At 46.0% G+C, this 144,179-nt stretch overlaps 2 protein-coding genes across 2 annotated transcripts in view; one reads left to right on the forward strand and one right to left on the reverse strand.

The window, feature by feature from the left end:
* The window catches only part of PRMT8 (protein arginine methyltransferase 8), a 120,118-nt gene extending 115,865 nt beyond the window's left edge, over positions 1-4,253 (forward strand). The window contains exon 9 of the mRNA XM_080660339.1: positions 4,161-4,253. Coding sequence (XP_080516465.1) covers positions 4,161-4,198 — 38 coding nt within the window. The 3' untranslated portion in view covers positions 4,199-4,253. The remainder of the gene's footprint in view (positions 1-4,160) is intronic.
* Positions 4,254-9,928: 5,675 nt separating this feature from the next.
* On the reverse strand, positions 9,929-87,505 carry CRACR2A (calcium release activated channel regulator 2A; the record flags this gene model as incomplete). The annotated part of the gene is made up of 17 exons (XM_080660335.1): positions 9,929-10,013; positions 11,837-11,913; positions 14,342-14,443; positions 25,165-25,279; positions 25,392-25,473; positions 30,977-31,109; positions 34,558-34,897; positions 36,663-36,769; positions 38,691-38,736; positions 42,319-42,390; positions 48,071-48,258; positions 50,149-50,244; positions 53,620-53,710; positions 73,193-73,339; positions 77,162-77,342; positions 78,468-78,579; positions 87,290-87,505. The coding sequence occupies 17 exons, from the start codon at positions 87,503-87,505 to the stop codon at positions 9,929-9,931; spliced, it is 2,190 nt and encodes a 729-aa protein (XP_080516461.1).
* Positions 87,506-144,179: the final 56,674 nt, after the last annotated feature.

Below are 144,179 nucleotides of genomic sequence, written 5' to 3' on the forward strand. Positions count from 1 at the left end.
AGAGGGAACATGACTTGAATCACAGCAGGAGAAAATTGGGTTAGATCAACCAAAGTGGGCCAAGGCCCCAGAACCAGTTCCCAGTACATATCTGGGGACAGACTGGGAACCCTGCTGTGACGGGAGCCTGTGAAACCCTAACAGGTGAATTATTGAGAGTCAGAGGAACTGGGGGTAGCAAATGACCTTCCCAAAAAGCAGAACATGTAGAATTGGAAAGGCAACTGTGATGTCCAAGACAGCCAGGAGCCAGCATGGCTGCTCACTGACCTGAGACCCTGGCAAGTCCCTCCTCCTACCTGAGCCACAGTTTCCTCATCTGTGACAGGAGGGAGCTTGGTGAGCCTTCTCTGAAATCAGTCTGGCTCTGCATTTACACCAATAGTCAATGCAGAAGACCAATGGTTAGGCAGGCAGTGAGCTAGGAGTAAGGGTGCCCAATACTCAAGAGGGTGGTCATACTTGTCTCCCACCAAGTTGAGGAGGGAACCTGGATAGATCCCAGGGCCTCCCAACCATTGCTCAGGCTGCAAACTTCATGCCATGCCACTGAGAGAAGAGAAGGGGTGAGGAGAGGAAGGAGATGACCCTCATGAGTAAAAACTACTCTGGGAGGGGGCAGGTAAGGGGGGGGAGGAAGAGAAAGAGAGAGGGATGAACACAGAGGAAGGAAAATGCAGCCTCATCTGCTTATTTGTGTTTCTTGTATTTAAGATGCTGATTTCTAGCATATTTTTAAATCCATCAGACATGAGAGGCTGATTTAAATAGACCCACAGTGGGAAGCTGGTAATTTCACTTGCCACAGTAGAGAGCTGGCGGGACACTGGTGAGGCCTCAGCACCCCTCCCCATGCCAGAGGAGCTGTGAAGGCCAAACCTCTTTGGTTGACTTTTAGGCCAGGTGCTTTCCAATCCCTGATATGAGAGCACAGGCTGGGGGTTAGGAGGTGGAGATGATGATAGAGAGTTAGAAAGATAAAGAAAAGGAAGAACGGGAGGGAAAGTAGGGGGAGAGCAGGAGAGAAAGTGGAGGTGGGTTCCTTGTAATTCACTGTATCTAGTTTCTCATTGGCATTCCCAAAAGAAGAGTTCATCTGCTTGAACACTTCCAGTGTCAGAGAGCTCACTATCGAGTGAGGCAGCCCATTCCATTGCTGGACCATGCTCACTGGGATAAGCTTCCTTGCGATAAATCAAGTCCCCATTGTCTGCATTCCCAGCCCTCTTGAGTCACTCAGAACAAGTATAACACAAAAGTCAGCCCTCCCTGAATGCAATATGCCGGTCCCTCTTCCACACTCATCCTTGTATGCTGGTTCCCAGTCTCCTTACTATACATTATTACAACAAAAATCTTGCAAAACCAAAATATTTCTGGGTGCTAATGAATGTATTTCCAGCTGTAGTCAATGCAACAAAATTCCAGGAACAACAAAAGACATTTGTCATTCATTTTTTGTTATCATTCAACACACTCTCATTAAACCCCTATTCTGGGTCCGACTAGGTGCTCTTGTTGGCATGTAGAATATGAAGGTTCCATCCAGGACCTTATATACAGAGGGGAGCCAAGCTCCTAAAGAGAAGTGTGTGCTGGGCAGGGGCAGAGATGCCAGGAGCACTGAGAGTCCCTCCCCTGTTGAGTGGGTGTGTGGTGAGGTTGGCTTGAGGGCCTTCAGGGGAGGGAGCCATGGCATTGTTGTGTCATGTTAATGTACACTGTAGGTTTCTAGGTGTTTCCTCAAGTACTCAGAGGATACTTTCCTGCTCCCTCACCTCTGGATATAACCTGAGACAAACATTGAGCACCTTAGAGACCAGTTTTTGGGCATTGAAGAGAATCCATCCTTCATTCATTCAAGGAATATAAATGTTTATGAAGGTTGTTTTTTAAAAAAATGTATTGAGGTAAAATATACATAACAAAATTTATAATTTTAACCATTTTTAAATGTACAACTCAGTTGCATTAGTACATTCACAATATTGTGTGCAACCATCAGTACTCTCCAACTCCAGAACTTTTTCATCATCCCAAAGTGAGTGTTTTATAAATCTAATATAAAGGTGGTTTAATTAGGAATGTGCTATATAAAGTATTGATGGGCAGCAAATCCACCCATCCACTGCCTCATGTCTATTATGTACCAGGCCCCAGTAAGTACAATACAAATGAGACCAGAGCCCTGCCAGTGAGAACCTTACCATCTGCGATGCTGGCCCTGTCCAATGTCAAAGCAGCGTGAGAGGGTACAAAGCTTTCTTAGATAAAAGTCTCTAGCTTGAAGGGATGCAAGTTCTCCTTGTCCTTATTGGCTCAGGGAAATGGGAGCTGCTCTTACCTGAGGCCTCAGCTTCTCCCATTTACCAAGTGTGGGCTTTTCTTTCTTTTTCCTATTTTGTTTTGTTTGGTCTCTTGCACAAATTAAATAACTAACATTTGTCTACAGACTTTCAGTTGACTAAGCCCTTTCCTCAGAGTTCTCATTTGACCTTCACACTACCCTGTGAGGGCAGTTGGGCAGAGAGCACTATTGTACAGACTTGGAAGCTGGGGCTCACAGTATCATGCAGTTCCAGGTTTTGCTCAAGGTCATATAATTTGTGTGGAGCACAGCCTGGGTAAAGATGGCTGGTTCCACACAAGGAAGAAGGAGAACTGGGCAGGCAAGTGTCTTTTTATACACAGAAGCATGGAGCTCAAGTCAAATTAAGTTGTTGAGCTGCCTGTGGGTAATGGATTGCTGCTGCTCGTGGCAGCTGGGGAGGCTGCAGGGTGATGAGCTGGAATGCTCTGATGGGCATCACACTGTCTAAAAGGCAATTACATTGCAGCAGCTAGAGTGCTCCTCAACACTTTGTTTTAAAAGCCAGAAGCATTCTAAAACATTGACTCATTTGAACCAGTGAAGCAAACCCCATAGGTCTACCAGGTCACAGGCCCAGAGGTCCAGCCTTTGGGACTTGGGACTCCAGGGGAGTGAATTCACCAAGTGGTGAGCCTTGTTCTTGAGAAATGAAGCTCTGCTCTGAGTGCTCCTTTAGGCAAGCATTGTTTGCCAGTCACTGTGCTAAACATGAGGTGACAGAGGTGAATGCTGCTGCCTCAGGAGCTCAATCCAGTACATTTTGCTCATTAGAGCCCTTGGGGCAGTGTGTATAAATAATCACTGCATACTATCATTACAGAATGGCCTGGGGAGCTCATGGGCCAGATATTGGGTTGCCCCTGACACTCTGCCCTTGACATAGTGCTACACATGCTTGATGAATTCTAGTTCCAGAGTCCCATTACTCAAACATTCTAAGGCCCCTTGAAGTCCACATGTTTCAATTTCTGTTTCAAAGTTAAAAAAAAAAAGTTCATTCTTTCCGTCCATGTTCTTTGGGCATTTTTGCTTAGTACTGTGGTGTTTTTGTGTGTAGCATTTATTTTTATAGGTCAGATGGATCAAGCAATAACTCATTATGATAGCACAGGCCTCACTGGTTCTGTGAGTCCTAATTTGTTGAAAGATGAATCTCCTGGTGTTATGACAAGAGCCTGTAAGTCCTACTTCTGAATCAGAGCCAAAGCCCTGATCAAGTCCCAGCCCTGAGATAGGGTCAGTTCTTGGACCTGACTCAGTCCTGCCCCAGGGTGACGAATGACACACCTCGCCAATGTTCCTCAGTTTCCACATTGATTCCAGGTCCTCTGCCAAGTGCTATATGGTTTCCCAACTCCATCATTTCCAGCAAGTTCTTTTTCCTAAGTAGGACACTTCAATTAACTTGGCTTCAATGACCTGTGTTCAAGGTTAGAGTTATAATGTTCTTTGTTATTTCTACTGCTAATAATTAACATGTTTATTAATGGACACATTAATAGATTTAGGAAGTGGGGGAGGTTTAGAAAGCTCCTATATCCTGTCAACCATTATCAATACCACCACCACAACATACACACCCCAGGATAAGAATGTAAAATCTTATGAATTTTGACTGAACCTGATTAGAATTTGCATAAACCAATTTCTATTCCTCAGATGACAAGAAGAGAGATGGCAGTACTCTCAGGGCTAATCAGCAACAGAGCATTTAAGTCTTAGGCTTTGTATGTTTGTGTACTGTGATTTCATTATTTTGAAGTCATTAATCTGCTTTTTTTTTTAAAAGCTTCTGATTTGCAGTCTTCCTTCATTTATACCTTTTGACCAAAGCTTTGTGGAATGTCTGGATTCTTGGCAAAAGGAGAAACTGCCTGAGGATGTCTGGCCTTCTTCACTTCCAAGGAACTGGATACCTCCCTGGGCTGCTCATCTCTATCACAGAACCCAGAAGCTCAAAATGGAGAGGAGGGTTCTCAGATCTGAAGGACTTCTGAGTTTCATGTTCTTCCTCCATTTAAGAAGAAATAAAATATGCTGGGGAGGAGCTTAGAGGTAGGGCTAAGGAATGAACTCAGAGTCCTGGCTATGTGGTGTAGAATATAAGGAAGAAAGCAGGGATGGAAAGCAGAGCTTGATTTGTACATCAGGTCTTTAAAACTTTAAATCAGCTTTTAAAAAATATTTTCAAAGACCTAAAGGAAACAAGGCCTAAAGAACTACAGAAAAGTATGAGAACAATGTCTCTCCAAATACAGAATATCAACAAAGAAGTAGAAATTATAAAAAGGAATCAAAGAGACATTCTGAAGTTGAAAAGTACAATAATGAAAATGAAAAATTCACTAGAGGATCCCAATAGCATATTTGAGCAGACAGAAGAAAGGCTCAGTGAACTTGAAGATAGGGCAATTGAGATAATCTGGTATGAAAAACACAAAGAAAAAAGAATGAAGAAAATTGGACAGAGCCTCAAAACCTGTGAGACATCATAGAGCATGCCAACATGGGCATAATATGAGTCCTAGAAGGAAAAGAGAGGGAGAAAGGTGCAGAAAAAAATATTTAACAAAGTAATGACCAAACACTCCCCAAATTTGATGAAACACATTAATATACACATCCAAGAAGCTTAACCAACTCCAAGTAAGATAAACTTAAAGAGTTCCATAACTAGGCACATCAAAGCAGCAAGAAGCAATTCACCATATACAAAAGAACCTCAATTAGATTAACAGCTGATTTCTCATAAGAAACCATGGAGGCCAAAAACAATGGAATGGTATATCAAAGTACTGATGTACTGAATGAGAGGAGGAGGGAGTGCGGGGGTGGGGGAGAGAGGAGGGAAGGATGGCGAGTGGTAGGGGGAGTTATAAACCAAAAGTTCTATATGTTACAGTTATCATTCAGTCATTTCTAGATAAACAAAACTGAGAAAGTTTGTCTCTAGCAGACCTGCTCTATAATAAATATGATTGAAATAAAAGAATACTAGATAGTAACTTGAATCAATATGAAGAAATAAGGGGCACTGGTAAAAAGCAATTACATAATTAAATATAGAAAATGGTATAAATGTATTTTTTGCTTTAATTCCTTTTTTCCTGTTTGATTTAGAAGACAACTCCATAAAATAACTGTAAATCTATGTTGATAAAAACAAAATGTGTAAATATGCAATTTGTGACAATAACAACATAAGGAAGGGGAATAAAGCTATACAAAAGCAGCTTTGTGTTCCATTGAAATTAAGTAGGTATTAATCTAAACTACTTTGTTATAAATGAGGTATTAATAGCAACCCTGGGTAACCACCAAGAAAATAAGTTTAAAAAATATAGTAAATGAAAAAAGGAGAATTAAAACAGCACACAAGAAAATAACTATTAAGACATAAGAAGGCAGTAATGGAGGAATAGAGTAACAAAAGACATTGAAATATAAACAAGAAATAGCAAAATGGGAGGCATAAATCTTAATTTACTAATTACATTCAATGTAAACAGATTAAACTTGCCAATTAAAAGGCAGAGATGGGAGGAATAGATTTAAAACATGATCCAACTATATGCTGTCTATAAGAGGATCATTTTAGACTCAAAAGCACAAATAGGTTGAAAGTTAAAAGATGGAAAAATATACCATGCAAACAGCAACTGACAGAGAACTGTTGTGACTATACTAATATCAGAAATAATAGATTTTAGATACAAATTGCTATAAAGACAAAGAAGGATACTTTATTATGATAAAGGGCTATTTAATAAAGAAGAAATAAACAACTACAAACATATATGAACTTAGAAATAGAACCCCAAAATACATGGAGAAAACTGAGGTCTTTAAGAGCCGTCTAGGAGAAGGCAGCTCTGTCTTAAATATTTGACGCCCATGACCCATTATGGTGCTTAATAGTCTACCACTAAGAATTCATTCCTTGGGTTAAAGTTTTAGTCTCCCTCAGAGTTCTTTGTTAAAAGGTAAATATAACCCGGAAGCCACCATTTGTATTAACACCTTAGTAGAAAATTGTTTAATACCTTTTGGAGCAGTGACCTCTTGTGACAGAAACAAAGGGCTGAGACATTTTTGATAGAGCATACAGGTGTGGCCTGGAGTAGGCCAGGGGGAGAGTAGGAAGGAGGAGAGTCCAAGACTGGGGGGAGGTATTAAGAATAGAGAAAGAGCCCAGAGTGGCTCAGTGTTTGAGCATCGACATATGAACCAGGGGGTTGTGATTTGATTCCGTCAGGGCACATGCCCGGGTTGCAGGCTCGCCCCCAGTAGGGGGTATGCAGGAAGCAGCCGATCAGTGACTCTCATAATTGATGTTTCTATCTCTCCTTCCCTCTCCCTTTCTCTCTGAAATTAATAAAAATTTATTTTTTTTAAAAAGAGTAGAGAAAGAGTACAGGATGGGAAGACATGGAAGAAAGCTAGGGTATCACAGAGAAACAGAAAAGACCTCAAAGAGTCCATGGAAGGAAAGTGAATGGGGCATTGGTTTGGTGCCAGAGCTCATGGTTTGGCAACTCAAAGCTGAGGGCAGCAGCAGACCCCAGAAGAAGCACAAGGAAGCAGAATACAGCAACAAGTGAGGAGCCAGGAATGGCAATGAGCACAGGTCATTCCCAGGTAAACACCCAGGAGTTGGCACCAGGTCTGAGCCGCTGTCTGAGTCCTGGAGAACCACAGACAGGGAGCGAGAGTGGGCTATGGGGCTGGAATCAGACCACAGACACTGGTAGACTACCGACACTGACTGGAGAGCCAAAGGCAGAGCAAGGCCATGAGGCAAAGCCAGATACAAGCTTATCAGCCAGGTAAATGGACTGGGGAATGGGGATTTATCCAGTTTGGGGGTAAACACTTGGTGTTAGTTGGTTCTTATCTGAAACTGAAGCAAGGAAAAGGGTCTGGGCAGCAGCCCAACAGTAATAGCCCCTATCTGTTAGCACCTCCTGTGCTGGGCATTGTGCTAAGTGCTTCACATACATTGCTTTATTGTATATCCCTGTGAGGTTGATGTTGAAACCTCTAATCTACAGATTAATACGAAGCCTGGAGAAGTGACTTGCTCAAGATCCTAACAGCAATGTAAGTGGGATGGAGACAGAGGTTTTTCTAACAGCACTGTTGCTCAGGGCTAGGCTGCCAGTCCCTGGGTGACTTTGATCACTGTGGCGGCTTAAAAGGAATGGGAGAGAAGGGGAGGCTGAGACGTGGGGACACAGAACTTCTCAGAGTCTCTCTGAAGTCCTCATGCTCCACACTTTTTCAAGTGAGGTTGGAAGAGGGAGCAGCAGAGGCCTCAAGACACTTTCTGCCCTTCTGTCTCTTGGGACCTTTGAGGGTTCGTGGGGATTTACCCTACAGGCTACAAGTCCTGAATCCACTTCTCCTAAATGGAAAAAATGCAGCCCGAGCCAAGGATCAGGTGTTTAGGGACAAATGCATCTGTGGCTGAGCGAACCCCCATGGAGAGCCTGCTTGCCCCATAAGTCCCAATTGCCATCCTGTTTCCATCAGAAACAGGACAGCTGCTTCCCTTTCTCCCTGGCGATCCCTACCTTCTACCAGCACTGCATACACATAAAACATACATTCATACAGCAACACATCAGATAAGAGGGCCACCGCTGGGTGACTGTCCCCCTTGAGACCACCACCAGTGTCCTCTCCTAGGAAATGGAGTCTCCTGTGAGTTCCCCTCAAACTCTGAGTGGGGGCAGAGCAGCCTAAGTGGAAAAATGATCAGGTCATCAAAAGCATTCTGAGGGGAAAGAGCCCAGAGCATCAAATAACCCACTTCTCACTTTACTGATGAGATGGGGCCCAGGGAGGGAGCTGGCTTGCCCAAGATCATGGGGCACCTTCCAGTGCTCATTGCTGGTTTTTGTTCCACACCCTTCACAGGCTCCCTGGTGCCTACAAAGGCTGGATGACAGAGAAGAGAGGAGTCTGCAAAAAGAAGTGGGCATTTACCTGGAGACCCCTGGGGCTCTGACCCCTTTGGGAGTCTGTGGAGAGGATGTAGGGAGGGGCTTTAGGAACTCTGGCCTCTCCCCAGCCTGGCTGACTCTATGCATTTGTCTTAAGTTATCTTCTCAGAGGCATGTGGACACTTTCTGCCTCTCTCCCTTCACCACCCCCTCTCCTGTGGGCCTGGGTCCACAGCCCGAGAATGGTCATCTGAAGCAATCTTGATGGTAATTTCATCCAACTTCCCTCCCAGGGCAAGAGTGCCCTCTCCAGCCCCACTGCCAGCCAGCCAGTGATGCTGGAGCTGCCAGGGCTGGGCACTCATCAGCACCTAGGTGAGGGACCACCACAGGCCCAGACTTTCCCTTCATCCCAGTGCCCTGAGCTGTTGCAGTCACGGTGCCCAGGCCGGCAGCTACACACTCTTGACAAACACCAGCAAAATGTCACCATCACAGCCACATTTAAAACACACACACACACACACACACACACACACACACACGCACACACACACACTCACACACACACACACACCACAGTCTTCTGGAAAAACTCAAATCAAATAAAATGAAGTCAGTAACGAAGGACCTGGTGTTGGGCCTCACTGCCTGCATGTCAAGCTACCCTGTCAATCATCACGTAGGATTTCTCAGAGAGCTATTTTGAGAAACATTTAGAAAATGGCTTTACATAGCTGTCGTTTATTTATACCCTCCAGAAATGGTTGCTCTGTTTAGCAGCAGATGGGTTTTCCCCCCCTGGTTTTCTTTTTATCTCTGAAAGTGAAGCAGGAAGTAAGCCCACTCCCTAACCCCAAGTACACATTTATCACCCCCAGTCCACCTGGGAGTCCTGGCTGTGGGTGGGTGGTGAGGAGAAAAGGCTGGGGGTTCTTTGTAAGGCACTGTTCTTGAGAACCCATGGGGCAAATACCATGGGCCAGTGGCTGCTCAGAGAGGCTGGGCCCTGAAGCCTGGGAAGGAGCAGGACTCCTGGGGGTGGAGGATGTGGGGTGGGGAATAGGTTTGCTCCCCTCAACACCACACAGGCACCTTGAGGTCCATGAAGCATATGCCAAGAGTGTCCCATTGGCATCCAGAGAACAGGAGCCAAAGCCAGACCAGCCACCCTGGCATTCATTGCCCAAGTGCTGTATCTGTGGCCTGCAGGAAGCAGCAAGTCGGCCCTGCACAGTTACCATGGCAATGTAACATTCTAAGGCTCTTAAAGGCAAGGGGTGGGGGGAAGAAGGGAGGTGGAGAAGGCACGTGGTGGCTTCTCTGGGAAAGCCCATCTGTTTCTTTCCCCAGGAAGCCAAGCTGGAGGTGGGGGGAGGGCGGGAAAGGAATGGGCATCTGGGATCTAGAGAAAGACGCAAGAGGAAAGACTAAGGTGCTCCAAGAGCAGCTCTCCTGAGTGGAGGAGCTCCCCTTTCTTTGGGGAAGGCAAGTCCCTGTCAAGGACAAAGGTCTGGGCTGGCCATGGTGGGAGCACCTGTGCAGGAGCCACGTGTAGGATTCAGGTGGGCCCTGTGAGCCAGGCCTGGGGGGAGAGGCCGGGGAGTGCCTTTCAGCCACAGCAGGGTTTTTTCTTGGCAGGGCGGGCAACCTGAATGGTGTCCTCCCTCACTGTGTCTTCTTGCTCCTTGAGGATCCTGGGAGGAGGGAAGGGATAGCATCACTAATGGGTAGCTGCTAGGCCCTTGGGTTACAGACCCTCTGGGAAACACTGAGGGACCGCAACCTCACCAGAGCATCAGAGAGAGTATTCCAAGTCTCCCCCTGTGGAGTACTGGTACATGAGTATAATTTATAAAGCCAGATTTCTGTCACTAGTGAGCCTTCCCACCTCCTCCAGGAAGCCTCCCCTGACCCTCCAGGTGGTGTAGTGCAATGACAGCACTCTGACCCTTCTGTTCAAACCCCATCGCTCCCTCAGCACTGAAGGAGCTGCTGAGAGCAGAGACTATCTTTTGTCTCTGCATTTCTGCAGCCCATCACAGTACCTGGAACACATAGAGGCTCGGAAAATATATTTCTTAGTTATTAACTCTATGGAAGGGCTGTCCCATGTGACCACAACTCCAGATTAAATGTGGGAAATGAAGGATTAAAAACAGTGTTAAGTATCTTATCCCTCTTTATACTGTCAAAGTGCTTTCACGTTCAGCACCTGTTTTCATTCTCACAACAACCTGGGAGTGGGCAGGGAAGATATGACTGATGTTCCTACCTTAGGGGCAAAGCGCAGAGGCAGAGTGACTTGCTCTGAGAATCAGTGCAGAGAAAAGCCTAAAACTTTCCCCAGGTCTTCCATCACTCTACAGCCTTGCCAAGGCATAGACATTGTTCTGGGCTCTTAATTACTCACATAAAAATGTGTTTAGATGCCCCAGAATGAATGCTGAGCAGAGATGAGTACTATTAGGTATTTGTTAGCTGGTGCTTGGATGGAATGAAATAAATGCCTGGATAGATAAAGGAGTGAATGTTCAAGTATGGAAAATAGGGCCCTGTGTGTTGTGGCATTTTCTTAATATTGATGTAGGCAGAGGTTTATGGAAGCGTCTTCCCATGGGACCAGCCCTTGGAATGCCATCACCTTGGGTGCCTCTGGTCTCCCATCATGGCCCTTCTCTCCTGGGCTCCCCCTCCCCCTCCCTAAGAGCCCTAACCCCTCCTTGCTCCCAGCTGGCTGGCAAGGAATCCCTGCTAAGACTTGAGCCAGCTTAGTGGGGCCTAAAATAAGACCTTTCCCATGATCATTTGCATTTAAAAAGAGGACACAGACAACAGTGTGGTGATGGGTTGGGGGGAAAGTAGGGGGATGGCTAAAGGGAACATGCAAAATGGGGGACATCTATAATAGTGTTAGCAATAAAAATAAACATAAAGAATGCCTGGGGAAAAGGCAGCCTTTAAGAGAGAAGATTGCAGACCCAGTGGCAGGCAGGGAGGCTTCCTTCTTGGCTTTTTTGGTTTCAGAGGCTGTCCCTGAGCCTAGAACCCCACCCCCCCCACCCCCCTCCGCCACAAAGGCCCAGGCCACCAGCCCATTTGCCCAGAGGCTCAGGCAAACAGAAAACAGACCAGAGAGAGGTCTGTGGGAGGTGGGGGATGATGGTGAGTGCAATGAAGTTGGGGGTGGGAGGTGGGGAGTGGTGGTGAATGCAGTGAGCTTAGGGTGGAAGGTGGGGGGGGGGGCGGGCGGTGAGTGCAGTGAGGGTGCAGGTGGGGGTGTGGGGGTGGTGAGTGCAGTGAGGTCTCAGGTGGGGAGTGGGAGGGTGGTGAGTGCAGTGAGGGTGCAGGTGGGGAGTGGGGGGGTGAGTGCAGTGAGAGCGCAGGTGGGGGCTTGCGGGGGGCGGTGAGTGCAGTGAGGGCGCAGGTAGGGGCATGGGGGGGTGGTGAGTGCAGTGGTCCCTGTCAGACCCGCAAAGCGGTCACATCATCCCATCCCATCCGCGGAGCTGTACTCTACCTGGCCAAATGGAGCAGGGACTCTTTGGTGTTGTGACCAGAATAGGCACTGCATTCATAGAAGATCAGATTGTTCTCCTAGAATCATGAAACAGAGGGAATAAAAGGAGGGGAGCTGGGGAGAACTGTGGGGTAGGGGAGAGCACCCTGTCTGCATCTACTCACACCCATGCTTCCTCTCCAAGTCCCCTCTAATTCCTCCACCCCTCGCCATTCTCTAAGACCATGGTCTGCAAACTGTGGCTCGAGAGCCACATGCGTCTCTTTGGCCCCTTGAGTGTGGCTCTTCCACAAAATACCATGGCCTGGGTGAGTCTATTTTGAAGAAGTAGCGTTAGAAGAAGTTTAAGTTTAAAAAATTTGGCTCTCAAAAGAAATTTCAATTGTTGTACTGTTGATATTTGGCTCTGTTGACTAATGAGTTTGCCGACCACTGCTCTAAGAGGCTGATTTCTGTCTTCTCAGGCGAGTTCTGTAACCATTTCCCAGGTGAGCTGTAACAACTATAAAGCAACAAAACCATAAGCTGCCTTAGTGCTTCACACTCCCTCTAATTAGGCTCTGGTAGGGCGTTTGCTCATTTCCTTTTCACACCAGTCTATGATGCAGGCCAAGACTCAGAGGCCAGGATGGGCGACATTCTTCCCACTTCATGGGCAGGAAGACTGAGGCTAGAGACGATATAAGTGGTCTGCCTGCTCCAGCCCTGTCTTTAGTTAATGGCAGGGCTCCCAGCAGCATACTTTTCCCAAGACACAGGCATGCCATGGCCTAGGGGCAGATGTCACTGAGGGCTCCCATAGGAATGCTCCTTCACACAGTTAATTAGCACTCCAGCGGTGGCTGTCAGCACTGGTGCATGGACAGCTGTCCATCCCTTCACCAGGCAGAGGCTGGGCTGCACGCACAGCGGGCCCTTGGCCAAGGCTCATCATTTTCCATTTATCACTCCCATTTATAGCTGTCCTGCTTCCTTATGACAGTGCTAATGGCACTGAGCCCTGGAGGCTGATGTCCTGTGGGATGCAGGCAGTTGAGTGAGGACACTTCTTTTGTGGCTGCAGATCAAAAGGCTGTGCAAATGCTTGTTTCCAATTCAGCTTTCCTGCTGCACACCCCACAGACCCAGCTCTGTCCTCCACCCTCTTTACCCCTGCCCCTCCCACCTCAGTCAGACCCTGACTCCTGGTCAGTCTGTGAAGAATGAAGGTTTCATTGTGAGGGGGCGGGGGTGGTGGGTGCATAGGACCTGAAATTGGAAGATACAGTTTGTCTTCCACCTTCAAGTGCAGACTCCAGCACTGAGGACCTGTGTGATACTTTGATTAAATCACTTAATTTCTCTGAGCCTCAGTTCTTGTTTCACTGACAAAAAAAGAAAGAAGAAAATGGGATGATAAAAATATAGGTCTGCAGTTCCTTAATCAAAATCCTTGGATCCAGATGTATTTTGGAATCCAGAAACTTTGAGTTTCAGAAAGATAATGCATGTGTACACGATATTACATAATACGCTCAGTGGGTCTGGGGCAGCATCCTGTAACCAAGCATATCAATATGTCTTCAGTGAAACATTTGAGTATTCGTTCAGAGTGTGGCACACAGAGACCATAAATAGCTGCATGTCAGTTCTGGTCAGATGCTCTGCCAGATGAAATCAAAACTGCTTTTTGTTTTCAGAGCTTTTTGGGTTGTGGAATTGAGGGTGAGGGACTGTGGATGTAGCTGTTTGGTGGCCCTCCACAGGAACACCTGCCAGGCCCGTTTTCCTTCTTTTTTCTTTAGATCTTACTATCAGTGCTCATTCTCCCAGCCTCTGAGCCACGAGCCTCTGTTTAGATCCAGCACACTAAGATGATGAATCCTTGGCCGGACAGCACCCCCATCTTTCCGGCACATGGTGCCCTGACAACCACGCTGAGGGCTGGAGCAGCCCAGGGAGAGCGCTGCGTGTTTTGCTGCCTGATTTCCGTCAAGCCTTGTCGGTTCTGAGCCTGGGCACGCGGGCCGCTGCTTGTTTTAGGGCAGGCCATCCAGTGCATGCCCTGCGTTTGTCTCGAGTCCACAGCTTTGAGGCTCAATCTGACAGACAGGATGCACTCTCTACCGAGCTGTCCAAAGAAGGACCAGCCTTGCTGTGAGTGTTTCATCCCAGGAGGTGGTCAAGTGGAAACACAGATGATGGGATTTGAGCATCAGATAGGGACTAAAATAGCCAACTTCTCACTATCTAAGAATTTCTAATTCTGAGTTCTGAGGGGAAGAATTTGGGAAAATTCCCCATACCTTAGTCATCCCTGGCCAACTCCCACTTACAGTCTGAGGCTCCCATGGAAAGTTCCACACGCATAGGAGCTGGCTGCTCCCACGATGCCAGGATGCCTATCTTGCCTACTCGCTTCCTTCCCAGGGGGCTTCCAGGGAAGGCTCCCCCCAAGGCTCTGGGGCACATGCCTAACTGCTTGAGTGCCACCCTGTCCATAGAGATGGGAAGGCCTGCTCTTACCTTGGCGAGCTGTTCTCCAAGGCCCCGGGGAACTTCCCGCTCTTTCTCGTTGTCAATTTTATTGCCCAGCAGAAGTACAGGAATACAGTCCCCCACAGCTTCCTGCGGAACAGACATCCCCCACTCAGAGAAGCACCCACAAGGAGAACCAGAGGGCAGGCTTGAAATGCTGGATGGAGAGGCACATCCGGCTGCGAACGCCCTCCTGCTGCAATAGGCCAGGTGACAACAGAGTCATCCTGACAGCTGAGACCCACCTTCTGTGACAGCCTCAGTTTACAAGGCTTCTGCCAGGTGCCCGATGCCCGCCTTTGGGTGACTCTGGGTATCTCCAGTCCCTGTCAGTGCAATGACCTCCCCCTCGCCACTCTCCTTGGATGCTGGACAGAACACAGACCCCCTGGATGTGCTGGGAATGAGTATCAGGATGAGGGTACATTTGAACGATGTGTCCTTCTCCAGGGCACACAACACCCTGAGGACATTCCTACATGACCAGACTTAGTCTTAACAAGAATGAACCAAAGGAATTAATGTAATGTGGTTTGGGGCTGTTGTAGGGGTTGCTGGGTTAGAAGTGGCATCTCCAGGCATCTCATATCAGGCACATAAGCTCCCTGAGGGTTGGGTCCAAATCTGATTCATGCTATTGGGTCCACAGTGCTGGGAAAATGACTGTTGTGTGCCTCGTGGAGGTCACCACGTGGGACTGCAGAGCCTTGTCATTGGGTACTCTTGTTCTGAATGAAGCCCTGCGTGGGAAGAACTGTGTGGCCATAGCAACTGCACCTCTTGGGCCAGAAGTGACAGGTTTGTTCAAGGGGTCAACCCTGTTTACGCCTCCTGCAGTTGCGTCAGGCCAGCAGGGGCCTGTGCACCCAGAGTCCCTGTGCCATGGCATCCTCCCTGTGAAATGGGTGCACTGTCCGTCCCTCTCCTAAGGGCAAAGGGTGCCCGATGCCAGGCACAGCTATTTAGAAAGAACATAGGGTAATGTTCACATTTAAGCAGGTTGTTATTTTTACTTGTGAGATACTTAATTAGGGGCTTTTGATCATAATTTGGTAGAGAATAGTTATTCATTGTAGCTAAATGTCTTACTAAAGAGAGAGGGCTGTGGGATAAGAAGCTAACAGTTATAGTTTTGCCAATAATTCAGCTATTTTATGTTGCCATTTCAAATAAATGTCCAAAGCCCATCCAATAGATACACCTATTTTAAGTTTAAATGCAATTACATTTGAAATTAAGCCTCAATGATTCCTTAAACTATACATTCAATTTTATTGCAGATCAGTCAGGAAAAAATTTATTAAATGAGAATTTTGAGGCTCAGAGAGTCCAAGAGAACATTTGACATCAAAGTCACTGAGTTATGAGGACCCTTTAGTATATGGGCCCACAATTCTCTAATATTTTACTCTAAATTCTGATTTCCAACAAACTCTCTGCTATTTAGTGTCTTATTAACTAGAACTCTCTAAAAGCAGTATTCCACATATCCATGGTAAGATGGTAAATAATGTTGGTAATGGTGACTCAAAGGCACAAGATCTTACATTATCTTCTGACCCATCAACATAGATTCAATTATGTGCACTGTAGTTGATGTGTTAAGTGGATTGCATTTAATAATTTGCAAGTGAAAACCCCACTTTTGGCATATAAAGAATGTTGTGTCAATTAATGGGAATGCCCCCATTCTCTGACTGTGCTGTGCCACCGAAACTTGGGCAAAGAGTTTTATACAGAAAAGGAAGAAAGAGGAGGAAGGCAGGAAATGGGCCAAAAGGCTTGCTGCTTGGAGCACAGGAGAGATATTTGTAGATTTATGTGTGAGGAATGACTAAGGCTTGTGGGATTTCTTGACATGGAAACTCTGAAAATATGAGCATCAGACTTGAAATCCCAGGGCAGGAGTCTAACCCAATCTGGTATGAATGGTGGCCTCAGTTTCCTCCCTTTTAAAGGGGATGCTGGGTACTGAAGGAGGGGATCGGATGAGGTAGGAAATAGTCCTAAGCCTGACATCTGAGCCCTGTGCGCCACACACAGCAGTGTGCCCCTTGGGAAAAGAAGGGGCAGTCTTCTTTTTAAAAGAAATTCCTGGATATAAACATAGAAGAGCTTAGAAGGAGCAGAAAGTCCCCATCTGGAGCTGTGGCTTCTGCTCTTTGCATTGTCCCTCTTACACAGACACTCTGGACAACTCACTTCCCCTCCAGGGGCCCTGGCCTGCCACTGATAAAGGAGAATTCAGTTTCTTTCCAAAGATGTGGCAAAAATAAGTGAGACCACACATAACACTGGAGAGTGTGCTACCGTGGGCAGCCAGTGGACGTCACTCCAGCCCCAAGTCAGTCTCTGACACAGGGCCACCCACGAGGAGGGGTTGGGGCTGGGGTGGGTGTTTCATGGTCCTCTCTCACTTTAACCTCTGCCTAAACTCCACCTTTTTTGTACACATAACTAGGTTTTCAGCCTATATATCGCTTGCCACAAAGATGCTCATAATTATCCACCTGATGAAGCAACACTTCCTTTTAAAAGTCCAAAGCTCACCTCTTCTGGAGAACAAGTCTACTTCCCCCAACCTCTGCTGACGTTTCTACAGATGTTGATAAAAGTCCCATAGGCCTGCCAGGTCAGACAGAAGGAACTGAAGCCCCTTAGCCGCACACACAATCTCTGTAGGAGACCTGGCTCTGCTGTCTTGTGGGGCCCGCCCCAATCGCTCCTCCCTGCTCCTCTCTTCTCCTCTCTTCTCTGAGCTGTGAAATAGGCCTCGAGAGCTGGTTTCCCTCCTCTGACTTAGATACAGAAGCCTCTCTACATCTCCAATCACGTTAGTTGCCTTTCTGTGAACTTGAGCTTGTTAGAAGACAGACTAGTTGGAATTCAAAAAATTATGCATCTCTGATTTTAAATAACAAGGGCTGTCAATTTGGAGCAGAGGACTGACATTCAGCTCCGAATGTGCAGCTGTTGGGTTTGGTTGGTTGTAGTGTGTGTGTGTGTGTGTGTGTGTGTGTGTGTGTGTGTGTACATCTATTTGCTGAGAGGCAAGAAAAGCACTTAACTGGGAGGGTGCTGTTATCTCTCTGGAGCCAGAACAAAAATTTCTCAGCACATTAAAGCCTTCAGTTATGCTAAGAAAAAAATGACTGTAAAATTATATCTTGGGGGTTTCCATATTTATCCACCCCTGGACTATGAGTCAAAACAAGATTTATTTGTGTAGTTCGTTTAAACTGCCAGCACTTCAAGCTCAGCTTGAAATGTGGGGAACAAATCTGCTATTTTTTGCTCTGTGTTGCACATTGTCACCAATGACAAAGATCACAGAATGAGAATTAGCCAATAGTCCACAATAGGAGAGGAAAGTGGGCCTGATCCCTTTCTGCCGAAGAACTAATGGTTCTGCTTTGAGACCAGAGCTGGCAGGATTGAAAAAGAAATGAACACCTCTTTCTCAGAAGCAGATTTCAACCATGGGCCATGTGATGAGAGAGAAGCATAACGCAGTGGCAAAGCCCTAGATTTTAGTTCTGGCTGTGCTGTCCCATAGGCCGGGGGTGCCTTTGGACAAGTCACTTCCTCTCTGGATGTCAGGACTTCTTATCTCTAAAACAAGAGGCTGCATTGAATTATTTTCCCCTTTTTTTCCAGCTCAAAGACACTGGTCTTGAAGGCTTGACTTCCATTTCCTTGACTTATAGATCTAACAATATCATGCTCTAGAATGACAAAAGGATCCAAAGTAGAAGTTCAACATGCAGACACTAGGACCAAAAATCTGGGTTTGGGGAAATACCAGCCCCCTCCCAGGCTCATTCTAAATCCTATTTTCTCTGTCTAACGATACGGGCCCCAAAGCCTTCAGATGTCTGGTGTGTCCCATGGTCTAAATGTGGGGCCCTTACAGATCAACCAGTTTCTTGTTCAGATAGGACTGGTTAAGCCAGTCCCAGCAGCAGAGATGAGAAGGAGGTAGGGAGGGTTGGGAATGCTGAGTTGGCAGGAATGACTAACGGCTTTGATTTCCTGTAAGGTATGTAGGAAATGCAAAAGGGCAGGAGTATCAGCACAGAACAGAGTGTGTCTGGGCCTGGCTTGGGCCTCTTCTGCAGAAGGCCTGCGGGCAGGGTTAAGCTTTCCAGGTGGGGAGGATGAGGGAGGGTGGGGAAGAAGAACAGTCACAGAGGCAGGATGCTCCCACCTCACAAAGCAAGGTGCTTCTCTGAGCCAAAGGATTTTGGTTCCCTCTGGGCTGGAAGGATCCTCTAGGGTCCCTCTGATGCACACACACTTCTGGCCCATCCTGTGGCTCCCAGAGAGTCAAATGTCATACTTTGTAGAACATAGGGGCCAGGAGGGACCTTTCAGAGACTCTGATTCCTTCCTTCATTGTGTGACTGGCCACAGTTTCATGGACAGAAATGGCTGAGCTGGGATGGTAAGACCTTCCTTTTCAGGGAACTCCATACCTCCCCTGAGAGTCTGTTCCAACCACAGAACCTCTTCCAAGAGTAAGTCTTTGCTATGTATAATCTGGGGTAATTTTAGCCCTTTATTCTTGTTCTGCTTTTCAGGTTGTGGGAGGAAGGGACTGGCCAGCATTCACTTAATAATATGGCTTTAGAACCTGCAACCTATTCTTAAAGCTCCCCTCCACCCTCCCTTCCCCAGGTTAGGGAGTAGGCAGCATGCTTGGAGCTCCATGGAAAAATAAGGTGCTACACAAATATAAAGTACTTGTTATCTTCAGTTCCCCTCCAATCAAATTAGGTGTCAAGTTTTAATCTATCACCGACACCTCTGATTGCTGGTTGCCATGGCAGAATGAGTTAGCTTTTCAAGAATCTTGAGAATTATCACATTTATGATGCCACTGCACCACACCTTCACCATGCCGTCTGCCATCTGATACTGCCTTCTGCCCTTGCTCTCAAAACCCTGGGCCACCCAGCTGGGTGCCTCATACTGAGTCCTCAGGAGTGCCTTGTGGGTGCTGGACATGTGGGAGAAGCTCAGAAAATTCTTGTTGAAGGGCATGGACATCTTTGAATAAGATTTAGAGGCTTGCTTCTCAAAGTGTGGTCCCTAGACCAGCAGCATCAACCTCCTCTGAGCACTTGTTAGAAATGCAGCATCTCAGGCCCCGCCCAGACCTGCTGGGTCAGATTCCACATCTTAACAAGATGTCCAGGACTCTCCTAGGCCTATTAGAGTTTGAGAAGCACTTGTCAGGGTGGGAACCATGGTGGCTGAGAATCACTTGGGAAGGTGTTATCTATTTATTTTCACATTTCCAGGCCCTGAGTCATTCTATCTGGGAGAGAAGGCCCTGACATCTGTTTTGTTTGATAGCTCCACAGGTGATCCTGATGTTCATCTAGGTTTTGGGATAGTCATTGAGAGCTTAACTGTATCTTTTGCTAATTTTAAAAAAGGAGAACTCAAACTACAAATTATACAAAAAGGCCCATCCACACACAGATAATTCTGAATTAACTATATACAGAACTGCCATCTTAGCTTGGCTTCCTGAGCCCATAGAGGCACCAGGGTTCCACGGGGGACTCCTGCTGGGCCCATGCTGACAATGCTTTCAGCCCCACCCCATAAGGAACATTGCATGGCATAGTTTTTCTGAAGAATGACTGAACTCATGCTTCAAGCTGTGATGATGCCCTCTGATATTTCTTCACCTCTACCAACAGCACCAAATTCAACCTGATCTTCTACCTCTCCTGCTAAGTCACAGGCTCTCTGTGCAAAACAGGAGACTTAGTAACTATACCTTCCTAACGGATGGCAGAGAGGGAAGTTCCATAAATTTGACTCCATTTATCCCTATTAATTCCAGACTACTGGTATTTAAAATTCCTCTACCCAGCTTTAGTATAAAAAGATAGATATTTAGGGACAATTAAATGTTTGTGGCTGGGATATATATGACAAACTCATAGCTAACATCATACTCAAAGATGAAAAGCCAAAACCTTTCTCTTTAAGATCAGTAACAAGACAAAAATGTCTATTTTAACCATTTTTGTGCAACATAGTATTAGAAGTCCTCGTCACAGCAATCAGACAAGAAAAAGAAATAAAAGGCATACAAATCGTAAAGGAAGAAGTAAAGCTGTCATTATTTAAAGATGATATGATACTATACCTAGAGAACTCTAAAGATTATACAAAAAAACCATTAAAACTAATAAATAAATCCAGTAAAATAGCAGGATACAAGATTAATATTCAAAAACTGATTCATTTTTATACACCAATCATGAATGATCAGAAGTAGAAATTAAGAAAATCCCATTTATGGTATAATTGCATCAAATAGAATAAAATACCTAGGAATAAATTTAACCATGAAGGTAAAAGACCTATACTCAGAAAATTATGAGATAATGAAGAAATAAATAAAAGAAGATACAAATAAATGGAAGCATATACCATGCTTATGAACAGAAAAAACTAACATTGTTAAAATGTTCATACTACCCAAAGCAAGCTACTGATTTAACGTAATCACTAACAAAATACCAATGGCATATTTCACTGAACTAGAACAAATAATCCTAAAATTTATATAGAACCACAAAAGATCCTGAATAGCCAAAGCAATCTTGGGAAAGGAGAACATAGATGAAAGTATCATGCTATCTGATTTCAAATTATACTACAAGTAATCAAAACAGCATGGTACGGGCACAAAAACAGACACAGAGCAATGGAACAAAATAGAAAGCCCAGAAATAAATCCACAGCTATATGGTCACTTAATCTATGACAAAGGAGGCAAGAATATACAATGGGGTAAAGGCAGTCTCTTCAATAAATGCTGTTGAGAAAACTGGATAGAGATACATGCAAAAGAATGAAAATCATTTTCTTACAAGAATAAACTCAAAATGGATTGAAGACTTAAATATAAGACTGAAACCATAAAAATCCCAGAAGAAAACATAGAAAATAAACTCTTTGACATTAATCTTAGCAATATTTTTTTGGATATGTCTCCTTGGGCAAGGGAAACAAAAGAAAAAATAAACAAATGGGACTGCATAAAAATAAAAAGTTTGTATACAGTAAAGGAAACGATCAACAAAACAAAAAGACAAACTACTGGATGGGAGAAGATATTAGCCAATGATACATCTGATAAGGGGTTAATATCCAAAATTTATAAGGAACTTATACAACTTCACACCAAAACAACAACACCAGCACAAACAATCCAGTTTAAAAATGGGCAGAGGACCTGAATAGACATTTCTGCCAAGAGGACACACAGATGGCCAATACACAAAAGAAAAGATCCTCAATGTCACTAATTATCAAGGAAATGCAAATTAAAACCACAATGAACTATCACCTCACACCTGTCAGAATGGCAATCATCAATAAATCAATAAACAACAAGCATTGGTGAGGATGTGAAGAAAATGAAACCCCTGTGCACTGTTGGTGGGAATGCAGATGGGTGCAGCCACTGTGGAAAACAGTATGGAGGGTCCATAAAAAATTAAAAATGGAACTTCCTTATGACCCCAATGTTTCAACTTCAGGTATATATCCAAAGAAACCCAAAACACTAATTCAAAAGAATATATGCATCCCAATGTTCATTGCAGCATTATTTATAACTATAGGTCTGGTGCACAACAATTGTGCACGGGAGGCGGGACGTCCCTCAGCCAGGCCTTCGCCCTTTCGCAGACTGGGAGTCCTCGGGAAATGTCCAACTGACAGAGTGGGCCTAAGCCGGCAGTCAGATATCCTTAGGCAATCAGATATCCTTAGTGCTGCTGTGGAGGCGGGAGAGGCTCCTGCCACCGCTGCTATATTAACCTGTAGTATAATTTGAAATCAGATAGCATGATACTTCTAATACTATGTGCTCTCCAGCCTTGAGCCTGGCTTCTGGCTGAGCGGTGCTCCCCCTGTGGAGTTCACTGACCACTAGGGGGCAGCTCCTGTATTGAGCGTCTGCCCCCTGGTGGTCAGTGCGCATCATAGCAACCAGTCGTTCCACCGTTTTGCATATTACCCTTTTATTATATAGGATAGCCAAGATATGAAAGCAACCTAAGTGTCCATCAAGAGATAAATGAATAAAGAAGATGTGGTACATATATACATGGAATATTACTCAGACATAAAAAGAAATGAAATCCTGCCATTTGAGACAACATGAATGGGCCTAAAGGGTATTATGATAAGTGAAATAAGTCAGACAGCAAAAGACAAATACCATATGATTTCACTTATATGTGGAATCTAAAGAACAACATAAACAAACAATACAGAAACAGAAACAGACTAATAGATACAGAGAACAGACTATGTGTGGTGGTAGGTGGGTACTAGACTTAGCGGGATGATCACTTTTTAAGGTATATAAATGTCTAATCACTATGTTGTACACCTGAAACTAATACAATATTGTATGTAAACTGTACTTGGAAAACTAAAATATCAAAAAAAGGATAGAAAAGGAATGGCTGACCTCCCCCCACCCCCCCCCCCCCCCCAAAAAAAAAGTTATGGCCTCAATTTCTTTCTTTCTTTTTTTTTTTCAATTCTCACCTGAGGATATGTTTCTTATTGATTTTTAGAGAGAGTAAGGGAGAGAGAGAAACATCTATGTGAGAGATAATAGTGATCAGTTGTCTCCTATACTCGCACCAACTTGGGATTGAACCCAAAACCTGGGTATATGCCCTGACCAGGAACCGAACCCACAACCTTTGGTGTATGAGACAATGATCCAACCAACTGAGCCACCTGACCAAGGCATATCCTCAACCTCTTAGTTTGAGAATGAGATGGCTGTCTTAGACTAGTGATTTTCAAAGGGAAACCCTCTTACTTAGAAAAATTGTACCTGCACCTCCAATATACCAAACTGCACCTCCAATATACCAAACTGAAAGAACTAGAGTGGCTCTGACTGAGAGAGGGGTCGAGGGGCCCAGAACTGTGATGTTATACCTTTCCATGCTCTGCCTCTGTCCCTGGGAGTGTCACTCTGATTCTAGGGTTCCACCAGAGAAAGTTTGAAAACCACTGTATCAAGTAAGCACTGACGTCTCTGGTGCTTAACTTCAATGAGGAAGATAAATCACTGGTGCTGTCAAAGAAAAATCAGGTCTGAAATCCCAAAGTTCAAACAGGATCCACTTCCAGATGACCCATACCATTTGCTTCCATTAATAGCTTGGTGTAGAGCCATTCACTACATTCCAAAATGTACATTTTCTCATTTATAACTGTTTTTAGGCTCAATAATTTTGAGAAATAATTTGTATTAAGCAAATTTCTGAGGAACCCAAGAATCTGACTTCCATTCTTATTCTTTATTTTGGGGGAAATGAGAAGAATGGGGATTAAGAGTAGAGAAAGGAGACCTGCCCAGTGGGGCTCAGTTGGTTGGGCATTATCCCATGCACCAAAAGGTTTCTGGTTCAATTCCTGGTCAAGGTACAATACCCAGGTTGCAGAATCGAGCCCCAGTAGGGAATAAATAAATAAATAAATAAAAGAGTAGAGAAAGAAGCAGCACAGCCAGTCCAAACTATAAGAGCAACAGATTTTGGTGGGAGGAATCATAAATATTAGGGCCAAAGGATGAAGAAATGAACAACTCCAGGATTCTGATTGCACAACGATATAGCATCCATTTAGGCATCCAATGTGGGTTGAGCAGTAGTTCTGTGGGGCCCCCAGCAAGCTCTTTGTTACTATGACAAAGAGGCAGTTTCAGTTCCCAGGAGGCACAGAGTGCATGCAGCACAGACCTGAGCTGGGAACTATGTCCTTTACAGCAGTGGGTCAGTGTGGGAAGTAGGTAAGGGGTCCATGGAAGGTCTAATGGGCTTGAATACAGGTTGAACGTAAGCTCCATGAGGACAGGGATATTGCTTCATCTACCTGCTGCTTTAATTCCCAGATCCTAAAAGAGTGGCTGGCAGTGTTTTGAACAAATAAATGAACAATGCATGAATTCTGCTGGTGGAAGGAAATGGGATACCCTACCTGATTGCTTTGTAAATGAATCAGCAAGGCCCTATTAAAAGAAGTAAGTGGCTTGCCCACTCTGCCATTGGCCTTGAAAAGTTTGCATTTAAGTGGTAAAGGAAGAGCATGCAGGTGGTCAGGAAGTTAAAAGGGACATATTGCAAGTATAAATCAAGAGGTAGTGTCTCAGAGGTAATCTAGAATTCAAATAAGAGTGCTGTTGCTTGTGGGCCCCACCTAGGGTGACTTTGGGTGAGCCTGGGGCCCTCACATTGTGGGTCAACCTCCCCTCATGTGAAGGGTTGTGACAGAGGCCCCAAAACACTGTGTGGTGTCACTTTTGGCGGGGCACAGCTGGGCCCATTGGAGCTAGAAAATGCAGGGGGTTGGGGAGGCAATGGTGAGAATGGGGGAACAGCACAGTTGTAACTCAGTTTAAACACCCATTTCTCAGGGACACCTTCCTTGCTATTGTACTCTGTGCTCCTCCTCTAATCCTGTCCTACTCACTTATAGCTCTTATTGAAATCATAATGATACAATTATTGGTGTAATCTCTATTTTTTATGTCCCATGGGAGCAGGGACTGTATCTGTCTTGGTCACTTTAGAGTCCCCAGTAGCTAGCTTGGTACTGGCCACTTGGGTAAACAAATGCATGAATCAGTCTGTTCCTGGAGAAGGTGGGTTCTGATCAGGTTTTGAAAGAGCAGAGGAACAGGCAGGAGAAGGGCAGAGAAGAGAGAAAAGCAGGAGGCCCGCATAGTGCTCCTAGGATGGTCACCAGCTCACCTCCACGCTGCTCAGCCACTGCCGGACCGACAGGAAGGACTGTTTGGCTGTGAGGTCATACATGACGATGACACCATCGGCCTTTCTGAAGAACTGTTGGGTGATACAACGATACCTGCCATCCAAGGGCCACAGGTCAGGGGAGCACAGCCTTCCCTTGCAGCCCAGACCTTCAGCCCCACTGGGGGAATGGAGGAGGCAGTGTTACATCAGGGACGGCTCCTCACCTCTCCTGCCCGGCCGTGTCCCACAGCTGCAGGGCCACCTGAGAGTCACCCACACGTACCATCTTCACACGGTAATCGATGCCTGCAAGGTGGACCAGGCCTGTTATTTCCAAATAAGAACATGATGCCCCAATATGTCTGGAATCATGTCAGGTCAAGGGTGACAGCTCCTGTGTAGCTCCTGGGAGGCGATGTGGGGAAATGGACAGAGCACTGGACAGGGAGGTGTGGGGCCTGATTCTATCTCTGCTACTTATTATCAAATCATTTAACCACTCTGAACTGCAGGCTCCTCCCTGTAATGTAATCCATACCCTCCTTAGGGATACTACAGGTTCAAATGAGATCACATATGTAAAAGCAATATGCCAATGCAAAGACATTGTTATATTCATGAATTTACTCTCTCACCGCAAAGATAGAGGAGGAGGAAAGACTGTCTTTAAATTTCTTCCTCCCTTTCCCCTTCCTTCCTTCCCTCCTTTCTTCCTTCCTTCCTTCCTTCCTTCCTTCCTTCCTTCCTTCCTTCCTTCCTTCCTTCCTTTTTCCTTCCCTCCCTCCCTTCCCTTCTCCCTAAAATCATTTTCAAAGTTCCCCTAATAAAGTTCAAATATCCCTGGGTATGGATCATACTTTCAGACTTCCATCAGCCACTGCAAATGTATGTGACAGAGTCAGAGGAGGAACAGGGGGAGCAGGAGGACAGGAAGGGGTGGCAGGTGGAGGGAGGGCTACAAGAGAAGAGGATGGGGGAGGGAATCAAAGGCAGCATTCACCCTTGAGATGGCATCAGAGCTCCTAATCCCAGCCACTGGGCCACTCGCAATGGTCTCTCTGACGCTGCAATCCCACTTGAAGTCATGGACCACAGAGAGAGGGAGCAAGCTCAGGTACATGCATTCTGAGCCCACAGCAGCCCTCAGAAGTTCCTTGATAACAGACATTCCTCTCTCTCTACATCGTTTAAGAATGTTCACAAATGCTTAATCAGGTTCAAAAATTCTTTCCCTCTTAAGGTATCAAGTCTTGGAAACAGAGGGCATCCCCTACCACCTCTAAAAGGGCCCAGCTTCTGAGGTCCTCACCCTGGAGGGCTAAGGAAGGGACAGCAATAGCAGCTTGCAATGGAAAAGACAGAAGTGACAAAACAGACAACGAAAAGGCAGTCAGTGGAAAAGGTCATCCCAGCCACTGTCCCCAGGCAAAGGCCAGTGCATTACGGGGCCATGAGTGGAGGAGAGGCGGGAGAGTCATCACCTCTAGAATGACTCCAGAGGCCCTGTGCTTCGCAGATGAGGGCAGAGGGAGCAATACATTTTCTAGGTAGAGAAAAGAGTGATTTGACTCATTGGTAGAATGCTTGATATTTCTAACTTTCATATGCTGTCTCTCCATCATCACAGTGCTCCCCCTGTGACATCATCTGAGTTATCTGCACACATACTCATGCACGTACATATACATGCACACAGATATGTATATGCATACCACCCTCACCCACCATACCAATGAGAGATAAAGAAACAAGAATCCAGAGATGGCATGCCTCGCCCAAGCTCATCAGTTGCCATGTGTTACAAACCCAGCTCTGAGGTTCATTCTTCTTTTTACACCAGTATCCTGGGCACAGAGACACCTGGCAGCTTCATTTCACCTGGAAAGTCCAGGGCTAAGTGCTTCCATCCAAATGGATTACAACTGGCTGGGAGCTGAATCCAGGGTGAGCTTTCTTCTTAGCTAAAAGTGGAAGTGTTTCCCCAGTGTATACTCTAGGACCGTGGTCGGCAAACTGCAGCTCGCGAGCCACATGTGGCTCTTTGGCCCCTTGAGTGTGGCTATTCCACAAAATACCACGGCCTGGGCGAGTCTATTTTGAAGAAGTGGCATTAGAAGAAGTTTAAGTTTAAAAAATTTGGCTCTCAAAAGAAATTTCAATCGTTGTACTGTTGATATTTGGCTCTGTTGACTAATGAGTTTGCCAACCACTGCTCTAGGAGACTGAAGGGGCTGCCTACTTTCTGGCAACAACTCAGGAGAATGCCAGCACTGTCAACACACTTTCAGGGCCTGATCTGAAACCAGCCAGCCCAAGGCGGGAAGCCTGAGGACAGAGCTGCCTTCTTGGTGGAAAAAAAGGCTTGAAGGCAGGGGGGCAGCCAGGTCTCAGCTCTTTATGACTGTACTCTACCTCACTGGCTGGTTGCTTTGCTGGAGGACAGGATCTTATCTTGCAGAAAGCGAGGGGGACCAAGGAATGCTGGAAAGAAAACAGGTTCTGTTCTGTGATGAGCGTGGTGAGAGTCCCTGCCGGGTACTGGCGCTTCTCTCTGCAGCCTCAGACAGGCAGGCCCAGGAAGCAGATAAGTCCATGGGAGGGAGAGGCGAGGGAAGGTAGAGACACAAGGAGTCAAGTCCAATAGAAGAGGCAAAACAATAATATGGGACCAGAGGGCCTGAACTACACTGACTTCTAAGACCATCACCAGTTCTAACACCCCAGGAGCCAGGCGACCATGTTGTGTTCTTGTCTCAGTCCTGCCTTTGACCAGCTATGTGATCGTGATGACATTACTTCATCTCATTTTGGGGGAGTTTCACTGTCCTCATCTGTAAATTGAAGTGTGATGGAGGGTGTGGAGGGGTAAGTTGGTGCTCAGGATCTGTTCAGCTGTAGCATTCAGTGAACACATGGAGGTGACCTCCAACTTGCAACCTAACTGTTTCCTGAATGACAGCTGGAAATCAGGTGCCTCTGTGACCATGAAGTATGTTGTGTTGTGTTGTGGGATGGTAATGGGTTAGAGCTGGTTGATGGACTCCAGAAAGGGTGACAAGACAGGACCAAGCTGTCATTTAGAGCAAGACAGATGTGGGAATGGGAGTGTCTGCAAGTTGTCATGGAGACAACTAGGAATTTCTTTGTAGAGATGGGGAGTGGGATAGAAACCCAACTGGTGGCCAAGAAAGAGCAGAGTGCATTCTGTTGGGAAAAGCAGGGGCGGTGACTCAATGTGGGGCAGTAAAAAAAAACACTGGACTTAGGGTCCTGGGTTCTAGGGAGCTTTAGCCTCTACTAATCAGTCTTCTCATTTACAAAATGAACTCTGATGTTCTAAAAGACCATCCTTTGACACCCACAGGACCCAAACACCTGTTTGTGAAGGAATCATGTGGTGCTAAAGTGGTACAGGCAGGTGCTCAAGTCATACTGTTGTACTGTAGAACTTACATTATGCACAAGCCAGGAGTCGAGTACCAGTCATGTTCCCTTGAGGCAGTGGGAAGCTAGGAAGTCCCCTTTGATGATGGAGGTGAGCTTTAAGGGGCCACTGAGTCCCTGTTTGTACTGTGTTCTTGGTTCAGGGGCTGCTGCCCTGGACAGGTGGTTGGCTAGAGCTCCAATCTAGGCTTGGACCGCTTTGGCCCTCCAGGGCCAGGACTCTGTGGCTCTTCTATCCTTTTATAGGAGCAATTGTCAGGTGGCTTCCATGACTGTACTGTGCCTACTGACAGGTGCACCAGAGCAAGGCCTGCTGTGTAGCTGCGACACTAATCTGAGCCGCAGTTCCTGCACCTAACTTGTAGGTGTTTCCATAATTGGCCCCCTGGGAAATGCAAATTAGTCTGGTTTTCTCTTTTTAGAGACTTCCATCTTAGGGACACCAGTTGGAAATGTAAACGGACCCTTATTCCCTGATTTCAAGAGGAGAGGCACCTAAATCCTTGAAATCTGTCCTCCTGCCTCTCATGGTCTGTGCTTGAGCCATGGCTTGTGGGGGCCCACCTCACTGATGATCTCCTAGGAATTCAAGTCCACCTCCTCAGCCATTGCTCCCTGTGTCACCATACTCGGTGCACCTGGCTCACTCCCAGCCACTTTTCTCCAGGGCAGACAAGGCCAGTCTCTTCTGGGATGGGTTCACAGCTCTGCTCTTCTCCCCTTCAGGGTCCCAATTCTTCATCTTGAGGTGCTCTCAGTTTTTGGGTGAAATGGAGCAGAAGGGAGGGACAGGAGGATATTCCAGATGTGAAAACACCACAGGAACAGGCCCAGCAGTATGAATGGCACCCTGAAGCATGTGGGAGGAAACCCATCTGTAGAGGAAAGTTGGAAGAAGGGCCAGTTCAGGATGAGAGGAAGAACATGGAGTCTCCCGAGTCAGGACTCTGGGGCAGAAAAGTTTGTCTTGTGGGGCCAGCTGTCAGACACCCAAAGGTAAAAGATGGCCTGGAAGCAGTGTTGTGTGACCCAGTTCATTTCCCTCATTTTTCAGATGAGAAAAACTGAAGCCCAAAGAGGGAACATGTCCCCCTAGAGTCAGATAACTGGTTAGTGGCAGAGCAGAGACGAAGAGCCAGGACTTCTAATGCCCCACTGAACCTCAGCAGCCTCCCCTGCTTGCACCAACCTGTGCACTTCCCGTGGCAGGGAAGTGTCTTCGAAACCCATGGGGTGCTAAGCACACACAACTCAAGGTTACTAGGGACACTGTGGAATGGAACAGAAGGGGTGTTGGGGTAGAGGGGAGGCCGGTATCTGCACCAACCAGCTGATGGGAATGTGGACAAGCCGCCCTCTCTGGGCCTCAGTTTCCTGATCTGTCCATTGGACTGATAACAACACTTGCCTCCCAGGGTTGTACGAAGGTAGAGTGAAATGATGAATATGAAAGCCCATGGTAAATATTCAGATATATCCATATATTTTCAAATATAGTTGACTTATCAGTGTGGTTCAATGGTATACAGTAGGCACTCAGTGGACTTATTTTTTGTTTGGGTGATTCAACTTGGTAAAAGCTAAAAAGGTCAAGATGCCTATGGTCTCACCACATATTCCAATGCAATGGGCAACTTTGGGAAAGGGAGAACGTCCTCCATCTAAATAAAATATTACACAGGAGCGGGAGCACATTAAGCCATGATCATCCACTAATAGCTGCACCTAACGGGCTTCTCCAGTGTGAACTCCAGCTGCCACCCAGCAGGCCCAGGAGGCAGGATGGGTAACATCTCATCTTCTGGGTAAAGGAGCCATCTAGAGCTCTGCCCTCCATCCCTCCTATTCTCTCTCTCTCTCTCTCTCTCTCTCACACACACACACACACACACACACACACACACACACACACACACACTGAGAGGGGCAGGGCACGGAAACAGCTGGCTCATGGCGGGGGGAGGGGTTGTGGTGGCAGGGGCGGGGGAGGGGGAACAAGGTAAGCCCCAGCAGGAACATGAAGATTCAGGGCCCTGCTGAAAGTAGGAAGAAACAATAAGAGAGAGACAGGCTCAGAGGGGGTAAAAGGGCCAAAGTCCATCTTTGCCAACTTCAGTTCTAATCAGGCTGGACATGGGAAGCTTTTGGTGGTCTTGTCCCACTGGAAGTGAGCTTAGCAGCTAGCCCTCTGCAGGAACGGACTGCACCTGTCCCTCAGCCTCACTGTGGAGCAGGCAGACCTGGCCTCCCCTCCCTGAGGGCCCACAGCCACTCCCACTGAGCTCCAAGTCCCTCCCTCGGGCCCCCTTCTCACAACCTCCCCTTCCCAGAGGTGGCAGGACCCAGTTTAGGGGCGAGAACTTACCCACAGTGGCTGTCATGCCCGGGGAGAACCGGTCATCACAGAATCTCCTCAGGAAGGATGTCTTCCCTACGGCGGAGTTGCCCACAAACACAATCTTGAAGAGCCGGTCTGGGGTGGAGAGGGAGCCTTCCTCCTGTGGACGGCGGACAGTCTGGGTGCTAGCCCTGCTCCTGCCACCACCTGCCCTTCTCCCATCCCTATGGTGTGCAGGGGACAGTGGGGACCTGGCCTCCACATTGGCACCAGGAGACCGCCCAGCCACAGATGCAGGTAGCTTTGGGCTCAGGGCATCAGCAAGGAGAAGAGGGACATTCATTCAACCAGCACCTGTTGTCTGCCTACTATGATGCAGGGATGAGGAGGAGGCCTGGCTTGTGGTGGAAAGAAGGGGACAGACGTGTAAACAGACAATCTCAGCACCATGTTCCAAGTGCTCGGGGAGCAGGGAGGAGAGCCAGGATCCACCCAGCAGATGCCTTGAGCTGGGCTTAAAGCAGAGGCAGGGGTGGTGAAAGGGGGGATAAGGAGATAGAAAGGGAGGAGGGGAGATAGAAAAAAGACATCTTTGTTACAGGGCCAGAGACAGCCCAGGCTGGGGTAGGGCTCTTGCTTCTGCCCTTTCATTGAAAGCCTGGACTGACGGGGATACTCTTGCCTCCCTGCCCTTTGCTCTTCTGTCCCATCTCATCAGTTTCCATCCAGGATCTCCATTTGCCCTGGGAACAAAGGCAATACAGTCTCCCCCTCATAGACTGGGAAATCCTAACACCAGGCCACTGACAGAGTGTTCAAATCCCCCAGCACTGCTGCTCCTCCTGCCCTGCCCAGCAGCAGGAGGGCTAGGGCTGAGCCCGCTGCCCATTCGTCTGGGATGCTGAAGCCCAGTGGGGAATGGACTTGCTTAGACACTGAGGGAATGAGAAGCAGAGTAAGGACCTGCTGCCCGCACAGGGTCATTGCTCTCCACTGAGCCCTCATTCCTTTGGGAGAGCTGTTTGCTCATTCCCCCCAATCCTGTCTTCAAACCTAGCCCAGCACTGCTGGCCTAGGTGAGGAAACTCTTTGGAATCAATTTAGAAGTGGATTTGGGGGAATTAACTCCTCTCATGGAGCAAATACTATAATGGAGTGGCAACAGATCTTAGCAGTACTTGAGTATCAGAGAAAAGCCACTAACAGCTTTTTGGGGAGAAATCAATTCCATGCAGCACTTAAGTGGGAATTCAAGGTCAATTTCAGGAATTTAAACTTAAAGAAAAAATGTTCCACACTAAAAAACTCTGCCCCGTGCCCCATTTTCTTTACTGTTGCAATGCCAAGGGTATGGGCTCTCTGCCAGTCTCTGTTCAGCCTCTGTCTCCCTGTAATTTGTTTGAGACGGAAGCTCAGAGTAGCATCTGTGTCCTCAGGCCCAGGTGTGAGGGAGGAATGAGAAGCCCAGGGCGGGGGGAGCAGGTCCCGGCTGCAGTGGCTGTGCCTGACATTAGCCCTGTGCCCACCCCCACCACGGGACAGAACACTATTGTTTTTCAGGCCAAAGAAGATAAACACATTTACTGATAGTTCAGCAGCAGCAGGACACACCTCCCAGGTGCAGCAAACTCCTACTCTGTGTTCACGCACTTAACCGTGTCCCTTCTGAGGCTAATCCACAGTGAGCCAACCGGATTGGGGCAAGAGAACTGGAGGAAGGTCTGCTCATCTCCTTCCCACCACTTTAAAAATAAAACTAATATGTGCATTTTTTTTTTTTTTTTTTTTTTTTTTTTTTTTTAGAATTAGGAAAAACAGAAAAGTAGGGAGGAAAATAATAATTATAATCTACCCTACTGCCCTGCAGTGGTCACTACTCATGTTCAAATGCATTTCTTCCAGGCTTTTTTTCTATATAGATGAATGAACGTATGTTTTATAGAGTGACTTGAGATATTATAATTTTATTATTTTCTTATATTACTAACTTATAAATATTTCTCTGGTTCACTATTTTTTAAATGTTGTTTTTAAATATATTTTATTGATTTGTTTACAGAGAGGAAGGGAGAGGGAGAGAGAGTTAAAAACATTGATGAGAGAGAAACATTGATCAGCTGCCTCCTGCACACTCCCTACTGGGTATGTGCCCGCAACAAAGGTACATGCCCTTGATGGGAATCAAACCTGGGACCCTTGAGTCTGCAGGCCGACGCTCTATCCACTGAGCCAAAATGGTTAGGGCTACATGTTATTTTTAACAGCAGTGTAATATTCTACTGAATTAATATGCTATAGTTTATGTCCTATTAGATTTTCAATTGTTTGCTATTATACACCTATATTCTTGCATTAAATCTTTGTCTGACTTTGGTTATTTCCTGAGAAAAGATTGCTAGGAGAAGTGCTGGTTCAAAGGACGTGGTATTTGTAAGTTCATGATTCCTTCTATCAATCTACTGTCCCGAAAGGTTGCACATTTCTGGCTCAGCAGCCTGGCTCAAAGGGCCTGCCTCATGCCACCTTCCGAGGAGCAGAGCCTCTGCTGAAGCTGCTGTGGCTGCTGGTGGATCGTATTTCCTTGTTGCCGCAGCTTCTGTCCCCAGCTGGAAGGCAGCCCAACCTGGTGGAGCCTCAATGTGTGAGAGCAGAGGGAGAAGGCTGGGCCCCTCTGAACTTTACTTCCCAGTCTGCCAGAAGGAAGAATACATCTCCGAAGCCTCATCAGATGACTGCCAGGATCAAATGCCCTAGCAGACACAATGCTTAGCCTTTTCCCTCTACTGCTGGCCTCTTGACATTTCTTTCACATTTGTGGGGAAAGCATGGGGTACTGAAAACCCCATCTGTGCCCAATGCCTACATGAATAGCGCTGACAGGATTGTGGAAGGACAGGTACGTGGAGGGGCCCCACCCACCAGTGGGTGCCACCAGTTCTCCACCCTCCCTGGGGCCTGGGCCTCCACTACTCCACCCTTCAGAGGAGTGACACATAGGCATGATTCTTAATCCAGACCCAAGGGTGATAACTTATACCACATGTCCCGGCACAGTGGCCAGAGAAGTCTTCCTGTCACACATGCTAATACAGCCATGGAAATGCTCAAGGGGGCAAGGGCTCAATTCTAAAGGGCTGGCCTGGTGTGCAGGGAGGAGCATCTTTCACACTGCCGGGGACAGTTCTAAAGCTGCTTTGGAGGGTCAAGTGGAGGGGTCAGGGCTCAAGGAGCCTATTCTTAGGCTTAGGTCACAAACAAGGTGTGAAACATCATCACTATGAGCCAGAGGAGGATGGTTCATATGGCCTCTTTCTCCCCACAGTTTAGAGGAAGACCTGGTGGGGAGTTCAGGTGGGACATGGGATTGGAGCCTTTCGCTGAATCTGAAAAGAGCATAGGATAGGGAGTAGGGCAAACATCAGAGTTTATAAGGAGAATTTACCAGGACCCCTGAGTCTCCCCCAAGACACTCAGCTAAGCAGGGAAAGGTAGTATTTGAAGGACACAAATATATTGAATCGTGAGACCAGTCACATCTGATTTCCTAAGCTGCCTTCGGGGCATGGCATAGGAGTGACCTCTAAAACCAAATTGCGATGTGCCCTTACCTTAGACAGAGCTTCTTTCCCAACAGGCTGCCCTCGGGGAGATGTGGGCATGAGTTCCAGCTGAGAAGGCTGGGCCTGCTGGCTTTGTCCTTCCACCCCCTGGTCGGAGACCTCCTCCTCTTCTGGGCATTTGCTCAGTGGCTGCTCAAAGCTGCCATCCAGGAGATGGGGCAGGGGGTCTTCTTCAATGGAGATGATTCTGCGGAGTGCCCGGGGTAGTGGACCCTCAGCCCCTGGCTCCCTGGCTCCTGGCTCCTCTTCTGTAAGGGGATACCCACTCAGGCCCAGGGAGCTTCTCCTCCTCAGCATGCCAAACACATCTTCCTCTTCCTCTGACTGGCTGTTTTGGGATGGAGAAGAAAGAAGAGGGGGAAGTAAATGGTAAAATGTATCAATATGGGAGCCATATAGCTTTTCTGACAGATGACAAAAGAGCACCACACCTTGGGGGCACAGAGTTCCAGGTAAGGGAAAACCAGATCCAGCATTGTTTAGTTCATTCACTCAAGACACGTATGCAAGTGCCCGATGCTGATGAAGGTGATGATGAAGGTGATGATGGTGATGACAGAGAAGGTAATAATGATGATCTACCAGGTATTAAGCTAATGTCACAGTCATGAACAAATGGACACATCCCCTGTCCTTGAGGAATTCTCAGCTTAGTGGAGGGGCTAAAGCAATAATGACACAACTAAACACATTTTTACAAGTTGTGAGAAATGCTGATAGAGAAGAAAATGGTGTGAAGAAAGGAGCATAAATAAAGCATCCTGGGTTAACAATCAGATAGCCTCCACTCTGGTCCCAAGGCCAGCTCTAACTAACTGTATGTCCCCACTAGTCAGATGTCTCCTGGCTCAGAGGCAGCTGCCCACTAGAGCACAGGCTTTGGGTCGAAGGAAGCCAGGGTATCTCGACCTGCCTCTCCTTCCTTTCCCTTTCTCTTTCAGTGACCCTGCAAGTCAGTCCGGGGGAAGTGGCCTCGGAGCCTGTTTGCTCACCACTATATTTATACCCAGCACACAGCACAGTATTTTGCACATAGCAGGCACTCAATAATAGACATTAATGGCAGGACTCATGTCTAATTTATCTTTGGAATCTTCACAGAACTCAAAAGACTGTCTACTACTGAGGAGGGAATTGGTAAATGCTTATTGACTGAATCAATCAATGAATAGATTCGGTTCTGAGGAACCAACAGGCCAACTATTATTGCACAAACTTAGCTCCAAAATTGTATCTCACTGTTCAGATACTTAGAAATTCACAATGATCAGGTCCAGAGACTTGACTCATCAGATGACTGACAGCCCAGAGCCACCTCCCTTTGCCCACCTGGTATTGCATGCTTGCTGTCCTCAGTGTCTCCTAGATGAGCAAGTTCGCACACTTTCTCCCCAGATCTAATACTAAGGGATCCAGCTGCCTCTACCTCTCTCTGGCCATCAATGTGGATGGAGCACATGCCAACAACAACAGGAAGAAGGGGATTGTCTGGTCTCTGAATAAACAACAAACCCCTCATTTGGGGATGCAATGATGTGTTCTCCAACAGGAACAAAATATGTCATCTTTGAGTTAATTAAATATGAGTCATTGAAAGGAATCAGTCAAGTACAGGACCTATTCTTGTCTTTGAAGGAGTTCAACTATTAGAGATTCCATAGGGCACTTTAATTGCCCTTCAGAGCCCAAACAGTCATGTGCCTGAAAAACCAAGTGTATCCATTCTGCTCAACTGACAACTGGGCATCGTCAGGCCACACCCTCCATCTCTGTCCCTGACCTCTCTTGTTTTCTCTCCACTACTCATCCAGTCCCTCTCTGTAGGCACACACTGGACAGGACGGGAGGGACAGAAAAGACAATGGCCTGTCCTAGGGGCTTGCTCTGCACCGGCTCCTCCTTGGATGTCAGAACAGGAAGGGATATGTCATCTAAGATTCAAGGGGAGTGAGCACAGCTGACCCCAGGCTTCTCCACCAGTGCCACTTCTGGAGGGTTAGTCTGCACTCAGCATAGCACAGGCTCGGGGCCTGCTCCCAAGGAGTACAAGACCAAAGAAAAGATAACGAGTGAACAAATAGAGGACAACTTACCTTCTAAGGATCCCTCTGCCGTCCATATATTTGCCTATCACAGAGCCAGATCTCTGTTTCCAGCTTGCCTTGGCAGCAGCTGTGTTTGCTTTGGCTGCCTTATCTTTCTGCAGAAACACAAAAGGCCCTCAGATCCATGCCTGCCAGTTTGTCCCAATGTTTGAGCAGAAAGGGCTCAACTTTCCCACCTCATAGGTCAGGCTTTAGACAAAACTCTGAATAAGCAAGTGATGTTCTGGTCTCCCTGCTGGCATTTTCACCAGAATCCCTCCACTTCCTGTTTAATAACCTAATCAAATGAGCCAACACACAGTTTAGAGCCTGGGATCCACGATATTGCCCTTCACAGGACTATTGATCATTTGCAAGAGCACAAGTAAGAGGAGCTAAATGTGGAAAGAATAGGAAGACTGTTTATGGATAGAAAAGCCTCTGCCTCTTTAAATCACACTCTCCGTGTGGCTCCAGATCCAGGTATTCCCAAAGTCTCGGACATAAGAAAGAGAACAGCCCAGAGGATCAGTTCACCCAGCCTCTGTGCACAGCTACTAAGCTAGCATAGGGTATTTCAAACCTTTTGTGGGAGGGGGCTGGGTGTGGATAAATGGCTCACACATCTGTAACAAAGAGCCTGGGTGGGCTGGGGGCTTGCACCCTCTTTGCCAATGCTCTCTAACAGTCCCTAAAGGAATCTCTCATTAACCAGCCATCCCCATGATTCCTGATGATCCTTAAGCGGGGGGGAAGAGGGAGTGGCAGGACTCCCAGGTCCTCTGCAAGTATGACTATAATGATTCCAAATTAATCTTTAATTATTACCCAGAATTAACATAATTTTATCCATCTTTCTTAAGCCCATTCCCTTTTCAAAGCAAAATGAGTTTGGCAGGTGAGGGAAAGCAAGAGCAAGGGATTAGGATGACATTTGGTTGGAAGTTTTAAAATAAATGCAGAGTTACTTCTAAAATAATAACCATTATCATCATCAAACACACGTGTAGGCTGAAGCCTTGCTCTGGTAGTACTCAGGTGGCGCAGAGGTGTTGGCTGCCAGTCAGTGATAGAAAAGAAACGGTGGAACAAGGTCCCTCCAGGATTCACAGTTATAAACCGGGCGCACTTCATTCAGCGCAAACTAGCTGCCCCTTGCCACCTGCATTTAGGCCACTGTTCAGCCAAGGGTCCAGTGCAAGACCTCCTCTTTCCAAAAGTTTTTCTCAAAAATCCCTACAATTTGGGGGAAAAATAAAGAATAGGGATTCCCTTTCCTGGTGAGGTAGGCAGGGCCATGGTCCAAGGAGGTGAATGACTTGCCCAAGGAAGGACACACATGAACTTCATGGTGTGATCATTCTAATAATTAAAAACCCACATCAATCAGTCCTGCCACCATTTTTCTTCCCTTGAGAGCATCCAACAGCTGCTGTCTAAGAGGGAAGAAAGTAGGGGAACATGGGATCCTAGATTTTGTTTAATGCAGCCCAAAGGGAAGATTTTAAATAAATATAGAATTTCATGTTATTTGGGAAAATATGTAAGCATTGTGCTCAGGTCTGGAGAAGCAAGAGTCCCCACAGGATAAAAACATTGCTCATAAAATCTACTATGTGAATTGTAAAGTATACATTTTGAATTAAAATGCAAATTTTTCATCAAGAGATAAAAATCTTAATGAAGAAAAACGCTGCGAGCATTGTGGTGTAAAGTGATCATGACATTTCAACTGCATCATCTCAGGGACAGAACTACCATTTCTGCATCCAAGAAATGCGTGACCTTCCCCATTATTTGCCTAGTTATGCCAAGAGGGAAGTATGTGACTTCATGGGAAATTAACACACTGTTACCCAGGAGGTCCCCTGCATTTTTATTGTTTTCTAAAAAGCATATGCCATGGTCCTGCCACACAGAAAGGAGCAAGCAGACCCCAAACCTCAGGATATTGCCGGCCAGTCCCGGCTCAGGCGCTGGCTGCCACTGGACCACAGTCCTTGTCTTTCCCCAGAGGAGGGTGCACCAGGCACTTACCTGAAAACATATGTCCCTTTCATCCCGGAGGTGCTTGTTCCTTTCCCTGCGATAGAAAAGGGGAATCTATTCAAACATGGAGTTTGTGGTCCACTGAGCCAATAGCAGCATTGCCAGCGGGTGGTACAGAGGAAGGCGTGGTATGGAAGGCCCGTTCCTTAGGGGTTGTGGTTAATGGCAGAGGGAAGTCTGTGTAAATCAGCTCAGAGGAAGGGGATAGACAGAATGGCTTAGTGGCACCCATGCCCTTCAGATCACGCACTGGTCTATGCCATCACCAGAGAGCCTTCCCCACAGGGTGCCCAGGAGTTCCAGCTGGGCCTGTGAGTCGCTCTGGGGCCTGTGTGCCCTCATTCATTCGTGCCTACATTCTCTCAGCAAGAGTCTCCTGGACACCCACTGTGTGCCAGGCACTGTTCTACCCATGAAGGTTACACCAATGAACAAAACAAGAAGTTCCTGCCCTCAGAGAATTTGTATTTTAGTGCTGGCATAATTGCTGCTGAGAAAAAGCAGGAAAGTGGAATAAAGTGTGGCAGGGGGTAGAGAGGTGTTTCAATAGGGTGGTGACAGGGGGCCTTTCTGAGAAGGCAGCACCTGAGCGGAGATTTGGAGAAGGGGAGAGGAGCACGGTGGGTATGTGAGGCAAGAGCATGGCACGCAGAGGGGGCTGCCGGGGCACAGCCTGGGCTGGGGGAGGCCTGCTGTGCATGAGGAACAGAACGAAGGGCAGCAGCGTGCTCAGAGGAAGAGCAGTAGGAGACAAGGTCAGAGAAAAGATAGAGGAGGCGGGCGACCTGCCATTCATGGCCTGTGGGCCATTGTAAGAACTTTGATTTTTCCTCCAATTGAGAGATGGAGCCATGGGGGTGGGTTGGGGAGGCAGAGGAGTGTCCAGATCTGACCCAGGTTTTCAAAGGAGCCCTATAGGCGCTGTGCCAAGAACAGACTGCTGGGATCGAGGGTGGGGCCCTGAGAATTGGTCAATATTTTAATTAACATGTTGGTCATTGGTTCCACTTTCAGTGGAATAGTGGTAGAAAAAGCCTGACTAGAGGGTGAGAATATGAGGAAAAGAAATGGAGACAGTGAATATAAAGGCAAACAATTCTTTTGACAGTTTTGTTGAAAGTGATTAAAGAAATGGAAAGTAGCTAGATGTGGAGGGGAGGATGAGTTACTATATAAGAAATATTATAATACATTTAGATCTCTCCAAAGGGAGGGCACAGCTGTGGTCTGACTGTCATCATTGTAACATGGCCATTTACCGGGCAGGGACCGTGGGCAGGCACTCCGCTAAGTGAGCTGCATGCGGCAGGCGCAGGTCTGAGACAGGCCGGAGGACAGACCTCAGTTCTCGGGTTGTTCTGCACCAGCTGTACATCTGGTGAGCAGGCAGGCACACAGCCAGGTGCTGCAGAATGAGTCGGAGGGACGAGGAAGGTTCTTGTAAACCCTGAGGATGGCAAAGGGAGCTTCTCATGCCAGAATGGCCCTCCCTCTGTGCAGGAGTGATGTTAGCAGCCCTGTGTCTGGGTGAGGACTTGGGAGCCCCGGGAGCCACATCTTTCTCAGGGCTTTGCTGTTGTTTCATGCTTTGTGCAGCCACCACCATGCAGAAGCTTCAGTACTTAAAGAAATGCTAGACTCTTTACATGTGTCCACTTTCATTCGCATCTCTCCCTGTTGGGATTGCTACCCACATCTATCAGCTGAGTCTCAAAAGAAGCCTGAGAGGTGGGCAGGAGACTAAGACGCCCACTGGTTAAGTCAATTGTCCAAGGGCACACACAGTAATGAGGGGCAGTGCTGGGACAGGAACCAGATGCAGCTGCAAAGAGTGTGTTCCTGAAATTGCTTCTATTTGCTCCATTTCCCTTAGGAGGGCAGTCCTCTCCTCATCCGGTCACATCCCGGCCATTGTCCTGTTTTCAACACCAGCACCCCTCCACATTCCCACCATTCTCCCACCCTAACCCTCTCCCAACTTTCTCTCCTCAACGTCCATTTCCCCATTGATCTGGATCACTAGCTGGTGACTTCAGTGTGGAAGAGAAACCTGCTGGGGGCTTCCCCTCCACATCTGGGCTCTTACCAGCTGGCAGAGGCTGAGCTTGGTAACCATGCAGTAATTCTGCACAAATGCTGCTCTCCTTTAAAAAGATCCATAAGCATTTGCAGAGTGCTGCCTTGTCACTCCCCTCTGCTCATTCATGTTGAATCTGCCCTTTTCTTTTTTTCAAGTATAATAGAAAGAAGGGGGAAAAACACAAAAACTTGGCCTTGAACATCTTGTTCTCTTCCTTTCACTAACGCCTTCCTAAGAATCAACATCTTCTCTTAAATGGATGAGAACTTGGCCTTTGGGGCCTGCTGGAACTAGGCATTGAGCACAGTAAATTTGAAGGGCATTCAATTTGAAGCACTTTTCAATTTGGTAGCAGCATGGATGTCAGACACAGTGACCTCACCTTGCTTTCAAACAAAAAAAAAACACTAAACAAAAGCTTCATCATTTACCTGATTTAAACGCATTTGCCCTTTACAAACCAGAACCGAGAGTCCTTCTGCTTGGTCACCATTCCCCAGGAGGTGTTTGGTAGGCAGCAGGCACTTAGAAACCTCAGAGGCAGAACTCACAATGCCACCTTTCCCACACAGGTTTGGTGGGGTTTTGTTTGGTTTGGGTTTTTGGCACATTCCATACCAATGAGCTTTGAAGTTACAGTGAATTTTAGCAGGCTAAGGAAACTCCATTCCTGGTGCTGTTTTGACTCATTTTCAGGCAGACCCTGCAGATTGCTGACCATGGCAATAAAGTGAATATTGTCATAGAGCAAGTCATGAATTTTTCGGTTTCCTAGTACATATAAATCTAATTTTATTCTATATTGTAGTCTATTAAGTGTGCAATAGCATGATGTCTAAAAAAATGTATAAACCTTAATTAAAAAATACTTTATTGCTAAAAAATGCGACACATCATTTGAGCCTTGTGGAAATATGGCACCAATAGTCTTGCCTGATGCACCATGGCCCCAAACATGCACTTTGTAAAAAACCACAATATCTGCAAAGCACAACAAAGTAAAGGACAATAAAATGAGGTGTGCCTGAACTCATTCAACAAACATGAATGGAATACGGCAGGATAAAGAGAATCGACCCGATGTGGATCTCAATTCTGGCTCCACCGGTGAGTAGCTGTGTCACTTTTGGTAAACTATCTCATTTCTCTAATATCAACTTCCTCATCAGTTAACTCCTGTATTAACAACTGCCCTACTTACTTTTCTAAGTTTTGTTGAAGATGAAAGGGGTAGTATGGCTGGCACACTGTAGATGCTCAATAAATTCAGGTCCCCTCCTACTAGACAAGGGCCGTGCAGGGTGCTGTGAGAGACACTGAGAAGGGGTATAAACTGGAGAGGGAAGTGTGCGTGTGTAGATGGACCAAACATAATGGAGAGGGTGCTACTTGGTGTCTGAACAATATGTCAAGGACAGGGAAATGAGGGCGCTCTCTCAGTGGCTGTTTTCCAGCATGTAGCCAGGGAGGATTCAGCCCGGCCCCCACCTGAGGTGTCTGGGGTGCACTCTCAGAACACACACAGCGCTGACCCACCTCAGGAAATCCAGCTGCTTCAGGAGCCCCGACTTCTCCCGCTGCAGACTCTCTGTCACGCGGTACACTTCCCTGAGGAGGAGGAGGCAAACAGCAGTGATGAATGATTGTTCGGCTGGGGTCAGGGGAGAGCTACAGGGTATGAGGTACCCGGGAGCCCACACACTGGAACCAGCAGGCAGTGCCCGCGCTGGGGACTGAGGGGTTTCAAGGAACATGACCGTCCTTGGAGAGCACCTGCCACGTGCAAGTGCTCACAGCCATGACCTCAGTTAGTCATCACAGACACCCATTTCACAGACACAGGCAGAGCTTTGATAACCCTCCCAGCTCACACAAACAATCCAGGGTCCTCATCAAGGCCTCCTGGCCCCAGACATGCTCATTCCACAGCCTCTCGCACGCCACCTCTGAGCGTGACTCTATGATAGAGAACCACTGTTTTCCCAGGCTCCAAATGGTCCTGCCCCCCAGGTTCAGGGTATTAGAATCAATATTCTTCTCCAGCCCAGTCTTGGAGGTTGAGAGCAGAACTGCTATTCTTTTTCCCTTGGGTGCTGGTTAGGTTTGTTTCCAGGAGCTCTCAAAGAATCATTTTCCTGCTTCACCTTTTCCCAAAGTCTCCAATCTGTTTTCAGATATCTGGGATTTCCACCATTGATCACTCACTTCTTTGACTTAGGATTTCTTATTTCTAGCTATAAAGCAGAGACTTAATGCATCAGTTATAATCAGCTGTTTATATAACAGTGTGAACATGGTGGCCATATCGGGAGTTGTGAGGAAGGGAGAGAGAAGCTGAAAGTTGATGGGTGGCTGGAGGAAAACGTAGTGAGGCAGGGTCCGGTCAAGTTTGCTTACATCTGAATGCCTGCAGGGCCCTGCACGCAGGCAGAGTCAACAAGAAGCAGCAGGAAGGAAGAAAGGAGAGAGGGAAGGAAAGAGTGGGGTGGGAAAAAGGAAGACAGGGCTAGAGGGAGGGAGGGAGGGAGGAAGGAAGGAAGGAAGGAAGGAAGGAAGGAAGGAAGGAAGGAAGGAAGAAAGGAAGGAAGGAAGGAAGGAAGGAAGGAAGGAAAGGTAGGGGTGAGCTGGGGAGGTACGCAACAACACTCTGGGAAGAAAGGAAAAAAGGCAGAACTGGCGACACTGGGAAATAAACCATGGTTGACTTCATAACTTCGCCTCCATCCTTTCCTCTGTGCTCTGCACCATGGTTTATGCAAAGGACCCAAAGTTCCACCTCTCCAAACCACAGCATTGCATTTAGTGAAGGGAGCATCTTACAGCCTAATAACGTTGTCAACTTGCATAGGCTGTCAGGGCATCTGGATTGTGCACACCCTGGGCTGGGCAAGGCCAGTCACCCTCGGCCACCCATCCATGTCATTGAGCTGGAGAAAACAGAACCAGTTTGCTGGGTCCATAAGACTCGGCCAAGCTCACAATGACCTGGTTCCTGAAGAGGTATCTGTGATGGCTTTCCCCCCTTTATAGAATAATTATAAAGTCAATTTACAATAATAACAGACTGAATTAAATTCTAAGTTCACCTGAGATAATCCTAATTAAGCAACAAAACTCTGGCTCCTGCAAAGCTGCAAATTCCTAACATTTTATTACCAATTATATTTAATTTCAACTTGGGGGAAAAACAACATATTTGCCATTACCCAAACCAGGTTCCCAAACCCCTGTCTAGGATTCTGCTCTGATTAGCAGTTAGAGCTGCCTCCTGGCTGCCTCTGTGCCCCAGGAGCCAAGCTTGCCTGGGCGCTTCATGCGACCCCAGCTGGTCCTGCTTATCTCTGGGGGCAGAGGGAGCAGACAGCTTACCCCTGCTATGGAAAACCACTCATTGCAGATCTCAGGTCTGGGTTCTCCCAGAGGGGTTGACTGAGGAGCCAATTCCTAAATAAGAAGGTGTTGCAGGTCTTCTCTGGCCTTGTTATCACAGAACCAGCTGACCATTGGAGCTATACCAACACACATATATACACACATCCCTATATAATAATAGAGGAATATGCAAATTGTCCAAGACACCATATGTCATGACCGCTCAGCAGGCGGCATGCACAGCAGGCGCGGGTGGACGGGGCCTTGCAGCATTGGGGGTGGGGGTGGGGCCGTGGTGGGGGTTAGGTAGGCACGTGCAGAAGGAGGCCTCCACCGCTGGCCCGGTCCAGGGGTGGGGTGGCAGCGGAGGCCTCTGTCTCCATGTGCCTGCACTGGGGCTTAGGCAGAGGGAGGCCTCCACTGTGGGCCTGCCCCCAGGGGTCCGCAGGCTTCTGTCACGGCCTGGCCCAGGGCCCGCAGGTCTCCCCTGGCTCCAGCCTACTTCTTTGGGGCAATCCATCGAGGAGCCCTGGATGGGTGGGTGGGGCCTACCTCTTTGGGGCAATGAGTTGTGGGGCTCCCACACTGTGACAGGGCACAGGCCAGGCTGGGGGATCCCTCCTGGCCCCAAGTGCATGAATTTGGTGCACTGGGCCACTAGTATATTATATTACATATCCATGCAAACACATCTGTCCATTTGTCTAGTAAACATACATCCAGTTGGATATCTATATATATAAAAGCCTAATATGCAAATTGGCCCTTGGGAGTTCGACCAGAAGACCAGGAGTTTGATCACTCGCTATGATGTGCACTGACCACCAGGGGGTGGTGTGGAAGGAAGGAAGGCCCTGGCCAGCAGCCAGAAGACCCCGATCAGCCTTGATGCCTGGTGAGGCTGAGGGACCCTACCTGTGCATGAATTCCATGCACCAGGTCTCTAGTATATAGATAAATAGACATCAGACTCTTGAACAATGTGGGGGTTGGAAGTACCAATCCTCTGAGCAGTTGGAAATCCATATAAGTTAAGTTGACCCTTCACTTACACAGATCCCAAAAACCAGGGATAGGAAATACAGCTGACTCTTGAACAACATGGGTTTGAACTGCTCAGACCCATTTATACACATAGAAACATATTCAGATTGTTTCGTGTTAACAAAAAGAAAAGCATTTCTGGGTGAAAAAAGGCACTTGGATGTTTGACTAAATGACCTTGAAAGTCCTTCTAACCCAGAAATTCTAAATGTTTACATTGGTAATATGTGAACTGAAAGGGGAAGAACTTGCCTTTTTCACAGGAGTAGTTGGTGAGAGATGTATGGTTGCCGTTAGGGAACTGCTATTGGGTTTGTTTTTAGGAGACAGATGAGATATGGAGTATACTCCAAAATACACTGTCGAGTGAAAAATGCAGGCAAATGCAGAATAATGTGCTACCATTTTGTAAGTGAAAATTGTGTGTATGCATGCGCACTTGCATATGCATAGAACTCTCTGGAAGGACCCACAAGAAACCATGACAGGTGGCCTCTGTGTGGATGGAGGCCAGAAGTGATGAGGCAGGGGATAGAGGCAAAGCTCTTTTTAGTGCATATCCTTTTGTGCCCTTTGAATTTTGTGCCTTATCAAAAACTACCCTAAATAAAAGTTAATTAACAAAATAAATGGAGAGGTGCTTTCAGCTGACCTTCATCTTTATATTATCTTTCCTGCTTGATTGTTCTTTCTTTATCATATTTTAAAATCTAGTTCTCCTACCTTGAGCATCTTCAGAGGACAGGAAAATCAATTTGCCCATTCAGAATTCTAGCTGATAAATGACTCAGTCTGTTTATCTCTGAATCTTCCCTTTTCCCCTCCTGGCTGTGAAGCAGTGTCAGGCAGCAAGGCATCAGAACCAGGCTCTGTCCCATTTTCTGGAACTAACTAGCTGCGTGACTTTGGGTTGGTCACTATACCTCTCTGAGCCTCAGTTTCTTCATTTATAAAATGAGAGATGGATTAGAGCATTTAGGTCCTATCGGTCCTGGCGGTCTGGGACTCTTTTCTATAGAGGACAAGCGAGGCTGTCTCTGCCTTCTCTCCTGACCTCCCTGGAAGGCCAGGACATGCTCTCCTGGGCTCCAGCACTCTTTCGGACTGTACAGGACACTTCTCCAAAACAAGTTGTGCAGGGGGGAATCATTTATCTCTTCCTCCTATCCCTCCTCCCCTCTTTTTTAATTCCCAACTTCCAGAGACTGTATCCCTGGCTTGGTTAATTAAGATGAGGCTTTGGGAAGATTTGAATCCTCCTGTTGTGATCTGGTACTCCATGCTGTGTGCTCATTTCCATCTGCTATTCTAATGCCTGCGCCTTCAGATGTTTGTTGCTTTTAGAACTTGATTGAATTTTAAAAGCCTGAATCCTTCATTGTTTGCAAAGTTAAATGCCTGTGCCTTGTTGACCTGCTTTCAATGAGGAGGAACTGATTTTGCTCCTTTACAATGAAATACATTGTCTTTCCACTGGTCACCCAAAAATCGGTGTGTGTGTGTGTGTGTGTGTGTGTGTGTTTAACTGCAGATATCCAGGCTAAAACTTTAAATCCAAACACCTCCCTCTCACCCTAGGCAATCAATCCCACATGGTACAAGACACCACATGTGAGCCAGACAGCAGGACAATTTGATTTAGGTCGGTGGACCAACATTTTGCCAACAGCCAACAGAGTGAGGGCTTTCACTTTTGAGTAAGGAAAGTGAATATATGTATAACATCGAGCATTGGTAAGTAATACTGCCTTTCCTCTAAAATCAGACTTTTCGTCCTACCCAGCACAGGACCAGGCACACAAAAACATTTCGCAGAATGAATGGATGAAGACATGAACGAGTGTATGAACAAATGAGTGAGTGAATGTTGGCCAGTCCAATGCCCGTGTAAATATTTTCTAGCTGGCTCATTATTCCTTGGGAGAGTAACCAAGAGTGTCTGGCATTAAGCTTCTTGGACAGATGCTGAAAACCTCTGAACCTCAGTTTCCTCATCTATAAATCAAAGTTGATCATAAGCGTCCCTGCCACATCAGGATGCTATAAAGGTCACAGGAGATAATGTTAAACTATCGACGTGAGATATGTTGAATGCTCAACACAGTACCTGGCACAGAGTAGTTTTCAATAAATATTTGCTACATAAGTACATAAATATATGGAGAAATGAATGAATAAATAAACAAGTGAGATTCTTCTCCCTGGGCCTCAGAGTGCATTTGGTCTCAAAACCTAACACTCCTAAAACAAGATAAATGCTGATATTCCTCAGCAACTTCTCCAGCTTAACACACAGACCACACCTGGAATCTTCTCAGGCATGCCTCTGCCTCACAAGCTGAGCCCTGTCCTGACACCACAAGCTGTTCACTAGCAAACCAGGCCCCGAGGGGTGTGGGGCCCCCGACCAGCCCATGCAGAAGAATACTTGTGGGGAAAAGGGGCAGAGCTGGAGTGAAGATTCCAGGGCACCGTCACATGCCCCATCCAATTACATATCCATCTCGGAAGTGTTCGGGCTTCACTTTTGTCCGCTTTGGTCTCCCAGGTTCCTAAACTACTACAGTCATGTTTTGTCTCTCCGCTCACTCAGCATTTTCTCACAGACTGAAATATATTTGTTGGTTGGATAACATATCTTCCTGATCACATAATAAATTTTCTAAGAACAGAGCTGTATATCCTAGATAATGCTCAGCACAGCATTGGTCTGCTAATAGTTTCAGAAAACTTAGACGAGATCTTAGGGAGCAAGGGGTCCAATCCCCATTTTACAGGCAAAGGGACAGGGTCTCCAAGAGGGGAGATGGCGTGCTCACCGCAGGGAGGGAGCTGCAGAGCAGTGATAGGGGTGCCTAAAGGCCACACTCACATCTCCTTCTCCTGGTGGAGTTTGCAGGCCTCTTGCTGGAGGCTTTCCAGCTGCTGCTGGGCGTCCTGCAGCTCCCGGGAGGTGCGCTCCAGCTCGCGGGCCAGCTCCTGGTTGGTGAGTTTCAGCTTGGTATTCTCCGCTTTGGTTTCATGCTTGTCGTTATGCAGAGCTGTGCACTGGCCCTCCAACTGGAAAGGAATGGGGGACAGAGAAGAATGTACCATCGTCAGGCTGGCCTGCTCCGGCCTCATCTAGCTTTTTCCACTTGGTGGGCAGGGACCATCGCTATACCCCTCACTGCCCTCAAGCTTTGTCCTGTTCCTTCATTCACACATATACACTGCAGGAAGCAGGAGGAGCTTCCAGAAAAATCTCAGCTCTCCCTAGTCTCCATGGGGCTACGAGAAAAGGAAATTCCACATCCACCTTCGACTCTTATCTCAATGATAATTATCATCATCTCATCAATGGACTTAAGATCTAAAGTAAATCCTTCCTATTGTTCTTTAAGCCAGTTTCTTCTCCTTGGCCATCAATGGAATGAAGAACACTAAGTAAGAGACAGCCTCATAAAACATCCCTCTTAATTTTGAATACTGAGCTAAATCTATCTGTTACCTTTCCTTCTCTCAGCTGTGTAAGTCCACTTCCTTTAATCTACAGAAGCTTTGATGGTAGCCAGAAAATTCATAAGAAATAGCTAAAACAGGTCAAACCAAACATATTCCTAAAGCAACTAAAAGCCTGCATTTGAATAACTTCAGCTTTTCTTGGCTAGTGATCATGCCTTACAGAGCTTCCAACCCTCTCGCTAGAGCAGTGGTTGACAAACTGTGGCTCACGAGCCGCAGTTTGCCGACCACTGCACTAGAGGAAGCATCAAACCAAGGCAAACTGATTATAAAAAATTTAGTTTAATGAATGTAGCCAGTAAAGGGAGGAGGAAGAAACGATGAGGAAGAAACGATGAGGAATTTTGTGTGATTCTCAGAAGGCTCCTGTGTAATCAGGTAAGCATAAAGTAAGTAAATCAAGTGGCAATCATTCATGTGAGGGATAACTCTAATTGGTAAGGACTTAGTGCATAATAGTGAGGAGGAGAAAGAGTAGGAGAAGCAAGTCAAGGTAAGGCTGTGGAAGGGGATGGAAAGGCAGCTGCCAGTTCCTGGAGATGAAACCATCTTGCTGCAGAGGAAAGAAACCCAAATCCATAGACTGAGTAGCAGCAGGAGTGGAGCAGTCTGCAGCCTTAGCATGGCGTGTCTTCAAACACATTTTCATGTGTTGCTAAAAATAGCACTCTCTATTTAAACTGCAGCAATGTGTCTGGGTCTGTCCAGGGCTGGATTCCTTCCAACACAAGACAAAACAGGAGGATAAGTGGCGCTCTGGCCTCTCCCCTCCACAAGCCCTGGCTTTGGAGAGGAGGCAGTGAGCCTAAGGTTTGCAGAGGTAATCAATCTTTCTGGGGTTATTAGCCAGGGGTTCCCAGCCATAGTGGATGGACACAGTGCACCACCCAGCCTGCCTGCTGAGAGCTCAGGTGCATCAGAGGAGCATCTGTGTCTGCATCCATCTTCAGGATGATAGAACAGTCATAAAGGAGGTGATGAACCACATCCAGGGGGAGATGGGGATGGAAAATCTGACCTTTGAAGAGCCTCTTCCTGCTGGAGGCTCCATGGCCATCCTGGCGGGCAGACAGTACTGTCTGCAGCCTCCCCCAAAGTACCAGGGACTGTGTCCCTTGTACCTCAGCACTCCACTCCTCTCTTATGCAGCATGCAGGGAACAAATTAACATTTTGGCTTTCGGGTGGCTCCTGGGCACAATTATACGGCAATGTCTGCAGATACCTCAAGGGAGAATTCTTAGCAACTTCTCAAGTTAAACACCTGGCATTGAAGAAGCAAAGGCTTTATCTTGGGATCATCTCTGATTTCAAATGCTCTCTTGTACAACTAAATGGTTCTTTCAGATTGAAAAAGAGGAAAGTCCTTAAGTGAATGGCAGGGAAAGTGGGCCAGAGCCAGAGAAGAGGATGCAGTGAGAGCCAGGCATCTGAGGACACAGCATACCCGCTTCTGCTTCTGGGCAAGCTGCTCCAGCTCCTGCTCCTTAGACAGCAGCTTCTGCTCCAGCTCCTGACTGCGGGCCTGAAAGCGCTCTGTGTCCTGCCAGAGAGAGGGATATGTGAGGCCTAAATGCACCTGGGATGGAGACTTTTTCCCACCTCGAACCTGCTCATCAGCAGGGCCTGCCTATCCTGGTGGACTTTGGGGCCTCCCCATAGCATTCCAGGGCCTTAGTGATCTGCCAGCTGGTTGGTGTGGCCCAGTGAGATACAGAGTGCAAGTGCTAGGTGTGGCTTGACTGGCGACAATGTACCCTCCTCCCCCTGTAAAGGCAGTGTCAGTAAGTGGGGGAGGACTGAGCAGAGAGAAGAGAACAGGGCCTGACCTCAAAGCTCAGGCCGTCTCCTCATCTGTAAATTGGGGGGTGGATTATCCTTCCATGTGGATATTCTGTTCCACGTTGGGCCTGTCATTTCATCCCTTAAATGACCCTCACTCTGGAAACACAGGGCATCATTTCTTTTTGGTCTAGGTCCTCACTGCTTTCTGACCATGACTGAGATTTTCTCTTCCTCCTGATGTACCTTCCCTCCCATCCTAGAACTAAGCTTCCCCACTCAGGGATGCAGAGGCCCTGATGATGCAGGAGCAAAAGAAACCTGATTGCGGGATAAAGAGGAAAGTGTGTAGGTTGTCAGGATGCCTGACACTCTCAACAGAGCCTGGAATGGTGCAAAGGCCCTGAGCTGGACGTCCGGAGACTTGGGTTCCAGGCCTGGCCTTGCCCAGCTAACTTGCTCATTCTTCTAGATCATGGAGTCTTTGTTCATAGAATAGAAACAAAAATACCCATGCCACTTGTAGCTTTCCACTTGCCTGAAGGCAGAACAGAGGTACAAACCATGCAGGAAGAGAAGAAAACACCATAACCTCCAATAACTCACTGTAGGAGCCCTGGTTGCCCGTCCCATGGAACAATGCCTTCCCGAGGAGGACAGCTGTGGAGGCTGCACTGGAGGGGCGGCCTGTCCTGCTGGCAGGTTGCACGTGATGGTGCAACAATCGACAACAGCTCTTGGGGCAGAGGCCTTTGGACACCTCTGTTGAAAGGCTCAGAGTATTTCCTGGGCTCATTGTTTGTAAATGCTCCTCTGCCCATTTTCAGGCAGGTGACTGCAGCTCAGGGGCAGCCTGACTGTCCTCATCTCAACCACACGTAATGGCAGAAGCAGATTTAATGAGGCAGTTCCTGCTCCTAACTTCTGTTACAGGAAACCTGCTTCATTTGGCTTGTCTGCTGCTCATGGGGCAGGTACCCGGTGGGCAGTGCTGGGAGGGGAGCTGCTACTGATCCTCATGGTGATGCTGCCATCTCCACCATGGGCCTGCAAGTGTCTTATTGCCCTGCCAGCACAGAGCTTTGAGAGTCTAGTACCTGGAGCTGGGTGTGCAAGTGACTAATATTTCCCTCATGGTCAAACAAGCTGCTAAATGTAGAGCCAGAATCCAAACCCCAGAAGGTCCTGCTTTTCCATGCTGTCATCAACTGTAACACCACTGCGCTCACACTGTGGCCCAGCAAAAGCCTGCGTATCCAAGGCTTAGTAGCATGCCATAGCACTTTCTAATAATAGTTTCCATGCTTATGCAGAAAACATAAATCTAAGCACTGAGTCTGAAAGGTGTTTGCTATTGAGAAGGGAGAAGCAGGGGACAGAAGGGGGCAGGTGGGTGAAGCAGCAGCATGGTCAGGTCACCTTTGTGATACTAATTTGTCCTTGAATTTTTTCCTCTGACCTCTTCCCACTCCCAAGCCCCATGCGTTGGCCCACTTTTGCTTCTGGAAGCATCCCTTTTTTTTAGCCAGGACTTTGACCTGTTGTCATGGCCCAGGCAGAGGGGCAAATGCCCCAGAGCTCAGCCCCTCTGTGAAGTGGGCCATTTTAGGTAAAGGAAGTGGCTCTCCTACTGCAGGGTGGGGGAAGGCTGCTGTTCTGAGAGGACTGTTTCAAGGTCTGCTAGGTGAGGAGTGTGTGATTCTGTCTGCCATATACTTACTCCCTATGCTGAAGGTTGGGGGGCAGCCAGAATGTTTTAAAGCTCTAAAAAGGAACAGGGAGGAGGTCTGGAGATACTGACAAGTCTCTAGTTAAAGAACATGACTGGCTTTTTCTGGAAGGCATCCAGACTCCTTCTCCATTTCAATGACATCTGTGATAATAAATGAAGATGTGGTATGGATGATCAAAGCTGCATACAACTAAAAAATGGTTCAAACCAGCCACATTAGCAGGAAAAAAAGACATTGTGACAACAGCCTCAGTGCTGAGTGGCCAGAGATGATGTGGTCTCTGTATTGTGTCCCCAAAAATTTATATGCTGTCACCTAACCCCCAAGGTGATGGTATTAAAAGGTGGGGCCTTTGGGAGGTGATTAGTGTCCTTATAAAAGAGACCGCAGAGAGCTTGCTTGTCCTTCTGCCATGTGAGGAGACAAAGAATAGTTGTCAGTTTACGACCCAGAATAGGGCTCTCACCAGAACCTGACTACCCTGATCTCGGACTTCTAGCCTCCAGAATGGTGAGAGGTAAATGTTTGTTGTTTGTAAGCCAATCATTTTTATGGTATTTTTGTAATAGCAGCCCAAACTGACTAAGACAGGAGGTCACTGTTCAAGATCAAAACTTTTCTGCTGAGAACCCACCAAGTAGTTAATCCAAAAATGGAAAATAGAGTTTCCTATAGCTTTGTTTTATGAATATGCATATGCTTAGCTTAGCCTGGAAAAGGTGATGATTTTACCAGTTCTGACCTCCCAAGTCAAATAGCAGGGGTAGGTAGGAGGCTAAGTGTCAGACTAGGAATAGGAAATGTGAGTTTTAAATTTTCTCCCAGGGTATCTGAGAAAGGTGGGATTTTGTTTGTCTTGGCTATTAAATTTTCTAGGTGTCTAAGGGGAAAGGGTTGGATTTACAAGTGCCAAGGATGGTCCCCTTAGGGAGTGGAGTGAGCTGGTGCATTTGGGTGGGCCTACCATATGGGTCTAGAGCAAGTGTCAGACCCCGTCTTCAGGCTGCTTAAACTGATAAAACATGCACCTTCATCCGTTCATTCATTTATTCATTCACTTGTTCATTTACTCATTGATCCAAGAAACAATTTTTGAGTACCTACTACGTTCCAGGCATGGTCAAGGTGCTAAGGATATGTTAGGTAGTAAAGTTAAATATCCCTGCTCTTGTGGAGCTTACATGTTAGTGGGAGCAGACAGATCACCATCAATACAAATAAACAAGTACATTATATGCTATATTTGAAGGTGACAAATGTCTTGAAATAATTATAAATCAAGCAGAGCAAAAGGGAATCAGTAGTGCCATGGGTGAGGCATTGCAGTCTTAACTTGGGGGAGGCAGGCAGAGCAGGTGAGATCAACCTGGCCCGCAGAGCCAAGCCCCAGAGGTGACTTTTACCTTCAAGAGAAACCGCTCCTTCTCACTTTTGATTTGCTGCTCCATCTCCTCATAGAGATGCTGGATTTCTTCATCATAAGCAGCAATTTTCCTGCAGAGAGGACAAAAGGAGAGTCTGATGAGGCCTACACTGAAATTATTTTATCCCACAGAAGCAAGTCCTAGAGCTTGGGCACCAGAACCCCACTGGAGCTGTGGGTGGTGGGGTGACACTGCATAGGTCAGGTCAGTCTGAGCTGCAGGATCAGGTCCTCAGGATCAGCCGACTACAGAGGCCAGCAGGACCCTCTCCTCTTCTTCCTTCGAACCATCACTCCCGGCCATGCACATGCTCCTCAGAGAAGCTGCCCTGGTTCTATCAGCTTTATTTAACACCAAGGCCCTGGCCTCTGCTACACACACCCTGCCTCCTGCCCGCTGACCCCCCTGTTTGTAGACTCATAAAGTTATGTGGGCTTCTTTCCTGTCCGGCTTCTTGGTCTATGTCATTCCCATGTTGGACGCATTCTCTCTACCTGGCTATATCAGCACCATCTGAGCTGCGCTATCAGAGGGCTCTCCTAGAATTGTGTGCTGAAGTTTGTGGGATACATATTTCTCATAAGAGCTCAAAAGATTGCATGATAATGACAACCACCACCACTATACCCCCTGCAAAGGAAGTTGCTACACCTGCCCAGGTGCTCATGCCCTCTAGGCTCGGGGCCACAGGCAGACAGTATGAGACTGTGAGGCTGGTTAAAGGCTGGAGTTACAATGAGATGTCCTCATCCCCACTCTCATCATCCTCCCCCAACTCAGAAGAGCCCCACAGGACAGGAAGGAAGCTCATGGCTCCTACACAGATGAAAACAAAAGAGGCTGTGAGGACAAGGCTTGTAAGTCACCCTGGGGTTGTTCCTCCTTTTTGCCCAGTGATAGATCCTCCTTCAAATGCCCCCAAATTCAAACAGGAAGGATCAGATATTAGCATTTGAACTGAGACCGGAAGTTATCACACTGCGCACTAACATTCCCAGGATATTGTGTTTCTATGCCTTTTCTCTGACCTGCAGTGACAGGCCCCCTCTCTGCCCCTGCTCTCTGCCCTCTTTCTCTCCTATTAAAGGAACCTTGGCTCCAGTGAACAGGCCAAGGTCACAGCTCTCAAGGTCTGTTTTGAGCATGTAACACACACACATCCTGCAAATTTTGGCACTTGTAATCCTAAACTCAAATGATAGCAAGCCCCCTCTACCCTTAATTCAAGTAAGAAGACTTTAATAATTGAGGAAACAGTCCTAGTCTCAGTTCTAAGAGGTACTGGGGAGATTTCTGAGGAAAACATCAAGGATGGGTAGGTATTTATTCCCCTGAGCCTTTCATCATTTTAAGCCCTACCTCCCTATGTCCACTTGGGACTCTAATCCAGTGTCAGCTGTTCCTGCTGCCTAAGATTGCACCACAGCCCGCTCACTGCCCCTTCCTCTCTTGCTACCTGTCACTTGCACAGACTGAGCAATGACTAAGGAGCCATTTTGATTGGCACCCTTTTAATTCTACAGAAACCACAAAACAGATGCAGAAAAAGGAACTGGTGTGAATCTCCATGGTCAAGGTCACTCATTAGAGCACCAGCCTCTGAGTTCCCTCTCTTAGCTGTACCAGTACATCCAAGACCAGAAACCTGACTTTGAGTGAGTACAGCAATGGTCCCAAGATGTGCTCAGTAAAAGGTGACAGCTCTCCAAGACTTCCATGAGCTGCAGCCCTGTATTTATCATTGTGTTTGACATCCTGGGTGCAACAAATATCTTTTCAACTAAGAGTAAGAAATCTGTTCTTGGTAAATGACAGATGTTTTGGATGGTTACTTTTGTTCTTAGCTAACCCATGACAATACAAGAAAATCTTACAGAGAAATAAGAAACAAGAACACCTGCTGTTAAATGGGAACATCTCAGGGACAGAAATGAATACAGTTTGAAAGAACTTTCAGAAAGAAAAATGGTCTTCTCTTGGTCCCAGGAATTATCTTCCTGTACGTGAAGAAATTCAGATGCTAGATGGCAAATGGTGTCAAGCAAAACTTTAGACAGCAATTTCAACTATATAAATATTGGAGAACTAATAAAGTGAGATGAGAAGAATTAAAAAATTAATTTGGCTCTGTTAAAGTAATACTAATTACAGTCATTCATAAACTGTTTACCATTTATGCCTAAAAACTATGCAGGGCATTAATTCTGTACTATCATTAAATGTGTTACATTAACTTTGCTCTAAGTTTTATTTGATTAAATTAATAAACCTTGTCAGTTTGCTAGTCATGAAGTAATTTTGCAAACTGCTAAAAAAACAATTGGAGGGAAGGCAGATGTCACCTCTGAAAGGTGTGTACTCCTGGCCCTCACTCACACAGGCTGAGTCCACTACAAAGAAGCATTGGGAATCCAGGTGGGGATCAGTGATCCTGGGCCCAACCAGACTCATACACGGAACCAGGCCTTTGGAAATGTGTTGGCTTGGCTGGCCTCCTGGGAGACTGCCCAGGCCTGTATGGCTTTTGAGGATGCACCCTGACTCATGACCAGCCTGGATCAGACACAGGAGAAACCAGTTCAGGAGTCAGAGCCCTAGGGGTCCATCCCAGAGCCAGCTCATTTCCTCCATGTGACCTTGGACAAGTGACCTTATATCCCAGGATAGCACCTACCCTGCATTCCTCCCAGCACTGTCATGATGAATGTCAAACAAGAGAGCAGGTGTGGAAAGCATTTGGAACTACAAAGCCCTAAATAAATTCAGGGATTATTTATTATGATAATTATTATCAGGAGCTGTGGAGGGCAAGGACCTGCATTCCTCCAAGGGGAGGAGGGCTTTAGTTTCAAGGGTAAAGGGGTTGTTGGGATTGTAAGGGTCAGAGGCAATCGAAGATGAAGAATACAAAGCTTAGTCAATAAAAACCACTGTCAGATCAATCCATTAGAGACAAGGTTGTGTGAAAGCAGGAGCTGCAGAGCCAAGAAGCTCTGCAGGGACCTGTGAGAGCAATAATAGCGAGAGACACTGAAAAGATGTATGTGCACAGTGTGTGTTGTTTCAGATGGGCACACCTTATTCTTCCATCCAAAGGAAAAAGGCAACCAATTCTGTTTGCTTCTTATATACATTTTTGTTCCCATGATTTTTAAAACCACTCGTTGCTTGATGCACACAAGCATAGACTTTGAAATCTCCTACATAAGCCAATAGATTTCCCTATGTATTCCAACCCTCACTGACCCTCTTTTCTGAACTCTTAGAACACCACACGTCTTTATTTGACATTTAATTTTTAAGTTCTGAAGAACTGTTTCATATGGGTTAATGCTGTTTTAATTAGGTTATAAACAATCAGACATTTATACCACCCACAGGCCCTGTGCTCAAAATGTTAATGTTTAAGATTTTGGGTACCAAACTCAGAAGCCTGTGGACTATCTTGGGGGAACACTAGATTCCAGGGGAATTGAAGAATTTCAGGGTTGGAAGGTTTGTCTGATCCAACCACCTATTTTTCCAGTATTAAAATTCTTACCACAATATCCTCACCAAGTATTTAACCAAACTATATTAGAACAGCTCCAGTGATAGGGGACTTGCTGGATCTCTAAGCAACTCTTTCATCTTTGGAATATTCTGGCCCATAGAAATGTGTCTTCCTATGATTATAAACATCCTCTCCATAAAAACCTTTCATATATTTGAAACAGCATTAAGACTTCAAAGAATAGCCCTGGGTTCAGGCCATGCCTCTCCACTTCCTTGACTCATGTCTCACATGTATTTTTTTGGTAAGTCTGCTCACCATTCTCTTTATGCCTTGCAAAATGGGCTCTAATTTAGCTCTCTCAAATCACAGAGCCCCAAACTGAGTATTCTGTGCAGATTAGAGCTGGGCTATTGCCTCTCTTGTTCTTAATGCTGCATATCTCTTCATGAAGCCTAACATCACATGATTTTTCTTGGCATGACCCATTTGTCAACTAAAAACTCTAACCTTTATGTTTGTGTGACGGTTTTTGTTTTAAAGATGGTGCTACTCAATCATACCTCTCCCACTTTGTGCTTCTGCCATTGGCTTTTTGGTTTTTGGCAAAATCTTAAATATAATTCTGTTAGATTTCATGTTTGTTAGATTCAGTCCATCTTTCCAGCCTGTCACTGTCTTAATGGTTTACCACATGGCTGTTCAGTGTACTCAATGACCTTCTAAGTTTTGTTATGTTTTAAATTTTAATCATAATGTAAGCTAAATAATCTATAATGTTGGTTTTGATTACTTCCTTTATCTAGAGTTATTTAGAAGACTGTTTAAAATATATAAACTGCCCACCAGTATGGCTCAGTGGTTGAGAATTGACCTATGAACCAGGAAGTCACAGTTCAATTCCTGGTCAGGACACATGCCCGGGTTGCAGGCTCAATATCCAGTGTGGGGTGAGCAGGAGGCAGCTGATCAATGACTCTGTCTTATCATTGATGTTTCTATCTCTTTCTCCCTCTCCCTTCCTCTCTGAAAAAAAAAAAAAAATAGTGGACCAGTGCATGAAATTCGTGCATGGGGTGGGGTGTCCCTCAGCCCAGCCTGCATCCTCTCCAATCCGGGACTACTGGCTCCTAACTGCTCACCTGCCTGCCTGCCTGATTACCTCCAACTGCCCCCCCTGCCAGCCTGGTTGCCCCTCACTGCCTCCCCTGCTGATCTGGTTGCCCCCATCTGCTCCCCTGCCGGCCTGGTCACCCCCAACTGCTGCCCTCCCACCCTTGCCAGCCTGGACGCCCCTCATGGCCCCCCTACCAGCATGGTCGCTCTCAAATGCCCCCTGCCAGCCTGGTGACCCCTCACTAATGCCCTCTGCCAGCATGGTCGCCCCTCACTGCCCCCCCTGCTGGCCTGGTCACCCCACGCAGCCTGCTTTTCAATCATTTGGTCACCCCTCACTGCCCGCCCCCTGCTGGCCTGGTTGCCCCACGCAGCCTGCTGTCCAGTCATTTGGTTGTCCTTCACTAACCCCCCTGCTAGCCTAGTCGCCCCATGCAGCCTGCTGTTCAGTCATTTGGTCGTCCCTCAATAACCCCCCTCCTGGCCTGGTCGCCCCATGCAATATATACTATTGGTTTCTAGTGTTATCATATTATAATAAGAGAATATACTGGTAAGGTATTTACTTTACAAAATCAATTAACCTTCCCTTTGTAACCAAAAACACTATCAATTTTATGTAAATTCTATGGGAAGCATGTGTATTTATTTGTAGGGCACACACTATACATTCATCTCTTAAATTAAGCCTGATGGTGGACACTTTCAAGTACTGTACATATCTAATGTACTTTTTGCCTGATTCATCTGTTAAATTTGAGATAAGTTTATTAAAGACTTCTAAAATTCTTAAATCTTGTTTTTATCAGATTTCCTTTGTTTTTCTAAAAGTTTCTGCCTTATATATATTTGCTGCTATGTTGTTTAGTGCATAAAAGTTTATATCTGTCAAATCTTCTTTATGGCTGAAACTTTATACTATAAAATATCCCCCCTTACCTCCTTTTATTTATGCCATTGGTAAAAATGTTGAACAAGACAAAAACAACCATCTATAATAAACCTATCTGAGCTATTAATTAATAAATGTGGGCATAACTATTAAACCTGTCTTCTATTAGCCATTCTCAAACATCCCTCTTCCAGGGCATTGTTTAATTATTTAATTGTCTGCTGTTTATGCCTAGTTATTTTGAGCTATAAATGGAAGAGGTGAAAGAGAATAGATAGATTAAATAAAAGGGAAGGAAAAAGATCTGAGTTCTCAGGGGGACAGAGAAACAAATGTGTGATGGAGCCAGCCAGAGTAAATAATAGTCATGAGCACTAATATTTATCCTATCCTTTCATTATGGTGCCTAGATGACTCCTTTAGCATATTCCTCAAGGTCATAAGCCCCATGTGACAGCTATGGTTGGCTCAGAGTTCATTGAACCAAGAGTTGAAAGGCCTCAGTTCAAATCCTGGTTCTGGCATTTGTAAACTTTTTGGCCTTGGACAAGTCACATTACCTCAGTGGGCCTGAGTGATCTATATCTGAAAAATCAGATGGTAATACCTACTGTAGAAAAGGGTTGTGAGGATTAAATAAGAATATACATGTGGCAGTTTCTGGACATGGGAGCTAGAGGATGTGGCAGTGAGGGGCCAGTAAAGACTATAGTTCTGAAAGGTGTAGTGAGAATACCCGTACAACAGCTCACAAGATGTGATTGGGGTTGAACCTCACAGTCAGCCAGCCTAAAGGGAGATCACACCCACAAACATGACAACAACAATCAACATGCAATTGCAACAGGAGAGACGAAATAATCCACACAAGGGACATTTCTAGAGCACCCAGCTCAGGAGTTCAAGAAACTGCACCACTGGATCCCACAGGACACTTACTACATAAAGCCATCCCACAAAGACTGGAAGTCATAGCAGTTCTATCTAATACATAGAAACAAACACAAGGAGGCAGCTAAAATAGGGAGACAAAGAAACAACCCCCAAATAAAAGAAAAGGAGGAATTTCCAACAAAAGTGCTAAATAATATGGAGGCAAGCAATTTATCAGACATAGAGTTCAAAGTAATGGTTATAAGGATGTTCAAGGAACTTAATGGTAACTACAAGTAAATTAATGAAAACTACAAGGAACTTGGTAGGAACTACATCAACATGAGAAAGGACACAGAAACCATGAATAAGAACCAGTCGGAAATAAAGAATACCATATCTAACATCAAGAATACATTGGAAGAAATTAAAAGTAAGCTTGATCAAGCAAAAGATCAAATCAGCTATTTGAAAGAAAAGGTAAAAACAAAAACAACAAAAAACCCACCACCCAATCAGAGTAACAAAAAGAAAAAATAATTTTAAAAATCAAGCATAGTTTGGAACAACATGAAATGTAACAATAGTCACATCATAGGGGTGCCAGAAGGAGAAGAAAGTGAGCAAGGGATACAAAATCTTGTTTGAAGAAATAATGACAGAAAAAGTCCCTAACCTGGTGAAGGAAAAAGTCACATCAGGAAGCACAAGGAATCCCAATCAAGACAAACCCAATGAGACCCACACAAAGACACATCATAATTAAATGGCAAAGGTTAAAGACAAAGAGAGAATCTTAAAGGCAGAAAGAGAGACAGTTAACAATAAGGGAGTTCCCATAAGGCTGTCAACAGAAACACATGAGGTCAGAAGGGATTGGCATGAAGTATGCAACATAATGAAAAACAGGGATGTGATACCAAGACTACTCAATACAGCAAGGCTATCATTTAAAATAGAAGGTAAAATAAAGAGCTTCCCAGATTAAAAACAAAAGGTTAAGGAGTTCATTACCACCAAACCAACATTGCAAGAAATGTTAAAAGGACTGCTTTAAGAAGAAGATATAGACAAAGAGAGGAACATACGTATAAAGAAAAAAATGGCAACAAATAAGTACCATCAATAATAACCTTAAATGTAATTGGATTAAATGCTCCAATCAAAAGACACAGGGTAGCTGAATGAATAAGAAAACTTTACCCATATATATGCTGTCTAAAAAAGACCTACCTCAGAGCAAAAGATTCACACAGATTGAAACTGAAGGGATGGAAAACAATAACCCATGCAAATGGAAATGAAACAAAAAAAACCAAAGCTGTGGTAGCAATACCAATATCTAACAAAACAGACTTTAATACAGGCCATAAAAAGAGACAAAGAAGGCCATTGCATAATACTAAAGGGATCAATCCAACAAGAGGGCATAACTCTTATAAACATATATGCACCCAATATAGGAGCATCTAAATCTATTTTTAAAACATATTGGAGACTTTAAGGGAGAAAACTACAGCAATACAGTCATAGGGGACTTTAACACCCCACTATCATCACTGGATATATCTCCAGACAAAAATAAATAAATAAATAAATAAATAAATAAATAAATAAATAAGGAAACAGTGACCTTAAATGGCACATGAGATCAGATGGATTTAATTGGTATTTACAGAACATTTCATTTCAAAGCAGCAAAATATACATTCTTCCCAAGTGCACATGGAATACTGTCAAAGCTAGACCACATGTTAGGACACAAAATAAGTTTTAACAAATTCAAGAACATGGAAAATAAGCATCTTCTGGGATCATAATGGCATGAAACTAGAAATTAACTATAATAAAAAAACACACACTAAAAACACTCAAACACATGGAGGCTAAATAGCATGTTATTGAACAATGACTAGGTTACCAATGAGATTGAGGAAAAAATTTAAAATTACATGAAAATGAACACACAACAACTCTAAATCTCTGGCACACAGTGAAAGTAGTCCTGAGAGGGATGTTCATAGCATTATAGGCCTACTTAAAGAAGCAAGAAAAATCTCAAATAAACAATATAACCCTATACCTAAAAGAGCTAGGGAAAAACAAAACAAAACAAAACAAACAAACAAACAATAAAAAAGCAAACAAGAAAAACCCAGGGTAAACAAAAGGAAGGAAATAAAGATCAGAGTGGAAATAAATGAGAGTCTAAAAAAAAATACAAAAGATCAATGAAACCAAGAGTTGGTTCTTTGATAGATAAACAAGATTGATGAGCCGGCTAGCATGGCTCATGGTTGAGTGTTGACCTATGAACCAGGAGGTCACAGTTCTATTCTCAGGTCAGGGCACCTGCCCGGATTATGGACTCGATCTCCAGTGTGGGACGGGCAGGAGGAATCCAGTCAATGATTCTCTATCATCATTAATGTTTCTATCTTTCTCTCCCTCTCCTTCCTCTCTGAAATCAATAAAAAATATATTTTTAAAAAGAATGATGAACCTTTAGCTAGACTCACCAAGAAAGAAAGAGAGAAGACCCAAATAAAATCAGAAATGAAAGAGGCTGACATCACAGAAATACAAAGATTATAAGAAAATACTATGACAACTATGTGCCAACAAATTGGACAATGGGGGCAAAATGGACAAATTCTTAGAAACATACAATCTTTTAAAACTCAATCAGGAAGAATCAGAAAACTTGAATAGGCCAATAACAACTAATGAAATTGAAGCAGTAATAAAAAAAAAAAAAAACTCACAGCAAACAAAAGTCCTAGGCCAGATGGCTTCACAGGCAAATTTTTACCAAACTTTTAAAGAAACACTAACACCTATCTTCCTCAAACTATTCCAGAACAATTAAGAGGAGGGAAGTCTTCCAAACTCTTTTTTATGAGGCCAGCATTATCCTAATTCCAAAACCAGATAAAGACACTACAAAGAAAGAAAATTAGATGCCAAAATCCCTGGTAAAATAGTTACTAATATCCTCATCAAAATATTAGCAAACTGGATCCTGCAATACATTAAAAAGATAATACACCATGACCAAGTAGGGTTTATTCTGGGGATGTCAGGCAGGTACAATATCTGCAAATCAATAAATGTGATACATCACATAAACAAAATGAAAGATAAAAATCACATGACCATACCAATAGATGCAGAAAAAGCATTTGATAAAATCCAATATCCATTTATGATAAAAACTTTCAGCAAGGTGCAAATTGAGGAATCATCCCTCAGCATAATAAAGGCCATATATGAAAAACTACAGCCAATATCATACTCAATGGACAAAAACTAAAAGCATTTCCCTTAAGATCAGGACAAGGCAGGGATGTCCATTTTCATCACTTTCATTCAACATAGTGCTGGAAGTCCTAGTCACAGTGATCAGACAAGAAGAAAAATGAAAAGCAGCCAAATTTGAAAGGATGAAATAATACTGTTATTATTCACAGATGACATGACATTATACATAGAAAACCCTAAAGACTCCACCAAAAAAGTACTGGATCTAATAACTGAATTTGGCAAAGTAGTAAGATACAAAATTAATATTCAGAATTTGGTGGCATGTTTAGTCACCAATAATGGACTTTCAGAAAGAGAAACTAAGAAAACAATCCCATTTACTATTGCAACAAAAAATAAGGTACCTAGGAATAAACTTAACCAAGGAGGCAAAAGACTAGTAATCAGAAAACTATAGGACATTGAAGAAAGAAATATAGGCAAATGCAAACAAGTTGAAGTATATACGATGTTCACTGATTGGAAGAATTAACATCATTAAAATGTCCATACTACCCAAAGCAATCTATAGATTTAACAAAATTCCTATTAAAATACCAATGATATATTTCAGAAACGTAGAACAAACATTTCAAAAATTTATATGGAGCCAAAAAAGACCCCAAATAGCCTCAGAAATCTTGAGAAAAAAGAACAAACTTGGAGGGATCATAATACTGAATATAAAGTTATACTACAAAACCACTGTTATCAAAATAGCCTAGCATAGGCACAAGAACAGACATATAGATTAATGGAACAAAACAGAGAGCCCAGAAAGCAACCCATGACTTTATGGTCAATTAATATTTGACAGAGGAGGCAAGAACATACAATGGAGTAAAAACAGTCTATTCAATAAATGGTATTGGGATAATTGGACAGGTACATGCAAAAAAAAAAAAAGAAAAAAGAAAAGAAACTAGACCACCAACTTACATCACACATAAAAATAAACTCAAAATGGATAAAAGACTTAAATGTAGGTCATGAAACCATAAAAATTATAGAAGTAAGCATAGGCAGTAAAATCTCAGGCAATATTTTTGCTGATATGTCTCCAAGAGCAAGGGAAATACAGGAAGAAATAAACAAATGGGACTGCTAAAAAGCTTCTGCACAGCAAAAGAAACCATTAACAACACAAAAATGGAACCCACTGTATGGGAGGACATATTTGCCAATGATTCATCTGATACAGGGTTAATCTCCAAAATATATAAAGAACTTGTACAATTCAACACCAGGAAGACAAACAATCCCATTAAAAAATGGACAAAGGACCTGAATAGTCACTTCTCTAAAGAAGACATACAGATGGACAATAGGCATATGAAAAAAATGCTCAACATTACTAATCATCAGAGAGATGCAAATTAAAACTACAATGAGATATCACCTCACACCTATCAGAATGGCTACCATCAATAAATCAACAAACAACAAGTGCTGGTGAGGATGTAGAGAAAAAGGAACCCTAGTACACTGCTGGTGGGAATGCAGACTGGTGCAGCCATTATGGAAAACAGTATGGAGTTTCCTCAAAAAATTAAACATGGAACTGCCATTTGACCCAGTGATCCCACTTCTAGGCATATATCCTAAGAATCCCTAAACACCCATCAGAAAGAATATATGCATCCCTATGTTCATAGCAGCATTATTTACAACTAGAGGCCCGATGCACAAAATCCATGCATGGGGCGGGGCAGGGGGGGTCTTTCAGCCCAGCCTGCACCCTCTCCAATCTGGGACCCCTGGAGGGATGTCCGGCCATCTTTGACCACATGGGGGTGGCCATCTTGTGTGTTGGAGTGATGGTCAATTTGCATATTACCTCTTTATTATATAGGCTAGCCAAGATTTGGAAATAGCCCAAGTGCCTAACAGTAGATGAGTGAATAAAAATGCTGTGGTACATTTACACAATGGAATACCACATGGCTGTAAAAATGAAGGAACTCTTACCCTTTACAACAGCATGCATGGACCTGGAAATTATTATGTTGAGCAAAATAAGCCAGTCAGAGAAAGACAAATACCATATGATCTCACTACTATGTGGAATCTAATGAACAAAATAAGTTGACAAACAAAAATAGAACCAGAGGCATGGATACATGGAACAGACTGACAAATGTCAGAGGGGAGAGGGGTAGTGGGGACTGGATAAAGGAAGGTGAAGGGATTAGCTAAAGAGTATATGCATAGCCCATGGACACAAACAACAGTGCGGTGAGGTCCAAGGGATTAGGAGGGTGGGGGCTGAGTGGAGGTGGGAAGATGGGAGACATTTGCAATAGTGTCAGCAATAAAAAATTTAAATAAAAAATAATATGCATGTAGAAGTGCCTGATATGAAGGGTAGCCTATAGACTGTATTTAATCAATCATATTGAAATGTGTTCTCTGATTCTCCAGAGGCCTGTGGACCCCATTTTGAGAAGTTCCTCTACAATTCTTTCAGATTTCAGCCAAGGAGCAAGTAGAAACTGTAGGGGAATCATGCAGCAAGTTGGTGTATGTGGTATGAAGACATGTGCAGGATGAGGAGGCATTAGGGAACAGAAGACATGGGGAAGGACATGAGCTGGGTGCTTCAGTAGAGCAGAGTAAATGTGGAAAGAGAGATCTATAATATCACTACGAACATTAAAAAATATTGCTTAAGCCCTTCATAAAGCAACAATCTGGGTAATATAATTTAGACTTATGGAATGGGCTCTGCACACCAGGAATTTAGCACCTACAAACACCAAGTCCAATGCTAAGGGGGCAAGGAGGAAAGAAACAGGCAGGAGCCTCACATCATGAAGTAGACCCCAGCCCACAGTGCCTTACTGGGCTCCAGCTGACAGTAACTCTGTGACCACAGAGCCCTGCCTGGAGGGAAGTAGAGGAAGCTGCTGCTCTGGTTGTGGGGAAGATGGTAGAGTTGTTGGGGAAAACGTTAAGAAGGCTGAGTCCAGGAAAGGGAGATTTTCCATAGTGAAGGGAAAAGTAACAATTATGTACTGAGGACACCATATGGGCAGTGAGGGATTTGAAAAAAATGAGTCTTCCTGAAGGCCAGTACGAAAAGCTCAGATCCAACCTAGAGCATGGAATGTCAGCCAGATGTCTGCCTGTGGCAGGTGCCCCATCTCTAAAGGAGGAGCATAAGTGTCTGTGTTTGTGTGTGTGTGCACATGAGTGTGTGGTAGTGGAGACTGGAGGATGGGATGTGTGGGAAGAAGGTAGAGGGGGATTATCATGAAGGCTTAGGTTCTGAGAGGCCTTTACAAGGTAACTGGAAGGTGAGAGGTAGTTAGCAATAATTTACTCTGCAAACCTCCCACAGGTGTTATGAAAATTAATTAACCTTCACAAAGTGTTTTGCACACTGCGAGTTAAGGTACCACACTAGAGTAAAGCATTACTATTCCATACCACAGTCCAACACCTTCCTGCTCTAGAATGTTACTTGGTCAAATATTATTTTCCTTGTTCCCTCTCTCCTTTGCCTTCACTCAAGAGCAAAATCCATTAGGAGTTCAGGGGGTCTCAGAAAGGAGTTCAGGGGGTCTCAGAGTAGGGGAGAACCCAGGCCTCAATTCCCAATCTCATGTTCCATCCCCAACAGCACACTGTCTTCACTAAAACTGAAAAATCCCTACATTTGCATTTAGGATAATCAACAATCCAAATCCCATCTGGAGCCTGTCAATTGCGGAATGAGCAGACACTGGAGTGAGGAATGGAGCCAGCTGACTGCACTACAGGGCTGGGGAGGCCAAGATCATGGCCAAGGCCTGACTCCCTTCCCCACGTCTTTCCCACCTCCACCCCATATGCACTGATCCCAGAGTGGAAAAGTCTCAATGAGTCTTCTATTTGCCAGAGAAGAAAATGGAAGCAAAGTTCAGCCTCAGCCAGCTTTGTGGTTGAGATGAGAATGTGAGGGTTTCAGACTCGCCACTGCCCCCTGTCACCTTCTTCAGGCAGTTGCAGTCTCTGCACAGCAAGGAGAAGCTCTTACTGGAAAATCCGTATTTACAATTTTCTTGTTCCCCTGGAAATAGTCTCTCTAGGACTCTCTAATTGTATGTCTGTCTCTCTCTCTCTCTCATGCACCCACATGCACATACGATTAGAGCTTAATAAAAGGAAAACAAGAATTTGTAGAAAATTCTGCAAAGACTGTGAAACCACCAATTGAATTTTCAAGATGGATGGTTTCTCCCTAATTAGATTCTGCTGTCTTGTATAAACCAACTTTGCAGCTTTATCCCATCCTATAAAGCAAACCATTTTTCATTAGCTAGGTTTACAAATGATGCCCATGGAGCATGCAGAGCACAAACAGGCCTCACCTTTCCACTTGCTCTCAGGGCGACGTTAACAGCACGCTGCTGCCTCAAATAATAATACACCAATAAAATGCAGGTGCCTGATTAAGCCATAGCCTTATCAGCTTGAGCCTCCCCCCCCCCCCCCCCCCCGAGAACTTACCTTTACTCTCAGAGCAGGAGTAAAATTACAGATGCAAGGGCACCCTGGTGTACCTTCTGCAGGTTGTTACATTCTGGAAGGACAAGCTAGAGCAGCATTTCTCAAAGTGTAGTCTGTGGCCTGCCTGCATCAGAACCACTGGGGGGAGAGCATTGGGAGGGGCCCCAAGACACACTGATTTAGACTCTCTGTGGAAGGGACTAGCAATCTACCTTTTAGTCAAGATTCTCTGGTCCTTGTGAAGCAAAGTAGCATTCAAGAATGACACAGCTAAGGCCCTTCCCAGGTGGCCAGATGTTCTTCCTCAGTCTACTGTAAACTGTATCCCTTATGCTAAATGCAAAGAACGCTGAGCCTCTGCACAGTGGACACGGAGGAGAGTGGCACAGTGGCCATCTAAACCCACTCCCTTGGAGAGAAGTAGAGGCACGGATGGAGCATTCCTCGCTTTGGAAGTTCAGCAGCGGAACTGCGTTTTAGCCTCAGGTTCCTGCATTTGACCTTGTCCCCCACCTCACCCAACAGGGCTGTAGCTACTTCCCAGTGGACATGCAATAGAGTCAAACATTGTACCCAGGCTTCCAACTCAACTCTGAGATTTCCTCTACCTCTGCCCCAAAGGACAAGGGGCTGGAGGATTGGATGCTCCCAGACTGGCCTTTTTTCCTATTCCCAACATGCAGGTTTAAAGAGTATCCATGGCAGTGCAGTAAGGAGGGCCCCGGGTTATTTCTGACAATACTGCAGAGACTGGGTCTCCTGACATCAGCTTTTAAGAGTTATCCCAGGCACTCATCTTAGCTGCGTCCTCCTACTTCCCAGAACCCGGAGGTGAACCTGGAGAAGAAGCTGGGGGGCCTGTTTCACTCACTGCAGCAAAACTCTAACCCCGGGGCATGGCCCAGCCTGGGGAGCTGGGACAGGAAGTCCATGCCCTGCTTGACCTGGTTAAGGCCAGATTTCCCCCAAGGTCAATCCCATCTCCTCTGGGCCCAGTGGGAAAAAGAAAGAAGTGCATGGTTTGGAAAAGGAGGAAGCAGAGGCCGCAGCTGCCAATGGCAACACTGTCTAGTGTTTCAACAGCATGGGAATTTTCTGGCTGGCTCTGTGGCAGAATTTTTATGGGTATAAACTCTGCCTCATCACTGTAATTGTAAACTCCTCAAAGATAGGGACTCTGTGTTCTATTTGCTTAACTCAGAGCCTGGCACAGAATAAGTGATCATTAAATGTGGGCGACCAGAAACATGTGGATCGTATCTCTGGTGCCTGGCCCTGAGCTGGACACACAGCAGTAATGACCTGAGCTCTCATTACCATCTCTGGGACAGGTGCACATTTCCTGGTGGAATTGAAATGTGATTCCCTGTACTGAAAGGGAGCTGTGGAGGAGCCTGGGAGGTGCTCTGAGACTCCTCAGGATTCCCCAACTCCAGCCTGAATTGGGCCATTCCCCAGCGCTTCCTTCCTTTTCCTTCACAAGCACCTTTCTCTTCCTCCCACACACAAGCCCAAACTTCAAACTCATCTCCTCGTCTAGGACCTAGAAGATGCCCAGAACCACTTAACTTCACCCTGAGCCATTTGTAAAGAATCCCACTGAAATGTTCTACATTCCACTGGGGATACTGGTTTCCTGTTTGACTTCTGGACTCTAACAGCCCTTATAGATCACCTAGTCCAGTCATAACCCAAAGTGAGATGTGACCCACCTAGTCCAGTCATAACCAAAGTGAGATGTGACCAACCTTTTCTTTTTTTGTCTCGAAGAAAGGAGAATAAAAGAAACTCTAATAGAAAACGACAAAGCATGAGCACTATTTCACAAAACTTGTTTCAGTTAAACACTTGTGTATGGAAGTTACAAAAGCAAACGCATTCCCTTCTAGTGAGTCACAACCACAAACAGTTTGAAAACACCAATCCCATTCTCTCACATTACTGATAAGGAAACTAAAGCACAGAGAGGTAAAGCAAATCGCCAAGCTCACACGGCTGTCAGTGGCAGTGCCTAGGCAAGAACTCGGGTTTTTCCTATCCTGTTGCAGTGCTCTGGTTCTGCACCCAGAAAACACCCCTGGAATGGGACTGACAAGAGAACACAGTGAGTCCCCCCTCCCCCAGAGCTCCCCAGCCAGGAGTGGGCCTTCATCACCTGACCCCAGGTTGGGGAGCTGGCAGGGATATCCACAAATGATGGGCTCAGAGGCCTGGAACCTTTGGCTGAGCTAGTTTTGCACATTCAGCCATGACTGCCCTTGACATTCATCTTAAAACTTCTTAAGCAATAGCTAAATCAGGGCAAAAGCACTACTGGAGGCCACTTTAAGATGCATGTGAGGGCTAAGAGGCTCTGCAGCAGGTCAGGAGCACAGGCCTCTCCCTGCAGGAGTATGGGCAGCAGAGCAGCATCCTGCAGGTAGGATTCCAGGCCATGGGCTGGGCCCATTCAGACTGTGATTACCCTCACCTCCTTAGAGAACAAGAGTGCCATCCTCTCTGGGGGGTGGTGGGTACCTGACTTGCGCTGTGGCTCCTGGTGTGATCAATGCTGTGGTCAGTGGGGAGTGGTGGTATGGTGATGGTCAGAAACTAATCCAACCCCCTCATTTTACAGGTGAGAAAACCAAGGCTCAGACAGGCCCAGAGAACTGAGCAAGGTCACAGAGCAAGCTGGTTGGAGAACCACATAGGACTCAAACTCAAGCTCCTCATTCCCAGCCTCCCACTTCTCAAACCCATGTACAAAGCACCTGGACATCCTGCTAAAATGCAGACTCCATAGAACTGGGGCAAGGCCTGGGATTCTGCATTCCTAAGAAATTTCCAGGTAATGCCAATGCTGCTGGTCCACGGACCACACTTTGAGTAACAAGGTTCTACGACAGGGTAAAGGGATCCTTACATGTCACCTCCAATTATATCAAGGCTTCAACTCTTCACCTCAACCTGGCAAATTCTCTAAGACTGACAAACATTTAAAACAATCATTATTATTATTTTAACATTCATTGAATACTTATGTACCTGCACTATTCCAAATGCTTACATGTATTATCACATTTAATCTTCAGAACTCTGAGATGGATATGATTATCATCCCAATCTATATATATAAAAGCCTAAGCGACCATTCGACCATTCAACTGGTAGCTATGATGCGCACTGACCACCAGGCAGCAGATGCTCAATGCACAGGCATGGAAACATGGAACAGACTGATGAATATCAGAGGGAAGGGGGTAGAAGGAAGGGCGGGAAAAGATTAACCAAAGATCTTATATGCATACTAGAGGCCCGGTACATGGATTTGTACACTGGTGGGGTCCCTCGGCCTGGCCTGCAGGGATCGGGCCAAAACCAGCTCTCTGACATCCTCTGAGGAGTCCCGGATTGCGAGAGGGTGCAGGCCAGGCCAAGGGACCCCACCAGTGCACAAATCCGTGCACTGGGCCTCGAGTTTTATAGATAAGGAAGCTGAGATTCGGAGAGTTTAAGTAACTTGCCTAACTCACACAGCTAGTAAGTGGCAGAGCCAACATTCAAACTCAGATCTGTCAGGCTCATGGGTTAATCAGCTACAGACTATATAGAAATGTATCCTCAACCCTCCTTTCTCTGAGCCTTGGGGCCTCTCCCTAGAAGGCTCATGACATTGCTCAGTCAAACCAGGTTCCCCCAACACTACTTGGTCACACTTCCTCATAACTCAGGGTCCTAAAGGTCTTATTTTCTAGACCTCTGTGTACTAATGGACCTCAACAAGTTATCTTTAGAGTTAATGTGTGTGTGTGGGGCGGGGGGGAGGTTGGGCACAGAGCTTGGGTAATATATGGCAGCTGACCTGCACAGTAAGACACAAGGCGATCTCTTTTTTAATTAGGGGCTTGCAAGCTTTCACTAAGGCCATGTCCACACAGATTCTGAAACACTGCCCTCAGGAGGCTGTGCTGGGCATCAGGAAGCCTGTGGGGAAGTATCTGCATGGTTGGGGGTGTGGTCTGTGTTGGAATTGCTGAGGATTCCTATGGAATATAGGCAGGTCTCCAGGTGGGGACGAGTCTGTGGCCGAGGCATGCTTCTGAGCTTTACCCAAACGCAGCCATGCATTTTGGCTACACATTCAGGATTATGCATCATCCTTAGTTACACCATGTTTCGTAGTGCACGAGCTCACTGCTGTAATATACATTCAATGGCTGTGTACAAGGACAGCACCCAAATGGTACACTCATTCCCTTACTCCAGGTCTGTGGTCGGCAAACTCATTAGTCAACAGAGCGGCAAACCGCGGCTCGCAAGCCGCATGTGATTCACGAGCCACAGTTTGCCGACCACTGCTCCAGGTGAATAGGCTGGTTCTGCATCTGTGGCCAACAGGTGCCTGGCTGACTCCCATGTGATTCCTAAGCAGCCTCTTCAGGTGTTAGTGTTCACTGACTGGCCTGGTCTTGCCTCCTCCAGGCAAAGGAGGAATCCTAGAAATTGCTAGTTACCTAGAGAGGCCCTGAGGGTAAAGAGGGCAGCAGGAGAGACACAAGCTATGATGGCAGAGTGTGATCAGAGGGGGGAATTCAGTGAACCAAGGGCCAGTCCAGAGTTGGGAGTGTAGGTCCAGTATGCTGGAACCTTCCTGTCTAGAGGTAGGTAGAGTGGTTTTCCAACTGGTCTCAGTGCCAGGCTGTCTCCCTCTGAACCCCGACTCTGCCACTTATAAGATGTGTATTCTGGGGCTTGTTACTTAAACTTTCAGTCCCTTGATTTCTTCATCTGTGATGAAGATAAAAATAAATCCAAATGAGTGGATGACTCAGTTGGTCATCCGGATGACTCAGGTGGTTGGAGCATCATCCTGTGCACCAAAAGGCTGTGAGTTCAATCCCCAGTTGGGGTGCATATGGGCAGCAACTGATCATGTTTCTCTTTCTCTCTCTCTCTCTCTCTCTCTCTCTCTCTCTCTCTCTCTCTCTTCTTTCTCTCTAAAATAAATTAAACACACACACATATCCTTGGGTGAGAATTAAAAAATTAATTAATTAAAAAGTAAAATAAAATAAATCCAAATGAGCTAGTGTATATAAAGCATTTAGAATAGCGCCTAGCATATGGTGAGGGCCTAACAAATGTGAGCAAGGGCTTAAATATAGATATAGATATAGATATAGATATAGATATAGATATAGATATAGATATAGATATAGATATAGATATAGTTATAGATATAGATATAGATATAGATACACACACACGCACACACACACACATTATGACAGCAATGGGGCCGGCTCCCACTCTGGCTCCCATTCTTACAGAATATAAGAGAAAGTGCCATTTGCATTCCTGTTTTTCACACAGATGGACAGAGAGCAGCTGTGGGCACCCACTTTTTCAGGGCACACTCCAGTTCATTCTTCTCCTCATGGGCTTCTTGGAGCTGGGAGAAGATTCTGGTCAGGAAATCCTCGAAGTTGGACAGTAAGTGAGGCTCATCCTTCTTCAGCTGCAGCCAGAGTTGCTTTACGTCACTTTCACTGCAAGAGGAAAGGGACGTTAATGTAGGAGTGTGGAAATGAGGCTTTAAGGGAACACAGAAGTCCCCAGCTGTGAAACAGGCAGCCAGAAACAGCATCATCATCATTATAATGACGATAGTGGCTAACCTTTATCAAGTGCTTGCTGTGACCATATTAGCTCATTTTATCTCATAGCAACCTCTGTGGCAGGTGCTGCCATCACCCATTTAGAGATGAGGTGACAGATGAGGAGAGGAGAGGTGGAGGAGCTGTCTCAGACCACTCGGCTGGTAAAGGATGGAACTGGGAGGCACACTCGGGCTGTCTGGCTCCTGTGTTGACCTCCTTATCTGTTTCATTGGCTGCTTCCACTGCCCTGTCTTTCTCTATGGGCTGGTGGTGCTGAGCGTGCACAGCTGCGTGCTGGGCACATCTCAGATGCCCAGAAGAAGAAAGGAGGACAGGAATCTGGTGCATGTGAGGACAAAGGCTGTGGAACCACAGAAAAGAGCTTGTCGCCCTAGGAAGAAAGGTCCTCACAGCTGAGAGGGAAAGACATGCCATTTGATGGATGGCAGAAGCAATTGTCACTGTGGGAAAAGGAAGAGAATAGGCAACACCCCACTGAGGCCTGGTGGCAGCAGGAATGACTGACAGGTGAAAGGAGGGGAAGCGGCAAGTCTGAAAGATGTGTGCACACACATGGAAAGACAAAGTCAGGAGGGAAAGAGCAGACAGAGAGACAAAGACATAGAGAGACATGGCCAGAAACTGCCCCCCCCCAAAAAAAAAACACAGGCATACAGGGCACGTTCATATGTTCATGCACAGCAGCATAGACAACTAGAGTCATGCTGACCAGCAGGGAGGAATAGGGAGGTGGTGTACACCATGGACCCTGCTCCCCTCTCTGGAGAAACTCAGTAATCTACAGCCAATGATCCCACTGAGCTAGACAGCAATCTGATTTGCACTCCATTAAATCCTACAACCACTATGATATGAGGGTAGCTATGACCAGAAACCCTCATGGTAATGAATAAAATCCTTTGTGCTTACATCACAAGCACCATACTTGAGAAACTTTCCTCAGAAGTGATATTTGATAGTATCATGTTACTAATGTGCCAGGAATATAGATATTACTCTATGAGAAGAGACAAACTGAGACCTACCTCTGGTTAGTTATCTTATCATCTGTCCAATTATCCCTCCCTCCTTCCTTCCTTCCTTCCCTTGCTCCATCTCATCCAAAGATCCACCAACTCATCTAGACCACCTATCTGTCCATCTATCTATCCATCCATCCATCTATCTACTCACCCACCCACTCATTTATCCACCCACCTACCCACCCATCCATTTATTGATCCACTCATCCATCCATTTATCCACCCATGCATCTACCAAACAAGTATTTATTATCTGTTGAAAAACTAGCATTGAACTGGATGGCATGAAGAAATCTGGGGAAAAAAATGAAGGAGAGGTAAGGAGCTTCCTTATTTCCCATAATGAGCTCCATTTTCCCCACACAGAACATGTTGTGGCTATCCACTTTGGATATGGCACAAAAGTTTCAGTGCTAAAAGGTCTCAGGGTGATACCACAATGGCCTCCTGTCACTATGACAGGTTGCTCTCCTTATGAGTAATTGCATTATAAAAAGATCCATCTTACTAGCCTAGGTCAGTCTTTTCACATCTGTCAAGTTCCTAATGGAGCCTGACAGAACCACCAATTGGGCTAGAACCTCCAGTGAGATTTGCAGACCCATTTGACCCTTTTCCAAAGCTCTTGAACTGCTTATTAATGGCCACATCACCTCCCCCAGATTTCTAGAGAAAAGACAAGTCTTTAAACCCTTGGTAAAAAATAATAAGCCAGGCACATAAACAACAAAATCACTCAATGAATCAAACTATCAAAAAAAGGTAGGACTTCAGATGTCCATTCTACACCAAGGGTACTCCTCTGGAAAGATATAGGAGTATGGAGCTAGAAGGGATTCGGGTGGTCAACCTGTCCATCTCTTTGCTTCCAAGACAACATGCAAACCATCTTGGCACATGAAATCTTAGTTTTCACAGTCTCCTAGATCTATTTCCTTATCTGGAGTCCCACAGTCACAACCCTCATGCTGAAACTTAAGCCCTCTTCCATCTTGTTCAACCTCAATGAGGATGGAAATTGCTGGCCACCATCTTCTATGTATCAATTTTTGTAGGCCACTCTTGAAACCTTCCCCAGAGCCTTCTCTTCTCCAGGAATCTCATGTGACTGGGTTCTGCCTCTGACATAAGTCTCCAGAGTAACATCTGGTGAACTCTCATTTGCGAGCCCTGCCAGGAAGGTGGCTGTTCCGGAAGTGATGGGGGATAGAGAGGCACCACTCTGTCATTACAGTCCCTTGGCTCACCCACACTGCCCTCTCCTTCCCCCTCCTCTAGGAGGAGGCTTTACGCAGCCACTGGCAGTGGTCACTGTACTCTGGCCACTTGTCCCTGGAGAAGCTGAGTCAGGTGTCTGACTAATGAGCTTCCCACATACCTGCGCCCCCAACACACCTGCCTATCCCACTCCAGTTCTGCAGATTTGCGCCTGCACCAGCCCTCCAGGCCTGAGCAGAGCTGCTGCCGCTGCCACTGTATCATTTCATTTCCTGGCCAGAGCCTCCAGCAGGGCTCTCTCCTAGACCTCCACCTGTCCTTTCCTTGCCTGGCACAGGCTTTCCCAGCTTTTCTCAACTCTAACACAGCCAGTCAAATCATTGTCATTTCTAGCAAATGACAGGCTGTGCAAATCAACTTTGCACAGCCTGTCATTTGCTAGAAAATTCACAGAGCAACAGACACTTTCTCTGGCCTGCATATTGTTGCAGGCTCCTTCTCTCCTGCTTCCTCCTTATCACAGTCTCCTCTTCCCAAGCTCAGGACACATCAGCTCCAATCATTAGGCCACTCCTACCCTTCATGAAACACACACCCAACCCAAGACCTATAGACCCCAAAATGAAAAGGCAAAAGGCAACAGAAATAGGGGGCAGAGTATTCCATGCTTTTTTCAGGTCACTGTATGGTTTCCATTAGTGATACCATCACTTTATTTTATTTTATTATTTTATTTTATATAATTTTTAATTCCATTTTAAATGTTAGGGCTTAGATTCTTTTGTCTCTTTCTTCCAAAACACTTTTTGCGAAAAATAGAAAAATGGAGTATTATGTTTTGTTTGAAGTTCCATCTAAAATTTTTAGCTGAGCTACTGATTATCCAAGTGGTGGGCTGGTAAAACCTGGTTAATTTCCTGCCTCAGCTTCCTGACAGATTTGGTTTGGCTTGGCATACAATGTGCAGACACTTCCACATAGGGTGCCTTTGCCAGGAGCATACCACAGTGGGGTGGCTGGGATACACCACAGCCCCAGAGAGCCTGTTTTGGCTCCAATGGAGGTGGCAATGCTGGTGAGCTGATGGTGAAGCCTTAGGCAAAATGCACTGCGAAAATCACAAGGCCTGGCACAGCCCTCTAATGTGTGAGCACTCCTCACTGAGCCTCAGACTGTGCTGGTAATGAACAGCAGGAAACTCAAAGAGTGAAAGAGTAGGGAGATAGGTGATTCCCATGAAAAAAGTGGAAAAAGTAGAGACAGAGCCCCTACACCATGACACACAAACAGGACATTGCAAGGGCAGGCTGTATGGGGCAAGTCTTGAAGCTGGCAGCTCGGAGCCTGGGGCCTGGCTCTGGGGCTTCACAAACATTAATGATTGAATGAAGCAGATACAGAGGTTGCTCCTAGGCTGGGTTCCCTCCCCCAAATCACTGTCACCACTTACTCTTCCAAAACATTTTGGACTCCAAGTTTGTCCATCAGCATCTGGAACTGGGCTTCCTCATCTTCATCCAGGTCACCCAGATCCTCCTCTGCTCTGGACTGATACACCTTCTCCTGGAGCTGGGCTGCCTGTTCACCTGCATCTCCCTGACTTGGCTTGCTCTGGCTGAAGAAGAAACGACCTGGGGGATGCATGGTACAGGGTCTGAATCAGCAATGCTCACCCAAGAAGACCTTCCCTTTCTCAGTTGCCAACAATCATTTGAGGTTCATCTGAGAGAAGAAAAAGGGAAACCACCTATAGCAAATATCCTAGGATAACATATTCTGGATTTTGTATCTTTCCTACTCCCAAGAGACTCTGCCAGAAATGCTAGAATAGGACCTGGGAAAGGCAGAATGCATGGCAGGTACTCTGGCACCTTGGTGGTTCTCAGTCCTTTAAAGTCTGGCTTAGAACGCATCTCTTCATTGATTTCTTCTCTAAACAACAAGACCTTTTGCTCCATCACACCCCAGTGACCTGACTGCTCATGCTCCATGTTATCATCTACTGGGACCTACCAGTAGCATCGCTATACTTCACATTTGCAAATTACTGTATAGCTTTGGGTGCACTCTTCCCATTCTTATCCGGTCTAGTAATACAGCAATCTGTCTTACCTTCCTAAGGCCATTACAAAGGTCAGGAAAGGCCTCAGATACTTCACAGTAAACTATACGGTGCCTTGTAGGTGCCAGATGTGTGGTGAAACATGCCTGCTGATTTATCTGATCAGTATCTGCTCTAATCAATATTGGATCAATCTAATTTGATGGCATAGCTGGTTTTCTTTTCTTCTTCATGGATCTCTGATCTCCTTCCTCCTGGTTAACCTGGAATGACTGTCCTATTCAAACCCTCTAGAAAGTCCTAAACCTTGAGACTCAGCCAGAGTCAGGCTGGAGTGAGCCATGCAGTCATCCCACTTTATCGTCCTCTAGTACCAAGGCAGAAATGAGAGGCTGGGAATCTCATGTCAGCTCCCCCTTTCATGCCAGGCCTTCTGCCAGAGCTTCTCTGGATTCCACTTGCCATTCCTGGTGGCAGGGAACTTGGCAGTGACAGTGTGGTAAGCACTGAGAGAGCAGTGGTGTGAGCAGCCAAGGAAGACATATGAAAGAGCCACAAAATCCAGAGCCTGAACATGTCAGGAAGGCAGGAAAGCTTGTGCTCTCAGGACCCTGGGATCTGGTGGGCAGGTTGCACTTTCTGTAGGGTTAGGTAGACCCAAACAATGGGGCCCCCCACATCCATCAGAACTTACTAAACCCAGTGGTGAACTCCTCTGGAGTCAGAAAGCCATTGCCATCAGCATCCAGGGCATCAAACACATCCTCCAAATCCTCCAGGCTGAGGGGCAACTCTTTATGGAGCCTCTGAAAACAACCCAGACCGCACTGGTTAACACTCATGATCATGGAGGATGGCCTGGGACCTCCTGCCAAAAAAGGCCAGACTTGGCCCTGTCCTACAAAAGCCAGAGTGAGCTTCTGAAGACCACTTTACCATTCTTCTCCTCCTTTAAATATTAGAATGTCTACCATTTATTGGGTGCCTACCAATGTGCTAGGGCCCAGTGGTCGGCAAACTCATTAGTCAACAGAGCCAAATATCAACAGTACAACAATTGAAATTTCTTTTGAGAGCCAAATTTTTTAAACTTGAACTTCTTCTAATGCCACTTCTTCAAAATAGACTTGCCCAGGCCGTGGTATTTTGTGGAAGAGCCACACTCAAGGGGCCAAAGAGCCGCATGTGGCTCGCAAGCCACAGCTTGCCGACCACAGTGCTAGGCAATTTGCTAAATGAGTTATAAGTAAGTATTTAAACATGTATATACTTATCAATATATTTATATAGCTTCTATGTTAATATATCTTTGTATTGAATTCTCATGACAACCCTCGGAGGTGGATGTTATTATCTCCATTTTATAGATGAGATGTGAATTAAATGACCTGTCCCATGGTTGCCTAGCCCAGCAGTCGCCAACTTTTTGGACCTCACAGACCACCAGTGGTCCACAGACCACCGGTTGGTGACCGCTGCTCCAAAGGTTTCCTTAAACCAGCCGTCACCAACCTTTCGGACCTCACAGAATGACGTTGCCAGGAGTCAAGGCAGGTCTGACTCCAAAGCTGGTGCTCCTCATGGCTGTAATGGACCGACTGTACCTGAAACTATACAGGACTGAATCCTATTGTGGGGTGATACCCACACAATGTGAGGCTGTCAAGTTAAATGAGCTAACAAATGTAAGGAATATGGCACAGTGCCTGGCAGGGAAAGCAAGAGAGAGAAGGGTGGTGGGGGAGGGAGAGAGAGAGAGAGAGAGAGCCTGATCAATCAAGGCCACTTAGTGAGTCAGCGGCAGAAGGAGGTTTTGTGCCCAGTTTTTCCTGCTCTGCCTGAGCCCCTTTCCTCAGCCATGCTACCTCCCTACTGAGATGTGGGTGTGGGTCACACTCTCAGAGCTTTCCCTGATGAAGACCACTCATGTGTCAGGGCCCCAGCACCACATCTGTAAGTTCTCTGGACACACATTGGTCCTTCAGCTCCAAGTGGGGACTGGATTAGCCCCTTCTTCCCTCTGAGTGACCTGCACCCCTCACACCGGTCTGTGCTCCACTCTTGCTCCCTGCTGGCTCTCAACTAATTCCTGACTGGATGATAACTGCTGCGGACTTAAGGCATCAATTCCAGAGAGCATTTGTGTTTTAAAGGAACCTGGACAAGATGGTGTGTGAGGAGGTCATAAATAAATGCTGACCTGAGTCCTGGGCTGGGACCAGAACAGAAGGGACCAACTGATGGGATGACGAGCAACGTGGCGTAGTGTGCAGTGGCCCCAGCCTCTCACCTTCTGCCGGGTGTGCAGTGGTCCAAGCCAAGGCTAATTTGTATGGTGGAAACAAATGTCCTCCTACACCCTAATAATCTAAGTCCAAATGAGGGCTCCCCAAAGAGTTCATTATATATCCTCCCTCCCAGTTAGCCAAAGGACAACTGCACAGAATTCCTGCCGGTGTGAAAGTGACTGACAGCTGAATATAATGAACACAGGGCTGCCAGAAGGAAGTATATACTCATCTGGACACAAAAAAAGCTGGCAGGTGTGAAAGCCCATAACTTAACATGCAAGAATACTTGGCTTGATCCAGTGGCAATCTGCTAGCTGATACGTCATAAAGTTTAATTTGGCAGGTACGTGCATTAGGGAGACTATGAAGCATTACAAAATGGGAAGACCATTTTGAAGAATTAAATTAAACATGAATGAGTTTTTATTTTAAGGGAGGGGAGTGAGGGTGTGTGCAAAAATTCTAGAAGTGCATCTGCTTAGCATACAGCAGAGTCTCTGGTTTACCAGCAATCCATAAACCAGCCAGCTCAAAAGCCGCAGAAAGAGAATAGGGAGTGAGGAATCAGTTTTGCAAGCAGAACATTTATTAGCTCCACTGAAACAAAAGGCATCACACTGGAGGTGGGGAAAAACCCACACTCCTAGCCCATCCTGATTCCAGTCCTTTCTTTGGAAATATCCTCCTCCCTCCCCACCAGTCAGCCTAGGGTTGCTGGACCTGGTGTGAAACGGGATGGGACATCACACACAGTGCTGAAGCCTGAAAAGGGCGGGAAGGAAACTGCAGAGGTCGGTGGGGTCCTCAACTTGGCTTTCACCCAAACCACCCACACGTGGTAGCTTTTCTCTTGTTAGGATGAGCCAAGAGAAGCTATGTCATAGCCCACCTTAGGCACTATTCCTGCATCTAACGCCTCCCACCACAAATCCTTCCCATTGTCTAATCCCAATCCTTCTGTCTATGTCTCAAACCCAGTTTCCTCTTTCTGTTGTCAATGAAGATGGGAGAGCACTATTATATCCTCCAAGTAATTCCTACTCTTCATATCCCGGCAAATTCGCACTGAGAGCTTCTGCAGCCTTCTCCGCAAGCCGCACCATGCGAGTTCATAACCCCTTTTACTGGTCCTATTTGAAAAATCCTTTAGTCTTAGTAACTATAATTCTCTCATATTTGTCTTGCCTCTCGGGGCCTGCAGCTTATTCTGGTCTTGTCCCCTGGGTACCTAGTGTGCTATGTCTGGTCAAGATTACTCATTCCTCTGTGCAAATAACCTGTGAGACTCTGAAGTCACAGCAGGGACCAGAGCTGGGAGGAAGACCCAGTTTCCCATCCCGGCTCCCGCTGCAGTCCAAGGGTCCTCTGGTTAACCATTCTCTCACTCCCTATCTGCTTACCATTCCACACCTGCCCACCGACCACCACCGTCTATTTGGCCAGCACCACCAGGTATGGCCTTGGAGAGCCCCTGCTTCACTCCCACCCCCTGGCAGGGCCGGCAGAGGGGAGGAGACATGGAAGGACGTCAGTGCGCCCTATTTCCTGGCCCATGGCCCCACCAGCTCCTCAGAATCTGCGACTCCTGTAAACACTGGCCTCCCTTCACCACCTTTAAGAAACTCTGAATTGCTGCTTCCCTCTCAGCTCCGGTCTCACTTGCTCAGGGAGCTCTGTGGCCCCAGGTTTGGCCAGTACACACAGACTCCCCAAATCCATTCTCTCATTCACAGGTCTCACCTGGGTTTGTATTTTACATGCTGTAGATGTGGTTCCTTGGTGAATGTCTGCATCTTCAGGGGACTGGAAGCTCTGAGAACAGGAACCCCATTCACTTTTCCTCACTACTGTGACCCCAGGATCCAGCCCCGTGCTGACACACATGGAGTATTTATTTTATTTTTTTGAATATATTTTTATTTATTTCAGAGACGAAGGGAGAGGTAGAGAAAGATAGAAACATCAATGATGATAGAGAATCATTGATTGGTTGCCTCTCGCACGCCCCCTACTGGGGATCGAGCCTGCAGCCCGGGCATGTGCCCTTGACTGGAATCAAACCCGAGACCCTTCAGTCCACAGGCAGACACTCTATCCACTGAGCAAAACCAGCTAGGGCGCACACATGGAGTATTTAGATATTTGTTGAATAAATGAGCGACTAAGAGTGATCACAGGGATCCTGAACTCCTATTGACAGAACACTGGTCTAAACGCTAGGGCAGCATTACTGTAGATTTTTATAAACTGGGGAATCCAACCGGGTGCAATCCTGCAGCAGCAGCACAGAGGGTTCGGGTTCCAGGGCCAGAGAAAACACTGTCTTCTGCTGCACCCCAGCCTGACCCCTCTACCTTCTGGGTCACAGCCCATGACTTGCACCGAGAAGCTTGAAGAAAATGTTTGCACTGCTTTAACCATGTCTAAGGGGACACTCATGAGACAGAAAACCAGAAGAGCTCCATCTTTCTGGTCAGAATGGAAGTCTCCCACCTTTGGGGGCTTCCACGGCATCCTGCTCAGACCTCTGTCCCAGCGCCAGCCAGGTCTTCCCTGTGGTAGAGCTGAGCTTCCAGAACCAAAGGTTTTCAGGGTGAGACTGTGAGGCCCTGGAGGCAGGATCCACATTTTCCTGCTTTGTGGTTTGATGTGCTTGGTTTTGGCTGATTCTTTGGTGTAGATAGGGTTTCTCAACCTCTGCACTATTGACATCTTGGAATGGAGAGTTCTCTGTTGGAGGAGGGGCAGTGGGGGAGAAGCTGTCCTGTGCATTATAGGATATTTAGCAACATCCCTGGACATTACCGAGCAGATGCCAATAGCACCTTCCTCTCCAGTTGTTTCCATCAAAAATGCTTGCAGATATTGCCAAATTTTCTATGAGGCAAAATTGCCTTCACTTATGCACACTGGACACAAACAAAAATAGCACCGGCTAGATACAAATGGAAGGTGCCTTCTTCAGCAGAAATGCCCTTTGTTTATCTCTGAGGAAGGACAGATGACTTGCAATCACAGCTTGATGGAGCAGCCACCATGGAAAACAGCATTGCAGTTCCTCAAAAAGCTAAAAATTATTATGTGATCCAGTAATTGCACTTCTGGGCATGTACCCAAAATAATTTAAAGCTGGAACTCAAAGGATATTTATACACCCATGTTCATAGCACACTGTTGTTCAAACTCAAAGACATGAAGCAACCCAAGTGTCCATTGACGGGTGAGCAGAGAAACAAAATGAGCATGTGGGTTCATGGTATATTATTCAGCCTTAAAAAGGAAGCATATCCTGACACATGCTACAATGTGCATGAACCTTGAAGACATTTTGCTAAGTGAACTAAGCAGTCACAAACGGGCAAATGCTGTGTATTTCCACTTAGATGAGGTAGTAAACTTCATAGACAGAAAGTAGAATGGCGGTTACCCGGAACTGGGGAGGGAGGGGGACTCAGTGTTTAATGGGCAGAGTTCCTATTTTGCAAGATTAAAAGAGTTCTGGAGACTATGGTGGTGAAGACTGTGCTGCACAACGAAGTGGATATATTGAACTATATGTACCACTGAACCATACACTTAATTGTTAAAATGGTAAATTTTATGTGGTACAAGTCCCCCACCCTCACCCCCCCCCCCCACCCCGCACCAGAAGCACACCAGGTCTGGTCTCAGGACTCAGTGCCCTACTGCTCACTTATTCTCTTCTAATGCTGCGAGGTGCTATAATAGTTCACAGGGGAGGAAGCATGGCCAGAGGGTGAGGAGACATACAAGCTCACATAGCTAGTAAGTTGCAGATTCAGGATTAACACTCAGGTTAATTTACCCAAAAAAAATCTTTAAAAGTCTTCTTGTTTACCTGAATCAGGCGTCAGCTAACTCTTTTTGTAAAAGGTCAGGTAGTACATATTTAGGCATTGCAGGCCCTCCGGTCTTTGTCACAAACTGCTCAGCTCTGCCTTCGGAGTGACAGCTGCTGCGGACACTATGTAAACGAGTGAGCACACTGTGTTCCAATACAACTTCACTTGCAAGAACAGCTGCTGGGCCAGATTCGCTTGATCTGCCAATGCCTAGATGATTCTTAACAGTATGGCTAAGCCAGGAGTTCTAGGCAGCGTTGGGAGGTAGATAACCATTTCACTCCTCTAAAATACCAGGGAAACAGGGTTTTTGAGGCTCTAGGTTTCTTCAGAGAGAACTCCTCCCACCCTGCACACCACTCCCTCCCCCAGATGCAGGAGTCCCTCCGTGCCCTCTCCAGCTTGGCCTTTCCTGTCCCTCTGTCCCTGTGAGACAGGACTGGTTCTCACCCTGGGCCCTGGGGCCTGGGCCCTCTAGGGCCATCTGCTTCTCTAGGGGACTGTGCAGACCCCACCCTGAAAAGCAATCTGTACCCCCATTCTTCCTGGAGTGATCCCTTGGAACCTGGAGAGGTTCCTTGTGGAAGGAGGGGTGATGGGTGGAGCTGAGGACCCTCAACTGCTGCCTAAGCTGTTCCCACAGGTCAGGCTCCACCCTCTTGACCCTGCAGCAGGATGTCCTCACAAGGAGCCCCTGCCCTCAGTGCAGCCACTTCAGTCCCTCCAGGGACCACTAAGGAGAAAGGCTTCTCCTGGCCCCTTCTCCTTCCCTTTGGGCTCCCTGCTCCTCAGGGCAAGTGGACTGCCTCCTCTGTGGCTCCGCCCACTGTGGTCCTGTCCCCCACCTCACAGATGACTGGGAAGTCCACCTCACGCTCTGCACGTGGGTTTTTGTTAATCAGGAGAAAGTACAAGAGCACTGGGAAAGGAGCTTAACTCTCCTGTTCATTTTTCAAAAGGACAGAGAGCTCTCGTGGTTTTGTTCCAACTCTGCTTCTTCACTGGCCTCTTCCATCCCCTAAGTTCTCCATCCCACAGCCACTCCTTCCTTGAGAGCCATTCTCTGTTTTAAAGGGCCTTTCCTAGTGGCTGAATTTGTGTGTGTGAACACTTTGAACTCTTCTCCCTCCGGCTTCCATGAGGTTGTGCTAGGAGCTGATGGTGAGAAGGGTGGTGTTGGGCAGGTCCAAGGAGCTGGCCACCAACCAAAGGGGTGATGATGTGGGAGTGACAGGCAGTAGGCAGATTTCTGCAGGTGCTTCCCAGGAGAACCACGGGGCACGTGGACTTTACACAGATAGCCCGGGGTCGACTATGAGAGGTGACTGTCCATCGTTTCTCTCTTTCCAGCCTGCCTTTCTCCAGACGTGACCAGTGGAAGCATCAGAGAGATGGTGCTTAAGTGACATGCTTTGTTCTCTCTCTTAATAGCCCTCTCTTAGTCTGAAAATATGAAGAATGTTCAATGCTTCATTGTCCACAGTTACACAGAAATTTCAAAAAACTAAGGAGCTGGTAGAAATAAGTGCCATGAATGTACACGCATCTGCCGGCGGATGCCATCCCCCTCCCCCCCTCAACCCCCCCTCGCCCCCCAGTCTGGGTCAGGAGTGAGGAATGAGGGAGGAAGACTAAGGAAGGATATAGATGAGTTGGTATCTCTGCACTCAATGTTTCTGACTTCATTCCAAGTCAAACACAAATGATTTCTTTAACAATTTATACTTGGCAGCTTAGATTCCCCACTGCCTCTGCCTCCTTTCATTGAAGAGTGGGTTTCAATGAAGGTTAACTGGGATCTAAACAGTGAGTTGCACTGTGCATGTGACCCAGAATGACCCAATAAATGTGAGTTCCCTTTTCTTTGTTTCTAGAAGGGAGAAGCAAAAGTTAAGGATGCCATTGGAACTATGACCACCAAGCACCACTACCAGACCTGTGAACGAAGTTCGCAGACAGGAATTTGTCACAAAATACATGAAATCCGGCCTTCTACGTGAAGTGAGGCTTTGGGGATGAGTTTCAGTGACAGATATTTATTGAAGGGTCAATTACTGAAAGCAATTGAACCCACAAGTCTGAGCTCACTGTGGGCTTAGCTGGCTCTGTTTCCCAGGTCTTTTCACCTCAATTTGTGCAACTACTGGATGGTGGAGGGGTGCTGGGAGAAGCCAGAAAACACCATCCTCTGGGCAAGGAGAGAAAGATCTGGTTATCTTAGCCTCCACGCCTTGTGACTCACACAAGTGAGCAGCAATGGGGTTGAAACTAATGAGGTCTACGTTTCATTGTCCAACTTTAGTATATTCTGAAAATCTGGACTTAAAAAAAGAAAACCTGGCCTTTGTAGGTCTTGCTTCTAATAGTGTAGCTGGGTTTCCCTCCAAAAATGCTCTTGACAGAGCAAGTGACGACAAGATGTGGAAAAGAGATGCTTCCATAGAGCTGTAGTGAAATCTGCATTTTATTTACTCACATCAGGGTGAAATCACGACTGCAGCATAAGAGACTTAAGTGAGACACCAAGAAGAACCAGACCAGGGGTGGGCAAATCATTTCCTAGCTATAAATCAGACATATCCCACTTTTGTATGACCAGTCAGCTAAGAATGGCCTTTACATTTTTAAATGGTTGAAAAAATATTAAAGAAATATTTGGTGATGCATGAAAATTATTTAAAATTCAAATTTCAGTGTCCATAAATAAAGTTTCATTGGAACAATGCCACTCACATTCATTTACATATTGCCTATGACAGCTCATGCAGAGCTGAGCAGTCAGGATAGAGACCACATTGCCCATAAAGCCTAGAATATATATTGTCTGGCCATTTGCAGACCATTTGCTGAGCCCCACACTAGTAGATGTGTGCACCAAGGATCTGCAATCTCTCTCTCTGGAATGCTTACAGAAGGGGTTAAGTGTGGTTGGGTTTCAGCACGAGGGACAGACAAGATGAGCTCCAGAAATGCCTTTCTCAGCGTGCTGCCCTGACACACATGGCACCTCCCAGGAAGGACTTCAGCAGAGCTTTGATGTGAAGCAACAAGTTGGTGCCTTTTCACCTGTTTCAGAAGGTTCTTCACCGTCTCTGACGTACGTCCCTTATATTGCTAGCACCGTCTCCCCAACCCTGGGGAGTTACTGAGTCAGAGCGGGGAAATAACCCCCGAGTGTGACAGCAAAGACCAGAAAAATAAGGGAACCAGGAGAGCTTGGACTGATGCCTCCTTCCAGGGCACAGTGATGGCCTCTTTTCTGTTAAGGATGTTGCTTCCAAGGGGACAAGTTATAACCTGAGACAGGGAGACCCAGGCCATTTGGTTTTCCAAGTGGACAGGCCCAGCCTTGCCTCTCTTACCTGCATATCTCTCCTGGCGATAAAGCCCTTGCCCTCCGCATCACAGGTCTGGAAGAATTCCTGTGCCTTCCTCAGCATGGCTACCTCTGCCAGCACCATCTCTTGTGTCTCCATACACTCCAGGCTGTCCAGGGCACCCAGGCAGGCCCCATTCCCCTTCGGTCCCCGGGCAGGTCTCTGGGGCCTAGAAACCACTTTCTGGTCAGGGGTAGCCATCCAGGTTTGACAATTTCTCCAAATCTTTTCAGACCCTGAGAATGGAAGATGAGAGAGAGAGGTGGGTGTGGTGGGGATGAAGTGAGGCTGAGAAAGAATGACAGGGGATGAGAGAGAAGCACAGAACTGCTTATCAATGTGCCCAGCATCTCTTAGCAACCACCTTTTAATTAGCAAAAGCTCAGACAAGGGGAAGTGTGCCATGATCGCTAATTCATCAGCCAGCCCATCAAAGAGAAAAGAGAAGAGCGGGTAAAGAAAATAGACACTTCCAGACTGAAAGAAAATGGGTAGAGGAAGCCTGAAAATAATTTCTCCCAATTTAAACAAACAACAAAACAGATCCTGATAGACTAGCTACCATTTATTGTTTAGTTGTAGGCAGGCACCAGGCAATGGTCTCTCTCTATATGTCATCATTTATTTCTCTCATCTCTCTGAAATACATATTATCATCTCTATTTTATTGAGGCTCAGAGAGGTTGAGTGAGTTGTCAAGGCCACACAACAGTTTGAAAAAATTTGTGATTTAAATGCAAGGTCACCTAACTTGTATTTGATACTAATCCCACACTGTCCTGACTCCTCCTGAGCCAATGTTGGAGGGCTCCCCTCACTCAGATGCACTCTCTCCTATATCGCTCACAGCCAACAAGTTCTTAGTGAGCTCTTAGCCTCTGCCACGGATCCATGGAGGCCGTGATGGCTGGATGAGAAAGTGCACCTTGTCCTCAAGAAGCTTCCTATTGTACTGGGCTTCCCAGGCCTGGTTTCTGTGATTTGCGATTCTGTCTTCAGCCAACATGGAATCACAAATCACAGACCTCAATCAGGTTTTGTGTGTGTGTGTGTGTGTGTGTATGTGCGTGTGTGTTAATCCTCACCCAAAGACAGTTTTCATTGATTTTTAGAGAGAGTGGAAGGGAGGTGGAGAGACAGAGAGAGAAACATCAATGTGAGAGAGACACATCGATTGATTGCCATCCAGGTTTGTCAATCCTGGGGGGGCCAGGGATTAAGCCTGCAACCTAGGTACATGCCCTTGACTAGAATCAAACCCAGAACCCTTCAGTCTGCAGGCTGATATTCTATCCACTGAGCCAAACCAGCTGGGGCTCAATCAGGTTCTTAAAGCCCCTCAAGGGGTTTTTTTCAGAAGGTTCAGTGCAATGTGATGTCATAGGAGAAGGCACACAATATCCGGCTTCTAGTCTGGACTGCACTGCGACTTACAAGACCTTGAACAAGTCACCTGTCTGGGCCTCAGTTTCCCCATCTGTACAATGAGAAGACTGGGCCTACTTGTCTTTAAAGGCCTTTCTCGCACTAACAGTCTGGACGTCTGACATTTTAATATCATTAAGTGTTTTTAGTGAAAAATTGGGTTAATATGATAAAAGAAAATAGCAATATCCTTGGAGTTTTCCATCTGAACTTTTGGGAAGTGGACTAGGTCCAAATTTCAAATGTATGACAATATTTGAATTTAAAAATATAGCTATGCATTGTAATGCATTTTATGGGAAACTAGAGAAAGTGAAGTCCTAAATCACGTCTCCTGTGACCACAGTCAGAGTAAAGGCAGAAAAATCACTGAATCACCAGGTGGGTTTCTCTGACAATTAGAGTCTGGGCCTGTGGCTCAGCTACACCATGACTCCAAAGTCATCTATTATTTCAGTCAGCACCTTCCATCTGTGAGATTTGTCCAGAGTCGTGGGCCTGGAGCTGGATGACTGCCTCGGCCCCAGGAATGGACTCCGTGGAACAGAGCCGGGACAGGGCAGAGCAGGCTCCCCTTCTCTCTGTGCTCTGGCTGAGCAAGGAACTCCCACCCTGATTCCTCTGACCAGCCCCTGACTCCTCTGACCAGCCCCTCACTCAGGAAATGGTCTTTCCTTCATCCCTACATGTGCACGTGGGCCATCTTCTGATCAGAGGCAGATTTAACATTTTTATTCTGTCTTTCCCAGGGGGAACTGCCTTGCATGTAAGTCCCCAGAGAGCAGGGCTGTATCTGCAAGGCTTATTTATGTGCACTGCCTGGTACATCTGCGTGCAATGCTGAGCTCAGGGAGGGCCTTTGGATAATGACAGTGGTGCTATCTGAGCTTCTGTAAATATACAGCATGAGCAGAGCAGCTGCAGTCTTCCTGATGTCTGCAAGGTCTCATCCCCACCTGCTGTCACAGACATTAGGCTAATAAAACCTGTCATTCTCAGGCTCCTAACCTACTTCATTCTATTGAAACCTGACATCCTTCGATACGGTACGTAGAATTAGGATTCCTATCAAACAGATGAGGAAACCGAGTTTGGGATAGGTTAAGTAACTCAGATCAAGGTCTAGTATAGTTAGAGACTCATGTACTTACTGTATCACATTGCCTTCCTATCATAGGTCCCAGCTATGGGCCTGTTATCAGCTTACACATCCCCAACTGATAACAACCTAAGTCACCTCCCAGAGGCATGCTCATCATTTTAACATTTTTTATTCATTCATTCATTCATTCATTCATTCATTCATATCTCTTGATTACCACATAGCAGGCTCTGAGCTAACATTGAGAAATGGAAACACGAATAAAACATGGTCCCCAACCTTAATGAATAAGTGTCTGTGGGATTTTAGTCATGGTGGCTGGCCATGAAGGAAGGTGTTTTGGGTTGGGTCCCTCCTTCATATCCTTCAAAACAGACTATACTGGTATAGCAATCATCTACTACTGACCAACTGTGTGACTTAGTGAGTCCTTGAACCACCCTGGGCATAAAAATTAGTAAAGATGATCTCTCAGTTCCAGGTCTGACTTTCTCTGGGTCTCCGCCTTCCCTGGCCCATGTCACAAGTGATGCATGGTATAAAAGAGCCTATGTAATATTTCTAAAGAAGCCAGCCATGAATACGAATAGGTGGGTACCTTGTCTTATTTGATTTTAACCCCAGATCCTAGCCCTGAATATGGCATAGAGTAGGTGCTCATTGACTGTTTGCAGAAGACCAATCCTGCTAAATTCTTTGCAAGGCCTGAAAATATTCGTATTTTAGTCAGGTAGCTCTATATCCAGGATTCTTAAATCTCATAAAGAGTACTAGACTTCTGTTTCCAGAAAATATGGAGTAAAAGAAACTGTATTCAACCTTGCAGTTGAAATAATAAAAAATCCAGACAAAATATGTATTTTTAATGGTCTTCAAGACACTGGATATTAGGCAAAGAAAGACAGCACTGAGACTAGGGTAAGCTGAGTGAGGCCCTAAAGTGCAAAATTAAAAGAGGCATTTACTCTCAGTTGCTAGCCCTGTATTTGCACAACTCTGTATCTTCTTAAGACTGAGGTAAAAAATGTAAAGGGTGTCCAAAATGTAAAGAGGAATCCACTTTCAAACTATGTATCCAAGAGTGTTTATCATCTAAAATTTTCACTGTAGGGGCTGTACTCACCTCACACTAAGCCAAGTCCTGCTCTTGAGAGGTGGGAAACAAACAATATAAGTCCTGTTGCCTAAAGAGTTTTTCTGTCATGGCACAGGAAGGGGAAATCCAGGCAGAGCCTGGAAACTCCCTAAGTTGAGAAAACCCAACTACATGCTTCCTGAAAGAAATGCACTTTAAACATAAAGACATAAATAGGTTAAAAGTTAAAAGTTGGAAAAATATATACCATGTTAACACTAGTCAAGAGAAAGCTACATATTAATTAATATGCAGACAATGTAGATTCTAGAACAAAGAATATTAATGAAGATTAAGTCATTTCATAATGATAAAGAAGTCAATTCATCAAAAGGATGTAACAGTCCTAAACATTTATGCACCTGATAACTGGATTTTAAAACGATGAAGTAAAAACTGATTGATAGAACTGCAAGGAGAAAGACACAAATCCACAATTATATTAAATTTCAATGCCCCTTTACCAATAATTAATAAAACAAGTAGACAGAAGTCAGTTAAGAACACAGAAGATTTAAACAACACTGTCAACTACTAGTTATTGACATTTATAAAACACTCCACTTAACAAAAGCTGAATACACTTTCTTTTCAAGTGCACATGGAATATTTACCAAAAAATTCCATATCTGGTCCATAAAACAAGTTTCAATAAATTTAAAAGGATTCAAGTCATAAAAGTATGTGCTCTGATCTTAGTGGAATTACATTAGAATCAATAATAGAAAGACTTCTGGAAAATCCTCAAATACGTGAAAACTATGAACCTCGCTTATGAATTAACCCATGGGTCAAAGAAGAAATGAAAAGGAAAATTAAAAAATATTTTGAACTAAATGAACATGAAAGCACAATACTTTATATCAAAATTTGAGTGATATTGCTAAAGCAGTACTCAAGAAAAAAATTTTATAGCACTAAACAGATATATAAGAAAAAAGCAAAAGGCCTCAAATTGATTACCTCAGCTTCTATCCTAAGAAACTAGAGAAAGAAGAGCAAATTAAACACAAAATAAGAGGAAAAATAATAAAGATCAGAGCAAAAATCAATAAAATAGAAAGCAATAAAGAAAAACAGAGAAAACTTAAACTAAAATCTGAATCTTTAAGAGCAGTAAAGAGAGAAGACCCAAATACAATATCAGAAATTTGAAAGATAAAAGCATTACAAATTTTACAGACATTGAAAGGCTAATAAGGGAATATTATGAACAACTTTATAACAATAAACTTGACAAGTTAGAGGAAATGGACAAATTCCTTGAAAAACACTGAATATCAAAAAAGAAATACATGATAGCCATTCTCTCAGGAATGAGGTGATACCTCATTGCCATTTTAATTTGCATCTCTCTGATGACTAGTGACTTTGAGCATTTTTTTCATATGTCTTTTGGCCATTAGTATGTCCACTTTGGAGAAGTCTCTAAGTCCTTTGCCCATTTTTAATTGGATTGTTTGTCTTCCTTTTGTTAAGTTGTATGAGTTCCTTATGTATTTTAGAAATTAACTCCTTATTAGATGTAACATTGGCAAATATTTTCTCCCATGCAGTAGGCTCACTTTTCATTTTGTTGATGGTTTCTTTAGCTGTGCAGAAGTTTTTTATTTTGATGAAGTCTCATTTGTTTATTTTCTCTTTAGTTTCCATTGCTCTAGGAAACATATTGCTGCAAGATATGTCTGAGTTTTTGCTGCCTAAGGTTTCTTCCAAGATTTTAATGGTTTCACATCTTATATTTATGTCCTTTATCCATTTTGAATTTATTCTTGTGTATAGTATAAGTGAGTGGTTTAGTTTTATTTTTTTGCATGTACCTGTCCAATTTTCTCAACACCATTTTTTGAAGAGACTGTTTTTACTCCATTGTATGCTCTTGCTTCCTTTGTCAAATATTAATTGAGCAAAATGGCTTGGGTCAATTTCTGGGTTCTCTGTTCTGTTCCATTGATCTACATATCTGTTCTTGTGCCAGTACCAGGCTGTTCTGAGTACAGTGACTTTGTAATATAACTTGACATCTGGTATTGTGATCCCTCCAACTTTGTTCTTTCTCAAGATTGCTGTGGCTATTTAGTGACAATGAGGTAGCATCTCAGATCTGTCAGAATGGCTATCATCAACAAATCAACAAATGACAAGTGATGGTGAGGATGTGGAGAAAAGGGAGCCCTAGTACACTGTTGGTAGGAATGCCAACTGCTGCAGTCACTATGGAAAACAAGTATGGAGTTTCCTCAAAAAATTAAAAATGGAACTGCCATTTTACCCAGTTTTCCCACTTCTAGGAATATATCCTAAGAAACTCAAACACCAATCAGAAAGAATATATGAACCCCTATGTTCATAGCAGCGTTATTTACAATAGCAAAGATTTGGATACAAGTGCTCTATATAAAAATCAGTTGTATTTCTGTATACCAGCAATAAAAAGTTGAAATAAAAAAAACACACTTATAATAGCATAAAAATTATGAAATACTTAGGGATATATATGACAAAATGTGTAATACCTATTCACTGAAAGCTACAAAATATTGATAAGAGACCTTAAAGAAAACAGAAATAAATGGAGATATATGCATGTCCACGAATTGGAAGACTCAATACTAAGATGTCATTTCTCCCTAAATTCATGTATAGATTCATCTCAATCCCAATCAAAATCCCAGCAGGGATAGAAATTGACAAGCCACTCTAAAATTTGTATGGAAATACTAATAAAGATAAATTTAGAATAGCCAAAACAGTTTTGAAAAATAACAAAACTGGAAGACTAACACTGCTTGATTTCAAGACATGAATCTATAGTAGTCAAGGTAGTATGGAATCAGCATGAAGACAGAAAAATAGATACATGGCATAGAAAACAGAATAGAGAATCCAAAAATAGATCTGTATATATAATTGATTTTTGACAAACATACAAAGTCAATCCAGCAGAGAAAGCATAATCTTTTCAGTAAATGGTACTAGAATAATTGGATATCTATTTGCAAAAAGAATTTCAATTCATACATTATGTCAATACAAAAATTGACTCAAAATGGATCACAGACCTAAATGTAAAATCAAAATATATAAAACCTCAAGAACATATTTGTGACACCAATAATTTGGATTTTATTAAAATTTTAAATTTCTGCTCTTGAAAAGATGCCATTTAAGCTATAGACTGGCGGGGGGGGGGGGTAATATTTGCAAAGCATATATCTGATAGAGTATTTTGATTCAGTTTATATAAAGAACTCTCAAAACTTATAAGAAGATAAACAACTCAATTTTTAAAATGGGCAGAACATTTGAACAGGCACTTGATATATAAATATCAAATAACTACATGAAAATGTTCAACATCATTAGTCATAAGGGAAATACAACTTAAACTGCAATGAAATATCACCACACATTTATTGGAACAGCTAAAAGGAAAAAGATTGACCATACCAAGTCTTGGCAAGGATGTGGCACAGTGGTGGCACTCTCTTACACTGCAGCGGGGAATGTAGAATGGTACAATCCCTTTGGAAAACATTTATCAGTTTCATTAAGAAGTCAAACAAACTTCTATCCAATGATCCAGCCCCCCCCACACACACACTTCTAAACATTTTATCCAAGAGAATCAAAGCATATGTCCATACAAAGACTTGCACATGAATGTTTATAAAAGCGTTAGCTATAGTAACCAAAACAACAGAAATGCTCACCAGCAGAGTGGGAAACAAATTGTATTGTGTGCATACAATGGAATGCTACTCCCAGGAAAGGGAAGGCACTACTGATTGACTCAAGCAACAAAATAATCATGTGAATGAATAAAGCCAGGCAAGAAAGAGTACTAGTACTGGCACATACTATTTGATTTAATGTACATAAAATTATAAAAAATGAAGATAATCTATAATGGCAGAAAAGAGATAAGGAAGGAGAAGGGTGAAAAAGGGGGATTGCAAATGAATTAAGAGGAAACTTTTTGGGTGGTGTGGATATATTCGCAATCTTAATTGTGGGAGATATGTACATATATATATACATACACACATATATACAAATATATAACAAAATGTATCAAATTGTATACTTTAAGTATGTGAAATTTATGCATGTCAATAGCTCAATAAATATTTTTTTTAAAAATATATTTTATTGATTTTTACAGAGAGGAAGGGAGAGGGATAGAGAGTTAGAAACATCGATCAGCTGCCTCCTGCACACCCCCTACTGGGGATGTGCCCGCAACCAAGGTACATGCCCTTGACCGGAATCGAACCCGGGACCCTTCAGTCCGCAGGCCGACACTCTATCCACTGAGCCAAACCGGTTAGGGCAATAAATATATTTTAAAAAAATACAATAGGTCCAGGCCAGAACTTTCTTATGTCCTCCAGGACTTGCAAATCTAGCCCTGCCTATAGTACTTCATCTCAGGAGCTTGATTCCTCCTTTTACATTCAATCTAACAAGCAGGAAACGGCTGAAAATTAAGTAATTTCCCTGTGAAAACTCTCAGTCCCTCTGAAAAAAGGAGGAGGCAGAGCCCTCCTGAAGCCCATTCCCATGGTGAGTTCAGCCCCCTTCCTCTTACTCCTTGGCTTGTCTTGGCCTGCAATCTTTGCACAGCATCTGTGGGTCTTCCAAAGGGAATGGAAGACAAAACAACAGAAGCGATCTACTTTCAACTCAAAAGAAAATGGAAGCTCAGTGTTAAGCTCTGTGGTCTCACATTTGGATGGAGCCCAGGATGTCCTGACTCAGAGCTGGAGACAGCTTTCTGTTTCAAAGTGTTTTCAGAGTAGCAGGCAGCATCTGCAAAAGAGAAGTGGTGGGGCGTGGTCCAAGGCAAAGGGAAAGGGCCATCACCATCACAACAAGAACAGAGAAACTGCTTTTATAAAAATTGAATTTATTGGGGTGACATTGGTTAATAAAATGATATAGGTTTCAGGAGTACAATTCTATAATACATCATCCATATATTGTATTGTGTCTTTCCCACCCCAAGCCATGTCTCTTTCCATCACCATTGATTGCCCCCCCTTTATCCTCTCCTGCTTCCCCCACCCCTTATATGATTTCACTTACAAGTGTAATCTAATGAGCAAAAGAAACTAACAAACAAAATAGAAACAGACTCAGAGCTATCAAAGGGGAAGGGAAAGGGGGCTGGGTGAAAAGGTGAAAGGATTAAGAAAAAAACAAACCTACAAACAGACAACAGTATGGTCAGAGAAACTACTGTTTATCTGCCTGTCCCTCAGAGCAGACCACTCTTCTCCCCCAAGAATGAGTCCATAAAAGCCTTTGTACACAGATGGAAGTTATCCAGCCCTTAACCATTTCCAGGAACATTTCCTAGACTTCCAAAGTAATTCTAACAGCTTAGTAACTATTGCAATCAGAAAGTTCATAGATCAAGCCTAAACCCCTCCTAAGGTTTCTAAGCTAATTTCCCCCTCACTCTGGGCTCAGCAGAGATGGGGAACAGTTGGTAGCTCCCTCCATGTCATATGCCTTGCAAACTTGAAAGCGGCCACTAAGCCACCCTGATCTCCCTCACATCTCTCCCTCAGCACACAGTTAGGAAATCAAAAGCCTCAAAGCATCTTCAGGACCCATCAGATCTCCTTAATTACCCAGCTCCTGTAGAGGGATGCTCCCTAGGCAGCAGCAGCCCAAGTCTCTACCATTAGCTCTGAGTTGGCTGTCACAGGAAGCAGAGACAGGTGAGTCTTGTCAAAATGCAAAGGGGGCAAGAGGGTTGCTGCTGGAAGGGTTCCAAAGGCAGCTCCAGTAATGGGTGTGAGATACAGAGAATGGTGCCTGGTGGGCCACAGAGTGTAAGGTCACCCTCTCAAAGGCGCTTGCATACACTTGCCCCTTTGTATGGGCTGGCAGGGCACATGGCCCTCCTGGTGGCCTGTGGTGGGTGACATTATACACCAAGTGCCATGCAGGCAGTCAATGGGAGATCGATGGGCCTCTTGATTCTATCCCCTCATATAATATTCTTTGTTTTGTTGCTTTTTGTTTATTAGTTTGGTTAGAATTTGATCTGGGGTGTAGGGTTTGAATTCTATAGTAATAAGAATAGTAACAATAGCTGACACTCCCATCCCACCCTCATGTTACAGGTGAGGGAAGAGGCTCAGGGAGCTGAAGAAACCTGTTTGTGGCCACATGGCTGGTGCCCCAGGTGGTCTGGCATCTGGCCTTAGAGTCTGTGTTCTTATTTCCACAGTAAGGGGCCTATCAGAGAAGGGGTGGGATTTGCCCAAAGCCCCCGGCCACCGTGTGTCAAAGAAGCACACAGCAATCTCATAGGGAGCAGGGAAGGTCTGGTTTCCAGACTGGCCTGGCTCCTGTGCTGACACTTGAGCAGTGGTGGAGGGAAGGGAGGAGTTAGGGGGGGTGGGCGTTGGAAGGGGTGGAGAGAGGACCCCCCTGAAGAAGCAGCTTGGCCACTCTGCCCTCACTGAGAAAATCCTCACACCTGCCTCTGCCTTGGTCCCAGCAGAGCCATGGGGAGGGGGAGGGGCAAGGGCATGAACAGCAGCCAGGCCACCTGTGAAACCCAGAGGTTTGGTTAAAGCACTTTTCCCCCACGTACTAAGATGGATTTAAAACATACCTTTTTTGGGGGGCGGGGGTGCAATTCAACCCTTAGCAGGTAATGTCACAGAAGACCTTGAGACAAAGATTTCAGTCTAAGTGGTTTGTCTGGGGGGTGGGAAGGGAAGGGAAGGGAAGGGAAGGGAAGGGAAGGGAAGGGAAGGGAAGGGAAGGGAAAGGAAGGGAAGGGAGACAATAAAGGGTTCCTGCTGCAGCCAACTTGGGGAAAGCACTGTGCCTTCCTTGAGCTTAATCCCAGGGCACTCGGCACCTTGGTGTACACCACATGTCTCAATAATCCAACCCCAGGGCAAAGAAGCTGGGGTATTTATATATCAACCTTATCAGTCACTGGGTGTGGGCTGCTGCTGGGGGCATTAATTCCCCGCACTCCACTTTGCCATGTGTGGAGTGGGTTCAGGAAAGCCCCAGGCAAAGAGACAGTCACTGGCCGCTGGAAGTTGCCAGAAACACGGAAATAGTGAGGCCCCCTGATGTGGGCGGGGCCCTGGTAGCATCACAGGGGTAGGTAGGGTAAGAAGAGGTTCTGGGCCACCCACATGGCACCCCAATCCTGCTTTTCACTAGGGAGTGTTTGCCTAGGTAGCTAGTTAGTTGTAAATAAAGGAAGGGAGCAAATGGAATCAGACATTAAGCCTAATAAACAAGGGAGCAATACTGGCTGAGCTTAATTAGGTTGAAAGATACAGCTTTGTACATTCCAGACGTCCTCCCCCTGCCCCCGCCCATCCTCTAATACCTGAAGCATGCAGGAAAGATTGGTTACTGGCCATTAGCTGGGATTACTGAGGGAGAGATAAAACAATAAAGGGAAAGTTCCTCTGCTGGGCATATGCCCAGTAGGAGCCAAGATGGGGACCATAAGTGAGAGGCGTCTAGCCTGGGAAAAGGGCCTGCAAATGATTGGGAAAGAGATTAGTCGGTTTGAAAGCCCGAGGTAATACAATAAAAACTTAACAAAGGTCTCTCTGGGTAACACGCGTTCGTTTGTTTGAGTGTTTGCGCACTCGCATGTTCAGGCCCAAATATGGGCTCCACATGCTGGCCGGGGTCCGGCAATGCAGCACCCGTCGGAGCACACCTGGAAACAAGGACTAACCTAGCTGGACGGGGACGGGGACTGAGCTGGACTAAGCTTTGGCATCGACTGAACTGATGACACAGGATTTCTGGATCCTGGACCTTCTTCTGGTCTTGATGAAGGTAGGCTGGACTTCTTCCACAGTGAGACGGAGTTTAACCACCTGGCCATGGAGGAGACACTGACTCATCCTGGAAACAATAGGTTGTGTTTTCTTCAGCTTCAATAAATCTTACCACTACATCTCATTCTCCATGCGTGGTCCCTGAAACGCTTTTCTCACGACACCACAAGAACCTCATTTCCACCGGCAACAGGAAAAATGTGGAGGGTGAGGTGGGGAAAGTCTGGGGACCAGAGCAGAGAGAAAACGCCATCTCTCCTCCTCCTCTCTATGGAAAAGAGGAATCCAACACAGAAGGATGGTAAGGGCCAAATTTCCCTAGGTTCAAATCCTGCCTCCACCACCTCATAGCTGCATGGCCTTGAGCAAGTTAACCTCTCCAGGACTCAGTTTCTCCATCTGTAAAATGCAGATGACTGCATCTACTTCATGTGAGGACTAAGCGACTTAAAGCATGTAAAAGACCTTAAAATGATGCCTGGCACCGAGCAAGGAGTTGATAGATGTTAGCTCTTGTGATTATTTCTAAGGCATTTTCAATATTAAACTTTTTAGTTCAAAATTCTGATAGTAAGATGACTCTTGGGGAGGTGATGAAATAATTAAAGACACTATAAACCAATAATGACACTAATTACACTATGTAGTTTAAAAAGAACTTTCATTTCTGTGACCTCATTTCCATAGTGATCCTGTGAAGATGTCAGGACTGGCTGCCTTTTTCTGCTTTTATGAATGAGAATCTCATTCTCCAAAAGGTTAAGTGACATGTCTTGGGTCATGAGCAAGTTGAGCTGGGACTCAAACTTAACACCACTGAGAGGTAAGGGAAAAGACCAGGTGCATAATAGGGCTATGTTTTCTAGGACTCAACAAAGGGAAGTTTTTCAATTCCTTCTCCCTCCTGTAAAAATACTCTCTAGGTCTGCCCCAACACTCAGTAATGCATGTGCCTTCAGGGCCCAGTTTTCAGCCCACCTCCTCTGAGAAGCCATCCCTGACCACCCAGTCATCTGTGTCTCTGAGTTCGTTTGCATGCTTCGGGCATTAGAACATACTGCTTGGTCTGGTGGAAACAAGCCCAGAATGTATGGCTGGTCAGTCAGACACATGGGTGACAACCTGATATTTCTTCTTTTTTCCTCAAAGGCAGAAGGCTCCTTAATAAATCTTAATAAGAATGAAATTGATATTTGCTCATTTGAATGAACAAATGTCCCACCAATTCCCAGCCTGGTACTTCACATACAACAGTTGCTCCATAAATGTGTGTTGGTTTCTTATTAAAACCATTGAGAGTGAAGGCTCAGAGTGGTGAATATTTGCGGTATAATGAAAAATATTGGTTCCTAGCACAGAGCTCCTAAAACCCTCGGAATTTCCTGAGTGAAAGGAGTATCTTTTGTAGTTTATAATGAGCCCCTTTCATCCATACCTGAGTATATGCTAATGAGCTTACTCTAGGCAGGCCCTAGATAGCCCCCTGGATGGGGGCTGATTGCCAGAGGAACCAATCATGTGATTACAGGATCAGGATTTTCAGGTCCCCCCACCCTCCCACATCTAGAAAAGAGAGGGACAGTTATTTCATCAATCATGCCTGTGTGATGAAACCTCCATACTAGTAAAAGCCCTAGCCCACGGCTCGGGGAGCTTCCAGTGGGTAAGTACCTGGAGGTGTGCTCTGGGAGGGCACGGAGGCTCTGCACCCTCTCCCTACACCTTGCCCCACACATCTCTTCCCTCTGGCTGTTCCTGAGTTACATCCTTTATAATAAGCTGATATCACTAACTAAAGTGCTTTCCTAAGTCCTGGGAGTTGTTCCAGTGAATTGCTGAACCTGAGGAGGGGGTTGTGGGAAGTCCAGAATGTATAGTTGGTCAGTCACACACATGAGTGACAACCTGGGACTGGCATCGAGTGGGGACAGTCTTGTGTGACTGAGCCCTTAATCTGTGCAGTCTGTGTTAGTGTTAAAATTGAATTGAGTCAAAGGACACACATTTGGTGTCAGAATGGTGTTGTGGGGAAAAAAGACATTGCAGTATTTAACATTCATTCTTTGGGCCGGGGTGGGGGGAAGCCCTAAGTTATCGTACCTGCATATTCCTACGGTGTCCATATTTCCACAGGAAGGAATTGTGACGCTTGTGTTTCTGCCCAGGTGTCCTGAGGTAATTTCTGTGTCCCCACACTGTCTGCACAGGCCATGGCAGCTGATGCCACTTTAGACTGTGTCCCCACCCTGGACTTACAGGACAGGGACTGTTTTAAATCCATCTAAGTATGTGGGGGAAAGTGCTTTAACCAAACCTCCGGGTTCCACAGGTGGCCTGGCTGCTGTTCATGCCCATGCCCCTCCCCCTGGCTCTGCGTGGATCCTCTGCTGGGACCAGGCAGCAGATGTGAGGATCTTCTCAGTGAGGGCAGAGTGGCCAAGCTGCTTCTTCAGGGGACCCCCCACACACACACCCTCACCCTCACATACACACACACCCACTGCTCAAGAATCAAGTGTCAGCACAGGAGCCAGGCCAGTCTGGAAACCAGACCTTCCCTGCTCCCTATGAAACTGCTGTGTGCTTCTTTGACACATGGTGGCCGGGGGCTTTGGGCAAATCCCACCCCTTCTCTGATAGCCCCCTTACTGTGGGGATAAGAACACAGATTCGAAGGCCAGATGCCAGACCACCTGGGGCACCAGCCATGTGGCCACAAACAGGTTTCTTCAGCTCCCTGAGCCTCTTCCCTCACCTGTAACATGAGGGTGGGATGGTACCTTAGGAGTGTCAGCTATTGTTACTATTCTTATTACTGTAGAACTCAAACCCTACACCCCAGATCAAATTCTAACCAAACAAACTAATAAACAAAAAGCAACAAAACAAAAGATATTATATGAAGGGATAGAATCAAGAGGCCCATCAATCTCCCATTGACTGCCCTGGCTGCATGGGACTTGGTGTATAATGTCACCAACCACAGGCCACCAGGAGCCATGTGCCCGCCAGCCCATACAAAGGGGCTAGTGTATGCAAGCGCCTTTGAGAAGGCGACCTTACCACTCTGTGGCCGGCTGTCATTTATGGAACTACTATATCTTGCCTACTTTTTCCTCAGATTAGGCTCAATTTCCTTGTTCTAGCCTCTAGGGAGAAAGAGAACAGCTGTCTCCTATAAAACACCTCTTCCAGGTCTGGACAAATATTAATAAACACCCCTCCCCACTTCTCTTGCTCTATTATAGGATACCTCAAAGGCCCTAGATAGTGGTTGCAGGCTGTTGTTCACCCTAATTCCTCTAATAATTAGTGGTTGTAAACCACTCGTAAGATAAAAGGCATTTTATAAGAGCTAAGTCCTGTTATGATTAGCTCTCCACTATGCTGATGAGCACATCAAAGCCAACACAGCCACAGCATGGTGTCTGGTGCTTAATTAGATGTAGTTCAAGGTGGCTGGTATATATTAAAAAAAACCGCTGCAAAATTTATCAACATTTAAAAAGTGCCTGCTTTCTTTCCAACATGACAGGCTCTTTTCAAAGGCGGTCCCTGTTGATGCCTGCAAGGCTGCCAGCGAGGAGCAGCCTCTGGGCCCGGAAGGGAAGGATGCAATAACAGCACCTGCCTGTGGATAATGTCTCCTTGCTGTCAGCACGAGTCTATGCCTGCACTCTCATTTTGTTTTGTTTCGCTAAAATTCTGCAATATGAGCACGTAACACTATCCACCCTTTGCAGAGGAGGGAGCGGGGACCCACACATCATGGAGTTACCATTGGACAGGGGTACAGTTATCAAGGTGACCCTTTCGATGCCCCAGCCACACCCCCAGGATATATGTACACCTCTCCAAACCCCACAGCCAGCTTCTATGTGCCTTTTCTAACTCCCTCCACCAGTTGACTCTCAGAAGGCTGGCACTTGGGTGCTGGAGCCACTCTGTCCACATGGACGGAGCCAGAAGTGCCTGAGTTTCCCATCACCTCTCAGCCCTGACTCCAGGGCTGGTGCATACGTGTGAAAGCCCAGTGCCCTGGCCTCCAGCAGGGACAAATGCTGCCTTGTGATTTGTACATTAGAACACATCTGTGGGTCCAAGCTAAGGCTGGAACCTGCCTGACATCACTCTGGCTTCTTCCCCTCTCCTGTCCTGCTTCCTGCTCCTTTACTGGGTCCTCCTCGGAATGTTTCCTGAATAAATCACTTGCACATTGGTCCTCCTCTCGGCATCTGCGTCTGAGAAACCAACCTAAGACAATTCTCTTGACTTAGCACTAATGAGGCCATTTTGCATGTTTTCTATTAAATGCATCCTCCCAGATCCCCTCGGTTTCAAGCCTTCACTGCCAAGTCTCCAAGCCTAATATCTTGCTGGCTTTTGTGTCTACTCCCAGGCCCCCAACTCTTAGCTCTTCTCTCTCAAAGCACCTATTTTCCCTTGGATCATGATATCCCAACTGCTTCTGAAAAAACTAACCTTTGAGCTTTCCCTGGGCACGTGGAAGGCATGGAACCAGCAGATGCTGGGAGAGATACAAAGATATGTTTAAGACCAGCCCTTTCCTCAATGAATTTACAATCTTGCACGGGCATAAGATACAAATACTGGAGGTAGAGGATATGAGAAGAGCCGTGTGCATGCACACAAGGAAAACTGTAGGAGAAACAACTCAGAATTTCCCCCCAAAGCAAAGCCACTGTCCACAGCCCTCCACACTGCTTGATTCTGGCTGATTTACTTCATCTTAAATGTCTAAGGAAATAGAGGTCAGCTCTGGCAGAGATGCTCCAAATGAGCAGAGATTCCAAAAAAAGCAGCTTGTAGTTCATTCTGGTTGGCATTTTCTAAAAAGCAGTCCTACCTCAGGAAACAGCTTCAGAGAGGGTAAATAATTTGACCTAGGAAAACAGCTAATTAGTGGCAGAGGATGAATTCAATCCTAAGCTTGCCTGATTCTTTAAAACCTCAGTTTATTTATCTGTAAAATATGACGAATGATTCCCACTTTGCACAATTGTTACAAAGATTTAAAAATAGCTTATCAAAAATATCTGGTACAATAAGCACTACATAATAGGAAATCAGTCTTATTACTTCCAGAGGTAATATTATTGAGCCAATGAGTACTTTATATGCATATGTTGAAGGTTCTTAATACATATTACCAAACTGCTTTAAAAGAAAAACAAAAACAGCTAAACAAGGCCATGACAGCATTGCCCAGGGGACCTTCCTGAAATGCAGACCTGATCATGCTCCCCTGTGGCATTCAGAATCATTGCCGCATTATTCAAAATAGCAAAGATATAAAAACAGCCTAAGTATCCATCAATGATAAATGGATAAAGAAGAGGTGGCACATATACACAATGGAATATTATTCAGCCACGAAAGAGAAGGAAATCTGCTATTTGTGACAACCTGGATGGAAGGGCTTTACCCTAAATTAAATAAATCAGACAAAGAAAGACAAATATTATATGATATCACATGTGGAATTCAAAACAAAATAAAAAACAAACCGAACTCATAGGTACCAAATACAGATTGGTGGTTCCCAGGGGTGGGGTGTGGGGGTGGGGGAACCTAATCAGAGTACACCAGATGTTCAAGGACAATTTGCCATACATATGTGTGAAGGCAGTGACACAGCAGTTTTACTGCTCACACTGCGCAGGCATACCTCTCCATAACCCAAATATTGATATCCCTATTTGGCAAGAAGCCTCTTTTGTCCAAGTTGGTATAAAGATGTGTGTTACTGACCAGCAGGTGGGAAGCTGCTTTGTGGGCTACTTTGAAGAACTGCTTTATCTGATGGCTCCTTGTTATCAATGGCTACTTGGTCTGCAATAAAGTCTCTCCTGTATGCCTACGACTTCTCATATCTTCTTCCAATGCCAACGAGGAGAGAAATGGGTGAAGGTGGTAGAAAAGAACAAACTTCCAGTTACAAGGTGAGTATGCCCTGGGGATGTAACATACATAGAGCATGGTGACTGTAGCTAACAATATTGTATTTTCTAAGGGAGCAAATCCTAAAAGTTCTTATAACAGGAAAAAATATTGTAACTATGTGTGGTGATGGATGTTAGCTAGACTTATTGTGGTGATCATTTTATAATAGATTCAAATATCAAATCATTATGTGTACCTTAAAGTTACACAATGACATATGCCAATTATATTTCAACTAGAGGCCCAGTGCACAAATTCGTGCACAGGTGGGGTCCAGCTGGCCCAGCCCCAGTGGGGGCCCAATCAGGGCTGAGCCAGCTGGGGGAAGGGGCCACGGCCGATTGGCTGGAGGGCCCTGCCCCTGATTGGGGTTGGGGGGTCGATTGGGGGCCAGCGGCCTAGGGGAGGGGCCATGGATGGTTGGCCAGCCAGCCCTGCCCCTGATGGGGTGGGGGATGCAATCAGGGGTGGGGTGGCCAGGGGGAGGGGCTGCAGGAGGTTGGCTGGCCAACCCTGCTCCCTATTGGGGTGTGTGTGGGGGGGTACTATCAGGGGTGGGGCTGCAGGAGGTTGGCCGCCCAGCCCCACCTCCTATTGAGGTGGGGTAGCAATCAGGGGCGGGCCAGCAGTGGGTGGGGCTGCAGGCCTATCATGGTGGGGTGGGCTGAGTGGGGATGGGGCTGCCCAGGGGGCAGGGAGGGGGCATTTGCAGCTCTTGATCGGAGTGGGAGAGTCTGATCAGGGGCAGGCCAGCAGTGGGGAGGGACTGCGAGGTTGGCCAGCTGGCCACAGTGGGCATCATAGCGACCGGTCGTTATGGTCGCTGGTTTTTTATATATATAGATAAAGTTGGGGTGGGGTGGGGAGAGAAAACTGTGTCTTCAAGTAGACTGGGAAGAATAATGACTATCTGATTAACTCAGTTTCTGGAATCTAAGCGCCTGCTAATGATTCTCATAAATATTAAAAACATTAGCAAAGACACCCACATAGACTTCACAGACTTCAGGCCTGAGGACCAGGGGCTGTGGTGTATCCTGTCTACCTTTTGATATCTCACTCACCTGGCAGGTCCCGGCTCCTCAGAGCAAGGGTAACTCTTCAGGTCTAGAGAGCACATTTGTGACATGTGTTTGAATCCTGCCCAGGAAACACACAGAAATGAAAGTGCTCTCTTTCCCCCTGGGTGCCACAGAGGAAAGGGTTTATGGCAATGGGGAGAAATGTCCCTCTCACTAGGGCTGCAATGCTCCTCAAGAAAACAAGCCTTGTCCCATCCTTTCCAGGTTTTGGAGATGAGGATAGATGGAGGGAGTACGAGTACAGTGGGAAGTCTGCATAGCAACCTGAGTCTGGAGATGGGTCCAGCCCATCAGGGGCAGACTCTTGTGCCTGAGCAGGGCGTAGCCTCAGGGCTAACTGGACACTCCCTTTTAGCAATCCCAGTTCTTAGCAGTGATCTTTCAGCTCTTTGCATCTGATCCATAAATGCTGTCTGCACCATGTGGAAGCTTCCCCTTAAAGATGGAGAAAGAGAATTGTGGCCAGAATCACTGCCCTACCTAAGAAAGCTATGCAGTAGTATAGTAAGTAAGAAAAACCTACGGGTCCCATAAGGGCACCAGCCTAAATGGTGCTGGAACAGGCTCTGAGACAGGGAGAGGATGAGGCAGTTGGTACTTAATTAGCACTGTGAACCTGGGGACAAACTTTGCAGAATGCTTTGGCCACGTGCTAAGTAACATGGTCTGAGGGCATGCCTGAAACTACTGCAGGCAGCTGTAGTAACTGCAAAGGAGGTTGGGATTCTCTGTTGTAGGCCTGCTGAGGCCAAATCTCCAACAATAACTAGATCTGGCAGATCAGATGTGTATTACCAGCAAACTTGGTCTCTGTACGGTTCACATGCACAACTCATCTGAAATAAGTGCCTGGTATTCTATATGAAGTAATACAGTTATCATGTGTTCATTCAACCATTCAGTGAATGTTTGCTATGTGCAGGCATTTTTCTAGGTGCCAAAGAAGCAGCAATAATGCGAATCCAGCAAGCTTTGCACCTGTAGAGCTTAGATTCCAATGGAGAGAGACGACCAATACATACATAAACCCAGTAAGTATTTTCAGATAATGAAAAGTGTTGGAAGAAGTCAGCTCTCAGTACCTACCCCCCAGGGGCATTGCTGCTGGAAGCAACCAAGGTGTGGAAGCCCCACCCTTCAGTGGCTTCCCAGGCAGCAGCCTTCAGCAGAGCCAGAGCCAGGCAGAATGAAGAGCAATGTTGCCCTGACTGTCTCCAGCTGCCAACACCTGGGAAACTTAGGTTATACATATTTAGAAAAAATATATTTTGGCTCTACATAAGATGTTAATAGTGTTATTTCTAGGTGGTAATCTTAAGAAATGATTTATTTTTAGTTTCTTCTGAATTTCCTAATAGTTATATTATTACAATGTATTGCTTTTGCAATGAGGGAAAAACACATTTAAAAAAATGAGAACACTGGCCTAGATAAATCAAATTAATAAGGAATATATTTGGATGGGTAAGCAGGGACCAGATCTTAGGATGATGAATAACATTGTACCATGCCACTTTATGGTTTACAAAAGCAATTTCACAAAAATATCTCCTTCAACTCTCACAACATTATCTCAGGGTTACATAAAAAATAAACCTTAGTGCAGGAAAATGCCTGCCCCCAGGTTCCCGACTTCTCAGCCAGTGTGTTTGCCATTATTCCACGTGGCCTTCTGAAGCTGACCTCCCTTCAGACACCGCCAGCAGCCAGGTGCTAACTCCCCCTCTCTCCACCTTTGCCCTCTCCTACAGGGACCAAGCTGATTTGTTCAGATGTGTAGTTATCGACCAAGTCTTCACCTAGTCCTGCCAGGTTCTAGGCATTGTACTGAGTGCTGGGGACACAAGGGAGAACCAAAAAGGTCTCCCAGTGTGGGGGAAAGGTCTTCACAAATTAATGAATGTATGATACAAATCATGGTTACTGCAGTGGAAGAGAAGTAAGGGGTGTTACGTAAATGGCTAGCATCAGAGGGAGCTGATCTGGATGGGACACTAGCTCTTTGCTCAATACTGAGCAATACATTGTCACTGAGTCCCCAAGGTACGTCAGGCACACATTCTCGTTGAGACCAAGATTACAAGCTACCAGTGCTTAAAGGACATATACTCTGGACAGAGAGGCAGCACTCAACGCCAAAACAGAAGTCCACTGAGGACATCGTGGCACTTGCAATGATGAAGTAGCCCCCTTCAGCCCTCTCTGAAACAAGGTGACGTTGACCAACCCGATCATCAGTGTTGGCACAGGTCAACATGTGATTGTCACCAGGAAAGAAATGGCACAGACATACAGAAAGTGCATAGCTGCCAAAACCGGTTTGGCTCCGTGGATAGAGCGTCGGCCTGCGGACTGAAGGGTCCCAGGTTCGATTCCGGTCAAGGGCATGAAACTTGGTTGCGGGCACATCCCCAGTAGGAGGTGTGCAGGAGGCAGCTGATCGATGTTTCTCTCTCATCGATGTTTCTGACTATCTATCCCTCTTCCTTCCTCTCTGTAAAAAATTAATAAAATATATTAAAAAAAAGAAAAAAAAAAAGAAAGTGCATAGCTAACACTACAAGACGGGGCTTCAGTGTCTGAGTGGGTGGCACAAGCATTTAAGACAATAGGACCTTAGAGGTGGGAGAGAACTGGAGGGGCTGCCATGCTGGAAAAGGCTTCTGTGGAGGAGGTGGGCCTCAGATGGTGAAGGGATTTGGATGTTCTTCCAGGCAATCCCATTTAGCAAGGCCTCGAGGATGCCCAAGAAACCTGCAGCACAGCCTGTGGCCCTTTCTCTCCTGGACGCAGGGCAGCTGGCTTCCTGGCCTCTCACCTGTCCTGGGACTTGAGAGAGGTGGCCTGGGGTCCTGTTACGTCTGCTTTGGGGTTTCTAAGTGTCCCTCTAACTAAGCTCTGAAGAGCCAAGAGGGCTGTTGGTCACCCAAGGCTGAACGTAAAGTCTGATTTCAGCACCAGGCAGCTAGCAAATGATGAAAACACCTGGCTAATGAGTGCATGTACCCATTGGGTTTTACTGCAAAATATCCATAAGTGAAGCATAAAGACTTTCAGGTGTTGGGATCTACTAAGAACAGAAATTTCAAGTCAGGTTATGTTCTCAGTTGCCATTTGATATCACAGGCAGTGATCTGGGCTACAGTGAGTTCCCTGGATACACCACCGGCTGAATAGTAATAACCATACAATAATGACAACAAACTTTCATATGGTGCTTTAGAATCAACAAAGATATTTGTCACCTATGCCTATGAGTTAATATCTTATTTGTAATGAGAGGCCCAGTGCATGAATTCGTGCACCAGTGGGGTCCAGCCAGCCCTCCCAGATGGGGGCCGATTGGGGCCGGGCCAGCGGAGGGGAGGGGACAAGGGAGGTTGGCCGACTGCCTCCCCCCCCTCCCCCCCCCCACCCCCGCAATTGGCCCGGTTGGCTGCAGGAGTGCGCATCATAGCAACCAGTCATTCCAGTTGTTCTGGTCATTCTGTCGTTCCAGTTACTTGGCTTTTATATATATATAGATAAGAACATGCTGGCAGTTATGGATTCTGGACTATAGCTGGTGAGGCCTGGGCCTGAGGGCGCCAGACATCTCACACCTACCCCTCGCTGTGACACTGAGTCACCCTCACTGCCACCTTCATCCCCACAGCGTTTTGACTTGGCAGTATGCGCTGTGAATAGGCTCAGGAAACTTGTGCTCATCCTGGATCTCCTTCTGTTCTTTCTGTTTGAAGAACACAGGTTTTGAGTTTAGACAGTGCTAGGTTCAAGTCCTAGTTCTGTCATTTATGACTCATGCAATCCACAGCAAGTTAGCTAATTTCTCTCAGCCACTTTCCTCCTCTCTTTTTTTAAATTTTATTTTTTCAATTACAGTTTAATTCAATATTATTTTTATTAGTTTCAGATGTACAGCATAGTGGTTAGACAATCATATACTTTACAAAGTGTTCCCCCAGATATTTCCAGTACCCATCTGGCACCATACATAGTTATTACAACGTTATTGACTATATTCCCTATGCTGTACTTTACATTCTGGTGACCAATTTGTACGTCTTAATCCCTTCACCTTTTCACCCAGTCCTCCAACATCCCTCCCCTCTGTCAATCATCAGTCTGTTCTCTGTGTCTATGAATATATTTCTATTTAGTTTATACATTTATTTTGTTCTTTAGATTCCACATATATGTGAAATCAGATGGTATTTGTTTTTCTCTGATTTATCTCACTTAGCATAATACCCTCTAGGTCTACCCATGCTGTCACAAATGGTAAGATTTCTTTCTTTTTTATGACCAATGTATATATGCACAACCACTTTTTTTTATCCACTTGTTTATTGATGGAAACTTAGGTTGCTTCCATATCTTCGCTGTTGTAAATAATGCTGCAATGAACAATATGGATGCATACATTCTTTTGAATTAGTGTTTTGGGTTTCTTTAGGTATGTATCAAAGGTGGAATCTCTGAGTTATAAGGCAGTTCCATTTTAAAATTTTTGAGGACCCTCCATACTGTTTTCCACAGTGGTTGCAACAATCTATATTCCCACCAGCAGTGTACTAGGGTCCTTTTTCTCCACATCCTCACCAGCACTTATTTGTTGATTTATTGATGGTAGCCATTCTGACAGGTGTGAGGTGATAGCTCATTGTGGTTTTAATTTGCATTTCTCTGTAATTAGTAATATTGAGAACTTTTCATATGTCTATTGGCTATCTGCATGTCCTCTTCAGGGAAGTGTCTATTCAGGTCCTTTGACAACTTTTTAATTGGAGTGTGTGTGTGTGTGTTTTGGGGAGGTTGTTGAGTTGTATGAGTTCTTTATAAATTTTGTATATTAAGCTCTTACCAGATGCATCATTGGTGAATATGTTCTCTCATTCATTAGGTTGTCTTTTCATTTTGTTGTTGTTTCCCTTGCTGTGCAAAAAGTCTTTAGTTTGATGTAGTCCCATTTGTTTATTGTTTCCCTTGCCCAACAAGATATATCAGAGAAAAATATTGTTAAACGTCAGAGATTTTACAATCTATGTTTTCTTCTAGAAGTTTATGGTTTTGAGTATTACATTTAAGTTTTTAATCCATTTTGAGTTTATTTTTGTATATGGTGTAAGTTGGTGGTCTGGTTTCATTTTTTTTTTTGCATGTATCTGTTCAATATTCCCAACAGCATTTATTGAATAGAATATCTTTACCCCATTGTATGTTCTTGCCTCCTCTGTCAAATATTAATTGACCATATAGGCATGGGTTAATTTCTGGGATCTCTATTTTGTTTTATATATCTATTTTTATGCCAATATCACACTGTTTTGATTATTATGGCCTTGTAATATCATTTGCTATCAGATGGTATGATACTTCCATCTTCATTCTTTTTTCTCAATGTTATCATGGCTATTTGAGGTCTTTTGTGTTCCATATAAAATTTTGGATCTAATTGTTCTAATTCTGTGACAATCCCATTGGTATTTTGATAGGAATTGCATTCAATATATAGATTGCTTAGGGCAGTATGGACATTTTAATGATGTTAATCTTCCTATCCATGAACCTGGTATATGCTTCCATTTATTTGTATCTTCAGTTTCTTTATTCCACATCTTATAGTTTTCTGAGTACAGGTCTTTTACCTCCTTCGTTAAATTTATTCCAAGGTATAAATTGTAAATGGGATTGTTTTCTTAGTTTCCCTTTCTGATAATTCATATCTATACTAATAAAAGGGTAATATGCTAATTAGACTGGGAGACCTTCCAGGAGACCTTCCAAATGTCCTTCCGGACAAAGCCATGGTGGCAGGATGAGGCAGAGGCAGTTAGGGGTGAGCAGACCAGCAGGGGGGGCAGTTTGGGGTGATCAGGCCAGCAGGGGTGGCAGTTGGGGGCAAGCAGGCTGGCAGGAGGGCAGCTGGGGGCGATCAGGCCAGCGGGGGGGGGGGGCAGTTGGGGGCAAGCAGGCTGGCAGGGGGCAGTTGGGGGTGAGCAGGCCAGCAGGGGGGGCAGTTGGGGGCAATCAGGCCAGCAGGCAGAGTAGTTAGGGGCTATCAGGCAGGCAGGCAGGTGAGCAGTTAGGAGCCAGCGGTCCCAGATTGCGAGAGAGATGTCTGACTGCCCCGAGGGGTCCCAGATTGGAGAGGGTGCAGGCCGGGCTAAGGGACACCCCCTCCCCATGCATGAATTTCATGCACTGGGCCACTAGTTGGTGTATAAAAATGCAACTGGTTTCTGAATATTTATTTTGTATCCTACTACTTTACTGAATTTATTTTTTAGTTCTAATAGTTTTTTGGTGGAGTCTTTAAAATAATAGTACCTCTCTTATAAAGGTGCAGTAAAGATAATGAAGTACTTAGCACAGGGCCTGGCCCCCATACCTAGCACTCAACACATACTACGTTGTTGTAGTTATTGTTATTATTACAGAGAGGACAGCTCAACGTCATTCTCTCATCTCAACCCAGAGACTAGGACTCTGTGGTGTGGCATTCTCCTTCCTTCTGCGTGAAATCTGCGTGCTCTGGCAGGGTGGACTGGGGACCTTGGGAGAGGCCCATTGGCGGGGAGGCAGCACTCTCCCTCAGCAGGGCCTGTCGCTCCCCCAGCTGTACTCACGGGAGTGAATGGCAGAATCTCACCCCTGAGCTCTAGAACTGCACTGTCCAATACAGCAGCCACAAGCCACACAAGCTCTGAGCCCTCACAATGTGGCCAGTCCAAACTGAGACCTGCTAGGAGAGCAACCTAGTTCCAACACAAGGAATGCACCACAACAGTGATGGGTCCTGAGGACATTGTGCTCAGCGAAGTAAGTCAGACAGTGAAAGACAAATACCATATGATCTCACTTATATGTGGCATCCAAACAAACACAAAAACAAGCTCAACAGATTGGTGTTGCCACAGGAGGTCAAAAGGTACAAACTCCTGGTTATAAAATAAGTAAGTCCTGGGGGTGTAATGTATAGCATGGTGACTCCTAGTCAATAACACTGTACTGTATATATGCTTAAGAAAGTGGATCTTAAAAGTTCTCACCACAAGAAAAAAAAATTCTGTTAAGTATGTATGGAAATAGATGTTAACTAGACTTTTTAGTTTGATCATTTCACAGTACATATACAAATATTGAATCATGATGCTGTACACCTAGAATTAATGTAATATTGTTTGTTAATTATACTTTAATTTAAAAAATGTAAAGTATCTTCTTAATAAATTTGTAGATGGAGACTATGCTGAAATGATAATATTTGGGGTATATTAAGTTAAACAGAATATTAAAGTTAACTTTGCCTATTTACTTCTTCTGATGTGGCTACTAGAAAACTGAAAATTACATGCGTGGCTCACATTATACTCCTTCTGCACAGCCTAGTCTGGACCAGGAGCTCAGTGAGGCCGAGGCTTTGGCACTTTGGTTCCCTGCTGAGTTCCTAGCACACAGGACAGGCCCTGCATGAACGAATGAGCCAGTGAGTGGGAGTGTGAGGAGAGCTTTAAACAGCTGAAGGTCAAGCTTGAGGAGGTGCGGGTAGTCCTGGGGCAGGTTAGGGGCAGCCTGAATTTTGCACAGATGAGTAAACTGAGGTTGGAAAAAATATTAAAAACTTGCTCCAAAACAGCCAGGATTCAAATCAAGTGCATCCCAAACCTATGTTCTTTCCACTAAAACCCTTTATCTCCCACAGGCACGCAGAGTTGCAGAAAGAAAACTATATATATATATATATATATATATATATATATATATATATATATATATATATATATATATAGCACATTCCCTCAATACCACTAAAGTCCTGGCTTGGGGCAAGTCACTTGGCCTCGCCTCAGGGTGCTCACATTCTCTTCTGCACTGTGTCAACCACCAGACCCCGTGGGTCTCATTTCTTTTCCCCAGTGTGTACATGGAGAGAACCCCAGTGTGTGCTTGGAAAGAACCCCAGTGTGTGCATGGAGAGAGCCCCAGTGTGTACATGGAGAGAACCCCAGTGTGTACATGGAGAGAGCCCCAGTGAGCGCATGGAGAGAGCCCCAGTGTGTGCAGAAGGCAATCAAAGGATGAGCTCTGACTGCTTCCTCTCCCCTCTCCATTCTTCACCTCCAAAAGAGGCTCCAGCTGAGATTTCTCAATGATTTGTTTGTTTAAGGCTTCTCTTTGATTTTACTTGGTTTTAGATATTTTTCATCAAAAGCAAAATCTTGCAGACTTTTTCCTTGATCTTGTAATGAAGTTCCCTCCAAGATATTTAACTTTAGAAATAGTTTCTGCTATGCCACATCTTCTTTAAAGAAAGAAAGACATCTAAATCACAAACATCCCATCACAGTCAACTAAAAAGCTCAGAAGGCACACAGGCTTATCTCCCTTATGTCTGCCTTTACTGTCTGTTGCCATCTATGCACCAGCCTCTCGTGTTTCCACCTGTGCCTGAGGAGTCCTGATGCTCCGAGAACAGCTTCTACTGCTTTTCCTCTGCTGACACCCTCTCATGGGCTCCACTCTGCTCTCACCTGTGGTCTGCTGAGTGAATGCCCCTCCTGACAGTCTCAACCTTCGACACCGAGCTTTTTGGAAAAGAACCTGTGCTATTTCCATTTCCAATCCTAGTCCAAGAGCCTCTTGAATTCTAATCTAAGCAAAGAGTATTTTAGAGCCTAAACTGATTTGTCAGAGAAGAAAATCTCACCCACTCCTCCCCGGGTGAAACGCCAACACTATTTTTTTTTATCAGAAAGGATAAAGAAAGATTTGCCAGAATCAACGGTGTTGTTCTAAAGTGAGAAATGAGCCTCAGTGGAATAGCAGGGTGGGGCTGCTTTTCAACACAGTCCCTCCAGGGTGCAGAGCACAATTAATCACCCCTCTGTGTGTGTCTCAGCCATGTGTTGAGTCACTGTGCATTCCCAGTCCCCTCCCCAGCCACCCAGCAGACTGGCCAGCAGACACTGGTGCTCAGGAATGCACACACATTTTAAACAAGCATCAATGGCCAGGACAGCAAATTTGCTTCTGCTTCCTTAAAATAATTATGTGCTGAGTTCCAAAGCCAAACAGATTCACAGAGTGGCTCTCCTTGGCTAACATTTGCAGAGAGACTCCTAGTATGAGATGCTGTATTAGTAACAGGGATAAAATGTAGTGAGACATTGTCTGTGCCCTCAAACAGCTCACAGTGACAGCCTGGGGTGTGGGGGCTGGGTGGAGGGGCACAAAGGGTGGGAAATGGGGGTACATTTGTAATGTGTTCACAATAAAAATAAGTTTAAAAAGAAGAAAGGTGTATGTGACAAAAGAAAATGTAAAGCAAAATGAGGAAAGGCAATGATAAAAGTATATGTGTGTGCATGTGTGTAAATGCGTCGAAAAAGAATTAGAAAACATACCTCAATATTAACAATGGTTATCTCTGTTTATTCTCTTCTTTTAATGTCTTTTTAAATTATTATTATTGACTGAGGGTGTGTCCCTCAGCCCAGCCTGCACCCTCTCCAATCTGGGACCCCTCAAGGGATGTCCGACTGCCCTGGTAGGATGGGCCTAAACGGCAGTCAGACATCCCTCTCACAATCCAGAACTGCTGGCTCCCAACCGCTCGCCTGCCTGCCTTCCTGATTGGCCCTAACTGCTTCTGCCTGCCAACCTGATCACCCCTAACCACTCCCCTGCCAGCCTGATTGATGCCTAACTGCTCCCTGCCAGCCTAATTGCCCCTAACTGCCCTCCCCTGCAAGCCTGGTCACCCCTATCTGCCCTCCCCTGCAGGCCTGGTCACCCATAACTGCCATCCCCTGCAGGCCTGGTCACCCATAACTGCCCTCCCCTGCAGGCCTGGTCCCACCCAACTGCTCTCCCCTAAAGGCCTGGATCCCCCAGCAACTGCCCTTCCCTGCAGGCCCAGTCACCCCCAACTTCCCTCCTCTGCAGGCCTGGTCATCCCTAACTGCCCTCCCCTGCAGGCTTGATCACCCCCAACTACCCTCCCTTGCAGGCCTGGTCCCTCCCAACTGCCCTCCCCTGCTGGCCATCTTTGTGGCAGCCATCTTGTGTCCACCTGGGGGCAGCCATCTTTGACCACATGGGGGCAATCATCTTGTGTGTTGGAGTGATGGTCAATTTGCATATTACTCTTTTATTAGATAGGATAGAGGCCTGGTGCACGGGTGAGGGCCAGCTGGTTTGCCCTGAAGGGTGTCCCAGATCAGGGTAGGAGTTCCCTTGGGGCATAGGGTGGCCTGGGCGAGGGCCTGTGGTGGTTTGCAGGCCGGTCATGCCCCTCAGCAACCCAAGTGGAGGCCCTGGTATCTGGGATTTATTTATCTTCTATAATTGAAACTTTGTAGCCTTGAGTGGAGGCCAGGGCTGGCCAGGGCGGGCAGGAAGCTTGGCTTCCTCCATTGCCAGGGGCAACCCAAGCCTCCTGCTTTCTCCAGCTCTGTGGCTGCTGCCATTTTTGTTGGGTTAATTTGCATACTTGCTCTTGATTGGCTGGTGGGAGTGGCTTGTGGGAGTAGTGGAGGTACGGTCAATTTGCATGTTTCTCTTTTATTAGATAGGATTTCAGAGGAAGGGAGAGGGAAAGAGAGATAGAAACATCAATGATGAGAGAGAATCATTGATCGGCTGCCTCCTGCACACCCCCTATTGGGGATCGATCCCACAACCTCAGCATGTGCCCTTGACCAGAATCAAACCCTGGACCCTTCTGTCCACAGACCTATGCTCTATCCCCTGAGGCAAACCAGCTAGGGCATGTTTATTCTCTTCTTTACTATTTGTCACATTCTCTGATTTTTTTTATAATAAACATATATTGCTTATATCAGTGGTCAGCAAACTCATTAGTCAACAGAGCCAAATATCAACAGTACAAAGATGGGCCACGAAGTTTCAATCGTACTGTACATGCGCGCCCGCACATGGTATTTTGTGGTAGAGCCACACTCAAGGGGCCAAAGAGCCGCATGTGGCTCATGAGCCGCAGTTTGCCGACCACTGTCTTATACAATAAAATGTGTTTTCAAGAAAATTTCCACAAATGCTTAAGGACAATGATTTGGGTGATAACCTTAGAGCAAGCGTGTCAAACTTGTGGCCCACGATGAATATTTTTGCGGCCCAGCCAATATAACATTGTATGTAAGAAATGTTTTAATAAAAATTTCATAATTTAATTTTTACAATATCCTGTTATACATAATTATTAATAACAAACTATAACGTTCGCTCATAACTAATTACTATAATCGTGTTGCATTCATTTCCCGTAGGCGCCTTATGCACAGGCACACCATTTCTCTCCACTAATACCAGCAGCGAATATTTTAGCAGCCGATTGCCATGTCATTAGTCTTGGATTGACTTGTTTGGTGTGCGCAACAGAAAATATTTTGCTTTCAGAGAACAGGAAAAATAGGCTTATTTGCCTAATGCTTATTAATTTGTGCAGTTACTCAGTGTCTGGAAAATTAATGTTCAAGAAAAAAATATTAATTTTTATTAAAATTTTATTTTATTTTATGTTAATGATTACTCTTTTATTTCAGCCCTTTGTATTCAGCATGTCTCTATAGAAATAAACCTACATTTCTATGAAAATTGAAGCGTTTTTTTTTGTGCGGCCCACATAAACTTAAACCTTGTTTATTTGGCCCGTGTTCGCCTTTAAGTTTGACATGCTTGCCTTAGAAGATGGAGCATGTATACTGGCCCTGCAGGATCGCTAGAACTGGGCAGTGAGGAGACAAAGGAGGCCAGTCCAGGCAAAAGCCTTGGAAGCCCTTCAGGCATGTATGCCATTGGAATAAGTAAGCACCCAGGTAATGAGTTAACACTCCCTGAGGCCAGGGCCTGTCTGTCTTGTTCCCAGCAGCACCACAGCGCTTTCCTGGGGTGAGCCATGCAGTATTCAGCACTCTTGTGCAGATCTGTGGCTGGTCTCTGAATGTTCTTTCTCTGGGCGGAAGCCACACGTGGAAAAGCAGCCAGCCTGGCCTCTCACCACGGCTGGGCTTCTGTGACTGAGCTCGCTGTCTAGAGTCCACTGTTTCTCCCCACAGTGCAGCTTGTGGGTTGTGTCAGATTTATCCACCCCTCCACCCACCCTGAGAAAGTACCCTAGTTTTCTTGGAAGTAGGAGGAGAGATGGATGCTGGAAACTGTGTTTGCATTCAGAATACTCTACTGCTCAACTGGACACTTGGTCACTGTCCTCTGCTGTAGGGTCCCAGTGAGATGAAGGTCTTGGGAGGGGCAGCTCATGAGACTCCATCCCTGCCCCTAACTTCAGCCCACCTCTCACCTGGGGTGCCCACCTCCATCACAACCCATAATGATCAGGGATGGGTGCTGGGGTTCCTGGAGGCAAAAGGATGCCCAGAATGACCTCCATCAAGGCGACCAATCTAGGGGATCCCCAAATTACTCCTTGAGGCCCACAGCTCCCTTCTGACCCACACCTAGCATCCTGCAGCATCTCCTTCAACATTCAAACACACCTAGCAGTGTCATAGCGCTCCCAGAAAGTCACTCACTCCCAGAAAATAAAATGAAGGCGTTCTTATGCCCTTTGTTCATTTCTGGGACAATGGATAATGTTAAATCCCCACACAACTAACAGAATAACTGTGGGTTGGGGCTCCCCTCTGTTTCCTCCTCAATCTGTGTCCAGTCTGGGCCCCACCCCCACCCCAGCTCAGTGCGCTGCAGTCCCTAGATGGTTCTTACAGGCAGTATCTAATTGTCCCTCCACCCTCAGGCAACCAGACTCAGGGTGCCCTCTCCGCTCCCACACTGCTGGTCCTTTCTGAGTGAGCCCAGCAAACAAGGCCTGTAATGTGATGAGTGAGTCTGTGTACAAGCACTCGCACCCTCTCACTCCTCCGTGCCAGCCCGACAAGTCAGGGAGGATTCTGCTTCCACGGGCATCATTGTTAATGAAAGTTTCCCTTGCTTACGCTTGCAGAAAGCAGGCAGTGCCTGCAAGGTACCTCCACAGGTAACTGGCTGGTTATTAAAGAAGTCCAGTCGGCACTGTGCGTGCTTCCAGGCTGGCTGCTCTCATTCCAATGCACTGGGCGAGGATGGATGGCTCCTCTGGACTTTCAGTAGGATCTGCAGAAGGGATCAACTCCCAAGACGGGGCAGATCCACCCAACCAGTCAGCACTTCCCCTGGACTTCCAGCTGGAAACAAATGGCTTTGCTCACACTCATGAAGCCACCACACAAGATGGGGCCGCTGGTGTGGGGAGAGGTGGAGAGCAGGAAGGCTGCAGACGCTAAGTGTTCAGACATGTGACCCAGGACGGGCGGGCCTCCCTACAACCTCACCACGCTGCTCCTCCTCACACCCTTCAGTGGCTCCCATCCTTGTGGAATGAAGTGCAAACATACTCTCCTGGCTTCTTGGGCCTTTTGTGGTCTAAGGAGGGGCAGCAAACACTATTCCCTGAAGAGGACAGGACAGAGCGCAGAGGAAGGCATCTTTCCACACCAGGATTCTCTGATGGGCCCCATACCAATAGCTCCCTCTCCTCGTACAGCCACTCTCTCTTCTAGGTGTGCTGCCCCCATTCTTCCTCAGCCAGGCCTTCTCACTCTCACTCGTTTTGCTAACCCATCTGAAAAGCTCCTATATTCCTCCCATCTCACCAAATTTTTATCCACCCTTTAGGCAGTGTATTAGTTTCCTAGGGCTGCTGCAACAAATTATCAAAAACCAGGTGTCTTAGAGCAACAGAAATGTATCCTTCCACATTTAGGCCAGCTGTGCCCCCTCAGAAGGCTCTGGGGGACAAGTCATTCCTTACTTCTGCCAGGCTTGTAGCTCTGGAACTCCAACCTCTGCCTCTGTTTCCACCTGGACTTCTTTCTCTCTGTGTCTCTCCTATGTGGGCCTCTTGAAAGGACACTGACTGAAGGTAGGGCCAGGGGATAATCCAGGATGATCTCAGCTGGAGACCTGTAGCTGAATCACACCTGCACAGAGCCTTTTTTTGAGAGGGTCACAGTCACAGCTTTTGGTGGCTGGGACAGGACCTATCTTTTTACCATTCGCCCCACTACAGGCAGTGATTCTCAATCTCACAGAGCATCGGAGTCATCTGGGGAGTCTTCTGACTCCAGATGCCTAGGCCTCATCCCAGACATTCAGTTTGAAATGATTCTGGGTGGATCAAGGTGTGAGGAGTCTGTGTGTGTGTGTGTGTGTGTGTGTGTGTGTGTGTGTGTGTGTAAATGCTTGCATGGATGTGTGTTTAAATTTCCTACTTTCTAAAGTGCAACCTGGGGAGAGCCACTATTTTAAGCCTTGAGGACTCATAGTATCTCATCCAAGCAGAAATTACAGGTAATAACAACGTTCACTGATTGCTTTCTCATCTAGGGTTATTCTCAAGTTGGTCACAAATCACACCGTCATCTATTGTTTTTAAATGTTGCACAAAGAAGGTCAGAGACATCACTTAATCCAGTGATGCTCTGCCCTCTTCAATCAATGCACCATTTTTTATAACAAATGTTTGGAAATGTTCTCTTTGCCACCTGAAATGAAACTTCTAGATTAGTCAGTCAACCCATAGGCAAAATCAAGCTCTAACTATAATATAAAGAAGAAAAAAAGGAATGCAATTTATAATAAAATAATAAGTATTTCAATATGTAAGTGCTCAAGCACGACTGCACAGGAACGCATAATGAAGAAGTCAACGCTTACACCTACTTATAATGGATAAGATTAGATTTAACTGCTCATAAAGACTACAAGAAAATAAAAGAGCAGAGGACAACAGAATAAAAATGCTAGGATGAGAAATAGCAAACCCACTATCCTGTCTGAATCTGATAACAGGAAGAAGGTAATAACCTTACCTGAAGTAGAGGTAACATGCAGAATAAAATTACAAATGTAAAAGTAGAGAAAACAAGAAAGTATATTAACCTTTTGTATGAGCTAGGTGTAGTTATTTATTATGCAGAGACATGGGATAGGGCAGTGATAGAGCATCATGGAAAACATGTGTGTAATCTGGAAAACCCATCCACGGAGTGGGGGCACACATTCTGCTTTTGGCATTAAAAAGCCTTGGAGCCCTGGCCAGTTGGTCAATGGTTAGAACATCAGCCCAAGGACCGAAGGGTTTAATTCTGGTCAAGGGCACGTTATCTCAGTTTTGGGTTAGATCCCTGGTCCCGTCGGGTGCAAGTGGGAGGCAACCAATCAATGTGTCCCTCTCACATTGATGTTTCTCTCTCTTCCCACCCCTCCAGTCTGCTTGAAAACCAATGGAAAAACTATCCTCAGTAGATGATTAAAAAAAAAAAAAAAAAAAGCCCTGGAAACCATATCCTTTTTGTTTAGGCAGTGGGGAAAGGAGGATGGATTGGAAAAAGTTGTTTGGTAGACCTCTAAGGAGACTATCAGAGTAAGAATGAAAAACAAAGGCAACCCCCAAGTAAATCATTGCACTATATATTTTTTCCAAGAGATTTTTTATCATTGCACTACAAATATAAGTATCTTATCTAATAAAAGAGTAATATGCAAATTGACCATCACTCCAACACACAAGATGGCTACCCCCATGTGGAACAAGATGGCCGTCACAAGATGGCCAGCAAGGGAGGGCAGTTGGGAAGGACCAGGCCTGCAAGGGAGGGCAGTTGTGGGTGATCATGCCAGCAGGGGAGGGCAATTGGGAGGGATCAGGCCTGCAAGGGAGGGTAGTTGGGGGCAATCAAGTCTGCAGGGAAGGGCAGTTAGGGGTGACCAGGCTGGCAGAGGAGGGAAGTTGGGGGCGACCGGGCCTGCAGGGAAGGGCAGTTGGGGGGGACCCAGGCCTGCAGGGGATGGCAGTTATGGGTGACCAGGCCTGCAGGGGAGGGCAGTTATGGGTGACCAGGCCTGCAGGGGAGGGCAGTTAGGGGCAAACAGGCTGGCAGAGGAGCAGTTAGGCATCAATCAGGCTGGCAGGGGAGTGGTTAGGGGATGATCAGGCTGGCAGGCAGAAGTGGTTAGGGGCAATCAGGAAGGCAGGCAGGCGAGCAGTTGGGAGCCAGCAGTCCTGGATTGTGAGAGGGATGTCCGACTGCCCGTTTAAATGGGCAGTCAGACATCCCTCGAGGGGTCCCAGATTGGAGAGGGTGCAGGCTGGGCTGAGGGACACGCCCCCCCCACCCCCCCGTGCATGAATTTCGTGCACTGGGCCTCTAGTATTATATAAATTAGAATACAAACTATTTTAACAACAGCTTCTCTACAGAAGTTCACTGAGCTGCTGATATTCCTGTGCTTCTGCTAATTTAGCAATGTGTTGTCCTAGGTCCCTGTCTGGCAGACGGAGTTTCCTGTTGCAAATTCGCAGTGATGTCCCTGCTTCTGCAGTGACTGCATGCTGCACGGACAGGCTTTCCAGCTCAGTGTGTGTGGAAACACTCTGATCTCGACAGGACGCCCACAATGGGGACATTATCCAGTCATGTCAAGGCTGTGTCTTTATACCATTTAGGCTTCTCTTCCCAGAACAATGGTCTCCTAGATTACTGGGCTTTTGACATAACTTCTTTAAAAACCTCTCAGTATTACTATGTGAGAAGTAATTGCCAATTTACAGTATACTAGTATGTGCAGTGGGCTGAGTTTGGCATAGTGGGTGACAATTCACTAATGACATTCCCACACAGAATCATGACTAGCATGCCTAGCCCCTACCCAGTAATGCCAGGGGCATCACCCTGTTGTTGTGGCAACTCTAAACCACCCACAGATTTCCCAAATGCCCCAGAGCCGCAGTACTCAAAGCCCTGGGAGCCTTGCACCAGCCTCAGTACCTGGAGTCTGTTGGGCGTGCAGAATCGCTAGCCTTGGACAGACCTCCTGGGCTGGAATGTACATGTTAACAAGACCCCCAGGTGGTTCATGTGTACACGGAGCGTTTGTGAAGCACTGCTCTCGGGGCAGCTCTGACCCCGGGAGGAACACTGGTAAAGCCCACCCTCTTTCATTTCTCAAATGAGGAAGCGGGCCCAAGAGGGTAGGTCAACTGTACATTTTGCTTCTCTTCTTGTCAATAGGTCCCTGAGGACAACGAGTGTGGGAGCTTCTTTTGCATGTCCACACAGATGCCAGCACAGAGAAGCACATGGGCTGTGCCCTGCAGTGCCTGTTGTCTGTGTTCCATCAGGACTCTGAAATCTCCTTTTTAACCAGAAAAAATTGAGTTTCCATTATTCATCCCTAGAAGCACAAGCAGCAGGTCCCCAACAGTCACTTGGACTGAGTTTCAACATCTTTGTTTTGTATAATTTCACCACTAGCATCAGCTGCACCAAAGACCACAGTATCTGAAGGAAGAGCAGCTGGCCTTGCCCTATACCCTTTGCCTGGAGGCTGCTGTGGTTAGTGTCACACTCAGAGAAAGAATAAGTCAAAAGCAAAACCCCAGTTGTTCTAAGATAACCACAAAAATGATAGATACTGTGGATGCAAACCTGGGGGAGAAGAAAAAAGAAAGGCAGCAAATAAAAAGACAAGCAAGGAGCCTCCCTCCCTGTGACAGGAAGCCCTGGCCTATGATCCTTTTGCTAAAGTGTGATGTCAAAGGTTGAATATGGTGACCTGTGAACTGTGTCCTCCTGCCCCCTGCCTCCCTCTCTTCCCTGGCAGGATTTAGTCGTCCTTCATCCAAGGACAGGGGTTTGCCCTCCAGCAGAATACTAACTCCCAGGGTAAGTGCCCCATGAGAGGCAGCGCAGCTCGGACATTAAACCCATGCCCAGGAATGAGAAAAGCTGAGATGGGATGCAGGAAAGGGGAGAGGCCGTTTCCTTCAGCCCACCTTCAGCCCTGACTGAGCCCATTGCCAAAGAGCCCACAGCTCCAGAGGTGCAGCCGTTGTCACCTTCACCCTGGGCTGTGGGCAGAAAGATGGCTCAACCCCTTAGCTCACAGCCCCCACTTCCGGGCCTCGCTTCCTTCCTCCATCCAGCAGAGATGAAGACCCAAGACAACTACAAACTACCCACCTTGTCACCCCACAGTGAATTTATTTCCTTTTTCACATTCAGGACCCAGCCTGACACATCCATGTCACTCCAATGCCACAACTCACCAGGTGGCACTGCAGTGTCTGTTGACACGTCCTAGCTCTGAGGACCAGGGTGTGGCCCATTCATCATATCTCCCACCGGGCACAGTGCCTTGCATTCAGAAGTTGCTCCGTAAATGTTTGGACACTGAAAGAGCAAAGGGGGCAATGGAGCCGATTCCACTCTATCCAGGGTGACAGATGCAAAGGCTGAGCCTGGCCTCTGTTAGAACAACAATGCTCTCTCATTTCCTAGTGTGCCTTCCTGCAGCATGTCACCTCTCGCCTACTTTCAGAGTTGTTCTCTTATCTTTGTCATGACTGTCATCATCACGCCACCACTGACAACAAACTGAAAAGGTAAGAAGTATAACTGTTAGCCACAACCTTTAAAAAAAAAAAAGAGTTTAGAGGCAGCATAATATATTGGCTAAAACAGCAGGTTCTAGAGCCAGAAGTTCTTGGTTTCAGATACTAGTCCTGACATGTACAAGTTATGAATCTTGGTCAAGCGACTTCACTGTATTACTGTTTCCTTGTCTATGAAATGGAAACAGGAATATTACGTCCACATCCTCGTGGGGTTCTGGTGAGATAGTACATGTGTTAGAATGATGCATTTGACTGTCTTGTTCATTGTTATTGCTGGTCTCCGAGTGAGAGAAAAGTGTGGACGTAACAAGGCCGGGCTGCACAATCAAGTGCCCAAACGAGTAACACAGATGAACATAAGAAGAAGCAGAATCACATCCACAAAGGAATCTGTCTTCTCCTTTTCTTCTTGAAAAAGACAGCCTTCTTGGCTTTCATTTTCTACTTGAAAGAGCATGGGTACAAGAGCGATTTCCCTTCCCTCTGAATCTACCATAAGAAAAAGAGCACAATCAATCGAGGTGCTCAATGCAGTCAACACTCAGCCTCAAAGCAAAGAAGAAGGAAGAGGTGGTGGGGAACATGCCAGATGGGAGCAGGCCAGATCTGATGTTAGGGACCCTGAGAAACAGCTAATAATCCAAACAAGGTCAACCTACAGTTCTTAGAACCTTGTGTTTCCAGTCTTTTTGATCATTGTAATTATTGTAATAAACAGTGAATGACTGAAAACAACCTGTGTCCATGAGAAGGATTTTGGTTAAATAAATGATGGTGCATCCACACAATGTATACACCCCTGTAAAAAAGAGTGAAAAGCTCTCAGCGTATTGATATGGAAAGAGTGCCAAGATAAGTGATAAAAGCAAGGTAGCAAAAACGTGTAGTGTACTACAATTATGTGAGAAAGAAAGTAATGGAAGCAGAATGTAATTTGTACTGACTTGTATTTGCAATAAGAAACTCTAGAAGAATGTATAAGAAAGTAATAGAAGTGGTAACCGGGGAGGGGGCTGGACAGGCAGATGGAGGCCAGGATAAGCTTTCACTAGATATCTTTCCATAATGATTTGATTTTTGAACTATGTAAGTATACTGATTATTCAAAAAATAATATAGAAACATTTTGAACACCAGCCACTGTAGCCAAAACACATCTATGGGCTGCAAGTGGCCTGTGGGCCTCTGGTTTACAACTTTTGCACTAAGGGATCTCAAACTGGAGAGGCAGAAAGTTGGCAGCATGAAGTCCAGGTTTCACTAGGCTCGGAGACAAGCAGGTTGTTCAATATCTGATATCTAGAACTCTCTCTGAGAGCCTGGCAATGAGCTGGCTGGGCCCAGTAGCTCCTCCTCTCCTAGAGCAAAAGGGTGCAACTTTCCACAGGATGAGGTGGGCTCCTCCACTTCCCTCTGAAGTTAAGGTTACCTGGAACCCAAATGGTCTGTGTGTTCCCAGCCTCTGAGGCCTCTTCCCTACTTGTCCTATGAAAGGGCAGAGCAGTAGGAGCATGAAACTCCTCCTCTGGGGCACAGACAGTAGCACGGTGTGTCCACTGGGCCCCAACCCAACACAGTTCCCCAGAGAGTGACGAGAGAACTGGACACGTGCCCCTGCTGCTTCTTCTCCCTGACCCTTCCCATCAGCACCGGAGACATGGCTCATGTTCACTCCTAGCCCTTTGTGTGTTCTGGTCTTGGCCCCGTGAATGAGCTCACTTCGTGTTCTGGGTTGAATTGTGATTTCCAAATAAAGACAAGTTGGAGTCCTAACATCCAGTACCTCAGAATGGGATCTTATTTATCCATAGAGTCATTGTAGATGTCTTGAGTTACGATGAGGTCATATGACTGGTGTCCTTATAAGAAGGCAGTCATGTGAAAATAGAGACAGGTAGGGAGAACGCCATGTGACAGTGAAGGCAGAGCTTGTATTCCGCGGCCGCAAGCCAAGAAACACTAAAGACTGGCACAAACCACCAGGAGCTAGAAGACAGGGAAGGGTTCCCCACAGGTTGGAGAGGGAGCAAGGGCCCTGCCAACATCTTGACTTGGGACGTCTCTCCTCCAGATCTGTGAGACTATACATTCAGTTGTTTTCAATCACACTGCTTGTGGAATTTTGTTTTGACAGCCCTCAGAAATGAACACACTAGGGCCAGTTCAAGTGGCTAAGGTATCTGACACTGTTCATCTCAGGAGGTGCTCAATAGATACTGATGACAACTCTGCCCCAAATGAATGAAAATTCTAGGCCCTTGACTGATAAAGTTTTATCGTTTAGGTATACACCGAAAAATCAACCAATAAATAATTACTGAGTATTGACCTTGTGAAGAATATAAGAGAAATGAAATATTACTGCCCTCAAGGAGTTGACAATTTGATTGAATATTTAAGATAGGCACATAAAATATAACAACACATATAATGGCCAAATTAGTGTTACTTTGCCCCCTGCCCCACCCTAGAAGTCACTCATAACTAAATCCCACTGTACTGCCTCAGACTCAGGCTCCCACATATTTCATCTTAGTGCTCCTGATATGTGTGTCCAGAAGAGCTGGGCAAACTTTACAACGCCAGGCTAGTAGATAATTTCTAGAAGCTGTCACCACTGCTCCTCGCATGGAACCCAAACTTCTTTGCCACTGTGGATACCCACTGCTGTCCATGATCATTATCCACTACCCTTGGTGGAAGTTTCTTACCAGCTTTCTTTTTCTGTTCAGACAGCCAGACCCTGGAGGGATGACGAGCCTATTCCACAGCTCTCCACAAACCTGACAAGCAGAAAACACATGATCCATGTGGTTTGGGAGTCCACTTTGGTTCGTTCACTAACAGTTTTTAATAGGGCTACAGAAAACCAGAGATGCCTACCGAGAAACTGTTTTCTGTGTCATTCAGAATATTTGCTTATTTGGCCCAGCCTTCTTGCAGGGGGCAGCTCCCACTCTACCTGCCTCTAGGAGACTCCAGTTCTTACCATAAACAAGCATCCTGTCCAGTTACACCCCTGGGGGTGCGCAGGGGGCACACCTGAACTGATCTCTCCTGTTCTCCTTCTGAATCCCAGGTCCTGGGTTCCAGCTGCCCCAGGGTTCTTTCTGTAGCTCTCACCTGAGACGTGGCCGTGCTGGATGCCAGGTGGAGCCCCAGGCTGAACTCATGAGGAACAGCACCAGTCGTCAGAGCCTCACCCTTGACAAACAGCCTGATGGCCCAGCCGTGGCTCAGAGCCAGTGTCCTGAAGGGCAGCTGTGGTCAGGGCAGGACCTGCAGGGACAGACAGAGGAAAAATCTTCTCATTTTCACTTCAAGTAATTCCTTTTAGATTCTCAAGGTAGAAAAGACTCCAAAAGTCATTTAATTTTCATTCTGTGACTGCTCAAATAAACTTGCACCTGGGGTGTGGGTCCAGTTTTGAGGATGACACTGTTGCTCACCTCCACAACATCCATTTCTCCCTTCCTCTTTTCTAACAGAACACCAATGTGTTCACCACTCAGGGTGCCACCATATGTCCAGCTCAGGGGCTTCATCCAGTGAAAGCAAATGCAGGCCCTTTGCAAGGGGGTAGGTTAGAGGTGGGCTCTGACCCACCTCTAGTCACTGAGACATGAAGAGGGGCCTGCTGGCAGGGGAGGGAGGAGTTTCCTGGAAATGTTTTCTTTGCTCTTAAAAAGGAAGATGCAGGAACCTCTCTTTGTTCAGCCACACTTCATTTTCTGTAGCTATATTGTGACCTTCTGCAGCCACACTGTGACCTTCTACAGCCACACTGTGACCTTCTGCAGCCACACTGTGACCATGAGAGGGGAGCATAAGGAAAGAGCAGAGAAAGATTAAAAAAACACACACACAAAAAAAACACCTGGGTCTCTGATGATATCATTGACCCACTGGATAAACAACCCTGGTGCCATGCTTTCTCCAGCATTCTATTATAAGAGTAAAGAGTATCCTCATCACTTATGTCCGCTGGGTGGGGGAGTTGCTACCTATAGTTAAGATTATCCTAAGTGATGTGCTCTCAGATGTTCCCAGGAAGACAGGCCCATGTTCCTGAAGCATAATCCCACTATCCTGAATACAACATTCTCAAACGTCCACATAATTCTTTTCCCTCTACCTTTTCCTAGTATTCTGGGCAAAGATTGGGCACATTTTACTATATTTTCAATACAATATTCAATTCTATAATAGAAGCCCAGTCAGTCATTTAATTAGCATTTTGGAGTCCCTGTGATGTACCAGACAGCCATGGAGAGTGCACCGTGGAGGAGATCACTCCAGGTAAGGAGGGGAGCACCTTGGGCAGGATGCACACACTGGAGTGTGTGAGCAGGAGAGGCCGAGGAGAGCAGGGTGGCCAAATGAGGTGGCGAGGAAGAGTGTTTTAGTGCCTCAGCAAAGAAATTGTTTCTTGAAAGAAAGTAGAAGATTGTGAGCAGAAAAGAGTGAGGAGTAGACATCTATCACCAAGAATATGAATAATCCTATATAATAAAGAGGTGATATGCAAATTAACCCTCACACCCTCACAAGATGGCTGCCTATGACCAGGCCGGCAGGGGGTTTAGTGAGGGACGACCAAATGACTGAACAAGCAGGCTGTGTGGGGTGACCAGGCTGGCAGGGGGTTAGTGAGGGATGACCAAACGACTGAACAGCAGGCTGCGTGGAGTGACCAGGCCATCAGGGGGGGAAGTTAGGGGCAACCAAGCCAGCAGAGAGGGGGCAGTTGGGGGCAACCAGGCCAGCAGAGGGGGGGCAGTTGGGGGCAACCAGACCAGCAGGGGGGGCAGTTAGGGGCAATCAGGCCGGCACACAGAGGCAGTGAGGGGTGATCAGGCCAGCAGGCGGGGGGGCAGTTAGGGGTGACCAGGCAGGCAAGCAGGTGAATGATTAGGAGCCAGCAGTCCAGGATTGTGAGAGGGATGTCCGACTGCCGGTTTAGGCCCGATCCCTGGGATTGGGCCTAAACCGGCAGTTGGACATCTCCCAAGGGGTCCTAGATTGGAGAAGGTGCAGGCTGGGCTGATGGGAACCCCTCCCCCCACCCCGTGCACGAATTTCGGGCACTGGGCCTCTAGTGATATAAATAATAATAAACAATGCTGGCAGCTAACATTTCCTGAGCACTTATGATGAAGCAGGCACTGTGTTTAGTGCCTTCTGAGTATTAACTCATTGAATTCTCTCCCATGGAAAAGTAAACCGAGGCATGGAAAGGTTACATGATACAGGGAGTGAAGTGCTCCTGGGCTCACACTCATTACCAGTCCACACTGGTGGTTCTCACATTCATTGCCAGAAGCAGCCACCACTGGGACTTGTTACAAATTCAGATCTTGAGCCCAATTTCTGACTCACCAAATTTAAACCTCTGGGGGTGAAGTCCAGCATTTTGTGTTCTAACGAGGCTTGCACATGATTCTGATGCCCATTTATGTTTGAAAACCCCTGCTCAGCACTATAAACACACAATGAGAAGAGATGGCACATTCAGAGGAATATAAATGGTGGGCAAAGGAGAGAAATGGGGTAGATATGAGGAACCTTACATATCATCTAAGGAAGATGGGCTTCGTTTACAGATGTTGGGGAGAAAGGTGGAAGTGAGACAGGATGTGGCACAACTGGGATGAGATCCTGGTTGGTGTTAATGCTAGGAATGGACCCCAGCAGGGAGAAGCCAGAAGGAGGGAGCCCAGGGAAGAGGCAGGTGATGGTTCAGACCAGCAGCAGGGGCTGCGCTAGGTGTGGCAGTGCAGAGAAAGGAGGAACCTACATAGGGTCAAGAAACAGAGTGAGATAACAGTTGGACATGGCACGCAGAGCTGGCAGAGGTATCCAGGATGACTCCAGGGCTTCTAACTTCAGAGGTGAGGTCCGTGGTGAAACTGGTTAGCCAGATTGGCAATGCTGGAAGAGGGACAAGATTGGCAGGGAAGACACTTGGCTCTACTTGGGAAATGTGAAGACTGAGGTGTCTGTGGGACATAGAGTTGTAAACACTTCGAGATGGAAGGGGAAATGGGCACCTGGTGCTCAGGGGTTGGGTCAGGGCTAGATACATAGGTTTGGGGGTCACCAGCATCAATGTGATGGTTGAAGCCATAGACAGTATTAAGACTGAGTAGGAGGAAAAGAGTGGAGGCTGGATCCTGCAGGACACTAACATCCTCTGGGGGTGGGTGCCGAGTAGCTCGAGCCCCACCACACTGGCGGGCAAGCGCACTGTGAGTGGCTTCTCATCAAGGCACCTCATGCACGGTTTGGGGCCTTCATAAAATGCCTTCAGCAGAGTGGCAATTCTAGGTCCCAAAGGCCAACCTCCATTACTTTTCCCTCTCATCATTTTATCAATTTTAAATAAATATGCTAGACTTTTATTTCCAGCAGTATAGCAGGCTAAGCACTTAGATTGACCCTACCACTGAACAACACTAAAAATCTTGAATAAAATATTTAAAAACCATGTTTCAAAAAGCTGTTGAGAAAAGAAGGAATTCACTGGCCAGGGACTCTTCAGATAATGGAATGTCCAGGTCTGACTATAATAATGACTATAATATAATATTAATTAGAAGTTAAAGACTACTTGCAAGTATGTGCAGGGAACAAAAAAAATCATAAAGAATAACAAAGAAGATTTTTAAAAAATGAATCAGAGAGGATTTTTTTTCTTTCTTTTTTCTTTTCTTTCTTTTTTTTGGGGGGGGGGGTGTTAATTCTCACCAGAGGATATTTTTTTCCATTCTTTTTCAAAGAGAGTGAAAGGGAGAGAAGGAGGGAGGATAGAGAGAAACATTGATGTGAGAGAGACACATCAACTGGCTGTCTGCCTCACATGCCCTGACCTGGGGCAGGGAGTGACCCTGCAACCAAGGTGCCTGCCCTTGACCGGGAATCGAACCCAAGACTCACTGGTGTGAGGGCCGACGCTCTAACCACTGAACACACTGGCCAGGGCCAAAATGAATTTTTAGAAATAAAAACTAAATAACTGAAATGACAAACTATGGATAGACTTCATAGCATAGTATATACAGTCTGAGAAAGAAACAGTGAGCTCCATAAGTATCTGTTGATCCATTTTGTTTTATGAGGGTTTTTTGTCTTGTTTTATTTGGCATCACCCTTCAATAAAACCACATTGATATACCCCTAAAGTATCAGAAAATTCAGATGTGGTTATGTGGTATAATATGATTGCTATCCAGTACAAAGTAGAGCTTTTTATTCTATTTCTAACTCCAGTAAATGGGGCTTGTGTGTTTAAAACAATTTTTTTGTTTGCAATGTGTGAATACATAATGAAGGCCTAGTAATTTTTTTTATTAACATTCATTTCACTTAGCAAATCCTTCTTGTGTCTGTTTCTAATTCAAGCTGTGGTTCTATGCATTAAAACTGCATTCCTTAAAAAGAAGTTCTATAGCAGACTATTTTTTAATTACAGTTGGCCCACCCCTATGGTCCGACTGGTCTGAGTCTGAGGAAGCTCGCCTAAATGAAGTCAAGAGATTCTGTTCTCATTTCACAGGTGTGTTAACAGAGCTCTGTTATCCAGCAGACCCCACAGCCCAAGGGGTCAGCCCTGGTAGGGAGCCAGTCTGGTGCAGCGGGATCAATGGCACGGGTGAGATGTCTGTGATGTAGGTGTCTATACCAGAACTAGATGTGTGAACTCAGACAGTTCTGTAATGTCCCTAACCCTCCATTTCCTTGTCTGTAAAATGGAAATGCTAACTCCTAGATGAGAAACTGCCCGGCACATGGTGGGACTCAATAAATTATCTTATTATGCATGGGTCCATGTGAGTCTGCTGGCTGCTGACTTCACTCCCAGAGGTAAGCCACATCTGCTGAAGCTGGAACCTCAAGCCACAAACCAAGGCAAACCCCAAAAATCTGAGTAGAGGGGACACAGCAGGGACTAGTGCAGTCCATAAAGAGGGTAATGAGGAGCAACATGAAATGCGCCAGAGACACACTGCAGGAGATAAACGCTAGGAGGAAGCCTGCTGAGAAACAGAAATGCACTTAGCATTATTTGCAGCCAGGACAGTCACACCCTCGGAGTAACCTGCCTTGCCCTGAGAAAATGCAGGGTCAAGCCCCAGCAAGACTCCAAGAGGGACAGAAAAGCACACGTGATCACCATCAAGAACAAGAACTGACACGGTCACCAAGCCCCTGCTGGCCGGAGGACATTCCACATCTCTTTGCCTGGGGAGGGACCCACGGTCAAGGCTAAACTCACACTTCTATAGTACATGTGTAATTAGTTGAAAAGCTTAATTTAGTAGTTTGGCAAATTCCATTAGCTGTTTTTCTATAGTATGTAATTAAGCTATTTTCAAGCAAATCTGTTTGGTTAAAGGTTCCAATTAAGAATCCTAATGGAAGAGGGTTCATATAATACATCCCCAAATCCATGCAGTTTCTAGAAACCTTCCAGAATACACACCATTGTGAGACAGGGTTGGCTGTGCTTGATGCTATACAATGACATTGCCATCCAGATGAAGGAGGAAGGATTGGAGAGTCCAGAATCTAACCCGGGCTCTGAAAATCACTACTGCCTGTTACATTTCTGATGCTGCTTCCTCATGGGGAAAGGGTGGATGATGATAATCACCTAGAGGACTGCTGGGAGAAATGTACAAAGTGCTTAGCATAGAACCCAGCCCAAAGGAGGGCAGACTCACAGAAGTTCCCTTGGCTGAAGCAGAGATTAAAAAAACAAAAAGCAACAAGAAATAGAAGCAGGAAGATGTCCCAATTAGAGAGAGCCTCGCTGTACCTAAGGACACTGAGACAGCGAGATGGTGGCACTCCTTGGAACCAGGGTGAACACCAAACCCTGTTAGCTGGGCGGATAAAAGGAAGTTCTGGAGACCGTGGTGGCGGCTGCACAACACTGTGAATGTTCTTAATGTATACTTAGTAGTTGTAAATTTTATGTTATATTTTACTCCAATAAAAAAAGACCATTACAAAAGAAATTCAAAAACAAACAACACCCTAAAACTGAATTCTCAGGCCACTTTAGACACTAAAATAAAAATAGTGTAAAGGAGAGCTGGAATCATCTTCCATCTGTGGGGTTTAGGGAAGGCAGGGTCGGTGTACCCAGACACCACCCCGAAGGCTGTGAGTCAAGATCTCATGGCACCAAGCTGACTGATCCTTCTCCAGGCTGTCCATCTGATTCAAGCTCCTGGAAGTCCTGAAAGCCAAAAGCCACCACAGACCAGGACACCAGAGAAAGACCTTGAGATTCTGATGCAGAACAATTTGTCTTTCCTGATGGTACCTCGGATACTAATTTCTGACCACACTTCAGATGAAACCGAATGAAACTTCCAAGGACCAAGTCCCCCCACCCCCCCCCCGCCCCTGCCCTCAGTGTTCCCATTGGGATTGGGGGTGGGGGGAGACGGTGGCTGCTCTCGTGTTGAGAAAACCCTTGCCTTCGGGAGGAAAGCCTCTAACTTTCACTCCTGCACAGGTTATAGAGAGAGCGGCTTTGGCAGACCACCTCCTCCTCCTCCACAGAAAAACAAAGCCTGGCTGAAGGCAAGTGTAGTCCCTCCTGCCAGTGTCTTTAACCCCCTCTGCCAGGACCTCTCTGATTCATTCATGTCCCCAGAAGGGCATGCCAAGGGAGTAAAGGGCTGTCCCTGTGCCTCAGGGCACTGCGGCTGCAAATGTCCGTGCCTGGGCCTGACCACACTGCAGCCCAACAGCATTTCCCAGCTGATTGTCCCCCACTTCCCAGTCATTGAAAGCTCCTGGAAGCTGAACACAGACACCTAGGGGAGCCTCCAAGCAGGGACCCTCTTGCCCCACCAGCACGCTGTGTGCTGTGCTCTGTGCTGTCACACACCCTGCCTTCAGTGCTTCCACTTTGCCCTCTGCCTGTCCAGTCTGCCCATTCCTGGATCTAGCTCAAATCCCACCTCCTCTGTGAAGCCACAAGAAATACCCTTCACTCTGTTTGTCAATAAACTCGAGCAGCATTGGTTATCTTTTCAGATCATCCCTTCAAGGGGACTGAAAATGGTGGCTGAAGGGACTACACCTCTCTTTGTAAACCAGGTCCCCTGGGAACCTGAGCTGTACAGTAAGCAATGATTACGTGAGACTCGGTCCTGGCCCTCTGGGGAATTCCAGTCCAAGACTGACATGCTGACAAGGACCAGCTAGGGAAAGTTGGACCCCAAGCTACAGAACTCAGGAACCAACTCTCAACAGATAAAGCCACCTAGCCCGACAAGACCAGGTAAGCCTTTACCGTGGTGCCTGTTCAGATCCACGTGCTCACCTGAGATGAACTGGCAGGTCCCCACTTCAGTGAAGAAGGAAGAAACTCAGATTTATAGGGTGAATCCTTGAGGGCACATGAACAGCTACAGAGTTGGGCCCTGACCTCAGCATTCAGAGGGGCAGGCTGAGGAATAATTGAGGACTTGCCCTGGGGCCCGGCTGCCTGAGTTCAAATTCCAGCTCAGGCTCTTAATAGCTGATTGACCTTCAGCAGGGACTCTACCCCTAGGAACCTCTTCTCTAAAGCGGGGAAAATGACAATAATAGTACCTATCCCACAAGGCTGTGCTAAGATTGAGTTTGTTTGTGCCAAGTTCTCAGCTGTGCCTGGTACATTCTGTGCATCAACCTCAAGGTGCCATGGGAATAGAGGCCCTGAGGTTCCGTGTGTGATCAGGGTGGAGCTGCAGGAAGTTGGTCTCCCTCCCACGTCAGCACCGACCCGACCTTCCATACCAGTGGCAAGGTGTGCATTCATGTAGATTCATTGTGGCAAACCAGCATGCTTTTACCAGGAAAACTCAGACCAGTTGCAAATCCTGGAGCTCAACACTGAGCAATCACTAAAGCAAATGAAGTGAAAATAAACCAATCGCCCAGGTAATAAGAGCTATCCCTCTTGTCTGAACTGGCAACTGAGCCACTGTAGCCACCTTCCTACTTCCCCCGTGCTACTGTGAGTTTAAAAGGGAGTTAAAGAAGGTCTTGGCACACCCACAGTGTGCTAAAGTCTCACCCTTGTCACCTTTCCTAAGCCCAGCAGGGCACAGAACTGCACAGACCCAGCGGAGCGCCAAGAGCAGAGGCTGGGTGCTGAGCCAATCCAGCCTTCTTTTCCCCCTACCAGAGCTCTCTTGCATAAGGCACAGTTCCCGCCCTCCCACAAGTCCTCAGGCCCAGCCACATGTTTTGCCCAGCCCTGGGAAGGGCATAAGGGGTCTTCAGAGCAGGTTCAGTGGGGACAGAGGCCCTTAAAGCCTGTCTGCTCCGAACCCCCTGTATCTCCTAGAAAGGGTGGAGCATCACCCAGGGTCAGGCTCTGCCCCTGTAAATGCCTCCCTGAGCCAGCCCATTCCGGATGTGTCAACAGGCAGGCCGGGTAAGAAAAAGCCCTGCTGACATTTAGAGAAAGCCCAGGCTGGGAGCCAAAACAAACTGAAGAAGGGAATGCACTGTCCCCAGAAGAATCTGTCACAAAAGAAAATGCCATATTCCTCAAGCTAGGAGAGACCCTGCATGCAAAATTGTCCATCAGACAGCGATCCCTGGAGTCACCTAGGCAGACGAGGGCCTTCCAGAACCCATCCCAGCAATGGCCTTCAGGAGGGCCTTCTTATGTCCAACCCAGTCCATTGGTCCATTGACTTAGTCTGAAAGGAAAGAGTGGGTACAAGGAAAGAATGAAGCAGACCTGTGGTCAAGGCTGGTTTGAAGAAGGTGCAGTCTGTAGAGGATAAAACCTACAGAGCGCTTCCCCCAGCCCACCCCAGCACCTCGGGCCTCAACCACAAACTCATTTTTTATGCAGATGCAGCCATGCTAAATTGGCCACTGAGAACAGCTTCCAGTGGGAAACAAAGCCCCAAAAGGTCACTGCTGGGTCCTAAAAGAAGGCAGTTGAGGGGAGTGACGCTGAAGGCATGGGCACTGGCAGAGCCAAACTGCCTGGGTTCAAATCCTGCTTCCTCCATTTGTTAGTGGGCATGATACTTGCTTCTCTGTTTCTCCATTAATTTTTCTGTAAAATGGGAATGATAGCAGTGCCTACTCGGTTGGGTTGCAGTGAGGCTTAAACAAGTAAGCTCATGTCTGGCATTTAATGTACATTGGTTGTCCTGAAGATGACCAGTGTACCCAGGACATCCTGGCTTGTGCCTGCTGTCCCAGCATCATTATTAACACTCTTCCTTTCTCTCTCAATTTATTGTGAACAGTTACACAATAAATTCTAAGGCTGACTAGCTGGTCTTTTTTCTGCCTCTCTGAGTATTGGGGAGCCAGGTTCCCAAAGTATATGTCCCCAAGATTGTTCTGCCCATGCCACTGAGGTGTCTGGGCCATCAACTCGGTTTTCCTTTTTCTCTTTACTTTGCTGCTCCCTCTCCTTCCTCTTCTCCCACAGCCATCCTCTCCTTTCTGGTCTTCCCTGTCAGTGCCTTAGGCTGCCAGCAGTGTGCACAGGCACCTTCGTGCACTGACCCTGCACAAGTGATGGGACACTTTCTGGCTCTCTAACTACACCATGCCTTACCAAAGTTATCTTACTTAGAGAAAGGAAACAATTTGAGATGTCAAAGAAATTACTTGACCACTAGATGGATGAGTGGAAATAATGTGGCATTTTGTGACTTTGTGTTTTTAAGGGAGGAAAAAAGGAATAACTGTTTGCAATGATCCATCAAATGCTGAAGCCTATTTCTAAAAATCGCCCCAATGGCTATTTTACTATGGAGGATGCTGGAAGCTACTCTCCAAGCAGCTGCTTCTCCACATAGCAGTGGTGAGAGCAAAACCTGAGAGTCAGGAGCCCAAGGGTTTGGTCTCCTCTCTGCCACTCACTCTGCTATTGGCAAAGGACCATGATTTTCTGACACCTCAGTTTCCCCATCTGAAGAATAGGTCCCTAGATCACCAGATACTATGACATGTGGCTGCACTTGTGGAATTCCACAAGTCTGCAACCACATCTTTAGGATCCGTATAACCATTTTTAGAGGTCAAACATAGGAGGGAACCAAGAAGAGGGCAACATGATAATCTGAACTAATTCTGGCCCGGTGAGTCATGGCAAATGCCCAAGTCCCCTGTGCACTGAGACAGAACACACAATTGTTCTAGGTGGGAGAAAAGCAAGGGAGTGATGTAAATTCAGTGACTAACTTGCCAGATCCCAGGGGATCCCCCACCAACCTCCCTCAGCACTTCTCCCAGAGCCTTCCAGCAGCCCAGCAGCCTACAGGTTCTGAGAGCACGCTCAGGGAATTCACAACAAGGAGCCTCAAGTCAGTGGATGCAGAACAGATGGACACTGCAGCCCCCACCCCTGTACATGCTGCCATCACAGGCTTCCACACCTGCAATCACCCACCAAACCTGACCCCACTCCTGGGGTTCCCTACCCAGCACTGGAACCCAAATCTCCATCATCGAGGTCTCCTCCCCTGCTCTGGCCTCTGACATGTATTTACTCGGCTACCAGATTGGATCTATTCCATCTGTCTCTGGATTCGAATCCCTGTCCCACCACTTATTTGCTGTGTGACCTTGGACAAGTTGTTTAACCTCTGACTCTCAGTCTCCTCTTCTGCAAAATTCCTACAGACAATAATCTTCTCACAAGGTTGTTGGGAGGGCTGGGTAAAGATCATGTGTGATAATGCCCTACCACAGGCCCTGGCCTATTTCTCTGTGACACACAGATCCCTTTTAGCAATGTCTCTGGTCAAGCCCCATCCTCTCCATTCTCAACAGCCTTATTCAGCCGCTCATGGTCACTGCAACCTTCTCCTTCCCACTTCTCTTCCCACAGCTTCCTTCACTGTTAGTGCTTCCCAAATATTGCTGCCAAGCGCCAAGTTCTTCTGAACCCAGCCCTTCCCATCAAAGGCCCTCAGGCCTAGGAATGAAGTTCCAGTTCCATAGCCTAATGCTCCAGGCCTTCCACCATTCCTCATCACAATTCCAAAAACTCCAACCAACATCCTCACCACATCTTCCACAGCCACCTCCAAAATGCCATCCTGATCCACTCCTTCCAGAAGTGGCCTGCCTCCTCCAAAGTCCGCTAGACTCATGGCATTCATCACTCTTCTAGTAGAGTACTGAGAGGTGAAGGGGCCTCAGAAGTCGCCTGTGTGAAGCCTCCCAGTTGTCACTCAAAAATATGCAGAGAGTAGTTCTTACAGGCAAGCACCACCCAATGAGGTCATGCTTAGTGATTTTACCTAAAAAGGGGCATGAACCCTGGACCCTCAAACTAAAATCCTGAGTCTATATGGAGTAAGCTGTCCTAGTTTCATATCCCTGTGCCCATATCCTTGATAAGAAAACTCTCTGGTATGGACTGGTTTTTTCCAGAGACAGGGAACTCACTACCTCATGAGTCAGGTTCTTCCTCTTGAACTCTGATCTCCCCTAGGGACTCCCCCGTGGACCCTTTCTGCCCTCTGGAGTAACACAAAGCTAATTCATGTGAGATTCCTGGTATCTTCCTCAGAGCCAAACACAGGGCTGGTTCCCAACAAGTTCATTGTGAGTAAGTGGACAGATATACACAGTTTTAGAGGGTTTTCCACCTGCTCAGGTAGATTCACCGCATCCCCATGCATACATGTGCACCCACATGCACTCGCATGCACACATACACATACACACTCACACACACCTGGGCCAGAGTCAGCAAGCGGCTGAGTCACACGCCAGACCACAGCACAACGGACTCGGGGGGAAGTACAACCCCAGTAGCAGCCCATTTCCTGATCTTCTTCCTTTGTGCCGAGAGGCTCTCTTTCTGTCTTTTTCTGACTTTGTCTCTCCCTGTTCTTTGTTTCTACACGTGGCGTGGCAACAGCTGTGCTGCTGTCCTGAGCCAGGTGGCAGGAGCTCCTTAGCAGCACTGCCCTGTAAGCGAGGACTTCTGGTTTCTGGAACTGAGACCCTGGGCCGGTCACTTCACTCTGTAAAATGAAGAGGCTGGATGTGGCAAAAGGACCCCTGAGGTCTCTTCCTGATCTCAGCCCCACTGCTCCTCGGCCCTCCTCCAGTCCCCTCAGGGTTCTGGGTGACAGGGTTGTCGAAGGGACGGGAGCAAGGGCCAGGCTAGGCCTGGAAATAGGGGCCGGGCACTCAGCTGTTCCCTCTGAAGCAGCCCTCCCAGGAACCCCATGTGCTGCACACACATGCTCACTTGGCTGCCGCGGGCCAGCGGGCAGGAAGCACCTTCCTCCCGGGCTGCAGCAGGCAGAGGGGGCTGGGAAACGCCCACCCGGTGACCCGGTCAACACCGTACCTCTGTACCTCGAACCTCAGGAGTCGCCGCTTCCCTCCTCGCTGCTGACGCCACCGCTGGGCTCACAGCTGTCAGGTAGCCGCCTGCAACGCGGGCTGCTCCCCCTGACTCTCTCGGCCCAGAACCACGCAGGCCGGACTAGTCCCCTGCGGCGCAGATGGAGGCGGCGCCAGGGAGCCCGCGCTGCCGGCCGCCACTCCCTGGGCGCCCTCCAGAATCTGCTCGCGGTGCGCTGGGGTCGCGGCCCACAGGAGGAGACCTCAGAGAGCCAGGGAGCCTGGGTGGCGGGGGCGGGGCTGCGGCTGACTTAGCCTGCGGGACTGGTGGGGCTGCCTGGGCCCTTTGCCCTGACTCCAGAATGTTAACAGGTTGCAGAGCCCCGCATTTCTTTAAAGGAGGGGAATCTTCTGGAACCTCGAGGGACCCTGGAGAGAGGCAGGGTTATGCTTCCCAGAAAACCTGCAGCGGCCAGGTCCACTCCAGCTGTTAACTTTGGGGATCTTGTCCTTATACTTTTCTGTCTCTTCTGTATGCTCTTCTGTTGGCATGAATGCTTGTATAAAAAAGCATCCAATACATATGTTTAATAAAGCTTTAAATAAGTCTTCAAAGGCCTCCCAAGGCGGTCAGGCTGAAGGATAGCCCTCAGCCTGGTACACAAGGCCCTCCATGCCCACTCTCTGGCCACAAACTAACTCTTCAGCCTCACCCGAGTCCCCCAAACACAGGCACCCCTGCTCTAGGAGCACAGGCTGCTGCCAAACTCCAGCTGCTGGAAGTTCTTGCTTTGCCTGAAATGCCCTGCCCCTTTCTTCGCTGCCTGTTAAAACAGTACTCATCCTTCCAGGCCCCGCTGAAATGTGCCCTCAGTAAATCCTTCCCCAGACACTGGCCCCCACAAAGGAGCCCAGCCCCTTCTGGGTGAGCCCATCATTCTTAAGCTGGTGCATATATTAGACCGCCTTCCTCTCCCCAACCCTCCACACTTAGCCCTGTTCCTGGAGGGACAGAAACACTAAGCAGCTGTCATAAATCTGTGTGGTGTCCTTTCCTCTCCTTGAAGCCCACTACCTCCCCCAACCCCACCCACCCGAGAGAAGGGATGCACCAGACCCCCTTCCCACTGAGTTTCAGGAGGATGTCGGGCCACCTCCCCAGCCTTGCACGTGGTGCCCAGTCCTATGCATTGGTCTTTCCGTTCCAGTTCTGGGGTATGTTTGCCTGTGTAGGCCCCAAGGTCAGGGTGTGTTGCCTTGGTGCTGCTCAAGCACACAAGTTTGAGGGCTGGCTTTCTAGAGAGCAAAACAGGCTGCACTGGATGCTTCCCTTTCTCTCAGCCTGCAGCAGGAACGGAACATTTTTCATATCAGAACCTGAGAAATGGAAAAGATCTTAGAGAGTATCTGTTGCAAAACCTACCCACTCCCATTTTACAGAGGAATAAACGGAGGCTGGGGAGATCAAGTGGCATCCAAGGCTTCTACCATGTGTTGTTGTTAAATATTATTAATACTGTTATCTGCCAGGTTTAGATTGCCTTTCTCTTCTAAAGCAATTCCACATGTTGGCGCTAGTTTGCCCCTCACAGTTCCATGAAAGATTGAGATATTTGTGGTTAAGTACTCACTTTGGATGCCAAAGACCTGGATTTGAACCTTGGTGCTCCAAGCTGTCAGCGATGACCTTGCCAAGTAACTGTACTTTCCTTCCTAAGCAGCATCTGAATAGTCAGAGTCCCTGCATCACAGTGTTGCTCTAAGGATCAAAGTAAGTATGTATCTTTAAAGGATTTAGAATGGTAGCTGGTGCATTGATATTCTAAGGTTTTGCTGTTCTTGGATATTTTTGTTATTAGTAATTGTATTATTTGACAGGTGAGGTAAAGAGGGTTGGAAAGGCTGAGACCCATCTAAGGGGCTGCTTTCCTCACCAAACTCCATGCACTTTGTCTCTGACACGACCCTGCTTCCTGTCGGATCCCATCGTGGGCCGGACACGCTCTGCTGCTCTGGGTTTCACTACATCTAACTCATAGGTCCTTTAGTCCCACGATTCTCAACCTTTTCCATCTCATGGCACACATAAGCTAATCACTAACATTCTGCAGCATACCAAACAATATATTTTTTGCCAATCTGACAAAAAAAAAATAGCTATAATTTTGATTCATTCACACCCACGGCTATTGTGTTCGCTGTTGTCATTCTTTTATCTGACAATCTAAGGGAAAAGAGGTCAGTGCCCCTGACTAAATAGGTATGGCATGTTTTAAAAATTCTTATGGCACATCTGTTGGAAATTACTGCTTCAAGCTATCTCAGAACACCTAGACATTTCACACTACAAACACCAACCATATCTTCTGGGTTTTATGGTGACGTCTTTGATTTGCCTGGCACTTCTTTCCCAGAATCACAGAATCACTGCATGTACATGCCGGAAAGCCAGCTTGCGCCTCTCTCACTCTCAGCCCACAGTGGAGAAGAAGAGGCGGACAAAGATGATTCTTCTCATGTATGGATACAGGAAACTGAGGTAGGGCAGGCACTAATTGATGGCCCCATGCTAGGTGGCGGCTGAAGCTCAGTAAGGATGAGGATATTCACTTTCTCTTTCCCTAGGATCCCAGTGACTCCTATCCCAGAGTTGCTGGAGAAATCCAAACTCATTCATTTAAAGAGTACTTATTGAATAACCACAAGGTGATGAATAAAAAGCTAGGCAGGGCCAGCTTCCTGGGCATTGACCCATGCAGTTGAACACTAGAAGAGCTTCCTGCCTGGTGTAATGCTCTGCTGTCACCTCTTTGAATTCTTAATAATTTTGAACAGGGGGACCTGCATTTTTATTTTGCACTGGACCCTGCAAGTTGTACAGCTGGTTCTGGACCTAGGTCTTCTCTACAGCTCTCGGGTTTCCAGGGAGTCAGCCAGGGAATTGATGATTACTGTGACAGAGGCAGGTAGCTGGGGAGTACAGGACAGGAACATGGCCAGGATTCAGCTCACTCGGGCCACCTTCCCCAGCTACATTAGCCTACCCTGCCACCAGCAGCTTGCCACAGTGCTGACAATGGGCTTGGTTAGGCACCAAGGCCTGTAGGCCCAAATAGCTGCTACAAGCCCCCAGACCTGGCAGGGTCTTGGCAATACCAGGAAATGTGTGTCATTGGAGCCCTAAGCCTTCCTCATGCCCCTACCCACACTTCACATGTCACCCCAGAATCCTTCTTGGCTTTGATTCCCTGTACCTGCCCAGACGCAGCTGACTTCAGGAAAAGGTAAATAAAGTAAATTTAATGGGCTCTTCATCCAAAGGACATGGGCTTTATTAGGGATTTTTTTTTTTTTTTTTGTATTCTCCTGGCCTATGTGCCTGACATGTAATGGGCATCTAATTCATGATAGTTGAGTATGAAGGGTAAGTGCATATGACGAAGCCTGGAATATGAAATTCAAAGCTCACTAGCCCAAGAAAAGGAAATTTTGTTATGTTTCATTTTTGTTTTGGAATAATACCAGAAGCCTCCACACAATGGTTCAGGGGTGAGTGGGAAATGAAGGAATGGAGGAGTAAGAAGGGGCTGCTTTCAAGGAGACTGACTGGGGAAGGAAGGCAATAGTGTGGGTGCTAAAAGAAGAAGCGAAGCACAGAGGAGCCATGAAGATGTTTGTAGACCAGGGGTGGGCAAACTTTTTTACTCGATGGCCACAATGGGTTCTTAAACTGGACCGGAGGGCCGGAACAAAAGCATGGATGGAGTGTTTGTGTGAACTAATATAAACTCAAAGTAAACATCATTACATAAAAGTGTACGGTCTTTTTTTTTTATTTCAATAGTTTTATTCATTTCAAACATTTTAACAAGAAGAATGTAAACACTAATTATTATAATTTGAAACTTCAAAAAATGGAGGAATCATAGCACAATAACATACCTTATATTGAAGATGGCAAAGGCAAAATAAAATTGCCTAACAAAGGAAAGGTACAAAAGCCTTTCAAATTAAACTTAAATATAATAAAATAATTTAAAACTAAAACAAATAGAAAAGAACAAAATGTGTAAACAGTAAATTAAACATTTTCTTTAGTACAACTTCCAAATTATGCCCGGGACGTAGATGTAGATGGCAATGTAGACTAGATTGAAAGGTTTTTGGTCTTTAAAACATCAACTTCAGTGGGAATAGTGTTGTTGGTCTCCTTTTTAGCTAATGCTCTGATACTGTGCTCTCCAGGGGCGTGTCTCCCTACATCACAAGGATAACGTGTCTACGCATTCCCAGGGTGATATCGGGAGACGCTCCCGCAAGCATTACAAGGAGCCTCTGGAAGACTGAGAGGTTGTTCCTTCTACTGAATGGGCAGATATAAATCCGCCCACTCAGAAGAAGGAGCTGCGGCCGTGTTTCCCAACGTTGCCATGTTAACACTGCTGCTGGTGAAGGAGCGGAGGGGAGAGCAAGAGAACCCTCCGCTCTTTCGGCTCCGCG

Source organism: Plecotus auritus (genome assembly GCF_963455305.1).
Source record: "Plecotus auritus genome assembly, chromosome: 3".
NCBI lineage: Eukaryota > Metazoa > Chordata > Mammalia > Chiroptera > Vespertilionidae > Plecotus > Plecotus auritus.